Here is a 130,473-nt window from a genome sequence, read left to right as displayed (position 1 = left end):
GAAAACATGTTTGCTTGTTACTCAGCATAAATCCTTTTAAATTTTGTCCACTTATTAAAACCCAAATAACTCCATTAATGAAGGATCAAATTGTCCAAGTGAATAAAGAATAATAGCATAAAATTGAGCTAGAAAGAACGTTTATTACATGTGTAACATTTGACAAAAAAAGGCTGCACACAGCCTTGCATCCAACTGATGGTTTGATGACAACGATTTGTCTGCATACACACATAAGACTTGCAAACATTGAATAAATACAACAGCAGCTACACAAAAACAATATGTAATCGACCACAAAAAAAATTATTTTAAGAAATTAAAAACTTTTATGCTCTCGCAGGCTACATAAAATGACACAGCGGGCCACATTTGGCCCCCAGGCCTTGAGTTTGACAGATGTGGTTTAGGGAGTATGCTCATCTTTAATATATTTATTCTTCTCATAATTGATATTGTTAGTGTCATCCATTTCTCTATGGAGCTGTTTATTTTTGTCATTAAAGGATCATAATTCTACTACCTGTTCTAGTCATGGCCTGATATTGATTCCCAAATATTTGAAACTTTCAACAATGTTAAATTGAACAGTTTCAGAAAATTGATTTTTTTTCCTTTCGTCTTCACTTAATAATAAAATAGAAGATTTTTCTTGGTTCACTCGGTATCCAGAAAGATCTCCATATTTTCCGATTATTTCCATTAAAAAATGAATTGACATTTTTAACTGAGAGAGAAACACAATCACATCATCTGCATATAGAGCTATTTTATGTTCTACTGGACCCACCATGAATCCATGTATCCCATTATGGGATCGTATTGCTATTCCTAGTGGCTCAATTGCCATTGTGAACAGCAAAGGTGACAATGGACACCCTTGCCTGCAGCTTTTTGTTATGTTCATTGACTGTGAAATGTTCTGTTTGTCAAGAGTTTTGCCTTGGCGTTTTTGTAAATAATCTGGACCCACATTTTAAAATTGGTTCCACATCCAAATTTGTCCAGAACATATAACAGAAATGGCCAATGGACCTTATCAAAGGTATTTTCAGCATCCAACGTTAATAATCGGCTTTATTTTTGTTACTCTGGATATCATTTATGTCATGTCTCGTCAAGTTCCTGTCCGTCACTTGTGTTGTCTTGTGTGACACTACCTGTTTTATTCTGAAGGTTTAACCCACCTCTCGTTTCACAACTTCCTCTCCCTGCCCTTGTCTGTTTCCCCACAGCTGAGACTGCCTCATCATCCCTGATCGTTTCCACCTGTGCTTCCCCTCCTCATGTATTTATAGCCTCAGTTTCCCTTTGTCCAGTGCCTGTTTGTCATGTGTCTTCACTTGTCAAAGCAAAGCCAACTTCTTTAATCTGAGAATTAAAAATAATCTTAAACTCTGCATCTGAGTCCAGTCCTGTGTTCTGCCTTGTCAGTACAAACAGGCCAGAATGGACTCAGCAGAGAGCAGAAATTTAACAGCCATTCTGCAACGTCTGGAAGCCCACCTTTCCCAACAGGAGGACTTCCAGGAGGCCCTGGCATCCCATATGGTTCAGGTCTCCACCCAAGTTCAGGACCTCCGCCTGGGTCTGCCCTGGACCAACTCACCTCCGGGTGCTTCTGCATCCATCCCGGTTCCTCCCTCTCCCACCATGCCTGCCAGGAGTCAGGAAATGAACTTCGCCCCCCCCGATCCTTACTCTCGAGAGCCAGGACAAGGTAAGCTCTTTCTCACTGACTGCTCCATCCATTTTGAACATTCCCCCCATGCCTTTGTGTCCGACAAAGCTAGGATCGCCTTCATGATCTCCCATTTATCGGGGAGGGCTTGTGCATGGGCCATGGCCGAGTGGGCTTGCGGCTCCCTGCTCTGCTCATCTCTCATTGCTTTCCAGGAGGCCCTTCAGAACACGTTCGATCCGGTGTCTACCAGCCGGGACAAAGCGCGGGAGCTTACCAAATACGCCATGGTGGGGACTCTGTCTGTGATTACGCCATCCGATTTCGCACCTTAGCGGCCGAGAGCGGGTGGAACTCGGTGGCGCTGTATGACGTCATCCTAAAGGGGTTGGCCCCGCGAATCCAGGAGCAGCTCATACCTTTGGAATTACCTCTGGGTCTGAACTTTCTGATCGCTCTTGTCATCCGAATGGACAACCGGATCCGTGTATTGGCTTCCCGGCGCGGCAGCGGATCCTCAGGGGGCGGGTCTTCTCGCAGGGCTGAGTCCGCGGACAGGCGGGACTTCCGTCGTTTCACAGCCGATCCGCATCACTCCTCCTCAGCTGTGAAGAACCCATGCAGGTGGGATGTGCACGACTTACGGCGGAGGAACCACAGCGAAGCCAGCGGGAGGGTCTGTGCTTCTACTGCAGAGCGCTCGGTCATCTGGTTTCCTCCTGTCCCATGAAGAAACCTGGGACGGTGAGTCACATCGCTGCCGCGGACAGACGCACACTGAGCCTCACGCCTCTAGTGGTAACCCACCACGGCGTCACCACGGCTCTCACAGCACTCATTGACTCAGGGGCTGATGTCAGTTTAATGGACTGGAAGCTGGCAGTCGGCTTAGGACTAAAACCTCGACTCCTAGACAGACCCATCAAGCCCCCCGGTCTTTATGGGAGGGGTCTTTTTAACATCACTCACGTCTCAGAACCTCTTCCACTGTCCATAGATAACCATGCAGAAGTCATGTCATTTCATCTGTTCGAGTGCTCCTCAAGGAAGCTGGTCCTGGGTTATCCTTGGTTGTGTGAGCACAGTCCCCGGGTGGACTGGTCGACTGGAAAAATACTGGAATGGGGGCCAGAATGTGACAAACACCAAAGTCCCAGACCCACAGGTAAACGAACCATCATGAACTATAAACCTGTCCTTGTTCATCCTGCTTCAGGTCCAGAGGCCCCGGACCTGAGTAAGGTACCCGCCTGTTACCATCATCTGGCAGAGGTCTTCAGTAAGTCCAGGGCTCTGAGTCTTCCAGCCCATCGCCCTTACGACTGCGCCATTAGCCTGGTTCCAGGTTCCACCATTCCTAAAGGGCACCTGTATTCGATCTCTGCTTCGGAACGCCAGGCACTGGTTACATAGATCGATGACTCTCTGGCAGCGGGCCTCATCCGTCCTTCCTCATCCGCAGCTGCCGCATGTTTCTTTCTTTGTTTCTTTGTCGGGAAAAAGGATGGGACCCTCAGACCCTGCATACACCCTCAGACTACAGCGCCCTCAACAATATAACCATTAATAATAATAATATAATAATAAATTTTTTTTTATAATGCTTTAAATGGCACACAAAGACGCTTTACAACACATGACCAAAAACAGTTAATAAGAACAGAGCTAATATGATAAAATAATTAATAAAAACATAGAAGACAGATTTAAAGATTAAAAGCTATTTTAAAGAGATGAGTTTTAAGTGATTTTTTTAAAAACTGGGAGGTCAGTGCAGTCTCTGAGATGTTAGGGCAGAGTGTTCCATAGGGTTGGAGCAGCAATGGAGAACGCTCTGTCTCCCCAATTTCGACGCTTGGTCCGACAGGGGAGAGACAGAAGTGTCATGGTGGCCTGTCAGACTCCTCCCCCTCCCAGCTCTGCTCCAGACTCTCAGCTGTGACTCATCACCTCATCCACGCACCTGCTACTTAAGGAGACTCACCTCAAGCATTCTTCGCCAGATCGTTAAACCTGATGGTCTGCCTTTCCCACGAGAGTCTCCCGAGTCCTCAGCCGACGCGAGCAGAAGCTGAATCCCTCACGCTCCTCAAGAACTCCTGCCAGGCCACCGTCAAGAACTCCAGCCACGCCTCCGCCAAGAACTCCAGCCACGTTGCAGTCAAAAGACTCCATTCACGCCACTGCTGTGAGCTCCGGTCACGCCGCTGTAATATCTCCGTGCTCACCTTGGTCTACGAGCCGCTGTCAAGCTGCACGCCGCTCTCCCCTACTGGATCCGCTAGCCCCTTCAAAATAAAACCAGTTACTTACCTTTTCACATACCTGCCTCTTCCTTCCGGGTTGCAGCATCTGGGTCCACCTTGATCTGATCATGTCAAGAAGGTTAGCATCGGACGAGCGCAAAGAGCGGGAAGGGGTGTGAAGCTGGAGGAGATCGGTGAGGTATGGTGGGGCCAGGTTATGAAGGGCTTTGAAAGTCATGAGGAGAACTTTGAATTTGATACGCTGAGCAATGGGGAGCCAGTGAAGGTCTTGAAGGACGGGGGTGATGTGTTCACGAGAGCTGGTGTGTGTGAGCAGACGGGCAGCAGAGTTCTGAATGTATTGCATCTTATTTATTATTCTGGAGGGTGTACCAAGGAGTATGCTATTGCAATAATCTAACCGGGAGGTAATAAAAGCATGAATGAGGGTTTCAGCAGCAGCAAAGGAGAGGGATGAACGGAGGCGGGCAATATTTTTCAGGTGGAAACAGGCGGACCGAGTGATTTGATTAACATGTTGTTCAAGTGATAGATTTGTGTCAAAAAGAAACCCAAGGTTGCGGCTGACTGGTGACGAAGAAAGCGTGGTGTTATTGAAATTTAACTGAAAATTTTGTATGGATTTTGTGATGGTTTTGGGGCCAATTATGATCATGTCGGTCTTATCACAGTTGAGTTTGAGGAAATTGTGTTCAAGCCATGTTTTGATGTCTGTTAGACAGCGGGTGAGTGTGAAATAAGTGGTGGAGCTGATGGATTTGGTGGAGATGTATAGTTGTATGTCATCAGCATAACAGTGAAAATTTAAGCCATGTTGTCGGATGATGTCACCAAGGGGAATGAGGTAAAGGATGAAGAGGAGTGGGCCAAGCATTGAGCCTTGGGGAACACCTTGCAACAGAGGAGCTGTGGAGGATGAGCAATTGTTTCCCTTGATAAACTGTTGACGGTTTGTGAGGTAGGACTGAAGCCAGGATAGAGCAGAGCCAGTGATGTTGAGACCGTTCTTGAGACGGGAGAGCAGGATGGAGTGACTGATGGTGTCAAATGCTGCAGTGAGGTCCAGGAGAATGAGGATGGAGAGCTGTCCAGAGTCGGAGGAGAGGAGGATGTCATTTGAGACTTTGAGCAGAGCTGTTTCAGTGCTGTGTTGTTTCCGAAAACCAGATTGAAAGGGTTCAAACAGACTATTTGAGTTTAGGTGTGATTTGAGCTGGGAGGCAACCACTCGTTCAAGTATTTTGGACAGAAATGGCAGGTTGGAGATGGGACGGAAATTTGCAATATTGTCAGGGTCAAGGCCAGGTTTTTTCAGGATGGGGGTTATAGCTGCCAGTTTGAGAGACTGGGGCACAGTACCAGACGACAGTGAAGAGTTAATTATTGTTGTGATGAGTGGAGAGATGATAGGACAGCAACCTTTAACAAGGGTGGAGGGAATGGGGTCCAGAGTGCAGGTGGAGGCTTTGATAGCTATCAGCTGCTTGCCGATTTCCACAGAGGAGACTGGAGAGAATTCAGAGAGCTGCAGACTGGAGGAAGGGGCTAAAGTTTCTGCAGGGGGGGTTAAAACAGATATCCATTGCCGCTTATGTCCTCTGTTTTTGACCAGCTCCAGCAGGCCAGGGTGTTTACCAAACTCGATCTCCGTAACGCCTATCATCTTTCTTTCGGATACTTTATTTATCCCTCAATGGGGAAATTCTTCTCCGCATTTGACTCATCCCCTGGGGGAGCGGTGAGCTGCAGCTGAACTGCGCTCGGGAGGCGGTAGCGTTAAGGGTCTTGCCTAAGGACCCTCACTGAGTGATGTTAACTGCTCGCCATTGATATGGTAATTCCCCCCAGTACCATTGTTTCTTCTCCTCCGGGAAGCTAACCCTGGATTCCTGCATGGTAGCCTCTCACCTTACCAACCGAGCTACTCAGCTGGTCAGGATCAGGGAGGGGGACAGGTGGAAGACAGGTTTCAATACACCCAGGGGACATTATGAATACCGGATCATGCCCTTTGGACTCACCAACGCTCCCGCCGTGTTTCAGGCCATGATTAATGACGTTCTCAGAAACTTCTTGGACCATTTCGTGTATGTCTATTAAGATGACATCCTCATTTACTCCCATGACCTAGACCCTCATGTCTCCCATTTCACTGCGGTTCTTCAGCGCCTTCTGGAGAATCACCTCTACGTCAAAGCAGAGAGGAGTGAGTTCCACATCTCAACGGTCGCCTTTCTAGGTTTCACTGTGTCCGCAGGGACAGTTGAGATGGACCCTGCCAAGGTCAGCGCAGTGATGGACTGGCCGTCTCTTGACAGCCGTAAGAAACTCCAGCAGTTTCTGGGGTTTGCAAACTTTTATGTGCCCCTCCATGCCCTCACGTCTCCACGTATGCAGTTCCAATGGACGCCTGCGGCAGAGGCCGTTTCCAAACTCTGCTTCACATCGGCCCCACTACTTACTCTGCCAGACCCGCACCGTCAGTTCGTTGTGGAGGTGGATGCCTCCAATGGGGAGATTGGAGCTGTCCTGTCCCAGCAGTCTTAGCAGGATGGAAAGATGCACCCCTGTGCGTTCCTGTCCCGCCGTCTCTCCTCGGCAGAACGCAATTACGACATCCGCAACCGGGAGCTGCTGGCGTTCAAGGTGGCTCTGGAGGAGTGGTGGCACTGGTTGGAGGGGGCCGAGCACCCCTTCATCGTCTGGACGGACCATAAAAATCTTGAGTATATCCGGAACGCAAAGAGACTTAATTCTCGCCAGGCCCGTTGGCGACTGTTTTTTGATCATTTTTCTTTTACCGTCTCTTACAGGCCGGGGTCCAAGAACATCAAACCGGATGCCCTGTCTCGTCGATACTACCCTGCGCCTGTGGCCAAAGAACCTGAACCCATCCTTCCGCTGACTGTGGTTGGAGTGGTATCTTGGCAGATAGAATCAGAGGTAAGGCGGGCTAACAGTGGGGTGCAGACGCCCACTGGGTGCCCGAGGAACGCCTGTTCGTTCCTCCAAACCTACGCTCAAGGTTGATTCACTGGGCCCACACCTCACTGCTGTCCTGTCATCCGGGAGTGCGGCGGACTATGCACGCCATCTCCCAGAGGTTCTGGTGGCCACGCATGGAGCGGGAGGTCAGTCTGTGCCCGGAATAGGTCACCGACCAGACGTCGCATGGGACTTCTACAACCCCTTCCCATGGGCGGACGTCTCCATGGACTTCGTGACTGGCCTTCCCATCTCACGTGGCCACACCACTGTTTTAACGGTTGTGGACAGGTTTTCGAAGATGGTCAGATTCATCGCCCTGCCTAGACTGCCTTCAGCCAAGGCCACGGCTGACATTATCTTGAACCAAATAGTGAGATACCATGGTTTCCCGAAGGACATTGTATAGGACCGGGGCCCCAGTCCGTGTCCCGGTTCTGGAAGTAGTTCTGTCTGCTTATTGGTGCTAAGGTCAGCCTGACCTCAGGATACCATCCGGAGTCCAACGGCCAGACTGAACGCCTCAACCGTCCTCCGGTGCTTGGTCTTCCAGAACCCCTCGAAATGGAGCAGGTACCTGGTTTGGGTAGAGTACGCCCCGTGATGAAAGTCTTCCGGGAATTCATCCGGATTGTTGAGCAAACCGATCGTACCTTATGGGAAATAAAGACCTGATCTCTACAGACAAATCGCTTTACGGATGAAAAAATTGTCTGAAATCTGCGAATTTTAGATTTATTTTCTATATTTCTCCGTGGATCGCTTTCTCTATGGGTGCGGCTATCTTGTCTTTGTCTTCCCGGCCAAAGTGAACAATGATGGGACGTTGTAGTTGCTTTCGGATGCGTCGACGGCTCTGATTGGCTCTGTCTGTACCGCTTGGTCAGCGTGACGGATTCCCTAGAGACCAAAACTGGCGGACCCACACTAAACTTTCACAAACAAATCTGGAGAGTTTGCGGTGACATTTGTGTTAAAATAATGGCAGTCATCGTCATTATTGAGCGTGGTCATGACCTCAGTTGTGAGAAGAAGATAAAAAACAAATTTAAGTGGTCTTGGCTGGAGGAAAAAGACAAGTATGGCGATTTCTTTTCAACGTACATTCGCAAGACAAATGTTGGAGATGAGCACAATTTTTGTTGTCCATAATTTCACTCTCCATTCTAAAACAAATAGTTACGGTGGAATTTATGTAGAGATTAAGTATGGGTTAATGGCCGACGAAGTGTGCGTTATTAAATTTTTCGCGTCGGACAGTTGCTTCCGCGAAGTGCGTTAAAAAGTAATAACGCACACCTCGGAGGCCATTAACCCGCTTATACCATGGTCACTTACAAAAGCAAGACCTATTAACCAGTTTTTAGTCCTTAATTGTTTTTTTTCCGATTTGGATCGCTTTTCTCACAAAAAGCGGACTATATGTTACGTGATGCGGCGGGATGCATAGTCCATCGCGCTGCATCTCCGCTGCAGTCAAGATTCAGCGATATATTAAAAAAAAAACCGCCCCTCTCACCCTCCGCGGGTGGTTTCTCCTCCAAGCTCGGGTCCTCTACCAGAGGCCTGGGAGCTTGAGGGTCCTACGCAGTATCTTAGCTGTTCCTAGCACTGCGCTTTTCTGGACTGAGAGGTCTGAGGTCTTTCCAGGTATCTGTTGTAGCCACTCCTCCAGCTTGGGGGTTACTGCCCCGAGTACTCCAATTACCACAGGCACCACTGTCACCTTCACTTTCCAGGCTTTCTCCAGTTCTTCTCTGAGTCCCTGGTATTTCTCCAGTTTCTCATGTTCCTTCTTCCTGATGTTCCCATCGCTTGGCACTGCCACATCCACCACAACGGCTTTCCTCTGTTCTTTATCCACCACTACAATGTCTGGTTGGTTCGCCATCTGGAAGTCCCACAGGATCTTTGCCCTCTCATTCTCTACCACCTTCGGAGGTGTTTCTCATTTTGACGTTGGGGTTTTCAGTTCATATTCTGCACACATGTTCCTGTATATTATTCCAGCCACTTGATTGTGGCGCTCCATGTATGCTTTACCTGCCAGCATCTTACACCCTGCAGTTATGTGCTGGATTGTTTCAGGCGCTTCTTTGCACAGCCTACACCTTGGGTCTTGTCTGGTGTGGTAGATCTGAGCCTCTATTGCTCTGGTGCTCAGGGCTTGTTCCTGGGCTGCCAGGATGAGCGCTTCGGTGCTGTCCTGTAGGCCAGCCCTTTCTAGCCATTGGTAGGACTTCTTGATATCAGCCACTTCAGTTATGGTCCGGTGGTACATCCCATGCAGGGGTTTGTCCTCCCATGAGGATCTGTCCTCCAGCACTGTATCCTCTGCTCTCCATTGCCTGAGACATTCACTGAGCACACTGTCAGTTGGGGCCTTGAGCATGATGTATTCATGGATCTTGGATGTTTCATCCTGGATAGTGGCTTCTACACTCACTAGTCCTCGGCCTCCTTCCTTGCGGCTAGCATACAGTCTCAGGGTGCTGGATTTGGGATGGAACCCTCCATGCATGGTGAGGAGCTTTCGTGTTTTAACATCCGTGGTCTGTATCTCTTCCTTTGGCCATCTTATTATTCCTGCAGGGTATCTGATAACGGGCAGTGCGTAGCTGTTTATTGCCCGGGTCTTATTTTTGCCATTGAGCTGGCTTCTCAGGACTTGCCTTACTCGTTGGAGGTATTTAGCTGTTGCAGCTTTCCTTGTTGCCTGCTCCAGGTTTCCATTTGCCTGTGGAATTCCAAGGTACTTGTAACTGTCCTCGATGTCTGCTATTGTTCCTTCTGGGAGTGAGACCCCTCCTGTGTGGAATACCTTGCCTCTCTTTGTCACCATCCGGCTGCATTTCTCGAGCCCGAATGACATCCCAATGTCAGTACTGTAGATCCTGGTGGTGTGGATCAGGGAGTCAATGTCACGCTCGCTCTTAGCATATAGCTTGATGTCATCCATGTAGAGGAGGTGACTGATGTTGGCCCCATTTCTGAGTCGGTATCCATAGCCAGTCTTGGTGATTATTTGACTGAGGGGGTTCAGACCCATGCAGAACAGCACTGGGGACAGAGCATCACCTTGGTATATCCCACATTTGATGGACACTTGTGCAAGTGGCTTCCCATTGGCTTCAAGGGTGGTTTTCCACAGCTTCATTGAGTTTCCTATGAAGTCATGTTGATGTTGTACAGCTCCAAGCATTCAGTGATCCATGTGTGTGGCATTGAGTCATAGGCCTTCTTGTAATCAATCCAGGCTGTGCACAGGTTGGTGTGTCGTGACCTGCAGTCTTGAGCGACTGTTCTGTCAACCAGGAGTTGGTGTTTGGCTCCTCTGGAGTCTCTACCAATGCCCTTCTGTGTGTTACTCATGAATTGATCCATGTGCCTATTTATCTTTGTTGCAATGATGCCTGACATGAGCTTCCATGTTGTGGACAGACAGGTTATTGGCCGGTAGTTGGATGGGACTGCACCCTTTGAGGGATCCTTCTGGATCAGGATCGTTCGCCCTTCCGTTAGCCATTCGGGGTGAGTCCCATCTCTTAGCAGCTGGTTCATTTGTGCTGCCAGGCGCTCGTGGAGTGCGGTAAGATTCTTTAGCCAGTAGGCATGTATCATGTCAGGGCCCGGTGCTGTCCAGTTCTTCATACCTGAGACTCTTTCTTGGATGTCTGCCACTGTGATGGTTACTGGATTCTGTTCAGGGAGGTTGCTATGTTCTTTTCTCAGAGAGACCAGCCACTGGGCATTGCTGTTATGTGCTGTCTGTTTTTCCCATATACTTTTCCAGTACTGTTCAGTTTCTAGCCTTGGTGGGTCTGCTCGGCTGTTTTGACCCTGCCACTGAGCGTACACTTTTGCAGGTTGAGTTGCGAAGAGCCTGTTTATTCGTCTGGCTTCATTGTCTCTTGTGTACCTCTTTAGGCGGCTGCTCAAGGCTAGGAGCCTTTGTTTGGCAGTTTCCAGTGCTTCAGGTATGGGCATCTGGCTGTATCTCCTAGGTACTTGCTTTCTCATTGTACCTCTTTGAGCCTCTGTCAGCTTACTCACATCCTGCCGAGTTGCCTTGATTTTGGCCTCTAACCGTTGCTTCCATGGTGGGTACTGTTTTCTTCCATGGTTGCTCTTGTAGCCAAGCATCTCAAGGATCACTGGTGCTGAAGTGTAAACCAGTTCATTGGTTTCTGTAATGTTTGTGGTAGGAATTGCCCTCAATGCTTCATTTACAGTTTCCAGTAGACTTTCAGGCGGTACATCACTTAACCGTTGTAGCTGGTGTCAGGGTTGCCTAGTGTTCATTGTAGACATGATCTTGTCTTTCAGGTCAGTTGCTGCCTCGCTCAGCATAATTGTGGTTGCTGGGGCTGTGTACCCAATCTCAGGGTGGGAGTGTGGTATAACCTCCACTCTCACCTGTTGTTCTGGCTCTCCCGTGGCATTGTATTGTATCGCTTCAATCTCAAGTTGTGATAGGAGTTGCCGTTTGTGGATGTTAGAGCACTGGGCTACCAGTTGTTTGGCAGTTAGCCTTGATTGTGGGTTTCAAAGCATCCATTCATTCCTCATTCTCTGCATGTAACCCCTCTGGGTGGGATTACTTGAGTAGTAGCATTCTAACAGAACCTTGTTCTCACATCTAGTCCATTTCCGTCTTGTTCCAGTAGCCCACTTTCCATCAGGGTGCTCTGGTTCCTCAGCACCTGACGCAGACCTTGTTTGGCCGGGCGACGTCTGAGCCGGCATGACATGTGGTTCATTGTCTCTCATGTTGTGAGGTAGGCATTAACGTTAAGGGTCTTTCCCAAGGACCCTCACTGGGTGATGTAATTGCCCGTCTTTGTTATGGTAATTGCCCCATTTTTCCATTACCATTAATTGTTCGTTCCGCCCTGGGAATCGAACCCGGGTTTCCTGCATGACAGTCCTGCACCTTACCAACCGAGCTACCTATATATATATATATATATATATATATATATATATATATATATATATATATATATATATATATATATATATATATATATATATATATATATATATATATATATATATATATATATATATATAAGCATGGTAGACAGAATATCCCATGCTGAAGGCAGGACGCTGGCGTTTCTGTCAGAGTAGGGTTTACCACTAAGATTAGTTGATTATTAGGGATAATCAAGTCCTTAGCACACTGCATATAGAAAGAACAACAGCCTCATACAAGTTAGTCAGGCCTTACACGACACACTCGTTAAGAAGTTAACTGTACCTTTTTCTCTATTAATTCTGATGAATGCACAAGCACGGCAAATGAAAGGGTTTCCAGTGTGCTTGTGTGTTTCTTTTATGAGTCCAAAGGGGAGTCTGTCACAGAGCCACTCCTGTCGGCACCTATTAAACGTGCCACAGCCAAAATAGTGACTGATGTTTTCACCAAAAACTTCACTGAAGAGAACATCCCTCTCGCAAACTTGATATCAAGCCTCTCCGATTCAGCAAACTACATGAGAGGCAAAATATCAGGTTTTGAAACCCAGCTTCGTGGCCTGGCACCCCATCTTCTAGACATCGATGGAGATGTGTGTCATCATGTGCACAACATGATAAAAAAAATTTAAAAAATTGAAGAATTTAAAATTTTAATTTTAAAAAGTTTAAAGAGTTAAAAAATGTTGTACACCCTTTGGGAGAAAAGTGGAGCACTTGTGTGATGATATGTACACAGAATTCAAGTTTGGCCCGGATGTGTGAGAATATGCCTTTCTGTGTGAAGTTTGCATGTTCTCCCCGTGCATGTGTGGGTTCTCTCCGGGATTTCCTGCTTCCTCCCACCGTCCAAAAACATGTTTCGTAGGTTAATTGGTCACTCTAAATTGTCCATAGGTGTGACTGTGAGAGTGGATGGATGTGTGATTGTGGACATTCTACCCTGCGACAGACTGGCAACCTGCCCAGGGTGTCCCCTGCCTTCGCCCATAAGTGGCTGGGATATCCGAAAGGGATAAAACTGAATAGAAAATGAATGAATGAAATGAATGAACAAAAGACATTTATGTAGGATCTGAAACTGAAAAGCTTCTGAACAAAATTGAGAAAAAAGTTGGTCCAGGCATGGAAATGTTGTCGACGCTTCCTGTCAGTCTGCCAGGATCTTTTAGAGTTACTTTTCCTGAACAGTTCAGGAATAACGCATTAGAGGCTTACCAGTCTGCAGGAGAGATGCTCCTCAGTAAATTTCCGATTGCCAACAGTTTACTGCGTTGGCTCTCAGCTCTGGATCCCCGTGTTCTGGGGAATGACAGTGCTTGCAAAGCAATGCAGTGACTTAAGTTGAACTTTCCTAGAGTGATAAAAGAAGAGGATTACAATCCGTATGATTTGGAATGTTCAAGGATCAATGTGGCTAACGACCTGCCCCCAGTTGGAGACACATTTCGTTTAGATCACTGGTGGTGGTAGGTGATGAAGAAAGGGCAGTGTCCATATCTCTCCAAAGTTGTCAAGGCTGCTCTTTTCACAGGACCCAAAATTGAGTCCTCATTCAGTGGTCTCAATGACATTGTCGACAAAAAGTCAAACAGATTACATGTTGAGACCTATCATGCATACATGCAGGTGAGGTACAGTTTAAAGTCAAAGAATGCGTCGGCACTGGATGTGTACCATCGGCAGGATAATCGGAAGTCCCTGTGGACAGAGTCCAGTGCCACTACCTTCAGACAGCTCACGGACGATACAAGAGAAAAATGGCGAAGAGACAAGAGGAGCAAGAAGAAAGGAGAAGAGCAATGGGGGTGGAGTCTAGTAAATCCACACAAAAAAACCAAGTGAGCAATGTCCACCAGAAGGCAAAACAGATAAAGAGGAAAATCCTCAGCCAGTCTAAAAGAAAAGCACCAGTTGCAAAGAAACCGCGAAAAGTGTAAACTGGCCTCTGTGTACAGCCATGGAGTGTGTAAAAGATGTAGACTTCATTGCTTTATTATAGTTGTATAAAGAAATGCATGTAAGCAGTTTTTCTTATTTTGAAAACATTTCTCTATCTAATTTATTTGTATTTCCTAATTACCATGATTTAGTTCAGTTTTGCTCAAAAATCTTATTGACATTAATTATAAGTATTTGGTGGTTTGGACCCAGACTCTTAAAAAAGAATGTTTACAATGTTTAATTTTGTTTGTACGTTTGTTTTGATATTTCCCAGATTACTAAGTATTGGTGTTAAAGAATTGATGTATTATGTTATAGAAAGATAGTTTAAACCAGATCAGAAATGGTACAAATAAATGAGGTACTTTCATAGAATATCATTACTTAACGTTACTGGTGTTCTTTTTGCCATTTGGGGCTTTGATGTTACTATATTTTAGAAAAGCTTAGATTGTAGGATTGTGTTACATTTAGCAACTATCCAAATTCTTTTTTTTAGCACCAGCAAGTCCTTAATGGCAAGTCAAACTAGGGGTTTGAATGACAAAAAATGATGCTTCAATTAGGCTTAGTTTCTTATTAAGAAGTGAATAACTAGCTGCCAGAATGTATCAGAATGCATCTAAGACCATGCTTTTTTTTTTTATTATTTCGCTCCGCGCCCGCCATATGGCTCAAAGAAAAGTTCAAGGATTTTTTCCTTGCCTGACTTTCATCACTGAGTACGCCCACAACACCTTACCCACCTCAGCCTAGGGTTTCTTGCCCTTCAAATGTGTCTACGGCTACGAGCCTCCTCTGTTTGCTGCTCTGGAACCTGAGGTTTACGCCGCTGCCTCGACAGGTCCTGGTTCGACAGCGGGACAGGGTCAAAACGCCTGCTGACCGCCGGAGGCTTCCCGCTCCCGTCTACCATCCCGGTCAGAAGGTCTGGCTCTTGGCCAGGGACCTCCACCTGCATGTCCCGTGTAGCGGTTTGTGGGTCCATTTCCCATCACCAAGGTCATCAATCCTGCTGCGGTTCGCCTTCGTCTGCCCCGGTCCCTCCGTGTCCATCCCGCGTTCCATGTCAGCAACATAAAGCCGGTGGTGGACAGTTCCATGGTGTCTCCCTCGGAGCCTCCTCCTCCGCCCAGAATGGTGGGGCGTGGTCCGGTGTACACGGTGCGAAAGCTACTGGCTGTCAGGAATCGGGGCCGGGGTCGCCAGTTCCTGGTGGACTGGGAGGGTCACGGTCCGGAGGAGCGGCAGTGGATTCCGGAACGCTTCATTGTGGACAGGTCTCTCCTGACGGACTTCTTCGGGTCCGGGCTCCTGAACCGTCAGGAGTCGGTCCTTAGGGGGGGGTTCTGTCATGTCTCGTCAAGTTCCTGTCCGTCACTTGTGTTGTCTCGTGTGACATTTCCTGTTTTATTCTGAAGGTTTAACCCACCTCTCGTTTCACACCTTCCTCTCCCTGCCCTTGTCTGTTTCCCCACAGCTGAGACTGCCTCATCATCCCTGATTGTTTCCACCTGTGCTTCCCCTCCTCATGTATTTATAGCCTGAGTTTCCCTTTGTCCAGTACCTGTTTTTTGTGTGTCTTCACGTGTCAAAGCTAAACCAACTTCTTTAATCTGAGAATTAAAAATAATCTCAAACTCTGCATTTGAGTCCAGTCCTGTGTTCTGCCTTGTCAATTTAAGACTCTTCTCGCGTTGTGAAACCCTTGCCTTCCAGATATAAATCAATTTTGGTCTCTATCAATAATGCTTGGCAATCTATACTGTAGTTATGTTGCTAAGAGTTTTACAGATTATTTTAAGATCAGAGTTTAACAAATTTATTGGTCGAAAATTTTCACATTTGTTTGAGGGTTTTCTTGGTTTAGGTATTAGACTTGTCAACACACTATTCATTGATGGGGGAGGTTGTTATTTCTAAATGCTTCTTGGAACATTTTAAATATGAGTGTTAATAGTTTTTTTTTTTCTCTTTACAAAAATCGACTGGGAGACCATTTGGACCTGCTTTTTTTTGCCAGATTTGAGACTATTAATTGCATGTCCAATTTCCTCTTTTTTTTTTTTTTTTTTTTTTACCTTGTCCTGTCCAACAGCTGGGCAAACAGATGAGAGCTGAGGGCCTCTTGTGTTGGACATATTTTACTTTAACAAGAGGGGTTATTAATCTTCAGACAAACCAAAGGTATGTCTGAATAAACCCCTTTTGTAATTGAGGCCAAACTTTATTAATTTCAAACATGTTTGAAGATCTTTGGTGTTGGACCGGACGGAAAAGGAAAGAGGGGAAGAAGAGAGAGGGACGTTAGAGAGAGGGGGGGAAGGAGGGTGATAGTAGGAGGGGAAGGGGGATAAGACCATGAAGCAGCATAAAGCAACAAGTTTACTGGTTGTTAATCACCATGGTAAGGCTCAAATGCAGTACAAAAAGGGCGGAGCCTGTCCACACACACACCCAAGTGTCAAACACACCTGCTAGTTGCAAAAATGTCCATCTGTCGACATGTACACAAAACAGATAGTGCTCACACGCATACTTATGCCTTAAAACCAACTAGTGTGAAACATTTCAGTCATTCAGTCACGCAAACCGCCAGTGCAAAGGTGAGCCAACACCCGTGCTCAGGTGAGTGCTCATGTTCTTCTAATATGGATGGTGGAATGTGTAAAGAAGGAAGGAGAGCGCCCAGCCATCCCCACCCCAAGACCCCCACCGCAGCAGCAGCGGCAGCCGGAATCCCCCCCACGCCACACGGAAACCGGCAGGGAACAACCGCCGCCCGGGCGACCAACCCCGCCACCCAGGCCAGGGCCAGCAGGACCGCCGCAAGGCCCCCCAGAGCCAGAGAGCAGGGAGGCACAGAGGGAAAGAGAGGGCCGCCCCAGCCCAACCAGGAGAACAGCCCCCCCGCCGCGCCGGGAGAGCCCAACGCAGGGCCCCACCGGAGAGGGACGCCCACAGCCCCAGATGAGCACCCCACCACCACCCAGGAGTTCTGGGCATCCCCCCGCCCCAACCCCAGGTACGAGCCAGGACCCCCCAAGGGAGACCCGCTCCGCACTCCAGGCAGCCATCCGCCCGGCCCACGGTTGGTCCAGAGAGGAGCAAGGCAGGGGCCCGCCGCCCCCGCCCAGGAGGGGGGAACCCCGGGGAAAAAAGAGGGCCCACAAGGGGTGTTGTAAATATGGCCCGACCAGGCTCGGCCACAGTTGGAAGTTTGGCGGGGCCCAGCGCTCAGGAGCAAGGACCAGAACCCACCCCCCAGGGACACCAACACCCCCGGCTCAGATGTAATGTGAACCCCCCCACCGCGCGGAGAGAGCACGGAGGACACGGCCGCCGTTGCAAAGGGGGCCGTACCCCCCACCAGGGAAGAGGCAGGGGACAGATGGTCCTAGGTCCCACCTTCCTTGCAAAATGTGTGTGCGTATATGTGTGTTTAAGAGGGTGTGTGTGTGCATGTGTGTGTGTTTATGTTGGGATGTATATATTGAGGGGGGAGGGGTGTGTGTACTAAGGGGGGTGCAGTTAAAATTGGCGGGTAGGGCACTAAGGGGACATCTCCTGATTACTCACAGTGATGTCCCCTCACCCTCCCCACCAAGGGGCCCTAAATGTCTAAGGTGCGGTTAAAATTGGCGGGTAAGGTGCTAGGAGGACATCTGCTGCTTGCTGGCAGTGATGTCCAAGCACCCCCCCTACCAAGGGCCCTACATGTCTAAGGTGCAAATAAAACCGAAAGAGGGGGGGCCCACTCCATACGGCAACCATAGGAGGGGGGGCCACTGCCTAGTAAACCCCCCCCCCCCCCCAAGGCTCATCGCAGGCTAAGCCCCCCACCCCCTCACCCTATTATGAGGTTATATGAGGAAGGGGGTAAGTTGGGGACAGCTGGTAGACTGTCCCCCGGTGGTCAAACAGCTGTCCCCCGCCCCCCCCCCCCAGCAAGGGGGCCAGGCCCACCCAGCCCAGGGGCCCCACCCCCGGAGGCGCCGACACCCCAGGCCCAGCACCACCCACCCCACACAGAGGGAGAGGAGCCAGAAAGCGCCGGCCCCCCCCGGAGCAAGCCCAGGCCCCCACCCCCAAACGCCGGCCCTAGAAGAGCTCTGGTCAGGCCTCGACGGGACCGAGGCAGCCAACCGGCCGGGGAAACCGCCGATGGCCTCAGCGGAGACCCCGACCCGTCAACCCCCCCTGCCCCGTACCAATAGTGGCCCCCCCCCTCCCCCAGAATGCCCCCCCACAGGACAGGGCCGACAAGACCCCCCACCCCACCCCATCCCAGACCCCGCAGCCGAAGCGGATGACACCCAGAGCGCCCGGGGGCCCCAAGAGGGTTGTCCCGTCCCGCCCCAGAGCCAGGGAAGGGCTGATCCCAGCCCCAGGCGTAGATGGGAAGCCCATCCAGTGCCGCTGCCCCCCCCCCCCCCCCCGAGCAGCGCCCCCCGCCAACCCCCCCCAGCACAGGCAAAGGGACCACCCCCCCAAGCCAAGCCAGAACACCACCCCACCCCCCCACCACGCACCCCCACACCCAAGCCCAGAGGACCACGCAGCGCCCCAGCCCGCCCCACCCCGGCGCCGGACCCGACCCCCCGACCAACGGAGCCCCCACCACCCCCCGCCAGGCACCAGAGGCCCCGGCCCCCACCCCGGCCCACGGCAGAAGGGCAAGGAGCAGCGACGACCAGGCCCCCCCATCCCCTAAGTCATGGAGTCAGCTATGGGAGACCAGAGAGACCGAATTCTTTCAAAGTTACTTGAACCTTGGGCTGACATTTTTTCCAAGCTGATCTGATCAAGCAGCAGATTTCTGTGTTGACTTATATTTATATTTTTCTTGCTTTTCCAATTTATTAAAATAGTTTTTTTTAGCAATGCAAAGAGTTATGAAAATGATAGAGCCTAATCCTCCTTCTACATCGATGGCACTCATGTCACCAAGCACACAAAGTGACGGTGAAGCTGTGATTGAAACCTTAAGCCAGACTGATAAATCGGCACATACCTGCTGCCAGAGAGCCTGGACAGGCGTGCAGAACCACAGTGCATGCATGTAATTGTCGGGTAGATTACTGTCACAGTGCTGACAAATGTCTGAGTTGCTGAGACCCATCTTGAACATCCTCTGTCCAGTGTAGTAAATTCTGTGAAGGGTTTTAAAATGGATTAGCTGCAGATTTGGACTTTTTGTCAGTTTAAAGGTGTTTAGACAAAGTTCTGACCAAAAGCTTTCATCTGTGCTGATGCTCAAATCCGCATCCCATTTTGTTGTCGGAAGTGAAATGTTATTATCTAAATTACATAAAAGTTTGTATATTTTGGAGAGAGTTTTATTCATTGAGAAATTGATCAGAGTGGTAACTACATCTGGTAGCTTTAAATCGTTGTCTCTGTATTTAAATTTTTTAGTAATACTTGATTTAAGTTGCTGATATTCCAAGAAGTTATTTATTCCGTGTTTGTCTTGAAGTTCCTGGGGAGTTATGAATCTTCTATCAATAATTACGTGCTCTAGTTGTTTTATGCCCCCTGCTTGCCAAGCTGGGAAGTGGATAATTTTTTTGTTTATGAGGATGTCTGGGTTGTTCCAGATGGGTGTCATTTTGCACGGTTGAATTGATGATTTTGATATTTTGAGAAATTCCCACCAGGCTGTTAAAGTGGCATTTATATTAATACTTTTGAAACAATCCTGTTTTTTAACTGTTTGGCTAATAAATGGAAGATCTGACAGGTTGATCTTTCCACATAACGCCTGTTCCAAGTCTAACCATGAGTTGGTTTCTGGATTATTTTTAACCATTTTAAGATGTATTGTAATCTATTTGCAAGAAAGTATTTGTGGAAATTAGGTAATTCTAATCCTCCACAGCTTTTTGCAGATTTTAAAGTTTTTAGACTAATTCTTGCAGGTTTATTGTTCCATAAAAAGCTTGATATGGATGAGTCTAATGTTTTGAACCATTTTAGTGGCGGTTGTGTGGGAATCATTGAAAAGAGATAATTAACTTTGGGTAAGATTTTCATTTTTACCGTGGCTACCTTGCCCATAAGGGACAGAGGCAGGTTGGTCCAGCGTGTTAGATCGTCCTGTATGTTTTTCAGTAATGGGGTGTAGTTCAGCTGCACCAGTTCTGATAGTTTGGGGGAAAAATTGATACCTAGATATTTGATATTTCCTGATTTAACTGGTATTGTGAGTCTTTGCTCCGCATTATTGTTCAGTGGTAATAAAACAGACTTATTCCAATTAATGGAATAGTCTGATATAGAGGAGAATTCATTAATGATTGTTGCCGTTTCATTTACAGAATGTAAATTACTTAAAAACAGTAATATGTCATCTGCATAGAGACTAATTTTATGATGGCTGTGTTTAGTTTTGATTCCTTTAATGCTTTCATTCTGTCTTATTGCTGCAGCTAAAGGCTCAATGAATATAGCAAAAAGAGAAGGAGAGAGTGGGCAACCCTGTCTGGTTCCTCTTCCAAGAAAAAACCTGTTGGAAGTCTGTTTATTAGTTCTAACTGATGCATTGGGGTTGTGATATAATATTTTGATCCATTTGATGAATGCTTCTCCAAAACCAAACTTATGGAGGGCGGCAATAAGGAACTTCCAGTTTACTCTGTCAAAAGCTTTTTCAGCATCCAGTGATAGTATGGACATTTCCTGGTTGTTAATGGTGGCAAAATCTATTATATTAACAAGTCTTCGGAGATTGTCATCCGAGTGTCTGCCTTTGATAAATCCAGTTTGGTCGAAGTCAATTATGTGAGGAGTGATTTTTTCTATTCTCTGTGCTAGTGCTTTGCAGATAATTTTTACGTCTGCATTGATTAGAGAAATAGGGCGATAGCTTGAAGGACTATTGGGATCTTTGTCTGGTTTTAGAAGAAGAATTATGTTGGCTGAGTTCATGTTAGGTGGCATTGATTGGCTTTCATTGATAGATGTGACCGTTTCATAAAACGTTGGTGCCAGCTGTTCCCAGAATTCTTTATAAAACTCAGCAGGAAAGCCGTCAGGCCCTGGTGCTTTACCATTAGGCATAAGTAACAGAGCTTCATGAAGTTCAGACAACGAGAACGGAGAGTCTAAGTTTGTTATTTGATCCTCATTTAACCTGGGTAGGTTTACATTATTAAGAAATGAGTCAATACTTTGCTCTGACGGATTGATCTGCGGTGTGTACAGGTTTTTATAAAAGTTTTCAAATGCGTTATTAATCTTGACCGGGTCATGAGTGATATTTCCTGTTTGGTCCGTAATAGAGGTGATTGATGATTTTTCTCTGTTAATTTTAAGCTGATTAGCCAGAAATTTGCCAGATTTATTAGAGTTTTCAAATCTTTCAAGTCGTAGCCTTTGTATTTGAAATTGTGTTTGTTTATTAATGATGTCATTTAACTGCAGCTTTAAATTTTTCAGATCTCCCAGAATGTGTTCCTGTGCAGAGGCAGCATAAGCAGTCTCCAGGGTTTGGATTTTATTTTCTAATTCTAATAAATCTGCTTTCTCTTTGCGTTTTTTGTGCGTTGAATAAGAAATGATTTTCCCTCTCATGACTGCCTTTGCCGTTTCCCACAGAATGCACGGTGAGATGTCTGGTGTATTGTTGAATTCTAGGAAGGTTGCCCATTCTTTTTTAAAGAATTCAAGAAATTCCTGGTCTTTTAACAGAGACGTATTAAACCTCCAGGTTGTACCTGAGGGTGTCGATATTTCCCTAGAAATATTTACAGAGACTGGTGCATGATCACTGATAATAATCGGATGAATGTTGGAACTTTTAATTTCTTTTAAAAGAGAGTTACTGATTAATAAATAGTCTAAACGGGAGTGTGAGCGGTGAACTGGAGAAAAAAAGGTGAACCCTTTAGTGCTTGGATGACATGAGCGCCACGCGTCGCAGAGACCCAGATCATTCATGTACTGCTTTAGAATAGAATGTCCAATTTCCTCTTTACTGATTTCCAAGTATAAATTCTCTCTTTTTTCATTAGATATAGGTGGAATGGTTCATTGATATAAGAAATTGCTTATATTTTGAGTATTTGTTTTCTCTTCTGTCTTGTGGGGTTTACAAGAGTTATGTCATTTGATATAACAGATGTTATTTGTGTTTTGAACTTGAACCAATCTGTGTGCACTTCCACTTTGCAGATCACATCCTGTTCCACAAGATTATCAAGTTTTGCAGTCCCACTGAAGTTACCAAGCTTATCAAACTGGTCTGAATAAGTCTTCTTCAGATCTTTTATGGTGTTTATGTGTAGCAGTGGATTAGCTTTTTTAGGTTTTGTTGTGGTCTGGCTCTTGTTTTCTTTGTTAGCTGCTTTGCTGACATTTGCGATAGAGTCCACGTTTACAGTGACAAGGTTGAGAGCTTCGCATGTGGGCAGTCCAACTATTGCTGGACCTGGGACATCCACAACATAAAACATGGCATTAATCCACTCTGAATGTTTCCATTGACATGGGATGTTTATTTTCCCATAACATCGGATCCTGTGTCCGCTGTAGGCTGACAGTTTTGCATGGCTCTTTTGGAGTCTGTTCATCGCCCGTTTGCCTCTGCCATACATTTCTCTGTATGTACGCAGTGGTAGAGTGTTCCCTGATGCACCTGTCTCAATTTTCAAGCGAAGTGTGCGTTTCTTGCCAGATAAGTTGGGTGGTTTTAAATTTAGAATTGTGTAAGCCTCTTCTCTTTTGGCATTTTTGCATCAATGCTGTGCATGCATTTTTCACTGACTATGACGGAGTGAAACTCTCTTTGATATTGGTCTTCTTCACTCGAGTCTGTGCTTTGTATGGCATCTATTTTACCTTTGTTTGGCCTCTTCGGTCATTCTTGTACGACTGGCTCTGATAATTTTGTCTGTGATATCTGCCCTTTGACTGTGGCTGAGATTTATCTCGCTGGTGTTGGTTGGGGTATTCAGTTTTTTTCTGTTTTCTTTTTCTGCAGCGCTTTGCCCAGTGTCCCTTTAGCCACATAGGTGACTTGTATCATTAAATGCAGGACGTTGTGGTGGCTTATGATCTGATCCACATCTTTGGCACCATTTTCCCCTGCCTTTGGTGATAACATCCACTCTTTCCTTTCGCCCTGTTTTGCAACTTCTCAAGTTGGTGAAGTTGGAGATTTCCTGCCTTGAGAGCTTCATGTTTTCTTCCTTCGGCCAGAGAACAACCTTGAAGCTTGCTGTAGAGCTCATTTCTGAAAGCTTCATGTGGCGTGCTGGCTATGATCAGCTCGATCAGGCGTTTATGGGGTTCTTCATCTGTGAATTGACAATAAGTGCAAGAGTTCTCGCTCTGGTTATAAAATCATCAATACTCTCTCCTGGTTCCTGTCTATATTGCATAAGATGCAGTCTGTGAATTCTGAAGTTGACATCCAGCTTTAATTGTCCTTATAAAAACTTCCACAGATTTGCCGGGGCTTTTCATCTGCCGTTAGCCCGCTAGCATTTAGCCTCTTTAGCCCCCTCATCTCCGATGCCTCTGCATAATTTCCTAGCTTGTATTTCTCCATCTGAGATTTCCTCATCCTCTAGGTACAGGCACATTTTTTGCTTGAATAGGGTCGGACCAGTTCATAGTAGGAAGATGCGACGCCATCTCGAACCAGCAGGCTTCACGTGCAGTTAGCTAGCAGCAGCACGTCACTTATCCACGGACAAGTTGTCGCTTCAGTTCGCGTCGGGGAAATTCTTCTCCTTTCTCGTCTTTTTTTTTTTTTTTTCCAATCTCTGTTTTCTGCTGCCACCATGAAGTGTTATTGTAACAATGAAGACTGACAATAACTTATAGAGGGACCTTGCAGCTTTATTCACTTCCAAATTATCAGCCATACATGTAGAACGAAGGCTCAGGTGAAAAGGCAATGTCTGTATCCCTCAGCGTAGGGAACTATATTCATTCTATGTGAGACATATCACAACACCTGCCAAAAAACATAACCAAAAACAACACTAGAGGGCATCCATAACAGCATACTTATGCATTCAGACTAACACATGTTAAAAATTTTATTAAGTCATGCAAATTATTTGTGCAAAGGTGAGATAGCACCTGTGCTCGTGTGAGTGTTTTTATTCTCCTGGGGTGCATGATAGAATGTAAAAAAAGAGGGAGACTGCCCAGTCATCCCCACACCAAGGCCCCCGCCGTAGCAGCTGTGGCAGCCAGGACCCCCACAACACCCGCACGGTATAGCAGATAGAGAAAAACTGCCCACGGGGTAATCACATCCGCCACCTAGGCCAGGGTCAGCAGGACCACCACAGAGGCCCCCAATGCCAGAGAGTAGGGAGGCATAGGGGGACAGAGAGTGCAAGCTCTAACCAAAAGAGTACCCTCCCTACCACGCCCGGAGGGCCCAACGCGGGGGACCCGCCCCAGGAGAGCACCCTCAGCCCCAGACAAGCAGCCCACCACCACCCAGGAGTGCTAAGGACCCCCCCACCCCAACCCTAGGCACAAGCCAGGGCCCTCCAAGGGAGACCTGTTCCACGCTCCAGGCACATAACATGGAATCTGGATGAAAACATTTGGATTGAAAATTATATTTTAAAATAGAACATTTTAGAGTTTTTAGCCAATTGCACCAATTGGCTAAATTGCACCGTCATTTTCCCGTTAAGACTTAGAGCTGTTTATGCTAAAACTGAGCAGCTGTGTCCTGCACGTCTGTTTCTCGTCCAGTAAAAAGCACATTTCTATGTCTTCTGCTGCAGCTACGCACATATCTGAGTTACCTTTTCACCACTACAGAGGTTCCTCATTTATTGGGATTTAAAAATAACCGTGATCGGTGAAATCCATGGAGAATGATTACAGACGTTATGGCAGTAAAACTCCTCACTGCCCACTTTCTACACTTTTCTCAGACAGACATGAACATTTCACCTTTTCTCTTGTTTAAATTCTCAACCCTTCATAGAAATTAGGTCCAGGATCTTAGAATAAAAACAAAGATCTGATCATCACAGATTTCTGTAGATCAGGGGGATATTCCAGAAAGCAGGTTTTGCTAGTTACCACAGTAAGTCTGAGGCTAAAGAAGTGTACAACCACCGCTTTCGGTTCGAAAAAACAGAGGTATGTTTCAGGGTATGTCAACTTGCCATAGCAACTCATGCTCTGAACATAACCTGGGGCCTCATTTATAAACGTTGCGTACGCACAAAAGAAGGCGCACGCCACTCTCTACGCAATAGTTGAGATTTATAAAAAGCAAACTTGACGTGAAAATGTGCGGTCCTTCACGCAAGCTTTGACCCAGGCGTACGCACAAAAACGGGTGAAATGAGAAATGGCGACACCGTCGGCAGATGGAAGAAACACGTGAAAGTGACAGTGTGTGCCAAATCGTGCTGGCATGTGCTGTGCTACACAATGTGGCACAGCTTAAAAACGTGCCTCTACCCCCTGGTGGTGCCGATTGCTGTGTTGGCCCCGACCCTGAACCCCATCCCCACGCATTTGAGCCAAATGCTGCTGCTGTGCGCCAGCGCTTGGAAGTGATGCGTCGCTTGTAAAGAACAACAAAATGTGTGGAAAATATTTAGTCAAGAATTCCCTCATCGTGTAGTTTATTTCAGTCAGTCTTGATTTCGCCCAACTCCTTGACCACCTCTCTGATCTACAGCATTTGGCGTCTGCCACCGTTTGCCACTCACGTGCCTTTTATTGCATTAGTAATGCCCACACTGTGCCCTCCAAACAACATTTTTCTCCTCTTTTCCACCTCGCCAACGATAACTTCTACTTCACATTGAGTAAAGATACGTTTTTTTTTATTTCCTCTCTGTGTTTGCCATGGTTTCGCAATCAATGAATATTAATTTGTGGGCGTTTCACGGACTATTTATGGGCAACTATGGGCGTGTCATGAAGCCGCAAAAGCTGCACTACATTTAGGATTGGTTGTGATTTATTAAGGGAAAGATGCGTAGGATGTGCGTGCGCACGGTTTTATAAATCCGAATATTTCTGTGCGTACGCACGTCCTTTGTTTCATCCGTACGCCACTTCTGACGCAAATCCTACGCAAAGTTTTATAAATGAGGCCCCTGGTCTGGAGCAGGTTTAGTTGAAGGTTAGTTTGTTTTCAGAGAGGTGAAGCAGCATGGCGTGTCCATTTGGAGATGATTTAGCGGATGAAGAAGCTCAGATAATACTTTTTCCACCATGAGAGGGTGATAAGACCACGTATGGATGTTGGAAAGATAAACCTTTTTACTTTGATCTAACTTAATTATTTGCTTTAGTTAAGATAAATCAATTCTTTTTAGTTAAGTCAGCTTAAAAATAACACGTAGTTTTCAGACATTTATTTTCCTTTCATTCAAATTAATTCAATTAAGTAGGTGTAACTTTGGTGCTGCTGTCAGATCGGCACCGCAGGGAATTGTGGGATACCATTTCCTTTGCCTGTCTGGACTGATTTGGGTTTAAGTGTGGATTTTTGACCAAATGTGTTTAGTTGTTTAGCTGTTTTACTGTGTTTTGTCTAGTTATTTTGTCCTGTTATATTTAATTCTTTCTGCACCATGAGTGAGAGGGAGGGAGACGATGATAAGTTTATATAGCACCCCTACTGTACAATGGTGTAATGATAAATTAATAGATATGGTATGGTTACACGGTTCATGTCTGTTTTGTTTCCTTCATTTTATTGTTATAAAAATGAGAGTATCTGCAGGCTCAAACTTACACATATATGAGAGTTCAATAAGTACAATAAATCAAGAAGAAAAACATTGAATTGAATTGGAGTAATTTGACGTTTATTTTCATATATATATGAAAATAAACATCATATTACTGTATATATATGTATATAATATATATATATATATGCGTCACAATGAAAATAGAAATGAGATAGAAACTCCTGCTTTTCCTTTGTCCGTTCTTTTTTTTCAAGCAGAAACTCTTTCTTTTGCTGATGATGCAGCCGTGTTACTTTTTTGATGGACGTCTAATCTTCATACGCCGTCATTAAAATCTCCGACTCCGTCTCACTGAAGTATAGCGCTCTCTTTTTTTCTCCACGTGTTTCCATGGTGACTCCGGAAATCTGCGATCCATTTAGAATGTCTTTATGTACCTGCTGTGGACATGCATTAACCCAGGGTTACCAAGTCGACTCCATTTTTTAAATGTATTATCCAGTTATCCGACTTTACTACATGTATTTCTCCCCCAGTCTTGCTTGTGGAGGGTAAGAACTTGATTTGTTTCTATGTATAATAATGTTCTGTTGAGCACCAATATATTATGCTTCTTAGCTGGGCTGCCAGATAGTATTCTAGGAGACTTGGTAAAGCTAATCCCCCTTTTGGTTTTGCTAACTGAAGTATTTTCAGGCTCATTCTTGGCTTTCTTTCCCATTCCAAATTAAACTGTTTAGTTGTTTTTTCAATTTAACAAATTGTTGATCTGGAATATGCAATGAGAGAAATAAATACAGCTGTCTTGGCAGTAATGGGGGACCTTTCTGTGTGGAGTTTGCATGTTCTCTCCGTGCATGTGTGGGTTCTCTCCTGGGTCTCCTACTTCCTCCCACCGTCCAAAAACATGCTTCATAGGTTAATTGGCAACTCTAAATTGTCCATAGGTGTGAATTTGAGAGTGAATGGGTGTGTGATTGTGGACATTTTACCCTGCGACGGACTGGCCACCTGTCCAGGTTGTCCCCCTGCCTTCCAATTTGGAGAGGGAGTCACTGGCTCCCCAACCCCCAGCTGAGGACAAAGGACTCTTAACGACCCGAAACCATGTAGACTAAGTTGACAATACCATCCAGTATCAGGTCTGACTCCTCCCCCATGAGCGCATATATACCTGCTTGTTTCCATGATTGAGGAGTTTTGGCCTTTTTGAGTGTCTAATTGAATTAATCCAATGCTTCTCAAACTTTTTCTCTTGTGTCCCCCCTTTGAAGGAGGAAAAAATTCAACCCCCCACTGCGAAAAAAACTGTGACAAAGTAAGCCTAATATGTTAAACTTTAAAAACATATCAAAATCTTAAACATTCCTGCAGCTAGAGACTAAAAACAATTAAATTAATAATCATTCACTCTGAAAGGACAATAACATTGAACCTATGGGCAAAAAGAAACAAAAACTTGTGTTAATGGCTGCAATGTGCCAGCTTTGTGCTACACATCTTTATTGTTATTTTTCACTTTTTCAGTCATCAATCAGCATCCAAAAATCCATCAAAGTCCTCATCTTCTGTACCTGAAATGAACAAATATCTATCAAAAACGCCCTTTCTTTCGTCGTTGTCAGAGTCCGTCTCGTTGCCATGCAGCTCTTCATGAATGATGGCGGCTTTTCAGCACAAGCAGACACATTAGCCCAAGTTTCTACAATCCATTCACAAATTGTGGCGTAACTCGCTCGGCGCTGCCTCACACAACAATAAAAGCCGTGCGACATTGTACGTATCGCTGCTGAGCTGCTCCTGTTCTTCTCGACAATGTGACTCACACAAAGTCAGCTGCGCCTCATCCATGGTGATGTGGCTGAGCTGGAGGTGTTTGTCGGCGATCTTTTTACTGCAGTATGAGCGGAAGATGGACAGCTTTTCATTGTAAACCGCTGGAAGTCGCTGCGGCACCATAATCCTCACCCGGATGGAAAGATGACGGCGTCTCGTAAAACGAAAGCTAAAGGTAAATCTTCCTCTGCAAGCGTTACTCCCCTCAGTTGAATGGTGACTGCAGAGAAGCTCTCCAAGCTCATCGCTGATCGTTAATCCATCACTCAAGTCGCCTTTTTTCCGCGGAAACTCAGCTGCGTCTTCTTGACTTGTCGGAGTTTGTTTTCCAGCTTCCTCCACTTGTGAACCATGGATTCATTCATCTTGAATTCTCTGCAGCTGCTCCCATGTTCCTCCGTGTAGCTGATAGCTGCAGTTTAAACTGTGCTTCAGCCATGTTGTAAATAAAGTTGTTCACGCCCATACTTCCCTCCCTTCTCATCCCGTCTTCTACGTCCCACAACTACAGATTAGACGCACTGCCTCACAGGCCGCCCCCAACATTTTGGAAAAAATGTAAGACTTTTAAGTGCGCCTCATGGTCGTTTATTGCCTTAGTCTTGTTCTTGCCATTGAGCTAGCTTCTCAGGACTTGCCTTACTCATTGGAGGTATTTAGCTATTGCAGCTTTCCTTGTTGCTTGCTCCAGGTTGCCATTTGCCTGCGAAATTCGAATAGCAGACATGTCCTCAATGTCTGCTATTGTTCTTTCTGGGAGTGAGACACCTCCTGTGTGAACTACCTTGCCTCTCTCTCTACCTTGCCTGTGTTTTCCACAGCTTCATTGAGTTTCCTATGAAGGCTCTTAGGGTCCTGTTGATTCAATTCAATTCAATTCAATTTTATTTGTATAGCCCAAAATCACAACAACAGTCGTCTCAATAAGCTTCGAAGTAAAACATGAAATCAAAAGGATCACGAATACAACGAGTTCAATAGAAAAATACTAAAATGAACTAACAAACTGACTAAGCTATACTGGCATCCCTGCCCTTAGACCCCCCTTCGCGGTAAGGAAAAACTCCCAAAAAAAACGGATTCCGGAAAAAACGAAGAAACCTCAGGCGTGCCCACATGAAGGAGGGATCCTCCCCCAGGACGGACAGGCGATTTACCAGAAATCTTAGAGAAGAATTAACTTATCTAAATCTACAACTACATATATAAAAGTCCAGCAGACGAGCTTCATCCAGCCGTGGTTGTGGGGACAGTCAAAGGCGCGAGTCGAGCCGGAGACAGGAACCACAGCCAGGTGTAGGAGCAGGAGCAGAGGCGAGGTACTCGGTCAGGTACAGAGCAGAGACGAGCCAGAGATGAGCCAGAGGCAGGATCCACAGCCAGGTGTAGGAGCAGGAGCAAAGGCGAGGTAAACGGTCAGGAACTGGAGCACGGATGAGCCAACTGGAGTCTGGAAGCACTCCCACTCCCCAGGAGGGGAGAGGAAAAGAGGGATAATACATGAATCGCACTGCACCAAACAGAGGCATGGAGAACTAAATGATGAATTATGATCAAGAATGGAGGAGAGGAAGGGTAGAAGTAAAAACAGGAAAGAGGACAGAACCCCAGTGCACCATAGTTACCCCAGCTTCAACTTCTAGCAGCTTTTTAAAAGAAATAGTTATTATTAAGTTTAATTTAAACAAATTAACATTAAGTTAAATAATCTCTGAATACTAACTAGTCTGACAATAAGCCTGTCCAAAGAGGAATGTTTTCAGTTTAGCTTTGAATGTAGAAACTGAGTCGGCCTCTCTTACATGAGCTGGGAGTTTATTCCATAAGACAGGGGCTTGGTGACTAAACGCTCTACCTCCAACCGTACTTTTACTAATTCTAGGAACCACAAGCAGTCCTGCATTTTGCGAGCGAAGTGTTCTCATTGGATGGTAAGGGACTATGAGGTCCTTAATATAGGACGGGGCCATTCCATGTAAGGCCTTATAGGTTAACAGGAGGATCTTGAACTTGATTCTGGAATCAACTGGGAGCCAATGGAGCGAAACTAACACAGGAGTGATGTGATCTCTTCTGCTGGTTCCAGCTAACAATCTAGCAGCTGCATTCTGAACAAGCTGGAGACTTCTTAAGGAACTCTTAGGACACGCTGCTAACAAGGATTTCAGCATCACTCTTAGAAAGTATATTTCTGATCTTAGCAATATTCCGCAGGTGAAAAAAGGCAGTTCTGCACGCCTGAGATATGTGAGCCTTAAATGATAAATCCTGGTCAAGTAAAACCCCAAGGTTTCTAACTGTGGAATTGGGGGCTATACTTATGCCATCCAGGGAGACTATCTGAGCAGACAGAGTATCTCTGAGGTTTTTAGGACCAAGTATAATGACCTCAGTTTTTTCTGGGTTCAAGAGGAGGTAATTAATTGTCATCCAGGTCTTGATGTCACTGATGCAGGCGTTCAGTTTCTCTATCTGGTCATTCTGGTCAGGCTTCATGGATAAATACAACTGCGTATCGTCGGCATAACAATGAAAATTAATGCTGTGTTTCCTGATTATGTTTCCTAGGGGTAGCATATAAAGCGTAAACAGGATCGGTCCCAAGACTGAGCCCTGTGGGACTCCATAGTTGACTCGAGTGCACTGAGAGGAATGGCCATTTACATTAACGAACTGATACCTATCGGACAGATAGGATTTAAACCACTGGAGAGCAGATCCTCTGATCCCTATGTCCTGCTCTAATCTATGGAGTAAAATACCGTGGTCGATAGTGTCAAAGGCTGCACTGAGGTCCAACAGGACCAGAATAGAAAGTAGTCCCTTTTCTGAGGCCAATAACAAGTCATTAGAGACTCTAACTAGTGCAGTTTCCGTGCTGTGGTGGGGTCTAAACCCCGACTGAAAGTCTTCAAAGTGGCTGTTGTCCTGTAGGTGGCAGTAAAGCTGCTTAACTACAACTCTTTCTAGGATTTTAGAAATAAAGGGCAGGTTTGATATCGGTCTATAGTTGGCCAAGATGCTAGGATCCAAACTGGGCTTTTTCAGAAGAGGTTTAACAACTGCATATTTAAAAGACTGTGGCACGTAACCCGTTTCCAGAGAGGCATTTATCATTGTTAATATGGGATCATTAATTAGGGGAAAAGTTTCTTTAAAAAGTCTAGTGGGAATTGGGTCTAACAGACACGTTGAGGATTTGGAGGACGTAATAATGTTGATGTTATACAGCTCCAAGCATTCAGTGATCCATGTGTGTGGCATTGAGTCACAGGCTTTCTTGTAATCAATCCAGGCTGTGCGCAGGTTGGTGTGTGGTGACCAGCAGTCTTGAGCGACTGTTCTGTCAACCAGGAGTTAGTGTTTGGCTCCTCTGGAGTCTCTACCAATGCCCTTCTGTGTGTTGCTCATGTATTGATCCATGTGCCTATTTATCTTGGTTGCAATGATGCCTGACATGAGCTTCCATTCTGTGGAGAGACAGGTCATTGGCCGGTAGTTGGATGGGACTGCACTCTTTTAGGGATCCTTCTGGATCAGGATCGTTCGCCCTTCCGTTAGCCATTCGGGGTGAGTCCCATCTCTTAGCAGCTGGTTCATTTGTGCTGCCAGGCGCTCGTGGAGTGCGGTGAGCTTCTTTAGCTAGTAGGCATGTATTATGTCAGGGCCCGGTGCTGTCCAGCTCTTCATACCTGAGACTCTTCCTTGGATGTCTGCCACTGTGATGGTTACTGGATTCTGTTCAGGGAGGTTGCTATTTTCTTTTCTCAGAGAGACCAGCCACTGGGCATTGCGGTTATGTGCTGTCTCTTTCTCCCATATACTTTTACAGTACTGTTCAGTTTCTAGCCTTGGTGGGTCTGCTCGGCTGTTTTGACCCTGCCACTGAGCGTACACTTTCACAGGTTGAGTTGCGAACAGCCTGTTTATCCATCTGGCTTCATTGTCTCTTGTTTACCTCTTTAGAGTTGCACTGCAGGTCAATGAGCTCCATTTGAAGCACAGGAGGGGCATCTTGAACATCAAAGGAGAAGGGGTCTGCAAAAATTTGAAATGTGGCTCTGTGCGTCTTGAAGTCTGCAAATCTGTCATCAAATTCCTTCTGTAGCTTCAAAATGACATCAACATACTTCTCACCACTGAATGGTGTGCCTGCATCCGCAAGTGCCTTGCATGCTGGGAAATGGCAAAGGTTTGTCTGAGAGAGCTGGGCTTTCCATAACACTAGCTTTGTGGAGAATGCTCTCACGTTGTCATAGGCAGCACTGACAAGTTGCCCCTGGCCTTGTAACTTCTTGTTGAGTACTTTAAGCTCATGTGTGATATCCACAAGAAAAGCTAAGTGCATGAGCCATTTGGGATCACTTATCACAGGAACAGCCACTCCATCCTTCTCCATGAAGGCGTTCACTTCTGCTCTCAACTCAAAAAATCTTTTCCACACATTTCCCCTGCTGAGCCAACGTACCTCGGTGAAGTAGAGCACATCCCCATATTCTGACTCCATTTCCTCTAAAAATGCACGGAACCTTCGGTGCTGTAAGCTCCTGGATTTTATTTGGTTGATGCATTTCACAACGACAGACATCACATTGTCAAACTTCAGGCATTTGCTGCAAAGGGCCTGCTGATGGATAATGCAGTGCACCGCAATAGCCTCCTCCAAAAAAAACTCTTCGGTAACACTTTATTTTAAGATTCCTTAACAAGCTTTGTTAACACATTAATAAGCATTATAAATTAATTTATAGGGTGTTAGTAAGACATTTATTAGTACAATAAGTCTAATAAGGTTTATCAAATTACTTAGTTAACACATTTACAAGCATTATTATTAGGATGTTTTCAAGATGCTAATGATGCATTTACTGATATTATAGGTGCCTAACAAATGTGTCAGTGTTAATAAGCTTAATAAGATTTATTAACAACCTTTGTTAACAAATTAAGAAGTATTATTATTGTTTAGGGTTCTAGTAAGATATTTATTAGCATTATAGATGTCTCACACAAGCCTAAGTGTTCCTGAATTTAATAAGTTTTGTTAACTAACTTAACAAATTAATAGGCTTTATTAATGTGTCAGATGCTAGGAAGATATTTATTAGCATTATAGATGTCTCGCAAATACCTGAAAGTGTTAATAAGATTTATTAACATCTAAAGTCAGACCATTGTCTTCTAAATCCATATTACTAAACTGCTTATAAGCTTTATAAATGTATTAATTAACTTTGTTAATAGTTTATTAATTGTTTTGCAGCACCCCATCTAAAGTGTGGACGTATTTTACCATAAACAACCACAAAGCATAAAGATTGTAAAAAGAACTTTATGACATTAAAACAGACTAAACATACACAAATCGTTCTGTAATTAAAAGATATATAAAAATTTAATTCAGACAAATAATATTTTATAAAAAACATATATACTGGTGTTGGATGACTAGCATCATAGCTAAAAAGGATAAAGTATTAGCATCTATCCTGAGTGAAACATTCATTGCAAATCCCATCACCAGGAGACAATTCTCTGCATTCAATGTCAACAGCATTCAACCACTGTTGCCTTGCTTGCCGCACCACATCCGGAGCGAAGTGCCAGCAGCAGACGGTGCTACCTGTGTTTACATTATAACTATGCCCTTCATCTCTTCGGATCGCCTATATCCATTTGGGTTTCAGGTTTGGATCCACAGGAAAATAATGAAATGAAAGGTAGGGCTGTTTTTGGTTGGAAGACGAACAGCCTGGAACACAACAGAGACTGCAACTCTTCGACTCTGCCATTCTTCATATCTGCTGCTATGCTAACAGGAAGTTGTTTTTTTTTTTTTTTTCCACAACTTTTTATTTAAAGAATTAGTCATGACAACACAGCAACTTCAATAATACCAGTTAAGTTTTCCTTATAAAAAGACAAAAAGCAAAAAGTAAATAAAATAATTTAAAAAAACAAAAAAAAAAAAAAAAAAAACTAAACTGTATTGTATGACATTTCACTCAAAACAAATATCTGCACTCAAACAAATAAAAATTATAATTACATAAAACAAAACTTAACAACGAACATTGCTTCTCTTACATGATACCATCACAGCTCTCCTTTTCAAAAGCTTTTAAACTGAGGTTGCAAAATTCCGTGCGGTTGAGATCAAAAATCTGTTGAATCATCTATTAGTTCTAATTTTTGAATATAATTAATAAAGGGTCCCCAAATTTCCTCAAATAGATGTTGTTTGCTTTTATGGATATACATTATTCTTTCCAAAGGAAGGCAATACAACATTTGTTTTAGCCACTGATTTATGCTAGGTCTGCTCATGTTTTTCCAAGCCTGTGCAATACACCTTTTAGCCGTTAAGAAACTGATATCAATAAATGTACTCTCTGTATTACTAAAATTATGTTTCACTGGATATATAGTCAAAAGAAATAGGTTAGGGCTCAATGTAAGTTGTTTTGAGATTATTTTTTCTATTGTAATTTTAACTTCTTCCAAAAAGATTTGTATTTGGTGACATTCCCACATGCAATGCTTCAATGTGCCTTTAAATCCACATTTTGCACAAACATCTGGTATGTTCTTATTATATTTATTTAGTTGCACTGGTGTCGTATATAAACGCATTAACCATTTAAATTGTAGTATTCTCAGTCGACTGTTAATAGACATAGAATGAATCTTACAACATGCCCTTGTCCAATCATTTTCATTAATATTGAGTGATAAGTCATCATTCCATGATTTTAATTTACCATTTGAGTTCTCTGATGTATTAGATGTCAATAAGTTATAGAGGTCGAAATTATGCCTTTTCTTAATTTGTTTTTCATCATCTGGGTTTCCAGCTGTGAAAAAGGAATTTTGGTAAGACTCTTTTGGTTTGCATTCACAAAGCTTCTTAACTGAAGATATTTAAAGTAGTGTTTTTTATCCAGGTCGTACATAGATTTTAGCTCCTCAAAGGACATAAAGGTATCAGACTGTGGGGGGTACAAATCTCTAATTGTTCTAAGTCCTTTGGATGCCCACGTTTTAAACGTGTATCCATTCTGCCTGGTACAAAACACTGGTTACCCCAGATTGGGCTGAATTGTGATAAAGAATTTACTTCTTTTAAATAGTTTTTGACCTCAAACCAGACCTTTATCATGTGTTTCAAGAAAGGATTTTTGATTTGTCTTTGTAACTTTCTTATTTTATCGGAGTATAAGAACGACGGTAAAGGTATTTTTAAATTGTGGGACTCCATTTCCACCCAATGTGGATTATTCTCATTAGAGAAGTAAAACATAATGGAGCGCAGATGTGTAGCCCAGAAGTAATGCTTAAAATTAGGGCATTTTAGCCCCCCTCCATCAAATGGTAAGTATAGTAAAGTAAGACGGAGTTTAGGTTTTCTGTTGTTCCATATAAAGGCTACTGTGATTTTCTTTAACCAAGCAAATAATTCTAGAGGGGGTGCCAGAGGGATATTTTGGAACAAGTATAGCAGTTTTGGCAATACGTTCATTTTTAGGATATTTATTCTTCCCATTATAGTTATGGGCAGCTTCATCCATCTGTCTATTGAATCTTTGATTTTTTCTTTTAAGTAATCATAGTTACGTTGGACAACTTCTTCCAGCTTTGGTACAATTGAATCCTAAGTATTCAAAATGTTCAACTTCTTTAAAGTGAGATGTTTTGGAAGTGGGGTTTTGCCTTTCCATAGAATTTAGCATTAAAATTGAGGATTTTGCATTATTCACTTTATATCCTGAAATACTTCCAAATATTTGAATCACTTCCAGCACTGCTGGGATTGATGAAGTAAGGTTACTCAAATATAAAATGACATCGTCTGCAAACAAAGAAATTTTGTGTTCAGTGGGTCCTATTGTGATTCCAGTTATCTGTGTATGTGCACGAATCGCTGCTGCAAATGGTTCTATTGCTAAAGTAAAAAGCAAAGGAGAGAGAGGACATCCTTGCCGACATCCTCTCTTAATTTTAATTGGCTTAGAGAAATTTCTATTTGTTAAAACTTCCGCTGTAGGGTCTTTATACAAAATCTTGATCCATTTTATAAAGTTGGATCCGCATCCAAATCTTTCCAAGATACTGAAAAGATAGGGCCACTCAACCCTATCAAATGCTTTTTCTGCATCTAATGACAGGAGAGCAGTATCTCTGTTTTCTTTTTTATGATGAATGATATTTAAAACTCTTCTCACATTATGAGATCCTAGTCTTCCAGCAACAAAACCATTCTGATCTCTATTTATTATATGTGGCAGAACGTTTTGGAGACGCCTTGCTAACAATTTGCAAATAATTTTAAGATCAGAATTCAGTAAACTAATAGGCCTCATATTCTCGCATTTGTTAGGTGGTTTACCTGGTTTTGGCAGTAATGTGATAAGGGCTTGATTCATGGAGAGTGGAAGACATTCTTTTTCAAATGCCTCAGTAAACATTTCCAGTAGGGGTGTTAGCAATTTATCCCTCCTATATATTTCAATCGGAATACCATCTGGACCTGGACTTTTTCCTGATTTCATGTTTTCAATAGTTTGTGCGACTTCTATGTTATTAAACTTTAAATTCAAATTGATCTTATTCTCATTTGAGATAACTGGAATATTCAGCCTATTTAGGAAACTATTAATGTCAGTAGGATTGCAGTTCCCTTGAGCGTCATACAGTTTCTGGTAATACTCTCTAAAGGCGTCGTTGATATCTTTTGGATTGACTAAGTTTTGTTCATTTTTTGTGATACATGTGATAGAGGTTTAGTTTCCAGTTGTTTTATTTGCCATGCCAATAATTTTCCAGCCTTGTCACCTTGTTCATAAAATGTTTGTTTTAACCTTAAAAGGCTTGATGCAGCCCTGTTACTGGACTGTTTGTCATATTCTGCTCTCAGGAGTAATAACTCTTTTTTTGCTTCCAGATCCCCATTTTCATAAATTTTTTGTTGTGTGTGTTTTATTTTGTTCTCTAGTTGTGCAAAATTTTGTTTGTCTTTCTTATTTTTATAGCTTGTGTAACTAATTATTTTTCCTCTAAGAAATGCCTTAAAGGCATCCCATCTAATGCAGGCTGAAGTTTGATCTGTGTTGAAGTAGAAAAAGTCATCTATTTGTTTTCCTATGTATTTAACAAACTCTCCGTCCTGCAGCCATTTGTGTTGGAATCGCCATCTAGGAGGGTCGCTGGATATTTTTTCATCCCTGTATACTAGGCAACATGGAGCATGGTCCGAAATTACAATATTGTCATATGTACATTTTTGGATTTTGGACATCAATTCAGAAGAAATTAGGAAATAATCGAAACGTGAGTAGGTTTGAAATGTTGCAGAATAGCATGAATAGGCCTTGGTTTGCCGATTTAATTCCCTCCAAATATCTAGCAGTTTTAGTTCTTTCATTGATCTTAGAATACTCAGTCTACAGTTGTTATGAGTTTGGTCGGTTCCTGTGGATCTATCCTGGCTTGGATTTAAGGTACAGTTAAAGTCCCCAGCTATTATAAATTGCCCGGGCAGCGCTGAAAGTGTAAGGAACAGGTCTTCATAAAACTTAAAATCATCAGAATTAGGACCGTAAATATTAACCAAATTTAATGTTTCCAACAATAATGATCCTTGTATTATTAAATATCTACCCCTCTTGTCTTTAATAACATTACTAACATGGAATGGTACAGATTCATGAATAAGGGTCATCACTCCTCTTGCTCTGGAAGAAAATGCTGAAGCAAATACGCTCCCTCGCCACCTTCTTCTAATTCTTTTTTCGTCTTCTTCAAGAAGACGGGTCTCCTGAAGAAAGACTATTTTGGACCCCATATCTTTTATTTTGTTTATTACTTTTTTGACCTTTTTGAAACGTTGCAATCCCCTGCAATTCCATGTTACAAAGTTTAGATCTACTCCTTGCATTGATTTGGACAGATCAAAGTATTTATTTGCATTTAGAGTAAATTGTCTCTTGAAAAAAAAAAAGAGATCTGTATTTCTTTTCAGCTGCTGTGAAACTTTCACATAATACAATGAACATTTTTTTTAAAGAGAAGCCTAACTAACCTGGATATAAGAGAACATATCCAAAACACCAAACTTGAACACCCGTTACCCCATTTACCCAACTGAATGGGTTTCCCTCCCCCCACATTGTGTCTCCCGCCATGGCACGTGCCTGATCCTCTCTCTGGGAGGAGCAGTCTGCCCATGTCACTCAAATCGAACATTAACGCCACTGCTGGTCGTGCCTTGACCAAAAATCATTTTTCTACGCTGCTAATTTTCACATAATGTATACAGTTGTAGAAATTGTTTCAAAAAATATTATTAATTAAGAAAAAGAAAAATAAGGGAAGAAGAAAAAAAAGTCACTCAGATGTTTCCATATTGGAATGCCAATTTTACCGTCCCGTTACCTGTTTCTCACAACTGTTGAGAGAATAGTATGTCAGATCAGAATCACTTTCACTCCGAGTTCTTCTGGATCTTCTTGAGAAACTCTCGAGCCTCTGTCGGTGTTTTAAAGGCGTGCGTCTTCCCCTCGTAGGTCATCAGTAACTTTGCTGGGTGAATCACTCCGTGCTTTATCCCCAATCTGCATAGATCCTCTCGAACCGAGTCGAACTGTTTCTGAAGCTGGTGCACTCCCGCCGCGAGGTCCGGGTAGAATCGGATCCGCTGCTCCTTGTAGCGAAGATCCTTTTTGGCCCGCGCCGCAGAGACAACAGCCAGCTTATCCTTATAGTTAAGGAATCTCATGATGAGAGTGCGAGGTGGAGCGTTGCCGTCTCTCCGCGGTCCGATTCGGTGCGCTCTTTCTATGGTCAGCGGAGTCTGAAGCATTTCGGTGCCGAGCGCCTCTGGAAGCCACTTTTCCAAGAACAGGCACGGGTCCCGTCCTTCAGCTCCTTCTGGCAAATTGACAAGTCTTAAATTGTTCCGCCTTGATCTTGATTCCAAATCTAAGACTTTGTCCTCCATAACTTTTCCTTTTGCTTCCAGTGCGCTCACCTTGGCCTGCAAAACGCTGATGTCGTACTCCGTGTTGGAAATGCGCACCTCCGTTTGTGTCACTCGTTCAGCGCAATCATTCAGTTCCCGTTTTATGTCTTCGACTGCCAATAAAAGTTTGTCAAATCTTGTAGAAAAGTCTGTCTTCATGGAGGACACAACAGACAGTATTTTATCCACCTTGCTGCTTTCCTCCTCGCGCGTCTCCGCCATTTGGACAGTGGCAGCGTTAGCCTTTCTTCGCTTCCCCTCGAAGACGAAACTCCGTTAACTTGGGTTGCTTAGAATTTTCAGTTGTTTCTTTTCCAGTTTTAGGTTTTTTAGGCATTATTCCTTCATTCCTCTTGTAATTTAGTTTTGGATAGCAGCAAGTAAAGTTCTTGGTATAGCACGAGCTGCAGAGCGGCAGAAAACACGACTTTTCACATGGCCGCCATAACCGGAAGTCCCCAGGAAGTTGTTTTACACGTCATTGACGTATTTCCGGTCGAAAAATGCGGAAGTGTGAAAAAGGTCTATCCGGGTTCCTATATGTGGGGGCTAATATAGAAAAGTGTGTTTTTAGTTTAAAGAAAATTAACATTTTGTACTATGTACTCAAAGTGTTGGAGACAATAAAGTTGTTTTGTACTTCTAATTTAACCTTATTGTAACATCTAAAGGGACAATACTTTAAAGTTAGAATTCCACAGTTGTTAGATTCCATATCAATCCATGTATTTGAGACAGTAGGATTCACCCATTCATGTATGTATCGCATTTGTGCAGCCCAGTAGTAGAAACGGATATTTGGGACAGCTAGACCCGCTTGTTCTTTACTTTTCTGTAATTTGCTCAGTTTCATTCTTACTTTCTTTCCCTGCCAAAGATAATGTGTATATATTTTATCCAAATCCAAGAACCAGCTATTTGAGTTTGGCAGCATCTGTAATGGATACATGAGTCTAGGGAGTGTCTTCATTTTCAGCACACTCATCCTTCCTAGTCAGGAAACGGGTAGACTTTTCCACCGTTCTCCCTAATACCTTTAATTGTTGGTTTTAGATTCAATTTGAGCAATTTATTAAGAGAGGGGCTTACTTTTATTCCGAGATATGTTATTTTTTTAGAGGACCAATGGAAGGGAAACCCCGTTGGGGAAGCAGATCCAGTCATTCTGCCAATAGGCATAGCTTCTGACTTCGATAAGTTTACTTTAAAACCTGAGATATGGCCAAACTGTTTCAAGAGGTTGAGTAAGTGTGGGATGGTGCTGTCTGTTTCGACTAGATACAGTAAGACATCATCGACATATAATGAGATTTTATGTTCTGTACCATCGATGAGGAATCTCTTTAAACTCAAAGAATCTGATGAGCTCTGCAAAGGGTTCGACAGCCAGCGCAAACAAAAGAGGGCTCAGGGGACATCCCTGCCGTGTTCCACGTTCTAAGGAGAAATTGTTAGAACAATGAGAATTGGTAATAACAGCTGCTGTAGGTGAAGAATACAACAGCTTCACCCAGTCTACAAAGTTGGTGCCCAATTTAAACATATCCATGGTCTGAAAGAGATATGACCACTCAACTCTGTCGAATGCTTTCAGAGAGTCCAAAGACACAAGTAAGCCCTTCATTTTTTTATCTTGAGCTTGCTGTATAACGTTCAGGAGTCTGCGAATATTATGAAATGAATTTCTTCCTTTTATAAACCCTGTTTGATCAAGTTTGATTAAGAGAGTTATGAAGGATTCAAGTCTTAAGCTTAATATTTTTGCTAAGATTTTGACATCTACATTGATACGGGAGATTGGTCTATAATAGGCTGGGTCTTCAGCATCTTTTCCCTTCTTTAAGATCAGACAGATATTTGCCTGTGTCATTGTTTCTGGCAAGGGATGGGCTGTGTTGAAGCTGTAATTATACGTTCTGAGCAGATAGGGAACAATCCTGTCCTTAAAGGGTAAAAAATAACCTGTCTCACGACGGTCTAATCCCAGCTCACGTTCCCTATTAGTGGGTGAACAATCCAACGCTTGGTGAATTGTGCTTCACAATGATAGGAAGAGCCAGGAGATTTTCCACTGTGCATCAGTGAGATGGCCTTAAGAATTTCTTTTTCTTCAATAGGTATTCCTAGGATCTCTTGTTGCTCTTCTGATAATGTTGGCAGTTCAATTTGTGAAAAGTATCTGTCCATGTCTTCCTTAGTGCTTACATTCTCTTATTTGTACAGGGACTTGTAAAAGGAGACAAATATAGAGCTAATACTGTGTCTGTCATAGTGTCTTGTTCCTTTGGAGTCTCTGATTGCCCCAATGGTGTTTTGAGTTTCTTTCTGATTAAGTATACGTGCTAAATATTTACTAGGTTTGTTGCTGTATTCATATAAACGCTGTTTTTGAGAAAACAATGATCTAGAAGCTTTCTCTTGAGGACAGAGTTCAGAGCTGCTCTAACTGCTTGTGCTTTAATCAAATTCGTTTTTGTAGGGCTAGATTTGTGTGCCATCTCTGCTTCCTTTAAGTTTTGTTCCAGCTGATTTTGTTTCATCAACAATTTTTTCTTTCTATTTTCTATATATGAAATGGTGGATCCACGGATATAAGCCTTTGCTGCCTCCCATAAAAATTCAGAATTTGTGTCAATATTATTGTTTTCATCAAAATATAATTTTAACTCTTCTTCCATCCTTTTATTATAATCTTTGTCAATGATAATATATGATGGAAAACGCCACCTCGTTGTTGCGGGTGTGGTTTCTTTTATATTCAAGTCTAAATAGACTGGGGCGTGGTCGCTCAAGTATATAGAACCTATTTCACATATATTTACTTGTCCCAAAGACTCAGGTGGTAAGAAGAAAAAATCGATACGAGAAAATGAATTGTGTGGATTGGAATAGAATTTGAAATCTTTGGAAGAAGGATTAATGGACCTCCAGGCATCCACTAGATTAAGCTCTTCCAACATTTTGCCCAGTGTGGCCCGCAAGTTGCATCGCCTATCAGTAAGTAAGTAAGTAAGTACATTTTATTTGTATAGCACCTTTCACAGACAAAAGTCACAAGGTGCTTCACAGGTTGAAATATGTATATACAGTGATCCCTTGCTATAACGCGGTTTACTTTTTTTTTTTTTTTTCTTCTTCTTTTTTTAACTTGTTCTGTCCAACAACTGAGCAAACAGATCAGAGCTGAAGGCTTTTTGTGTTGGACAGGTTTTTCTATCACAAAAAGAGGTTATATAGCTTCGAGAAACTAGAATGTAGATTTGTATAAACCTCTTTTTGTCGTATTATTTTTTATTTATTTGTTACATTTAGTGTGTGTGGGGAGGGAGAGGGGAAGAATGTGAGGGGAGGGTGGAAGAGAGTAAAAGGAAGAAAGGTGAAAAGGTGGGGGATACAAGCACTGATTTGAATAAGTTATTATTTTAAGCTGTAACAATTATACCAGATCTGCTGGAAAGACGAATGTTACATCAAAGGTGAAAATCTGACACTAAGATGAGCGAAAAATATCTGTCCATCAATACACTGTGGGTAAGGAGGAGGGATGAAGCAGACAGGGAGCAGTGTGGCAGTGTGCATAAAAACACAAAAGATAAAAAGCATAAACCATGTAAAACAATCATCTCAAGCCCAATAAAAGCAGTTTCAGTTAAAATGCTTTGCAAAAATAAAAAGGTTCTTCTAGTTCGGAACCGTGCGCGAGGGACCATCAACAGGTTCTGATCCGCAGACCTCAGTGCACAAGATGGTCTGTAAGGGGCGATCAGATCACAAACATATGGAGGAGCTTGAGAATGAAGGGCCCTAAAAGTCAAAACTAAAATTTTGTATTGATAACGGTAAGCAACCGGGAGCCAGTGAAGAGCTTTGAGGATTGGGGAGATGTGATCTCTTCTCTTGGTGCGGGTCAAGATCCTCGCAGCAGAGTTCTGGATCAGCTGCAGGCGAGACAGCTCCTTCTAATTCAGACAGGAAAACAGACTGTTACAGTAGTCTAGCCGTGTAGAAACAAAGGCATGAATAAGAAGTTCTAGATCTTCATGAGACACCCTCTTCCATAACTTAAAAATGTTCCTCAACTGGAAGAAACAGTTCCTGATCAGCTGTTTGGAGACCTGCTCCAGCGACATCTCTTTGTCAAAAATGACACCCAAATTTCTAAGGCTGGGTTTGACACCAAGAGAACCCAAGTGCTGCTTAATCCTTGGTATAGCATCATCAGGGGCAACAACTAAGGTTTCTGTTTTCTCTGAGTTTAGTTGCAGAGAGTTTTTACAGAGCCGTTGTTTTATCTGCATCAAGCAGTTCTTTAGAGAATCCAGCTTGTGTGTCTCGGAGGGCTTAAAAGAGCAATATAGCTGATATCATCAGCAAAGAGATGGTAGGAAACATCGCTGAAATCCTGAATGATCTTTCCAAGAGGTATCATGTATAGGAGAAACAGAACAGGGCCCAGAACAGAGCCCTGGGGAACCCCACACAGAAAGTCCGCTGACTGAGAAATTTTGTGGTTTGCCATGACACGGAAATTCCGACCAGATAAGTAAGCGGAAAACCAGTGGAGAACTGACCCTGACAAACCTATCAGGTCCTTCAATCTGTCCAATAAGATCTGGTGGTCAACCGTGTCAAAGGCTGATGAAAGATCTAGTAAGACGAGGACTGTGTGTTTGCCAGAATCAGCAGACATCAAAATATCACTGGACACCTTCAGCAGGGCTGTCTCTGTGGAGTGATGTTTACGAAAACCTGACTGAAAAGTGTCATAGATGCTCCTTTTATCCAAGAACTCTGACAATTATTCAGAGACCACCTTTTCCAGAATCTTTGAGATAAATGGAAGCTTTGAGATGGGTCTGTAATTCTGGAAGACTGATGGGTCCAGATTAGACTTTTTCAGCAGAGGCTCCACTATGGAATGTTTGAATGCGTTTGGAAAAACACCAGTGGAAAGTGAAAGGTTGATCATTTCAGTGACACTTTGGCCGATGGTATCAAACAACTTTAAGAAGAGTTTGGAGGGAATTACATCAGATGGACAAGTAGAAGGTTTCAACTTGGTCAACAGAGCAGATATGTCCTCCAGAGTGACGGGCCTAAAAGTAGACCATTTGTGTGAAACAGGCTCCACCACAACACCATCATCACAACAAGGAGGTGGGAGCTGCTCTTTGAGCTTCTTAGTCTTGTTTGCAAAGAACTTGAGAAATTCATTGCAGTCGGCTTTGCAGGACAAAGGGGGTACTGGGGCTGCAGGACTAACAGTAGAATTTATAGTGTCAAACAAAACTTTTGGGCTCTTCTTATTCGAGGATATTAGCTGGCGAAAGTAGTCAGATCTGGCGTCTTTCACCATCTCGTTGTATGAGGACACGAGATCCCTAAGATGCAGCCTGTGGACCATGAGATTGGTGGATTTCAAAAGACGCTCAGTTTGATGATACTGTCTCTTTAAATTTTGGATGGCTTCATTTATCCAGGGACACACTTTTTTCTTTGATAAATTGGATTTGACAGGAGCCACCTGATCCAGGATTGTGACACAGTGATCACTAAAACGATCAATCAGATTGTTAACATCAGAACATTCCTTAAATAAGTGGGGGTCAAACAGCGCTGAAAATCGTCCATCAGTGTTGGTGGTGATAATGCGCCTTTGAGACAGTATGCCTGAGGAAACGGGTTCAGGAGTGACGTTTAGCTCAAATAAGACACCACTATGATCACTCATATGTACATCCTCCACATAAAGATTAGGAATGCTCAGGCCAAGAGAAAAAACTAAGCCCAAAGTGTTGCCCTTTTGATGGGTGGGGTCAGAGACATGCTGCTCAAAATTAAAAGTTTCAGTCAAAAATAAAAATTCCATTGCTGGGCAGGATGAACAGTCCTTTACATGAAGGTTAAAATCCCCTAGTATCAAAACCCTTTCCAGTTTTATGATGGAAGTCACTAAAATCATGTAAAAAGGGAGCTGCAGGACCCGGGGGCGGTAGACTAAAACACTATGAAATGAATCTGAGGAATCAACCTTGAATGACAGATTCAAAAGATGATAACGTTTGGGCGTTCATGTCTTTGCATGTATAGTTGTCCTTATACACAACTGCCACACCCCCACCACGGCGAGAGGGGCGGGGCTTCCCGATGACTGAACAGCCCTCCAGGCAGAGTTCGTTTAAATGAATAAACTCCTCCTCTTTTTGCCAAGTCTCAGTCAGAAACATAAAATCAAGGTTTTGTCTTGAAAAAAGATTGTTCAATGAGAAGGATTTGTTGGCAATAGAGCGAGTGTTAAGCAAGCCAAGTTGTATTGGAGGTGGTGACGTCACTATCGGAGCGGCAGCGGGGTGCACCGGGATTGAAAGCAGACAGGTCCAGCGATCACTTGACTTTCAGTCGGATGTCCACTGCGCTGGGAGCTGAGTGTACACCGGTGAAAACACGGAAGTGCAGAACGGTAGAATGATCCGGTGGTGAGAATGCCAGCATTGTTGAGGCTCCAGGACAGTAGCCGACGTAATCCGAGCAGGCGATGTCAGCGGTGAGGTTATGCCGCTGCAAGCCCCCTGAAGAGGAATCGGATGCAGGCATCTTGCGCGTTTCCCATAATAACGCAGGTCCGGGCCGGTGAATTCCAAGTGGAAGGCTCGTCTGCACTTTACCTGGAGTCCAGCCCTAAGACCTCTTTTCCTATGCTTTCTCCTTTTCCCTGGAGGTCGAGGCAGATACAGTACATCTGACAGGCCAGGCGCACAAATAAATGGTGGAGGAAATGTGTGTTTGTAGCCGTCCCATGTTTCAAAGAGAAGCTTCATTTTCTCTTTGATGTGAAGAAGAAAGTCCCGGCTATAAATCCGCAAAGCAGCAACATATCCGTTTGTTAATCGGGTTGACATGATCACATACGTAGTAAAAACAATCACTATTAATCTACATAAAATGAGCACGAGCAGAGGCATTGCCGAACACAGACGCCATCTTCAGTGGTCAAAACTGAAGTGACTCAACCAATCAGTGGGTATTGGTGACCTGTCTAGATTATTGTCTAAAACGCAATTAAAATCTCCCCCAAACACTGTCAGACCACATTTATATTCTGCAAGTTCTGATGCAATTTTTGTCCAAAAAGAAGACATTGGTGGATTTGGTACATATATGTTCATCACAGTGACGTGCAGTCAGGAGAGGCAGGTGAGGCTGTGAAGAAAAGAGAAAAGAGAAAAAATAAATTCAATTATTATATTTAATCAGTAATTTGTGCTTTGCAGTCATTTTCCATTTAAATTTACCATTTTTGGGTGGTTTTTTTTTTTTCAAAATCGCTGAATTTCCGCATTTGCCGTTCAGATACTAAGTGACGTGCGATGAGGCACCAGCCCGCTGAGCCTCACCTTGGATTGCGCAATACTTATGCAGTCAGACGGTGCTGCCTACTCTCTGTATGTCGGTTCAATCACTTGTACTATATGAGCTGAGTTTACATAATTTAGCAGATGTATATGATGTACAGTGTTTGTTTTTATAAATAACTGTATGTGAGGGACGTGTTTCTTGTGCTGAGCGCTAAACGCCGGCAAAAAAGCCGCTGGGTGAGGCCAGACATTCTCGTGCCTCATGTTAGGGGGCGCCGGTGAGCCCTGAGATTATGACGCTAAAAAAACAATAGAATAAGTGATAGCAAGCGGCAAGTCATTTTCTTCAGAAGGAGCGGCGTATGGACTTTATTTACAAGTAAAGGTAAGATGATAATAACGTTTGTGCTTTTTTCTATGCTGCAGTTTGTATATGAAAAAAAACACGTTGAAATGATATTTTAAACAAAACACGTTAACTGTTGTCAATTAAATGGTGAACAAGTTACTCAGTATGGTTCATATGTTTGTAAATCTGACTGAGTACGTCAGTGCCTCACCAGCCATTAACCTCACCGCAGGTCACTGGTTCATCATGGTTAAATGTACATCCTGAATGGTTCCATGTAGCAATGTATATATATGACCTCTGGGTCTTTCTTACAGGTCTCCAGTAAAAAAGGGAACAGATTTATGTATCAGAACAGCGACTCCCCTGCTGTTGGAGGAGAAGGAGGGGTAATGTGCTTGGCCTACCCAATCCCTCTTCAGCTACATATGTTCCTTGTCCACTAAATGTGTTTCCTGCAGGAAAGCTATCTGTACTTTTTCTTTTTTTAGGGAGCTCAAGATCTTTTTGCGCTCAATAGGATGATGGAATGCCTTTTAAATTGAACGAGCAGAATTTAATAGAATTTACTCCTGACATTTTTTTGTGTGTGTTTATCTTAGGTATGGCCCTGTTCATTCAAGTTATAAAACGAAATATAGACATTAGGTTTGCTGGTGATGAGGTGAAAAAAAAAAGAAAAAAAAATCTCAAAAGATGATAGAGACAAACAAAAATCTTGCAACTGCTGCAACTCCAGCTCCTTTGTAGGGCTCATGTGATCCATAACTCTCTGCCACTTTCTCAATAACACCCACATGAACATTAGTAGGAAAAAGCGGAGCTCCCCAAACCTTACTCTGGCTGCGCTTCCAGACATAAAAGCAAAATCAATATGGATCAGCTTGACTGATCATAAAATGAACTTTAATATGGTCTATGAAAAAAAAATGTATATATATATATATATATATATATATATATATATATATATATATATATATATATATATATATATATATATATATATATAAAGGGGCTGTGTCCATTAACTTAAAATAATATAATAACATAAGTATTTTCCCCATTTATGAGAAAGAGAAGAATTTAGAAGAAAGAAAAGAACAGTCAGATGTAAAATACCCTGGCTGTTTTCTGCTGCAGTCCATTATGTGCTTTCTTTCTGCCCTGCCATGGTGAACTGCTGTGTCTCAGCTGGGGACTTGAAGACATGGACCTTCTCCCTATGGTTAACCCGCAGCACCGCTGGGAAAAGCATCCTGTAGGGAATCCCCAGTGAACGCAGGGTTTTCTTCACCTCTGTGAAATCACGCCCTTTCTTCTCCAGCGCTGGTGAAAAATCCTCAAAGAAGTGGATACTGCTCCCACAGAGCGAGATCTCCCCCCGATTCCGGGCGCTTTGCATGATGAGCTGTTTATCCTCATAGTGATGGAGGCGGACGTAAACCGCTCTCGGCCTGGTCGTGTCGGGTCGGAGTTGGCCCGGGCTTCGGTGACATCTGTCCACTTTAATCCGGTCTTTTTTCACCTTCATATTCAAAACTTTGGGTATATATGTTTCGAAAAACTCTTTAGGATTATCCCCTCGGTGCGCTCCAGCAGATCAATGATCTTTATGTTGTTGCGCCGGGACCTGTTTTCCTGATCCTCCAGCCGGGTGAAGGCTTCGTTCAGTCGGGTTTCTGCGCCCTTGAGTCTAGCCAACAACTGAGTGGCGGAGTCTTCTGTGTCGGAGATTCTTTGCTCCACATTTTCCATTCTTCTCTCCAAGGCCTTCACGTTCTCACACACAGCACTGACCGATTTAACAATCTGGTCTAGATTAGTATCCATGCTTGCGCTGAGTTTAGCATACAGCCCGTCACTTATCTTCATCACAAGGCTTTCAATGTCGCTCTCCGCCATTTTGTTCAGGCCCTGGTCCTCTGCCTCCGTCTGCGTTTTTTGAGGTTTCTGGCGTAAGACTTTTATTTTCTGGGATCTTGGCCCAAATTTCCTGAAGAGACATTACCATCCTGTAAAGACCTTTTCCGCCACAATTTGTTATCTCTAAGTCCAAAAAATCTTCTTTAGTTCAGGGAGTTCATGCACTCCTATTCACTTCGCATCACGTGACCCCTCCACTAAAGCAATTTTTTAAACACAATCCCTTCATTTCATGGGCTGGTAAGTAATTGGACAAATGAAATAAGTGAAAACCAAATGGTCATTAGTAATATTTGGTTGAAAAGCCTTTGTTGGCAATGACAGCCTGAAGTCTTGAACTCATGGACATCACCCGATGCTGGGTTTTCTCCTTCTGAATGCTCTGCCAGGGCTTATTATCATTGTTTAAATGTATTAATTTAAATGTATGTTTAAATGTTAACTCAGATTGACCTTTTTACCTTTTTAGAAAACAGTTGTGTGTTTGTTCATCTGTTTCTCACCCCCAGCTAGAATCAGGGGGTTTTACGACACATTGTCCTTAGCTGATAAGGAAAACTGTTTGAACTTAGAATCCACCCAAATGGGTCATTATACGACACCCTCTAATGAACTTTTCTCTTTGTCTGGAGACTGGAAATTGTCACCTCCTACTTCAATTCTTAATTTAAAAAAAAGCACGGGGAGAAGCAGACCTTTGAGAAGAGACCTTTTTGGTGGACCTTTTTCATCGCATTTGCTTTTCTCCCTCATGCATGAAAAACTTTATTCTTGTTGTGGTCTGTTGTTTCTAATTGTGTTTTTTTTAATGTCTAGATGCCTTTATCTGACACACGTCATCAACAAACAGTGCCACTAGCAGCCATGCACGCCCAGACCATCACACTGCCTCCACCGTATTTAACTGATGACGTAGTGTGCTTTGGATCAGGAGTTTCTCCACGCCTTCTCCATACTTTTTCTTTCTTGCCATCATTCTGGTAGAGGTTGATTTTGGTTTCATCTGTCCAAAGAATGTTTTTCCAGAACTTTTTAAGATGCTTTTTAGTAAAGTCCAATCTAGCCTTCCTATTCTTGAGGCTTATGAGTGGCTTTCTGGCTCATCTCTCTGTGCATGGCGTGGGTGGTGTGGGGCCTGGGGGGTCGGCGCTTCGGGGGATGGGACCCCTGGGCTGAGGAGACCTGAGCCCTATGCTCAGCCGTATGGAATACCCCCTCCCCTTGGTTTTAATTTCACCTTATAGGACACTTGATGGGGGGGTGCTTGGACATCACTGCCAGCATGCAGCAAATGTCCTTTCAGCACCCTGCCCGCCAATTTTAACTGCACTTTAGACATTTAGGGACCCTTGGTGGGGAGGGTATTGGACATCACTAGCCGCGGTTACATGGGCAGAATATCTTGATCGGATCAATGGTCGGGTTAAAATTCACCCGTGCACATGGGATCAGAAAACCTATTTCCGATTAGAAGAAACGTTCACATGGGTCACACTTTCGGTCGGAATGAATCATTTGGGCATGCGCAGTAGTGTCAAAAATACCGGAAGCAAAATGTGTCCCGTTGTAAACAAACCTTTGCTGTCACATATATTTATGCAGCAGCTCGGTAAAAGAGGTGATCTTCCAAACGGGCTTTTATTAATGTTATGAATATTATGAAGTGCCTGTTCGCTCATCATTTTCTATTTAATCCGTGCGGTCAGTGCTTTTTTTGTGGATGAACGGAGCTGAAAAAGAACCCAGTGTTAGGATAGGCTAACACGCGCTAACAACATTAGCCTTGATGGACACAAAATCCTGGACCATGCGGGAAACGCTGCAATCTGCAGCTTGGCTGCACGTAAATGTCTGGGAATAACATCAGCCTTTATTTTGTCGGGGCACAACTTTCAACGTAACAAAGCACCCTCCCCTCAAACACATTAATGAATCCGGCTGCTCTGCTCAGAGAAGTTCACTCGATCCACTGGCACTGGAGCCCGAACGCAGAGCTCGGGTGCCGGGTCCAGACGTCAGTGGACACGCATCCCCCCCGCATCTCCCTCGTGAGGGGTGAAAGAGAAGGGAGAGCCAGCGGGGCGAGAGCGGAGCGGCGCTTTTCACAGGGCGTCCGCAGAGCAGCTGATCAGTCCCGTATGCGCTCCAAAGCTTTCTCTCAGAGAAACACCATCTATGCATGACGTAAACCAGAGCAGAAGTGACACACGATCGGAATGGACGTTTACATGACCAACGATTGGATAAACGATCGGTATAACCCACCTATCTCGATCGGAAAGAAATTTTGATCCGAACGAGTCTGACCGAGGCAGAGTATTCCGAACGGCGCGTTTACATGACGCATTTTCTTTCCGATCAGGCGTTCATTCCGATTACTTTTGCCCATGTAAACGCGGCTACTGTGTGTCATCAGGAGATGTCCTATCAGTGCCCACCCGCCAATTTTAACTGCACCCCCTTAGTACACACACCCTTTACTCCTCAAAATAGACACTCCGACACAAACACACATACATGCACACACACACCCTCACAAACACACACACATGCATTTCACAAGGAAGGTGGGACCTCTGAACATCTGTCCCCTACTCCAACCATGGAGGAGGGTACCAGGCCCTCAGCGACGACGGCTGTGTCCCTTGGGTGCTGGCTTCTTGGACCCGGCAGCCCTCTCTCCACGCAGGCAAAGGGATCCCTAAGTTCTCTGGCAAAACCAAGAGCCAGTGATCATGTCACATCTGAGCCTGGGGGTGTCCGTGTCCCTGTGGTGTGGGCTCTGATCCTTACCCCTGAGCGCTGGGCCTCGCCAAAATTCCTACTCTGGACGAGCCTCTTCCCCTGGGTGTCCTCCTCCTGTGCAGGGATGGCTGGCCCCTGCCTTGCTCTCTCCTGGACCAACCGTGGTCCGGGTGGGTGGCTGCCTGGAGCGCGGGGTGGGTCTCCCTTGGGGCAGTTGGTTCGTACCTGGGGTTGGGGTGCGGGGATGCCCGGAACTCCTGGGTGGTGGTGAGGTTGTTGTCTCGGGCTGTGGGCGCTCTTCTGGGGCGGGGCCCGGCGTTGGGCTCTCCCGACACGGCGGGGGGTTCTGGCTGCCGCTGCTTCTGCGGCGGAGATTTTGGTGTGGGGATGGCTGGGAACTGTCCCTCCTTCTGTTTACATTCCATCATCCATTTTAGAAGAACATAAACACTCACTTGAGCACAGGTGTTAGCTCACCTTTGCACAAATAGTTTGCGTGACTGAATTTAATGTTTCACACTAGTTGGTTTGAATACATAGGTATGCATGAGTAAACATTATTTGTATTGTGTACATGTTGACATGTGAACATTTTTGGAGCCAACAGGTATGTTTATAACATCTGAGTGTGTGTGTGGACATGCCCCGCGCCTTCTAGATTTGTATTACATCTGAACCTGACTGTAATGATTATAACCATCCAGAAACTTGTTGCTTTTTTCAGATATACCTCTGGTTTGTCTGAAGATTCATAACCCTTGTTTTTAAAATAAAATATGTCCAACACAAGAGGCCTTCGGTTCTCATCTGTTTGCCCAGCTATTGGGCAGGACACGTAAAAAATAAATAAAAATAAAAAAATTCACAAGTTATGAGGTAGACCGTAGCGTCGAGAGCCTTGTCCAAGGACCTTCACTGGGATATGTTAATTCATTGTTATGGTTTTTGCACCATTGCCATTGCCATTGCTGATTCTGGGAATCAAACCCTGGTTTCCTCTGCCCTTGTCCTGCACCTTACCACCTGAGCTACCCAGCCACTAGGTATGACTCCCTGTCAGGGAATCGAACCCCAGTCTTCCGTGTGACAGGCGGAGATGCTGTGCTTTATAAAAAAAACACGCCCCTTTCACCCTTCCGTAGATGGTTTCTCACACAAGCTGGGGTCCTCTACCAGAATAAAAAAAATTTTGATTAACAAACATGTTTAACAAAGGAGATCAAAAATAGTTGTTCTGACATATAGAATGAATAAAGGAATTGTTCTTTATTTCTCAATAAAAGTCTATGGGATTTTGGCTTCATGGAACCAGTGGGTATTTCATGTTTGGAACACAAGGGGAGAGGGGTTTTTCAGCCCAATTCTTCTACACAGTCAATGGTTCATGTGAGAGCCAGCAGCATAAACATAATTTATTTAGGCTACGTTCACACTGCAGGCTGAAACGACCCAATTCCGATTTTTTTGCCCCTGTGCGACCTGTATCTGATCTTTTCATGACAGTCTGAACAACACAGATCTGATCTTTTCAAATGCGACCCAGGCCACTTGGGTATGTGGTCCTGAATCCGATACGTATCCGATCTTTTGAAATGCGACCTCCGTCTGAACGGCCAGGCCACATGAATCCGACCCGTACGTCATCAATACGCTACAAAGGTCATAATTCTGTGTTGAAGTAGGCGGGAACTAGAACATAAACATCAACCATGGCGGAAGATATTTGGGGTGACAACTCTATTCAAGCCAAACTCCAGGGCACTTGTAGCAACCGGGTGTTTATTTTTTTTTTTAATTTCCAGCCAAATGGCCAAGCGTGGTGTTGAACCTTTCCCGCGATTACTTTTTTTTTCTCTCCCTTTCCGACCATGGTCAGAAGAAGCGCGGGGGAGACCGGCTTCTCCAGGGCCGAAGGCGGATCCTCCTTCGGCGTTCACTTCCCCATTCGGACCCTCAGATTCTCCAGAGCAGGTTAATAAAGAGTCCATGGCATTTATTCTGGGGGAAGCCTTCTTTTATTATCGTTCTCCTTCCTCCCTAACACACAACATGAATGCGCGCCCCCACTGCCCCCCTCATTACCTACCTCGCTATACACGCTCTCTCCTCTCTCTAAAGGCACATATACACCGGGACGAATTTCGCCGGCGATATTCGCCGACGTTTCACGCCTCGTGACTAAACAAAGGGCACCAATGTGAGTGTGCACACCGACGCGAAAAAACGCCACGCGTCAAAGCGTCACTTTTTAAAAAACGCCTCGGGTTCGTTTTTTTGGTTTGACGCGACGCATGGAAAACTATACGACCAATGAGAATGGCACTTTTGCACACGTGTCTGGAGCTTCTGAAGTTACAGTAAAACACAACTTGGGGGCGCTCAAACACAAAACTGCCTTTCTGAGCACATATACCAGCGAAGAAGATAGACGCCAAGTAGCGTCTACACTGCCACGAAGAAATAATGACGGACATTCTAAAATATCCCCGAACCAAGCACCAGTTGGAGCAACTGGTGCTTGAAATATATATTTTTTGTATGATTCTGACAAGCATGTAAATACTTGCTCTCTTCTTCTGAGTGAAAAGCGACTTTAAGAAGCGTAAAGTTGCGCAGCGCCACCTTGTGTACAGGAGTATTTCTGTTTTACATTAAGCGCCATCTAATGTCAGGGAATGAAATTGCATGTTCGCTCGGCTCATCGTCAACGAAAATCGCCTGGGTGTGAACACAAAAAACGTGGCGAAAAACGCTGGCGAATAATGCCTGGCGAATATTCGTCCCGGTGTGTACGGGCCTTAACACACACGCGCACAGCCCCAACACATACACATCCCCACTCCACAACAGTGGGTACTGATGATCCTGGCTCCAATGGCTTCTTAAAATGAGAAGATTTTTATTGTGCTGGCTCCTTTGTGACAATAAATGTAATAATGCAAAAAGAGCTCTGCTGTTGACAACACAGTTGTTGACATCCATTGTTAACGTTGGCTACTTCCACATACAACAAGTGACGTCGTTCACCGTTGAGTACTCTTCTTCACTTATGGCTCATTTCACTGTCACACAGGAGATCACAAAAATTCACATTTAATTTTAAATGTGAACGGGCTTGCAAAAAAATCGGATTTTTTCAAAAAATCAGAATTGAGCATTAAGAGGATTGTCAAGACCATATTAAAAACAGGTAGCAGAGCAGGAAAAGTTATTCTGACAAATAGAATGAGTGAGAAATAGCTGTTTTTTTTCTGAAAAGAAGTTTTTGAGATATTGGCTAGTGGAACCAGAGGAGCATTCTCTGCTTAAAACGCGAGGGGGAGTGTTACTCAGTCCAGTTCTCTCATACAGTCAACGTTAGGGTCTTCTGCAGCCGGAAGCTCTCATCAGCTGATCCAGGAGAAGTAGAGCGACAGGGGAGCCATCTTTTCCCGGCAGAGACACATTCACCATTACGGTCACTGTTGATTTCGGGCTACATTCGCAGACGCGCTGCCCGTTCGAGATAAGTGTTTGAAGCGGAACCAGCCATTTACGTAGCGAACAGTTATGGCCGGGACACAGGCTCACATCTAGCGCACAACCAAAGCTAAAACCCTGGAAGCAGTGTCTCCGACACGAAAGGGGCGAATGTCGCGGACATACATACGGTGGTGAAGGCGACCGACGCCTGTGCAAGGCTTGGGAAGATAGGTGGCAGTTCAGCATGTAAACAAGTATCGGCTTTAGTTAGCTATGCTATCGACGAAGCTCGGCTAAACAGTAGCCGAACCCGAGAGAACCAAAGAAAACATAACCGACTCTTCCGAGCCGGGCCTAGGTTCGGTGGTGATTCTGTGGTAACCCTTGTGTTCTTCGTGAATCTGCTGCGGCCTAACGGCACCTGCTGAGTCCGTTAGCTTCCCTGCTAACGCCAGCACACAGCCCCAGTTCTTCAGGTCGTCGCCCGGGCCGTACACATCTCTAAGCCGTCCTAGACTACAGACCGTACGTTGGCTGCTTTTTACTGGTCCGTTAAAACAAACCGAACCGACCCGATGATACGTGTGAACGGCACCGTTTGGCCTGATGCTAGCTTTCTGAGCACTGGACTGTTTCTTCGCTGTGTTCCGTTCTCGTGAGCCGGACTTTAATTTAAAGATAGTGTCCGGGGAGGGGGGCGGCTAGGGAGGTTTGAGTGGAGAAAAACGTTTTCTGCTCCGCCAGCAGCGGCGTTTGTTGACACTCGCTGCTCTGTAAAATGTAACTCGAGGCCCGCCGAAGCCTCTCAGCCGTGTTTCGGTCGCCCCTCCCCCGCTCCGTAGCTTCCCGTGCCCCGGGATTCGGCTCTCTCCTCCGGCTCAGGAGCGTTGGTAGGCCGCGGTGCTTCCGGAGAAGTGAAGGTAATGGAACTGATGTTTGCCGAATGGGAGGACGGAGAAAGGTTTTCCTTTGAAGACTCGGACCGATTCGAGGAGGACTCTCTGTGTTCCTTCATCTCCGAGGCGGAGAGCCTCTGCCAGAACTGGAGGGGATGGAGGAAGCAGTCCGCCGGACCGAACTCCCCAACAGTCAAAATCAAAGGTGAGCCCCTCCAACTGTGTTGTTTCTACTTCTCTCCTTGAATCGCTGTGTAAAGAAGAACCCAAGTCAAACTGACACATATGGCTTTTCCTCTCCTTCAGAGGGTCACGTCATCCCCCTGGTGGAGCTGTCAGCCAAGCAGGTGGCGTTCCACATTCCGTTCGAGGTAGTGGAGAAGGTGTATCCCCCTGTTCCAGAGCAGCTGCAGCTCCGAATCGCCTTCTGGAGCTTCCCAGAGAATGAAGAGGACATCAGGTGAGGTCTTACTTTTTTTCATTCTGGGTTTGCTCTTTGTACCAAAGGAAAGGACTTAAACTACACACTAGGGGTGCATCGGCAAAAGTCTGGCGATATGATACGTATCCCGATATGCATCCCAAGATACGATACATATCACGATATTCTACCGGAACATATTTCCTTTTTCTTTTTAAAGAGAATGACTTAGAAAAAACTACCTGAATATTAATACGCCTTTCAGTGAAATAGAATTGTTAAATTCATTTTAGTTAATGATCACAATGTTGAGCACTGCAACTCTATCTCATATCCAAGTTGCTTTTACCCAAACAAAATCATAGTGCTTTTATTTAGGTTACTTAAAATATATTTGTTCTTACAAGGGAACAGTCAACATTGTCTGATTTCCACAACAAAATATTTTTCAGTATCAGAATAAAAATGGAATGAATGTGCTTTAACCAATAAGGTTCTTAAAACACATCACTCTGATCCATCAGGTTGCTGAACTAGAATCTATTGCTGTGAGGTTCTGCAGAACTTTGGCCTGCTTTGCTGACGGCATTTAAGCTGATGCTCGGTGCATTAACTGCTGCTCAGCTGTACTGTTTGACTCATTCTCAACTGAGTCCGCTACAAAGCACCGCAATCCACGTTTTCATATGATACTGGCAGCAGGTAGGCATGGAGGTTTGGTTCCGTACCCATCCCAAGTAAAAACTAAGTACCGTATTTTCCGGACTATAAGTCGCCCTTTTTTTCATAGTTTGGCAAGGGGTGCGACTTATACTCCGCAGCGACTTGTATTAGAAATAAATTGAAATAAATACATTGTTAACCCTCCTGTTATGTTCATTTGTGAGGAACAGAGATGATGCTCCTGGGTCAATTTGATGTATGAGGTCTGTTAAGTGTTAAGAGTATGTTAAGTGACTCAGAGAATCAGCAAACTTTTTTTACAGTAAGATCTTGAAGGCTAACAACATAATATTCTATTTTCCAATGATTTCATAGATTCAGAAATGCAATAAAAATGACAACTGTTTCTACGAATACAGGATGAAAACAGAGTATTAGTTGGCCAATGATGCTTCATGAAAAGAATAAATAAATGCGTATGAGAAAGAATTACTGTGAAATTATGAGATAAACAGTCTGCTATGATTGTGTCATATGAGGTTGTGGAACTTATTAGTTCTTGGTCTCAGATTTTGTCAAATAAATTACCCGTCAAAATGCGACTTATCTGTGTTTTTTTCTACTTTATAATGAATTTTTGGGCTGGTGCGACTTATACTCCGGAGCGACTTATAGTCCCGAAAATACATATTACATGTCTCATAACAGCAAATCCAGCTGCTTCTCGCTGAGATCTTGTAGTTGTTTTGTGCGTAGATCTTGTAGTTGTTTTGTGCGTGTAGAGCTGCTCAAAGAGGCTCAGTGTGCTGTGCTGCCAACTAGCGGTCTGGATTCTGTTAAAAATCCGCTGCTTCATCAGCCAAATGCTACACAGGTGAAAATAGCAGGAGTGACCGGGGTGGTGGTATCGCGTTATTGTATACAGTGCTTGTGTACCTTGGAACATTTACTCGCCAAATGACACATAGCCCTCTAACTTATACTCGCCACACAGAAAATAGTGCAAGTGTTAATTCCCAGCCCTCCATACATGGATTATTTGCTGCGAGGTACTAAATAAAACTATTATTTGTCTTTAGAAAGTCGGCGACGACTACTTTTCTCACAGGCGATGAATTTTCGCCGGGTGCCGGCTACTTTTGAGGCCTGGTTGAACACAGCTTCTTCTTTGATTTACTGCATTGACATTCAGTTTTTACAAAATTTTTGGTGCAGCCGCAAATCCTGTGTCACTTTAGTTCTGGAGAGCAGCTGCTTCGTTTTTTATTTTCTAACAAGCTGACTGTTGGATCAAGTTTCATAGTCTTTGCTTAATTTTGAACACATGATGTATTTCTCCTTGGCTGGATACAAAACTACCCAAAAGTATTACCCAGCAGATCTTCATTACACTATCAGAGTGATAATCATATAAGTATTTTGTTTGGATTTAAATGGACATTTTTAAAATAATAATTGATCTTGAAAAATAGTGGTTGTTTACCAGATATAGCATCAGAGGAGTCGGAGCTTAGCCCTTCAGCAGGATTTGTTTTGTAATTGAAACAATATAAAAAGTGGTTAAAAACAAGCTGGAACTGCTTTTTAGTAGTTCCAACCTTTAGTATAAAATGTGACCAATTAAAATAATGCTGATTTTCCAGCTTTGACACATGCATTCACACACACATGTGGGCTTAAAATAAGTAGAAACAAACATGAACTCCTTCAGATCTAGAACAGCTCTGTCATGATATTCAAACTGTTTCTGTGTCTCTTGATGTGGAGGTCTTTTGGCTTGAAGTGCATTGGCTTAACCGCCAAAGAACTAAATTTGCCCTTTGCTCTGCTGCAGGTTGTATTCCTGCCTGGCCAACGGGAGTCCAGATGAATTCCAGCGAGGCGAGCAGCTCTACAGGATCCGAGCTGTCAAAGACCCTCTGCAGATAGGTGAGAGGATGGTGGATGTCTTTATCACTGATTATATCAGCAACCAGACCATCTGACTGATCTTCATGTCCTCCTCCAGGCTTCCACCTCAGCGCGACGGTGGTGTCCAGTCAGTCTGGGCAGTCCAAAGGAGCTTACAATGTGGCAGTCATGTTTGACCGTTGCCGCATCACTTCCTGTAGCTGCACCTGTGGTGCTGGGGCTAAATGGTGTGCTCATGTGGTGGCTCTCTGTCTCTTCAGGATTCACAATGTGAGCTTTACTTTACTTTTATCTTTATCTTTTGGACTGGTAGCCAAACTACCGTAAATCCCGGAATACAAAGCGCACCCGATTACTAGCCGCACCCACCCATTTTCACGTGTTTAACTACTTTTATACATACACAAGCCGCGTCAGAGTACAAGCCGCATGTACTAGGCATCATTGTCATCCTGACGATTCACCTCCGGGTTCCCAGAGTAAGTGTACTTCGTTAGCACACTGTGGGTGGAGTCAGCTTTGCCTCAAGATCATGTATTTGAATACACCTACATCTGCCAAACAGCATGGAACTCTATTCTGTTCACAAGTTCCTCAGTTATGGTTTTTTTTAATTTTTTATTTTATTTTATTTTTTTACTTATTGACAATCTAGGTATCATACATAAAATTACAAACAGTAACCATATAATCAACATTACATCCCTCAGTTATGATGAGGAAATTTACATCCGCGATCTCCCATTTCCCATGAGTCTTAGGGGCTAAAGGCGGGGCCAACGTTCGCCTCGCCACACTGTTGTACGTGTTTAAGAATGAGCAAGTATCAGCAGTGCATGGAGGGGTGAACGGGAACAGCTCTCCTTCCGCTTGTGTCGCGGCAGCGTTGTGGGGGTAGTAACACCAGTAAAATAAAGCAGCGGCGACTGAAAAGCGCGCGCCTCAGCGCGGCGCGTGCGTAAGAAGTTTCCTTCCACAACAAACACTCTTGCTCCGCGGATGCCTCTGCGCTCCGCGCTCGCCCCGCGCGCTCCTTGTCTCCCAGGGAAGAATGCTTCGTCCCCATTCTGCGCTGGACGGAGCAAATCGTGTCTGTGCAGAGCAATCAGACTTAATACTGTAAGTTTTGTGTATGACAAACCGCGGTGCGTCCGAAGGAGGACCGCAGAAGGCAGAAATGCTGCTATCATAGTCCTGAGAAGCTGTGTACAATCATCATAAGTTCACAACCATCACAAAGCTACACTCCTCCTAGCATGCCTGTGTCTGTTAGCAGCCGGACACACGGAGATAGCACTGATGTCATCGCCCCGCCTCCCCTCTGGAAATGCTAAGTGGAATTGAATTATGAGACACTTTTTGCAGGGTAGATGTGAAAATGTAAATGCAATCCCCTCTTTGCATTTTCATTTGAATTATGACACAGAATAAACGGTTTTTAGGTAGAAAAGGAAAAGCATTTTGAAGTATTGATTTTTCATTTTAATTTTCAGTCATTTGATTTCTGTTAATCCATTTATTTGTCAAATTAGACATTTCTAAATGAATTTTGCTACACATTTACCAGAGATCTTTTTGAAAATGAAATGTCAAATACCATTTTCTTTATCATTTTAATTAAGTGACAGAATAAGCAGCGTTGAAGAAGAAAATGAAAAAGTATTTTGCTGGATTGCTTTTTCATTTTAATTTTGAGTCAAAAAATGCAGCTTGATTTTGAAAATGAAAAAGCATTTCTGGTTTTGACTTTTATTTTTAATTATGCTTCCATAAGTGGGTGCCGTCTCAAATGTAACAAAAATGTGGCTTGAAAGGGCGGTAACACCAGTAACTTTCAAACACAGTGCTAATATACGCCAGATTCTTGCAGAGAGGTGTGCATTGTTGACCGTCCAAGTGAAATGTCTAGCACAGCTATCGTTTCAGAGGGTATCGTTTCTAGCGGTACACACGTGGAGCACGTAACTAAAGTGATGTTTGTCAAAGATAAGAGGATGAAACTTGAATAAATAGGAGGGAAAATGAATACAGCTTACCAGCACTGTATAAAAACAATAATCATGTAAGGTTTAATGGCAGGTTTAAGTGTGCATTATCAGAAATTAACGCACGCCGTGGAAGCCTGAGCTGTCTGACGCGGAGGAGGGGTGCTTTCGTGAATTGCATTAATTCTGATAATGGACGCTTCGAAGGCCATTAACCTGCTAACACTATGGTCACTTACAAAAGAAATAATATGAACAGGCTAAAAATTCCAAATGTGTTCCAATAATAATAAACTACCTGACATGCAATGTACAATTAATTAAAATACAACATTGTGTATTTTTATTTCCACTGTTAATGTTCTTAGAAGTGATGAGGCTACTTGGTGCACTCTGAATTTAGGTTATTTTAAAGAGTATGGTATAATTACAAAGACACACAGGTTTTCAATGATAATTTTATTTTACTGTTGCAAAAGACGTCAAATTAATATATTTTGAATGATAAAAAAAAAGGTTTACGTGTACAAAATTGGTCTTCTCCCTCCTTGTTTTCACACAAAGCATTGATAAGAATACCGGATCGATAATCACTATTGATAAAATCTACACGTTACCCATCCCTACTGCCAATTCTTACAGCACATGTGCAAAGTTGGACAGAAGAATAAGCCATTCGCAGTGGTCGGGTTTCCTGGTGGAGTCAGCACTGAAAGCCGTAAAATAAAATACAAAAAAATCTGTTCAACCTCAACTAGTGAGGCTAAATCAAAATAACTAATTTAGATAATTAGTAAAAAATAAATGGTAACAATGATAATTACTTAACTAATAATTATTAACGATAGTGTTTGCTTTACTGCTAATTTTATAGCTGTGGGAATATCAAACCTCTGGATTATCATTTTGATGTGTTACGTTATTTAGGGTTTATGTATATTTCCTAAATTAGAATTGTTCATGTTATTGAAACATACGGTCTTAAATTTGGTTTTGAATGGTCTTAAATGGGTCTTAAAGAGTCTGAAAACTAACTTTTATTTATCTGTACACACGCTGTGGGATGTGGAAATGGTTAAGGACCCTCTCAGGAACGCTCAGATCTTGTTTTTTGTTTTCACTGGCATTGTTCTGTGATGCAGGCCTCTGCCGTCTGTCTGAGGGCCCCTGTCTCTGAGTCTCTGTCCCGGCTTCAGAGGGACCAGCTCCAAAAGTTTGCCCAGTACCTTATAAGTGAATTGCCTCAGCAGGTAGTGTTCATAGTTAATAACAGAGTTCTGTCGTATGATTTGTCTGTGTGACATGAGTGACTGTTTTTGTAGATCCTGCCCACGGCCCAGCGGCTGCTGGATGAGCTGCTGTCGTCTCAGTCCACTGCCATCAACACAGTGTGTGGAGCTCCAGGTACAATGAACCTATCTATATCTGCGCATAGACTGTGCTCTTCCTGTTCCCTTTGAAACTTATTTCAAAGAAACAATCAGATGTTCTTATCCTGACAGCAATGAAACATAATCCACAAACTTGATTATTACTCTAAATTAAACCCAGGTTATCTATGCTGTTTCCAAACGGACAGCTGGCTGCCAAAAAGTTGGTCTCAGTTGTAACAAGCCGTTATATTGCTTTGGATTAAGCATCTGCTGAACGCTTTGTGAACAAATGGAAATTTTACCTTTTCAATATCACTAATTCATGGAAGTGCACCAAAGTCAACATAAATTGGTAACCACTTGGTGTGGCATGAATAGAGTGTGCGGGGGGTTCCAGCGGCGCTGGATGGGCTGCCCGTCTGCACCTGGGGCTGGGACTGGGCGAGGCAAACCTCTTGGGGCCCGGGGTCGCTCTGGGTGACATCCACCAGAGCTGCGGGGTGTGTGTATGTGTGTGTGTAGGGGGGGGCTTGTTGGCCCTGTCCTGTGTGGGGGTGGCCTGGGGGAGGGGGAGGGTCCACTATTGGTACGTGACCTTGAAGGTTTGACGGGTCGGGGTCTCCGCTGAGGCAATCAGCGGTCGCCCCAGCTCGTTGGCTGCCTCAGTCCCGTCGAGGCCTGACCAGAGCCCTCCCAGGGGCGGATGCCTAGACTTGCTTGGGGGGGGGGTTATATAATCTCTTATTAGGGGGGGCTGTGACGACACTTACAAATGGGATGTCGGGATCCTATCTCGTGATCGGAATTTGGGCCCGGTCACATAGTTTCAGACTCGATTGAAATCTGATATTGTACCTCGTTTAGGATTGGACATTTATTTTTTTCAAATGATCAGCACTTCTCAGCTCCAGATAAATGCACTACGATAAATTTGCAAACAATTTATAGCAGTAAATCTTAGCAGACTACAGCACTTGTTTAAGCAAGAGGCGCACAAAAACAGTTAGGTGAAGTTGGCAAGATATTCACAGATATGGATGTCCGGGCTCAAAAACTCTTTTATTGAATGTTTTAAACTGATTGCAAGTGTCTCTATTGGTTTCCATTTGCTCAAAGAACACAACCTTCAAAGCCATTTTAACAGATTAAAAGTTGGGTTTTAAGATTTACGCTCTCCTTCCTGCAGACAGAGTGAGACAGCTGCAAAGCAGGCTCTGGGAATAGGTGCTTTAAACCCTCAAGTCCCGAGCTCTTGTTTAGTATGCCTTTTTTAATTTTTATTTGACAGGGCGCCTGTTAAGAAGAGTTAACTACTGTTGTAATTAAGCCCAAAATGTGATGTCCACGTAAGTGGATGCCAGGTTAAAATAAAGAATCCCACAATCTCTCAAAAATAACCAAACAAAGCTAATGCATGTTTATGTTGATATAAGCTAGTTATGAATACTCTTCATATTCATGATACAACTACAATTTTAAAAAAAAAATAACCAATATTTTTAAGAATTATTAAAGGAGATATAAGTGAGATCTGATCAAAAATCTTAAATAGTTTTGAAGATCCTAAAGCTAGAGTTGGCAAACTTTTTCAAATAACTTAGAAGCGGCTAGAAATTATCCTGACACTCTGAGGAAGATAATCGTGGAGAATAATTATGATCTGATTGAATGAATGATAGATGAAACTGAAACGCTTAAATTGCTCTGCAGGACCTCTCGCACCTAACTGACTTTAATAAATGTTTTACAAAGCAATAGAAAAGGTTTTTAGAAGGGTTATTGATGAGTAAGCATTGGTGACGGACATTCTTTGTTGGAAAAGAAGGGAGGGAAAAGAAAAGAAGGGAAGAAGAGAGAGAGATGTGGGGGGGGGGTTAAATCATAGAGCAGGGGTCGGGAACCTTTTTGGCCAAGAGAGCCATAAACGCCACATATTTTTAAATGTAATTTTGAAAGAGCCATACATACAATAATGTAGTGTCCTTTTCCCACACTGAGGCACGGAGACTTAACCTCTTTTAAGGTTCTTTATTCTGGTTACTGTAGACCGCAACAAACGCCGTACAAATACTTCAGCAACTCCTTATTCTCGCCCGCCGAGACGAGAGAGAGCGCTTCTCCCAACTTTATATTCCCCTGCTCCCGCTCCAGTTCTCGCATTTCCCTTATTCGGCCCATAGCTGAACCCCATTGGTCCAAACTACCTAACAACAGGCTGAGCGACAGAACTAAGAGCCAATCAGATCACTGCTTGATCGATGCGTTCCATGAACTCCAGAACTTTTAACGCGGCCCAACAGCCAAGTTAAACTGAGTCCGCGACAATATTTTTAAAACTAAAAATACAAATGAATGTGTGCATTTGATGTAATTTCAACATTTTTAAAGTACAATAGGTCTGTGGATTCTTTTTAATAACATCGTTATGCTGTTGCTGATAAATGATGAGTATTTCTCGTGGTAGTTCTGCTGATGGTCTAGTCTGGTTGATACGTGGTGAGTTTCTGCTTCTTGCAGGCGTTGAGACTTTAAACGTGATCGTAGGTCTGAATGTTCTGTAGATGTGAGAAAGACTGCTCACATGCAGACGGGGAGCCAAACACACACTCACACGCTGCAGTGAGTGACAGGCAGCGGGTTTACGTTTTTACCATCCCTGCGCGATTCACCTGCTGCCCCCCCCCCCCCCCCCCCCCCCGGCTTTCTTCCTCACACATCCCGTCCCCGCAACTGCGCGCTCTTTCTCAAAGACGGGAGCGTGCAGTTTTAGGCACGGCAATTCACAGGTTTCCGGGTGGAACAAACTCTGTGAAATAATAGATGATAGTAAACTGATAGTTTTCTCTCCAAGCACCGCTACTACTGCACGCCTCTGGCATCGCGACCGAGAAGGACTGGTCTAATGAAAAAAAAAGTATAATTAAAGATTTGTCTGCGAGCCACATGTGACCATCAAAAGAGCCATATATGGCTCGCGAGCCATAGGTTCCCGACCCCTGTCATAGAGCCTTCTAAAGCAACAAGGATCGACCTTTTTTTAATCTGACAGGCCAATACTAAACTGCTTATTTTGAATCAGGGTCAGCTGCACCGCTCAGTCTCCAGCATTATTATCTTGTGTGATTAGACTGATTGCACAAACCACGCGTTCAGTCCTCTGCATGTCTTGCAACTAGGACTGTCGCTTTTAACGCATTAACACAAATGTCTTTTAATGCTGCTAATTAAGAGCCAAAAAAATGAAGTTATGTCTTCCCCTTACTGAGAAAAAAAGAACACCTCAAACGTCAATATTTTCACTTTTACTGCAAATGAATATCAGTTTCGAATATCTGTCATCAGCATTCCTGACTTCTAATAATTGCTACTGGTCCTGAAAATGTCATCTTGGTCTATCTCAAATCTTGTATTTCTTCCAATTTATAATATTTGCTACAACAGTTGATCTCTTCTTTCCAAGCTGTTGCCTATTGTAGATTGGTTCATCCTAGTTTTGTTCAGGTTAACCATCTGGTCCCTGGTGGGCCGAGGCTTCTCTTTGATATTGATCATGGTAGAAAGGTTGCAGTCTGCCTGTTTAATGGTGTCTTTTATACATGTAACCAGTAGAGATAAAACAGTTAGTGTTAGAGAGAAGAGATTCTAAAAAAGGTTGTTTCAAATCTATTAGGGAAACGATTCTTATATATTTTACAGGAGCTTGATACTTATTTTATGCTCCATCATACAAATAATTTAAAAATCAAATTGATTTCTTGTTGGTTTTTTTTTGTCTCTCAAAGTTAGTATATCTATTCATACCTCTGTCTTTAACTTGCAAAACTTGCTAAAATCAGTGACTGCCAAATATATTCCTGCCCCATTGTATATAGTAGCTCCAATTTGAGTTCTTTCTACATATTCTATGCCAAGTTCGTTCAGTATTATCACTTTAAAGTGTCAGAACAATTCTTTCAGGTACCGTAATCAGTATTTTCATGAACAGATTTTAAGCTGACAGCAGTCGATGTAAATTCAGAGATGCTATGGTCAGTCATGACTTTGCAGTAATGTGTCTTCTATGCAGACCCAACCGCAGGCCCTTCAGCCCTAGACCAGAGCACCTGGTATTTGGATGAGTCTACTCTGAGTGACAACATTAAAAAAACTCTGCACAAGTTCTGTGGACCTTCACCCGTTGTTTTCAGGTGTGTGCTCTTTCCCATGGGCTGCATCAGCTCAGGGCCTGTTCACCGCACAATGTCTTTCAGAGTCCGCTTAAGCAAGAGGCACAGTTTCTAGTGTTTACAACATGGTTTGGTACAGATGATGTGCTGTTTGTTGGCCCTAATATTACAGTTAATGCTCCAACAGCTCCTCTTTATAATATTTAGATGTCTTTGAGCTATAAACCGACTAGACCAAACCTTGTCTCATGATTTAAAAAAAAAAAGAGCATATTTTTTATGTCTGTACTATTGAGTGTATATGAAAACTGGACTGAGTGACCCGTCCCCATTTGCGTTACAGCTAATTTTAAATCTTTTTCGTGATATTTTTTCTATATTGCAGATTATTCAAGTTATAAACTGACCAATCCGGTGCTTTAATAAAAGTGTCATGCCTGCTGGCCCCATGTCAAATGATCCTAACATTGGATTGACAAGATTTGATCTCGCTCCCAATTAGCAAGAGTGGTTGCCATAGAAACATTGATTGACTCTGATAATTTCGTCCTTACTGGCGACGTCTGGCTCAAACATGGCGGCATTCATACTGTGAAAACATTTTGTTACTTAATTGACTTCATTTTATTGGAGTTGGAAGTAAATCTTTTTCTATGGGTGATGTCACAAGTACTCTGTCCAGTTCTCACATACAGGCAATGGTCTGAACTCTCCGTGGTAGCTGTGTGACTGTATTTTTTTGAGCAGTGACGTGAACTCCATGTACCTGTCATCCACGGAGCCTCCAGCCGCAGCCGAGTGGGCTTGTTTGCTGCGGCCCCTCAGAGGTAGAGAGCCTGAGGGGATCTGGAATCTTCTGTCTATCGTCAGGGAGATGTTCAAGAGACGAGACAGCAACGCTGCTCCACTGCTTGAGATCCTTACTGAACAGTGCCTCAACTATGAGCAGGTATGATTTTTGGTAGGTACAGGTAAACCACTGATCGGCCAATTTATCCTCAAATCTGCTTTGCCTAAATCTCTGACCATGATGAATGTTGGCAATTTTGAAAAGGGTAAAAGCTCCAGAAGCAGTCACTTCTTTCCACATTACTCAAAGAGGACTGTATTTTTTTAGATGGAAGAAAATAAAATGATACAACCATCACCATAACTAGTATTTTTCTAAATTTAGGAATAACTGTGAATCCACCATGTTGTTAACTTTATTAGCTTTGTAACGGTAGAGAATTGGTTGACACATTATGAAAATCACATGGCTGTAACTCAATGCATGTAGACATGTGGGGGGGGGGAAGCAATTGAAGTGACTTTGAATGTGGCATGACTGTTGGTGCCATAAGGACTGGTCTGAGGATTTCAGAAACTGCTAATCTACTGGGATTTTTACCCACAACCATCTCTAGGGTTTACAGAGAATGGTCCAAAAAAGAGAAAATATTCAGTGAGTGGCAGTTCTGAGGGCAGAAATGCCTTGTTGTTAGATATCAGAGTTTAATTTCCAGATGGTTTCAGCTGATAGAGCTCAAAGAACCGCTGGTTTCAACCAAGGTCTGCAGAAGAGCATCTCTGAACACATAACACATCCAACCTTGAAGCAGATGGGCTACAGCAGCAGAAGACCACCCCTAGTGGCACTCCTGTTAGCTAAGAACAGGAAACTGAGGCTACATTTCACACAGACTCCAAAATTGGACATTAGAAGATTAAAAAAAAAGTCCAGGTCCGATGAGTCTCCATTTCTGCTGCCAAATTCGGATGGTAGTATCAGAATTTTGCATTAACAATATGAAAGCATTGATCCATCCTGCTTTGTAATAACAGTTCAGGCTGGTGGTGGTGTTATGTTTTGCGGGATATTTTTCTTTGTACACTTTGGTCCCCTTAGAAGATGGTACACTGTAACCATGCTCAATTGATACTGATAGCTACTTCCAGCAGGATAAGGTCCTATGTCATAAAGCTGGAATTATCTCAGACTGGTTTCTTGAACATGACAATGAGTTCAGTGGACTGTGCTGGATTGTTTCAGGCACCTCTTTGCACAGCCTACACCTTGGGTCTTGTCTGGTGTGGTGGATCTACACCTTGGGTCTTGTCTGGTGTGATCAGAGGATCTGCTCTCCAGTGGTTTAAATCCTATCTGTCCGATAGGTATCAGTTCGTTAATGTAAATGGCCATTCCTCTCAGTGCACTCGAGTCAACTTTGGAGTCCCACAGGGCTCAGTCTTGGGACCGATCCTGTTTACGCTTTATATGTTACCCCTAGGAAACATAATCAGGAAACACAGCATTAATTTTCATTGTTATGCCGACGATACGCAGTTGTATTTATCCATGAAGCCTGACCAGAATGACCAGATAGAGAAACTGAACGCCTGCATCAGTGACATCAAGACCTGGATGACAATTACCGTAAATTCCGGACTACAAAGCGCACCCGATTATTAGCCGCACCCACCCATTTTCACGTGTTTAACTAATTTTATACATACACAAGCCGCGTCGGGGTACAAGCCGCATGAATTAGGCAACATTGTCATCCTGACGGATCACTTCCTGACTCAGAGTGTAAGTGTGATTTATTAGCACACAGTGGGTGGAGTCATTTTTGCCTTAGGCTCATGTCTTTGAGTCTATCTGCATCTGCCAAACAGTATGCACCTCTATTCTGTTCACAAGTTCCTCAGTTATGGTTTTTATTTTTTTTATTTTTTTTAACTTATTGACAATCTAGGTATCACACATAAAATTACAAACAGTAACCATATAATCAACATTACATCCCTCAGTTATGATGAGGAAATTTACATCCCCGATCCCCCATTTCCCATGAGTCTTAGGGGCTAAAGGCGGGGCCAACGCCCGGCTCGCCATTCTGTTGTACGTGTTTAAGAATGAGCAGCAGTGCATGGAGGGGTGAACGGGTAAAGCTCTCCTTCCGCTTGTGTCGCGGCAGCGTTATGGGAGTAACAGGGCTGTTTAAAAAACACGCTAGTAAAATAAAGCAGCGACGACTGAAAAGCGCGCGCCTCAGCGCGATACGCGCGCCTCCTCGCGGCGCGTGGGTCAGAAGTTTCCTTCCACAACAAACACTGTTGCTCCGCGGACGCCTCGAGTAAGCCCTGGCTGCAGCCTGCAGAATGGCTCGACGCCTCCGCGCTCCCGCGCGCTCCTTGTCTCCCCTTCCTATCTACTCCGACAGCTCTGGCCAGCGCGGCTACAGGGAGGAGCGCTTCGTCCCCATTGCGCCGGTGGACGGAGCAAATCGTGTCTGTGCAGAGCAATCGGACTTAATACTGTAAGTTTTGTGTATGAGGGGCGGATGCGTTGTTAAGTGTGGGAGCCTTCAGACTGCCATCGGCCCCGCAGCTCACACGACACCCAGTCTCCAGCTCACACGGAGGCTGTGAGCGTTTCAATGCAAATCTCTGCTCAGTCCTTAGAAACCGTTAACACGACCACGTCAATTTGTGTTTCCAGTCGTGTCCCGACAAAATAAAGGCTGATATTATTGCCACATATTTACGTGCAGCCAGCCGAGTCACTATGACTCAGAGGTAAATGCACTCCTGAGCATGCGCTGTTCTCTCCGTCACGCAGCTGACCGGCTTTTCCAAACCCGTTGGTGATTTTTTCACGCTGCTTTTAACGATTGCTTTTAACTTGAAAGCTTCATCATATTGTAGCGGCGATCACGTGCACGTTGGGTCTAATGGCACCAAAGGATTCTGGGATGCGACTGGACATGCGTGTTTCGTTTTGTTGAACCATGACTGAAGTGTCTAAGACCTGAAGTCAGGTCCATGCTGTTTGGCTGCTTAGAGGTGTGTTGAAAAACAAATGACTTGTGTTTGATGTTAGAGAATTCAAACCATTCACTGTGTCCAAAAATACGTACATGGCGGCCGCCAATAAAATCCAATAATTAGCCGCGTCACTGAATAAGCCGCAGGACTGTAAGCGCAGGAAAAAAGTAGCGGCTTGTAGTCCGGAAATTACGGTAATTACCTCCTCTTGAACCCAGAAAAAACTGAGGTCATTATACTTGGTCCTAAAAACCTCAGAGATGCTCTGTCTGCTCAGATAGTCTCCCTGGATGGTATAAGTATAGCCCCCAATTCCACAGTTAGAAACCTTGGGGTTTTATTTGACCAGGATTTATCATTTAAGGCTCACATATCTCAGGCGTGTAGAACTGCCTTTTTTCACCTGCGGAATATTGCTAAGATCAGAAATATACTTTCTAAGAGTGATGCTGAAAAACTCATCTATGCATTTGTTACGTCGAGGCTGGATTACTGTAACTCCTTGTTAGCAGCGTGTCCTAAGAGTTCCTTAAGAAGTCTCCAGCTTGTTCAGAATGCAGCTGCTAGATTGTTAGCAGGAACTAGCAGAAGAGATCACATCACTCCTGTGTTAGTTTCGCTCCATTGGCTCCCAGTTGATTCTAGAATTAAGTTCAAGATCCTCCTGTTAACCTATAAGGCCTTACATGGAATGGCCCCGTCCTATATTAAGGACCTCATAGTCCCTTACCAACCAATCAGAACACTTCGCTCGCAAAATGCAGGACTGTTTGTGGTTCCTAGAATTAGCAAAAGTACGGTTGGAGGTAGAGCGTTTAGCCACCAAGCCCCTGTCTTATGGAATAAGCTCCCAGCTCATGTAAGAGAGGCCGACTCAGTTTCTACATTCAAAGCTAGACTGAAAACATTCCTATTTGGACAGGCTTATTGTCAGACTAGTTAGTATTCAGAGATTATTTAACTTAATGTTAGTTTGTTTAAATTAAACTTAATAATAACTATTTCTTTTAAAAGGCTGCTAGAAGTTGAAGCTGGGGTAACTATGGTGCACTGGGGTTCTGTCCTCTTTCCTTTTTTACTTCTACCCTTCCTCTCCTCTATTCTTGATCATAATTTATCATTTAGTTCTCCATGCCTCTGTTTGGTGCAGTGCGATTCATGTATTGTCCCTCTTTTCCTCTCCCCTCCTGGGGAGTGGGAGTGCTTCCAGACTCCAGTTGTTTCATCCGTGCTCCTGTTCCTGACCGTGTACCTCGTCTCTGGCTCGTCTCTACTACTGCTCCTACACCTGGCTGTGGATCCTGCCTCTGGCTCATCTCTGGCTCGTCTCTGCTCTGTGCCTGACCGAGTACCTCGTCTCTGCTCCTGCTCCTACACCTGGCTGTGGTTCCTGTCTCCGGCTCGACTCGCGCCTTTGACTGTCCCCACAACCACGGCTGGATGAAGCTCGTCTGCTGGACTTTTATATATGTAGTTGTAGATTTAGATAAGTTAATTCTTCTCTAAGAGTTCTGGTAAATCGCCTGTCCGTCCTGGGGGAGGATCCCTCCTTCATGTGGGCACGCCTGAGGTTTCTTCGTTTTTTCCGGAATCCGGTTTTTTTGGGAGTTTTTCCTTACAGTGAAGGGGGGTCTAAGGGCAGGGATGCCAGTATAGCTTAGTCAGTTTGTTAGATCATTTTAGTATTTTTCTATTGAACTCTTTGTATTCGTGATCCTTTTGACTTCATGTTTTACTTCGAAGCCCATCGAGACGACTGTTGTTGTGATTTTGGGCTATACAAATAAAATTGAATTGAATTGAATTGAATTGGTGTGGTAGATCTACACCTTGGGTCTTGTCTGGTGTGGTGGATCTACACCTTGGGTCTTGTCTGTTGTGGTAGATCTACACCTTGGGTCTTGTCTGGTGTGGTAGATCTACACCTTGGGTCTTGTCTGGTGTGGCAGATCTGAGAGTCTATGGCTCTGGTGCTCAGGGCTTGTTCCTGAGCTGCCAGGATGAGCGCTTCAGTGCTGTCCTGTAGGCCAGCCCTTTCTAGCCATTGGTAGGACTTCTTGATATCAGCCACTTCAGTCATCGACGGTGGTACTTCCCATGCAGGGATTGGAGGACAGATCCTCATGGGAGGACAACTCCCATGAGGATCTGTCCTCCAGCACTGCATCCTCTGCTCCCCATTGCCTGAGACATTCACTGAGCACACTGTCAGTTGGGGCCTTGAGCTTGATGTACTCATGCATTTTGGATGTTTCATCCTGGATAGTGGCTTCTCCTCGGCCTCCTTCCTTGTGGCTAGCATACAGTCTCAGGGTGCTGGATTTGGGATGGAACCTTCCATGCATAGTGAGGAGCTTTCGTGTTTTAACATCCGTGGTCTCTATCTCTTCCTTTAGCAATCTTATTATTTCTGCAGGGTATCTGAGCACTGGCAGTGCGTAGCTGCCAGTGGGTTTTATTCTTGCCATTGAGCTGGCTTCTCAGGACTTGCCTTACTTGTTGGAGGTAGTTGGATGTTGCAGCTTTCCTTGTTGCCTGTTCCAGGTCCCAGTGTCAGTACTGTAGGTCCCAGTGGTGTGGATCAGGGAGTCAATGTCATGCTCGCTCTTGGGGTATAGCTTAATGTCATCCATATAGAGGAGATGACTGATGGTGGCAACAAAAGCCTCTGTTGAAGTCAGAGACTTTGTTAAAGAACTGAATGTCCATCAAATTGCAAAAATAAGTTAATACTTTTAGATAATTTTGGCCATTATTTTTTAAATACAATGTCACCTATTTTTCCCATGCTTCCTTAATCACCATCTTTCTGATTTCCCAAAAAAGACAAACAACTAAATGCATTTTGGAAGCCTGACCTCGGCACACAAATTGTACCACAGATGTGGTTTTTGTTGCAGTCTAGCTAAGAACTAAAGTTAGGGCTTTCCTCTCTGTCTTCAGATCATCAGCTGGTGGTACAGTGTCCGGACTTCAGCCTCACACAGCAGTGCCAGTGGCCACACAGGACGCAGCAATGGGCAGTCAGAAGTGGCAGCTCACGCCTGTGCCAGTATGTGTGATGAGATGGTGGTTCTCTGGAGGTTGGCTGTCCTGGACCCATCCATGAGCCCCTGCAGGTCAGAAGTTTTACAGAATGTCAAAGTATTGGTCATTTTAAGATCAACTTCAGAATCAATTGAGGTTTTTCCTGGTGTCAAAAAAAAAGTTTAATACCAGTGCTTTTATTGATAGTCAATACTAGATTTCAGGAAAGTCCAATCTTGGTTTAACACGCTTTACTGGTCTGCATGATCAAATTGTTAAAATCTAGGTTTCTGGTTGCTTTTTAAATCTTTACTATCAGTAAAAAATGTTATATATTGGCATCTGTTTGCATTTAAACAATTTAGATTCTGTGTGTAATTTCATTTCGCACAGCCAAACGTAACTTAACATTACTTTTGGAACGTTAAACATGCACATTAACCAGTCTTCTCTGCCCCTAACAATTTTTCAAAAAATGCAATTTTTTTTCTTGAAACAAGATAAAGTTTGAAGCTCTGTTTGATCTACCTACATGCAATAAAAAAACAAGATTAAAAAAATGAGCAATTAGAGCTCTAATAAAATGAAAATAACTGATTAAAAAAAACTCCACAATTCTTATGTATTACTACAAAAGCATTATGCAGTGGAGGAAATAAGTATTTGATTGCTGCTTTTGTAGGTTTGCCCACTTAAAACGAAATGAACAGTTTTTCATCTTAATGGTAGCTCTGTTCGAACATTGAGAGAGAAAATCAAGTAATCAACTTAAAATAATTAATTAATTAAATTTTTAAATTACATCGAGTGGGGGAAAAAAGTATCCAATCCCATTTGCCAGATAGACTTAGTTTTTTTGTGGGAAAGGCCTTATTAGCAGCACAGAGGTCAAAGGTTTCTTGTAGTTGATAAGTAGGTTTCTGCACATTAGGAGGAATTTCTGTTTACTTTTCTTTGAAAATAAATCATTAAAATTTGGTGGCTGTTGCGTAGCAATTTTAAACTTCAGCGATGACCGGGCATCAGTCTGGTTAACAGGAAAATACGTCACAGTAAGGGTGGGGTCATCTTGACCCCATAAGATAGCACAAGGGTTAAGCTGGGGGTCTTTGCACTGCAAGATGTGAAGGTATTGGGGCTTAAAGTAGCGTAATTTCCTGGTTATAAGGCGCTTCTTTTGTCACACGCTTTCAGCCGCTTATTCAAGGATGCGGCTAGTTAATGCATTTTTTCTAACGGCCGCTAGGGGCGCTCGGGCAAACAGGGTCAGAGTGAGACAAAGGGAATGCAAGTTTGATTGTAAATTCCTGCTTTGAGAATGAAGAGCAGGAACAGATACTCACAGGAAAGCAGACACAAGCAGACAAACAGCATGGATGTCACTTCTGCTCTTAGACCCCTCAGTGATGGTGCAAAAAAAGAAACATCCATGCTCAGCCCTGTTTTGGCTGCATCCCCCAATCCTTTGCTGCTAGTAGACCCAACGTGCATGTGACCGCCATTGACGAAGCTTTCAAGTTAAAATCAATCAAGGAGGAGTGTGGAAAAAATCCCCCATCATCAATGGGTATGGATAAGCTGGTCTGCTGTGTGATGGAGAGGACAGCGCAAGTTCAGGAGAGAATTTACCTCAGAGTGACACTGACAACTACAACGAATGAGACACAGAGAGAGTGTGGTGAAGGATCTGACGCTATACCAATCCCACACTGAGGAGGAAGACTTCCATGGTTTCAGTGCACAGGAGGAAGTTGAAAAAAGCTCTTAGTGACTTTTAGGTTCACGTATTTTTAAACCAGCCCTGTTAACGCTGTGTTACGGTGTTTCACTGTTGTGGAAGAAAACTCCCGGCGCACGCGCTGCGCAGCACTTGCTTCTGCATAGAAGCGCGCGCCTATATGTTACTGCTGCTCTCTCTTAACCAGCTCTGTTACTACTGTTACTACCATATTGCTGCCGTGTTACTGCAGTGTCACAGGCACTGTTTGGAAGGAAAAGCTCAGGTATAATATTAAAACTTTGAAAACTCTTTTTGTGTGCCGTCTTTCTTTGTAAATATATCATGTGTTGAACCTTTCCTGCGATTACTTTTTTTCTTTCTTTCCTCTCTTCTTTCGGTTGTTCATTTCCCCGCTGGGACCCTCAGAGCCTCCAGAATGGGTTAACAAAGAATAATTCACCGTTATTCTGGGGGAAACCTTCTTTTCTTGCAGTTCTTTCACTCTGTAGAACAAACAAACACACACCCCCAACACACTTTCACTGGTCTTGCTCTCACTCGCTGCGTGTGCACTCTCCCCTCCTTCCGCTGCACGCACTCCCTCCTCCTTCTTACACATGCGCACGGTTTTGGCACATTCGCATCCTCAATCTACAAAACAGTGTGGCGACCCAGGGGTTAGCCCCGCCTTCAGCCCCTAAGACTCATGGGAAGTGGGGAATCGTGGGTGTAAAGTCCTTCACTATGACTGAGGTGGCTGTGAGCAGAAGTGACATCCATGCTGTTTGTGAGTGTGTTCAAATAAATAGACTATAATACTGGGAAGGAGAATATGCAATTAGCATGGACTTCTACCTCTCTGAGATTGTTGATGTGCAGAACGTATGCTACAACATGTTCAAACAATGTTTTTAAACGTGGGCGCATGCGCCCAATATACAGGTACAGGTACTTGTGCGTGTATAAAATAGTTAATCCTTTACAGCAGATGATGTCATCACTCCCTTAGCAAGCATGTGTCTGACACTCTATTGTCTGATAACCTCAGGTTACACAACAAAGTCTTTATTACAGTCTTTTCAATTTTTTCTTTATCACAGAACGACTGGGTACACCGGTACAGCCATCGATTTTTTTTTTTTTTTTTAGATGCACCATTGGAAAGATCCAGTCACACTTGTTACTAGAATGGTCACACTGTAGACCCCTTTATCTGAATTCTTTACAGTAAATTTCTTGATTCTCAATCTCTCACTGTTCAAATTACCATTGGGATTACACAATGTGATTTTTTTTTTTTTTAAGTGGGCAAGCCTACTAAATCAGCAAGGGATCATATACTTGTTTCCTCCACTGCACATTAAGAATGTCTTGACTTCAGACTGTACTTCACGTTTTCTTGCAGACGCTTGGAAATGGCCAATCAGCTGAAGCAATGGCACCTGAAGGTGATCGAAATCGTCAAACGAGGGCAACATCGCAAGTCTCTAGATAAACTGTTCCAGGGTTTCAAGCCCGCTGTAGAGTCTTGCTATTTTAACTGGGAGGTGGCATATCCACTTGAGAGTATTACCTACAGCAGCACAGAGAAAAAGAGTGCCAACTTCTGTTGGCCCAGGGCAGCACAGCTGCACAGAGGGGTCAAGACTACTGCATCAGCTGGGGGTGAGCTCTTTGAGTCTGTAGGGGGCAGCAGAGTTGAGGGTGCTGATGGAGGGGACTACAAAGAAAGAGGGGGTCACCTATCACAACAGGAGATGGCAGTGCGACCAAAGGAGACCATTCTCACCAAGAGGAAAGGTCTATCGCTAAGTGGAGGGGGAGGAATGCTTGTTCGACTCGGGGGAAATGTCTCACTGCCCCTGGAGGACAGTGGAGGAAAGTGCATGTATAAAGGTCCGTCGTCCTCTGGAGGGAAGCTGAAACTGGCACAGGGAGGTGGGAAGGGGACATCCACGGCAGCTGTTGGAGGAACTGGAGCACTGGGAGGAAGCAAGCACACCTGTTCTAAAAGGAGAACTAGCAGCGAGGACAGCTCTTTGGAGCCAGACCTTGCTGAGCTGAGCTTGGATGATGGCTGCAGTCTGGCTCTGGGGGCTGAGGCCAGCAACACCTTTGAGTTTTTGCCCCCTCCTTCAGAGATACTGCCCCCTCCAACCCCTTTGCTGGAAGACTCTCCTAAATGCAATGACAGCAATGCAGTCAGCAAAGGTTTTGAGGCCAGCCAAGTGGGCAGCTCTTCTTCAGAGCCTCCGTCACGCTTTATCCCCAAAGAGTCTGCAGCAACTGCTGTGGATGAGCTCAGCTCTCCTGCAAAAGAAGCAGAAAGGGAGCTGGAACTCATTCATCACAGAGAAGAGAATGTGGGCTTGGTTGGTAGCCACCAACCATCCACCTTCATAGCAAAAGCAAGTCCTGGTACTACTCAGACTTTGTCTGCACCACCAAGGGGCCAAAAGGAGGCAGCACCTGCTGAAAGGACTGCCAACCAAGGAGTTGACGATGGAGCTGTAGAGCAAGAAGCTGTAGCAGAAGATGACTATCAGGCTTACTTTCTAAGTACTGCATCGGAGGAAGGTGCTGAGAGACAGTTGGTTGATAGTCACCAGGAGGAGGAGCCAGATATCTTTGCAGGGATCAAACCGCTGGAGCAAGAGGGACAAATGGAGGTAAGAAAGGGAATGAGGCATCTGTGAGTACCGTATTTTCACGACCATGGGGCTCACTGGGTTAAAGGGTGCGGTCTCGGTTATGGGTAATTTTTCGGTATTTGACGCATATAAAAGGTGCACCAGGTGTTAAGGCGCGGGCACGTTAACACAACATACCGGTAAAACATGCATGCTAGTGTTGAACCTTTGCTGTTATGACGTTTCTGATCGTGGGGGAGGTCCTCTCTAGGGCCGACAGCGGATCTTCCTTCAGGGTTCACTTCCCCGTTTGGACCCTCAGAGCCTCCAGAGTGGGTTAATAATAGAACCAGTCTTTTTTTTTTTTATTACTGTTCTCCCTAACTGAGTAACACAAACTGAATGCACGCTCACGCACTCACTTGGCTGAGTGTCTGCCCCCTCCTTTTGCAAATGGGGAAATGTGTTGGAAATTACTACGGAGTTTTAGGGCCAGTTTACAAAAAAAACAAATTACGACTTTTAAGTCATAAATTTACGGAAAAAAAGACATACATTAACAACAAAAAACACCAAAGTTTTCCGTTTATCTGAGCCTAGCTTCAGCTTGAAGATGAAATATGTGGAGCCTTTTGGAAGCTTTATTTCCGGATAGGTTTGGGTGTAGAGGACCGCTGCAGCCTTTATTTTCCTTTTCATTCCCACACCCTGAAGTTCATTTGTCACCTTACTTCCTGAACCTGTCATCCGAACACCAATGCGGAAGTAAGTGTTACATACGCCCCCTTCTCCAGATGAAACAATCCGTTTCAACATAAAACAATAAAGATGAATGAAAATTGTCTGTTATGTTAGCATTAGAACATTGAAAAAGACGGAAGCATTACACAAACCTAAAGATCTGGTATTTGGTGGAGGAAGAAAGGATTGAAGTGGACAGCTGCAGGGATACCGACGACTTCATGAACAGCTGCAGAGATCCTGCAAGCCACCCATCAATAAATAAATCATTAATGAATCGTAAATCAAACAAATGAGCTTCCAAACATTTGAAACGTTATCAATAAACATTCGGCTCACCTGTTCCATTGAGTTTAGTCGGTCTGCTCTGCTGCTGCGCAGCGTTCAATTGCTGTTCTGTGAACTCACATCCACTTTAATCTCGTAAATTTACGAGTTTTTTTCTTGTAAATCTATGATTTAAAATCTCAGAATTTTACTTTTTTTTTCTTCTTTTTTTTGTTGGTGGCCCTAAAACTCAGTCGTAGGAAGAGACAAGTTAAATTACAAATACAAGAAGATACTATTCATTCTAACTCAGACAGCTCAAGGAAATCTTTAACACCTATTGTAGAGATCATCTCAAGTGAGTACACAAAGGTTTGGACTTTAAGTTAATTTCTGGATTACACCAGCAGTTATTTTAGTCCAACAGATGAGAACTGTCCTGTTGTAAGGTTACAAACTTACATTTCACACATGATCTTTGATTTAGTGCATAACCATTACTTCAGAGAAAAGTGGGGTTGGGGTAAACCTCAGTTTGTCCCTGGATGTGACTCTGATTTATTAATCTCCAAATTATTTTCTTTTTCTTGTAAAAATCACTGTCCTTTGAGTAAGTAGAGGAGAGTGGGGAGAGTGAGAGCGGGGATTGGGACAGTAGCGAATGAGTTTGAGTCAGTGGGATTCCCTGTTAAATTGTGACTTAAACTTGGTGGTGTGCAGGTGCTGTTTGCATGTGCTGAAGCCCTACATGCACATGGCTACAGTAACGAGGCTTGCCGGCTTGCTGTTGAGCTCGCCACAGACCTTCTAGCCAATCCCCCTGATCTAAAGGTGGAGCAGCCGCAGACCAAGGTAGCCTGAACACATCAACAGGATCTCCTTTCGAAACATTCCATCCGTGATTGCCTTTTTACAACTAGAGGTAATTTGCCTGATTGGTGGTTGCAGGGGAAGAAGAGCAAGGTGTCGACCAGCCGTCAGACGCAGGTAGCCACAAACACGCTTTCCAAAGCTGCCTTCCTGCTCACCGTCCTCAGTGAGAGAACGGAGCTCCACAACCTGGCCTTCAGCACTGGGATGTTCTCTCTGGAGCTGCAAAGACCACCAGCATCCACCAAGGCTCTGGAGGTCCATTCTGTTCTATCGTTATGCTTATTTCCACAAACCTAAATCGCAGCTGCTTAAAAATAGGATCGTATTTTTTTTTTCTTCAGGTCAAGCTGGCATACCAGGAGTCTGAGGTGGTGGCGTTGCTGAAAAAGATCCCTCTGGGTGTGGTGGAGATGTCTGCCATCCGGGGCCGGGCTGAGCAGCTGCGGGATGGGAACCTCTGCGATTACAGACCTGTGCTGCCTCTCATGCTGGCCAGTTTCATTTTTGATGTGCTCTGCACCCCAGGTGAGCTCTGCCTTGTGGTTTTTGCACTACTGCAGGGGAACCTTTCCTGCGATAACTTTTTTTCTCCCTTTCCAACCGTGGTCAGAAGCGTGGGGGACCAAAGGCGAATCCTCCTCCCGGGCTCCCTTCCCCGCTCGAACCCTTAGATTCTCCAGGATTCTCCAGAGCGGGTTAATAAAGAGTCAATAGCATTCATTCTGGGGGAAGCCTTCTTTTATTATTGTTCTCCTTCCTCCCTAACACACAACATGAATGCGCCCCCCCAATTCTCTATCTCGCTGCACACGCTCTCCTCTTCCTTACACACACACGCACACGCACACGCACACACACCCGCACACACACGCACGGCACCAGCACATTCACATTCCCATTCCACAATAGTGGGTACAGACGATCCTGGCTCCATTGCCTTCTTATAATGAGAAGATTGTAATTGTGCTGGCTCCTTTGTGAAAATAAATTTAATAATGCAAAAAGAGCTCCGCTGTTGACAACACTGTTGTTGACATCTGTTGTTAACGTTAGCTTCTTCTGCAAACAACGAGTGACGTCGTTCCCCGTTGAGTACTCTTCTGCGCATGCGGGTCACTTCTGGGTCATTTCACGGTCACACAGGATATCACAAAAATTCGCATTTAATTGGAAATGTGAACGGCCTTGCAAAAAAATCCGAGTTTTTCAAAAAAATCGGAATTGAGCATTAACCCCTGCAGTGTGAATGTAGCCTTAGATTATAGATCATTCATTCATTCATTCATTCATTCATTCATTCATTCATTCATTCATTCATTCATTCATTCATTCATTCATTCATTCATTCATTCATTCATTCATTCAACTTCTAAACCTGTTTTGTGCCAGCCACTCGTGGGCGACAGCAGGGGACATCCTGGACAGGTCGCCAGTCTGTTGCAGGGCCACAAATCAAACATCCAACCACACTCACACTTGGGGACGATTAAGAGTAACCATCCATCTATCCATCTCCATCCACCTTCCTTTGCTTATCCGGGACGCGGGAGCAGCAGTCTAAGCAAAAATGCCCATACTTCCCTCGCCCCGGCCACTTCCACCAGCTCTTCTGGGGTCAGCCCCGAGGCGTTCCCAGGCCAGCCGAGAGACGTAGACTCTCCAGTGTGTCCTGGCTCTTTCTCCGCCCAGTGGGACATGCCTGAAACACCTCCAGGAGTTATGCCCGAGCCACCTCAACTGGCTCCTTTCGGTGTGGAGGAGAAGAGACTCTACTCCTCAGGTGACCGAGCTTCTCACCCTGTCTCTAAGGGAGCGCCCAGCTACCCTATGGAGGAAGCTCATTTCAGCCGCTTGTATTCTGGACCTCGTTCTTTCAGTCAAGAAAGACCCAGAGTTCATGACCATAGGTGAATATTGGAACGAAGATTGACCGGTAAATTGAGAGCTTTGCTTCTTGGCTCAACTCTCTCTCCACCACAACGGACAGATACAGCGACCGCATAACTACGGACGCCGCTCCAATCCGTCTGTCAATCTCACGCACAGTCTTCCATCACTCATGAACAAGACGCCAAGATATTTAAACTCCTCCACCTGGAGCAAGGACACTCCACCCACCGAAAGATGGCAAACTACCTTTCTCCGGTCGAGAACAATGGCTTCAGATTTAGTGGTGCTGACCCACATCCCAGCCGCTTCACATTCGACCGCAAACTGCCCAAATGCACGCTGGAGGTCCTGACTCAATGAAGCCAACAGGACAACGTCATCTGCATAGAATAGAGAGGAAATCCTGTGGTCCCCAAACCAGACCCCCTCTGGCCCCTAGCTGCGCCCAGAAATTCTGTCTGTAAAAATGATGAACAGAACCGGTGGTAAAAAGTATCCCTGCCGGAGTCCAACATGCACCGGGAACAAGTCTGACTTACTGCCGGCTATGCGAACCAAGCTCTAGCTCTGGTCATGCAGAGACCGGACAGCCCTCAGTAAGGCTCCTCGGACCCCATACTTCCAGAGCACCCTCCACAGGAAACAACGGAGGACGCGGTCGAATGCCTTCTCCACAGAACTCCTACAAACCCTCCAGCCCCCTAAAGAGGGTGTAGAGCTGGTCCACTGTTCCACGCCAAGGACGGAAACCGCACTGTTATTCCTGGATCTGATGTTTGACTATCGAACGGACTTTCCTCCTTAACAGTACCCTTTCAGACTTTCCCAGGGAGGCTGAGGTGTGTGATTCCCCGGTAGTTGGAACACACCCTCCGGCCCCCCTTCTTAATAAAAACTACCACGCAATGCTGCAGACACGTGTCAGCCAAGACACCCCCACAGCATTCAGTGACTTAAGTTACTAAGGGTGGACTTCATCCACTCCCAGAGCCTTTCTAACTATGAGATCATTGACTCAGTGGCTTCAGCTTGGGTGATAGACAGCCTCACCCCAAAGTCCTTATTCTATACTTTAAAGAAGGCGTGTCAGTGGGATTGAGGAGATCCTCCAAGTATTCCTTCCACCGCCTGACAATGTCCCCAGTTGAAGTCAACAGCTCCCCACCTGCGCTGAAAACGGTGCCTGTAGAGAACTACTTTCCCCTCTGAGGTGCCCGATGGTTTACTAGAAAAAGAGTACCGGTAACCAGAGTATTTTAAATATTTCTTTTATATATAAAAAAAAACAGATTACTGCAGTGATCACCTTTAGTCTAATAATTACTTCAAACTGAATGCTTTATCAAAGGTTTATTTTAAGGTGTTAGGTTGTTTGCTTTTGAGCAGCAGTGTCTGTAAAATCAGTGTGTGATTTAATAGTTGATTTGATCAATTTTTTTAAAAAGAGAAGTGAGCTTTATCTTTTCTTTTATTAGTAAAATAAAATCGAATTTTCTGTCTTATTTAAAAAACCAACCCTCTGCATTGCTACTGTTACATTTATTTATTCAGAAGAAATTTGTCTACTGTCATTCAGAAGTCTGTTGTAAAACCGTGAGAGGAGAAAATCACTTTTTTTCCGGTTCCGGGTTACAGCACGGACGCGTGTGGCTTACGGCAGCTACACAACTTTTGTCATGTGCTTTATTGATACTTCAGGATTCTTAATTCTTTCTGATAAAAGCTAGGAACCGGATAATAAGTCATGTAATAAAATGGTTTCAGTATAACGGGGTGGAATTATATAAATTTGCTTCCTTCCACTCCCTTTCAAGCAATATTTATTACTATGTCCAAATATCCTAAGTTTGATTCGCCATTGTATGAATGTATAACTGATGATTGTATTGTTGTTTTGCATTATTCTTATTTGATTGCTTGAAATAAACCATTTCAAATCAAATCAAATCAAACGTGGGATAGATTGAGAGTTCTACTGAGTCTGGACCTCCTTGTCTGTCAGCTCATTTTGAAACTGCTTTCAATAGATGGTAGGTCAAATTAAGCTGATTTTCAGAGACTTGGTTGGCCATGTTCTGGGATGCTGTAAGACCAGAGGGTGTCCAAAGTCAGGTCTCGAGGGCTGGCCCTCTTGCTGGTTTTCCAGAAATCCTGCCTTAGCTGTTGTTGTTTACCTGGATCAGGTGTGTTTAGCCAACATGTAGTTCAACAGCAGATTGGTTGGAAAACATCTGGGACACTGCTTCTCGAGGCTTGTGATTGGACATCTGTGCTGTAGACCCTCACAGTTTTGACCCTTTCTGTGGTGAGGTGACTGAGTTGATCAGTATGAAATAGTGACAGTCTCAAAGATTAAATTCTTTGTTCTTGTTTGTATTCTTTGAACAGTTGTGTCACCGACGGGCTCCCGTCCACCAAGCCGCAATCGAAACAACGAAATGCCCGGAGATGAGGAGCTGGGCTTTGATGCTGCTGTTGCTGCTCTTGGTATGCTTTTGCTTTAAAAACAATTTATTACTACAAGACTGGGACGTAATTTACAAAGAAAGCAACGTTGACAATACATATATTAAATTTCTCAGATTATTTTAAATACTTTATAATAAAAATTGTCTAATTAAGCAGTACTATAAAAGAAACTTCAAGCAGTGGTTGTTGGTTTTTTTATATACCGTATTTTCACGACTATAAGGCGCACTTGAAAGTCTAAAATTTTCTCCAAACTGAAGGGGGCACCCTATGAGGCGGTACGCCTAATGTGTAGTTGTGCGGCGTAGAAGGCGGCGTGAGAAAGGGGGAGAGATGTATGGGTTGGCTGGACCGTCATTCTTAACGCAGTGGTGAGAGTGAAGCTGTCATTGAACTGCCTGTAATAGTAAGCTGTTTATGTCTCGCATATTTTACAACCCCTAAAAGATTCAGTAACTGGGGGTGAGCAGAGGAGTAATTTCTTCACCCTTGTTCAGACAGAGGTACTACCCATTTCTTTTGAACACACACAAAAACCGTGACAACATGAGTCTCACTTCTCTTCACAGCTCCCTAACTCATAGTATGGGAATCGACACTTCCCATGAGTCTAAGTGGTCATGGGTGGGTTCTCAGTTCCCCACAACATTGTTTACAAAATGGCTGAAGCCCTGTTTAAACTGCATTTATCAGCTACGTGGATTGATGGATTTTTAGATGCTGTTTTATGACTGTAAAAAAAATATAAAATAAATCAAAACTCAACTCAGATTTGCTCCTGCTGCATTTTTTAAACACACACTGAGTGTTTGTATGTGTGCTTAAGCAGTCTCTTCGCTAGCGCGTGTTTAGGAAGGAGGAAAGGAGACGTGTCAAAGACTGAAAAATCCCCCGTAACTGAGACCGAGCCCTATAACCTGGTGCGCCCTATGGTTGTGAAAATACGGTAACTTTTATTTTTCAATTTTTGTCTATCACTACACAACGAAACAGTACATAAAAAGAGACGTAAGCAAAAGCAAACGAGCAGAAAGGAAAACCAACCCCTTTAGCCCAATAATACCAAAAACATGAAAAGAAAAGAAAACAGCAGAAGAAAAGAGAAACCAGTTCCAGATAAGATGTGTCAGGTACATCAAAGGGTTTCCATCAGGATCCATTAGCAATGCAAAGAGAGTTTTAAGATAAAAGTGCAATAAAGTGTCTAAACAAAATATAGTTGAAGAAAGAAAAAAGAATACCCTTCTACACAATTGCTCTCATTATGATGGCAGAAATATTCACTTTAACATAGTCAAGGAATGGCCTCCAAGTGTTTTCAAAAATATCTGTTTTGTTTGTGAGACAAATCAGTTGTTCCAGACAAATGTATTCCATTAACGTCCTTTGCCATCCAGAAATTGAGGGGGTTTTGTGCCTAATCCAGTTCTGAAGAATGTTAATGTGTTATAGCCTTTTATGATACACATTGGTAATCTTGCAGTGGAGAAGGCCAAGAACCAGAGAAACTTGGTCAAACTCAAAGGTTTTTTCTGCATCTAGGGATATTACCAAACCATTGGAAGCTTGTTGATCAGAGTGGAATGATATTTTGTAGTCTTCTAAGTTTATTTAGAGACACTTTGGAGAGAACTTTGGAGTCAACATTTAACAGCGAAATTGGTCTATATGAGCCGCATTCCTCAGAAGGTCTACCTTTTTTTAGGATTAGGGAAATGTTGGCTTCTCTTAAAGAGGGGTGCAGAGTTCCACACTCAAAAGAGTGGTTGAACATATTTAACATTGGCTCTATGAGAAGGTTTTGAAATTCTTAATAAAACTCACTTCCAAGGCCATCATTGTCTGGAGCATTGCCTGTTTGGAGTTTATTAATAGTATGATGTAATTCAGGAAACGAGATTGGGGCATTTCATTTCAGTCTCGAATCCTGAGATATAGTTGGGAGATTGATTTCAGAAAAGAAAGCCTCCATTGGGATTTTGGTACAGGCAGTGGTTGTTAAAAGGCCTGCTAAATGCTTGTCAGAAAAATTAGCCTGTATAAGGAATTTAAAAAAAAATAAAACCAAGTAGGCAGAAGAAAAAGATAAGAAATACAAAAATAAGTTCATACTAATACTGAGAGATTGTAAGAAATACTATTAACATGATTCACTGAAAAATCTAAAGTATTTACATTGTCAAGAAGTGCAAAAACAAGACTTCTCCTGATTGTGATGGAATTGATATTCAAAAATATATAAAAACCGTAACTATGTTAATAATGGGGATGGGTATCGTTAAGGTTTTAACGGTACTACTACTTTAATTGATGCTGCTTATCGATCCGGTATTTTAACGATACTCTTATCGATACTTTTTGAGGACGAAAAATAAATAACAAAAAAGAATAAAGTGTTTTATTTCCTCATTATGTAACAACATTGTTTTTTTGACAAAACATTTTACTTTATACACGATAATGTTTCAATACAAACCTGGTATGTACATGGATGTGCTAAACCAGGGGTCTGAACCTGAACCTCTCAAAGAGCCATTTGGATCAGTTTTCCACTGAGATGAAAGCACAGGGAGCCGCAACACTAGATGTGTTAGAAAAAATGTTTTTGCAGAAATATCGCGATAGTTCATTTGTATTCATACTTGTATTGATTCATAATGCTTTCAGGATATTTATTTATTTTTATTATTCTTTATAAGCGTGATGTTTCCTTTGATCTTTTCCTTTGACCTGGGGTACCACAAGGTACAGTTCTGGGCAACAAAACAGTAGTCATATAATTGCCGTCAGGGCATTGAGCTGGTAAAAAACCTTTTTTAAATAAATTGTGCCTGTTCTTTAAAGGCGTTATAATAAGAGTCCTTAATAAAATCTTTATAAAACATTAACAAGCACGAGTAATGTGGTATTGAGCTGCTTATAAAGACATTTATTAGCATTTGTTAATCCTATTCACAAGCTATTTATAAATTGCTTGTTTGGGATTAATAAATGTATTAACAGTTTTCTTATTAACAGTTTATTGAGTGTTTTGCAGCCCCCCAATCTAAAGCGTGACCAAATATGGGGTGATCTTTACAAGCCATTATAAATTGCTTGTGGACAGTTGCTGCCCCTCGGAAAGTGCAGATTCTGAGTGCAAACATTTTGAAGGTTATTGAAATTTGTTTGGGTGGAAATGTTATAAGGCACTAAGGCACAATCTGTAAAAGACGGTACGTGTGTCTCTTCTTTCACATTGTTTTTGTGATGTGTTGAAGAGTTGTTATATGTTTGTGGCTTTGGTTAGTGTTATAAATGTCATTGTTCATATTCTGTACTGTGTGGTTCTTTGTGGCAAAACATAGCCCACACTTTAGGAGGCTGCAAAACACTCAAACTGTCAATGAAGGTTCTCGTTCATCCAGGTGGTGTAGTCTGGAGGTTGAGCTGGACTTAAAAAAAATACAAGTCCAGCTTGACATCCGAACTGTTGATATATATGTATTAATCCCATACAAGCAATTTATAATTTTTTTTAATAAACTTTATCGCACATTATGCCATTTTACTAGGATTCACTTTCAGGAATGCAATAAGAACAAAATTGCAAATATCAAATACACATATGTATAAAAAAACAAGAATAGAAATAAGCCAGGGTGTTAAACTCTGAGAAAATGTTGAATCTATCACATACAGACAAGGTTTTGATTGCTTTTTGCTTTTCAGGATTATGAATACTATTAATATATTGATTTACCTCAGAAAGAATACAATGAAACAGGGTTTTGGCCAAAATGAGTAAGAGATTTAAAAGTAAACCAGGTTCCTTTTTTATATTTTTTGATAAACGACATCTTTGATACAAGACATGTTTCCAGAATAAAACAACTAGAATCAATTTTATTATTAATGAAGTAACACATCTTCTACCAAAACACTTTAACTTTAGGACAAAACCAGAAGAGATGGAGGACTGTTTCAGGGGAATTGTAGCAAAAACTACACTGTGTATCAATGTTTAATATAAATCTATTTGTCACGCTTTAGATTGGGGGGGCTGCAAAACGCTCAATAAGAAAATAATAAGATAATAAGAAAACTGTTAATATGTTTATTAATCCCATCAGGCAATTTATAAATGGCTTGTTAATAGGATTAACCAATGCTAATGTCTTTATAAGCAGCTTAATACCACATTACTCATGCTTTTTAATGTCCTATAAGTAGTTTATTAGGGAATATGTTAATGTATTTATAAACAGCTTATTTACACATGTAAGTCAGTTGTAAGACATTTACAAATGCTATTTAATGTACTCATAAACGGCTCACTAAAACATTACTAGTGCTTGTTAATATTTAAAAAATTGTTTATTAAGGACTCTTATTATAAAGCGTTACCCTTTTTAAAAATTAAATGTCAAATACCATTTTCTTTATCATTTAAAGTGACGGAATGAGCTGTGTTGAAGAAGAAAAAGAAATTGGCGGATGGATTTTTCATTTTATTTTTTCGTCAACAAACGAAAAAGCATTTTGAGTATTGACTTTCATTTTGAAATATGGTACAGAAATGTTTCCATGAATTTTTCCACTATAATCTTCAAATAAATTCTTTACAAATCAGACAATGTGATTTTCTGGCTTTTGTTTTTCTCATTTTGTCTCTCATAGTTGAGGTGTACCTATGAAAAAAATCACAGACCTCTGTCATCTTTTTAAGTGGAAGAACTTTTAAAACTGCTGGCTAACTAAATACTTATTTGCACCACTTTACAGTAAATTACTCAATAGACAATAGTCATGTGGTCACATTTTGTTGATGTCTGAGCCCCATGATGGTTATAATGAATTCTTGAGTATTCATTTATTTATTATGATGTAATAATGACATGCCGCTTGATAAATCTTTAGACTTAATAGACAGTAGACATTGTGTGGATTTTTGTTTTTGTTTTGTGTTCTTGTTGTCATAGTTGAATCAGTATAAGGGACAGACTCTGACAGACAGACTGTTCTGTTAGACTCTTTTGAATAATTGACTGTAGTTATCAGTGAGTGTATACATTTATCTGTTATGGTTTTTCTATGTTTAAAATAACTAAGCTTTTCTTGAGCCCAATGGGTTTCTCCATCTGTGTGGCTTTGAATATAGCCTTGTTGTTTGTAGGCATGAAGACCACAGTCAGTGAGGCGGAACACCCCCTCCTCTGTGAGGGAACCCGGCGTGTAAAGGGTGACCTGGCACTTGCTCTCATGATCACGTACAAGGACGACCAGAGCAAGCTAAAGAAGGTGAGGCTCCTCCATGCTCAAAGGGCCTATAACATGCAAAATCAATTTTTGACCCTTTAATTGTATTATAATGTTCATTCCTCACAAAAAGAAACCCCAAAGTGGCATTTGAATCCGTTCTCACATTTTTAAGTATTCCTCTAAAAACTGTTGCTCTAAGCAGCAGCCCCTCCCAATCAAGGAAAACGAGTGGGTTCTCAGGAGCTGACGTAGACTCTTTTCAGAAGAGGCTGTTCTGCCAAGGCTAACACAAATACCCATGTTCTCCGCGGAGCGAGTGCTGTTAGTCCAAAATGCTTTCCTTTTATATGTACAATATGCACATCCATCTTTTAAAAAGTTTGGATATTGTTAGTTTGCGTGGGCGAGATGCAGACACGCTGCCGATGCCGACTCCAGGCTGATGTCATGAAATGGGCGGCACCCACACGCAGGGAAAGGCAGAGCCTCAGGGATCAAGTTCTCTTACTTCCAGGTTGGAAAAGAACTTTAATTTAAATGATCCCTCTTTTGTGTGCCAAAGGTAAAGTATTATCATAGACATGGATATTGTTTACAATAAAAGGCTTAAGTATAGGCATTGTATAAGCCCTTTAACACCTCGTTCCTCAGGTTCTGATTCTGAGCCAGTGTTGGGGATTGGGTTTAGAAAAACAAGCCGGTTTATTAAAATAGCAGCTTTTGTACACATAGATAATGTAAAATCTTTTGCACTTAAGACATTGTTTAATGAACCTGTAAGAATGCAGTTTTGTAAATAAAGCTTTTGTAGCTGACATGAAAAAGGTATTGCTATTAAATCCCCCGTTATAGTGGGTTTCACCTTTTGCAGCTTCAGTTTCATAGTTATTTTTTCAATTCATTTATTTTAAAAACAAAACAAATGGGAAATGGCGTATACTTAAATAGCACTTTACTGCCTTCTTAGAAGGCCCCAAAGCGCTTTACAGTCACAGTTCCATTCACCCCTGCACATTTGGGATGCAATGGATCACAAAACTCAGTTTAGATCTTGTTGTGGTTTTAGAGTTGTGATTCAGATAATTTTAAATTAATTATAAAAGTGTACTATTTATTTGTTGAGAAGCTTCAAAATGTATATATTTAGTAAAACATTTATAAACAACACACACACACATCACTTCAAAAATTTGCTCATTGAGGTCTATTCATAAAAGTGTGTTTTATAAACACTAATGACATGTCTGACTTCAAGTTATTCCTATATAAACATAAAAGAATGTATGATGCCAATATAAACAAAGGTGCATTCTAGTGCATTGCATGTTTAAAAATATCAAAAGTATGCCATAAAATGAAAAAGTAAGACAAGAAAGCCATTCTGGAATATAAAACTTATAATTCTTTGTCACTTTGTCCCCTGCTGCAATAAAAACCCCTCTAACTGTACAGACTAGGGCTGCACGATATAAAGAAAACTAGCGATATGCGATATTAGTAATTAATATTGCGATAACGATGTAATTTGCGGTATATAAACAATTAGCAAAACAACCCAATATATTTTTCCCATTCCATTACAACAGCTTAAAAATTATACTACAAATGACCCTTGTTGACATACAACATAATAGGGCGCCATCCGATTAGTTAACGTGAAGGGGTCCATCTGATTGGTCAAATGCAGAAAGGGATTCTTTCAATCCATTAAACACTTCAAGCTGCCATAAAATTGTTTGGCCACATCTAAGGTAACCATTTATTGCAAATTTGCTGTCTTTCGCGATATGCATATTGCACAGCTTGATATTGCGATAACGATAAATTTGCGGTATATTGTGCAGGCCTAGTACAGACCATTGAATGTATGAGAACTGGACTGAGCGAGTGTGACATCACCAATAGAAAATGCTTTGCTTTGGTCTAAATCAGGGGTGTCAAACTCATTTTGGTTTGGGGGCCGCATTCAAGGCGTCTGATCCCAAGTGGGCCTGACCAGTAACATAAAAGCAAAAAACAGTTTTTTATTTTTTGTTTTTTGTTTTTTACTCGATAGCCTAATCACTTAATTATTACATATTCATTCACAGAGGCCAATGGATGTACAATGAAATGCATTTCACTTAAAAAAAATTGGTTTATTTAATTTTATTTAGACTGAATATTTTACATCTGACACTGAATCAATCCTTATAATAAACTCAAGAGGGTCCACGGAAAAAAATGTAACATCTGCCTAAAATGTAAACGTGCAAATCAGTGAATAATTAAACTAAATTAAACTTGCAAACATTTGTGAACATAAGAATTTGGAGTTAACCTCCTTTCTCTCCTCAAACTTCAGCCAGCCATCAATATCAGGATTCAGATCCTGTGCAGAAACATATTTACTGTCATTCAAGTGTGCAAAACACAATGAAATGTCCAAGAATCTTTTCCTGGTTTCCAGCTGAATTTTGTGGCAACACCTGCCTACTTCCTGACCTTTGATGGGCGCCATCGGTGACCAGACTGACATCACGTGACCAGTTCACTCCAACATAGTCCGGCACTGTAACAAGAGAGCTGACTATGTCATCAGTTGTTGTGTCCATCAACTCAAGAAACTCCGCTGTCACGTCTCTTCAACACCTCTCAGGGCTCCAGACTAACTTTTTTCACTAGGAGCACAGTGGCCCCCAACTGAAAATTTTAGGGCACAACCAGAAAATTTAGGGGCGCATACCGTAAATCAACATGCTAACCAAATCTACTAATTTCCTCTGTATTACTAATAAATACTTTAATAATAGATGCAGAAATTACAATGTGCTGTTTCTAATTCAGTGTCACATTTTATTCTGCACTTTTAAAGATGCAACAACAAGGTAAACTGACAGCACCATCACTGTCATGACAGTACAAATAGTAAAGAAAACGGATGGAAATTTATCTTGGTGACACCAAATAGGTGCAGCCAAGACGCACAATAAGCGTGTTTGAGATCACCCAGGTGAACTCAATGCTGAGCAGATCACCTGGTGTGTGACATATATTTTTGTTTTTGCTCCAACATCACCTGTCAATCGTCACAAAAATATTGCGAGAAAGGGGTGGGAGCAAGGGGCAAACCTACCCGGACACAGCTGGAAACTGAACTGACTGAAATCTGCCCTACAGACTACAAAACAATGCATTATGGGACATGTGTCCTGATGGTTTTTGTAGTTGAGTGATTAATTAAAATAATTTAAAATACCAATTGATTAAAAAAATCTACAAACATTACAAAACATTAAAATAATCATAAAATATATAATAACACAGATCACACTAAGGGGGAGAAGAATATTAAAACTATATTGAATGTTAAGGACAACTCCAACTTCCTGTTGTCCATCAGTCTTGCTGCAGATTCGCCTTCATCTCACAGCCCCCCCCCCCCCCCCCCCCCCCCCCCCGCGGCCTGCTCGAGCGTGTTTAAAGTTCAAGCCCCGTTAGCTATCACGCATGTAGGTGTGGGACATTTATTCTTGTCAGCAGACCATCTCCCGCAGGAGCGGTGAGCTGCGTAACAGCCGTGCACGAGAGCCGTTTGATGCGCCGCCGTAACCGTAACCAAAACGTAACCTTCCTCCGGGTCTGTGCGACCCAGAAAAAAGTTTAGCACGGACTGCATGTATGTAGAAAATTACGAGCGAATAAATACTTTCTAAAGGAAAGTAAGGAACTCCTTAATGTGGTCCGGGGAGGGGGCTGTCAGGTTTCCTGCTTTCAAGCCCTGTCATTGTCCCGCCCCCAAGAGTCATTTACCCCACTGTGATTGGTTGGTCATCTCCGTGCACGACAATGAAAAAGTGTCATTCAGACAAACTGGCGGGCTGCAGTAACATTAAACCTTCATATTAAAGCGGGGGCCGCAAAATATCATCTTGGAGGCCGCAAATAGCCCTGGGGGCTGGGTTTGAGACCCCTGCTGTACACTCTGGCACTGGTACACTAGCCGCAGGTCGGAAGAACGAATCAATAGTTCGCTTGCTCATAGCTCAGACGCACGCACATATCAGGTTGTGATGATATTTGTCTCCGTTTCCTTCCCACAGATGTTTACGCGCGCTCGATTATCTCTAGGCCCCTCCCCCTACACGCATTTTAGCCACTCACAGTGGCTGTCCCTATTCTTCTCAAACGCATTGGCCGCCTCACAGATGGGCATCACGCGAGTGTGTGCTCACGTTTCATGAGTATGTGTGCGAGTGTGCGTGTGTTTGCGTGCGTGTGCGCTCGCGTCTCATTGATTATTTCATCGATCATTGACATGCCCCTCAATGTATAAAAAATACGAAGGGTGGGGGAGGCAAATTTACTGGTCGCACATGTGCGACTGGATGTAAAATTCAGTCGCACACTCTCAAATTTTGGTCGCATTTTGCGACCAATTGGTCGCAGTCTGGAGCCCTGCCTCTAATAAATATGCACAGTTGTACAATATCTGTATCTGTGCTTTCATTAATAGTGACCGAAAATACAATAAATGACTGGATTCCTTCATTTGGCACCTAAGTATCCTCAGAGATGTTGTATCTGTAATCACATTCCTTGACAGACTAATGTTGGCAAAGGTCGACTGCTTTTTGGGAACAAGACTTCTGTAGCCTTCAGCATTTTTCAATAAGTTCACCATCTGAAAATGGTTTGGATGTTTTCTCCAACTTGTCTGCAATCAGGTGTCTCTCACTGCTCCATCGCTGACGTCACGGCTGCACTAAATGCAGACGGTTGTTTTTTCAGTTCAGCTTTTAGTTGGTAAATCCTCTCTTTTCTTAACTGCAAATGGTGAAACTTTTCTCATTGTCTCATAGTGGTGCTGAATGTTATATTCTTTGAGCACTGCCACCTGTTGATGACATAACAAGCACGCAGGTTTTGCATTCAACTCCGTAAACAAATAAAACTTTGTCCATTTTTCCTGGAAAGTTCAGCACTTCACTTCAACCCTTTTTTTTCTTTATGACAACATTTTGGTCATTAGGGTGTCACTACTGATCATTCTTATAACAATGTAACAGCAGCGGGGCTTGCGGGGAAGCAAACTCCATCTTATTCAGTCACAGAGTCATTAGGTTTCACTTTTGGCAGGTGCAAAGATATGCTATTTCACCTGTTTCGCTTATCCTTTGCTCCTTCTAGTGGTGGAATTGCGCATTTTGGTTACTTACTTCCACTTTCGGCTTCTCCCATCAGGGGTCGCCACAGCGAACAAGTCGCATGGTAAATTTGGCAATGTTTTACGCCGGATGCCCTTCCTGACGCAACCTTCTCAAACCGGGCTTGGGACCGGCAGAGGTAGAGAAGGGAACAGGGAGCAGCCCAGAGTCGAACCCGGGTTTCACGGACGGAAGGCGCCGCAAACCAGCACGAGCTAAACTGGCGGAATTGCGCATTTTGGTTATTTCTTTAAAAAAAATCATAACTCGCCACAGGAATGGACTAGAAACGTGCTTGTTTTTTTTTTAAACATTCTTATCATTTTAACTCTTCATTACTGGGCCGGTTTGAACCATCTGGCGGGCCGTATCCGGCACGCGGGCCGGATACGGCCCGCGGGCCGTATGCTGACACCCCTGGTCTAAATGAACCCAACTGCAATATCGTGCTGCGTGGTACCTGGACTACCGTGTCAATTTCACCCGAACAAATTTCTCCAGAATTAATAAATAAGTTGCACACCAAACAATTACTCTCTGACTTCACTTTCAGCCACACAGCAGCTGGGAGTGATCCCTGCATTTATTTAGACACACACAAATTCATGAACCTATCACACCTGGACAATAAACAAAACAGGAAATCATACAAACCAGTTTCAAATTCAAATACACAATAGAAAACAAATGCAAAATAAATAATAATAATAAACTTTATATATCACTTTTCGAAATCAAGATTACAAAGTGGTGTACAATTACCATAAGAAAAAGTCTAGGATTAAAAATGGCTTACAGTACGACAAAATAAAACAGCACACACAGAAAACAGTGATGGGGGTTAAAATCAAGCAAATCACTAAAATCAATAATATAAGTTTACATTTAAGAACCAATAAAATTTTTGAAAGCACGCCTATAAAGGTAAGTTTTTAAAAGAGATTTAACCCTTGTGCTATCCTAGGCACTTTAACATTGGGAGTTGGGTCATGGAGACCCACTAGACAGTGCTCTGAACTTTTTTTGTTACATCGTTTCGTATAGCTTGAGCCAGGGAATAGCATATTTAATATTTTTGACATTCGATAAAAAATGTTCGAGCTAAAATTGTTAGAACGAAGAAGAAGATAGGCAAAATCCGTAAAGTAGAAACCTCTATTTTCTTTACAATTATTATACAATTAAATACTCTATTATACATTGAAAAGAAAGAACAAACCATTTTACAGGCTCAAGCATTTGTTTCACAAATAAAAGTACTTTAGAAACGTTTTTTCAACAAATAACTTCTGTACTGTACTGTCAAATAATAATTTTAATCATCAATGTGAACAGAAGGCTTCAAATCGCGGAGATTAGCCCCGCCCACCGCGACCCGAGAGTAATTTAATTAAACGGGAGAAAATTTAAAATTATTATAAAAAAAAATACAAAGTACAGTGGGACAAATAGTGACTCAGGTGTATTTCACTGCTCTTCAGACTGAGCCGCTGCATCCTGACTCCACTCTGCAGTGTTTTCTTCTTTTGAAGCCTGCGGTGCAGCTGTGTTTGTTCAGGAGAAGAACATAGTGATAGGCAGTTGTTGTCGCTCTTTTTTCTATGGGTTTTAGAGAAACTCAAAATTGCTAGAGAATTTGCACGTATGTAATTTAAATTTGGCAAGCTGTTTTACGTACGTGTACATATTAAACTGCAACGTTAGGTAGAGAAGAAGCGGAGTGACTTTTTAGCCAATCAGAATGCAGAACACAATGCAAATCCGTGGAATAGCGAAACCGTGAAAAGTAAACCGTGTTATAGCAAGGGATCACTGTATAGCAGAGATTTGTGCAGCATTAATTTTCTCCCTCTCTCTCTCTCACTCTCTCTCTCTCACACTCTCTCTCACACTCTCTCTCACTCTCTCACACTCACTCTCACTCTCTCGCACCCCCCTTGAAGATTCTGGACAAGCTGCTTGACAGGGAGAGTCAGACCCACAAGCCACAGACCCTAAGCTCCTTCTACTCCAGCAAGCCAGCAGTCGGTAGCCAACGCAGTCCATCCAAACACGCAGCTACAAGCCATGGGGGGATGGGTTCTGCCACAGGTGGGGTGTCCAGGCATAGCCAGCCATCTTCTTCTGTCAGCAGTTTGGCTGCATCTTCTAGCTCATGTACTGCTGCAGTGCTGGCTGGCGAGGAGATCCCTTCTCAAACTGAGCTAAGACTGGTCCAAACCAGCAAAGCTGGCGAGGACACTGCTGAAGCACGGGACCAAGGTAAGGACTCCCCATCCCCTCTGATGTGTTAATGTTTTGCTCACTGATCTATAAAATGTTCAGATTTCCCCACACTTTCCCTTTTTAGTTTCCTACATATTAACATGAAGTTTCAGCCTGCAAACCGAGAAGGCATTTATTTATGTTTGGGTTTGAAGAAGGTTTGTAGTGTTTCGTGTTCTTAAAGTTTCAGATGGGCTTCAGACTTCAGCTGAGCTGCAAACTGACCCTCCCTCATTTAAACTGGAAGCAACAGTCCCAAGTCGGCTGGCTTTGGGGGGGCGTTGTGGGTACAGCCAGCGGTGCTGGGGCTCACCTGTGCGACAGAAAAAGAAGCACACTGGTAAGCAGAACCAGTTGAATGTTACAAACTGAAGAGACTGAGCAATAACCCTCTGTACCTGCAGGCATGGCCAGTATAGACAGCAGCGCTCCAGAGACCACCTCTGACAGTTCTCCCACCCTTAGCCGAAGGCCCTTGAGGGGTGGCTGGCCAGCAGCATCCTGGGGGCGGGGCCAGGACAGTGACAGCATCAGCAGCTCATCATCTGATTCATTGGGTTCCTCCTCCTCTAGCGGTTCTCGCAGGGCAGGTGGGGGTGCCAGGGCTAAGAGCGCTGACACCAGCAGGTAGCCACCCGCTCCCCTCTTAAAAAATAAAAACAATGAAATGATTGCCTGTAAAGCCCTACAGCAGGGATGTCCAAAGTTGTTTTGGTGAGGGCCAAATACAGAAAAATGAGCAAAGGTCCGGGCCGCACACAAGAGGTGACATATTGACACATGATTACTGTGTATTTCTAACTCACCTATAATGTGAAGAACATTGCTCTCAGTGGGAGCAGTGATGCTGATCTGTGCCACATAAAACAAGCGCACATCAAAATGAAACATTCACTCAGACAATGAAACCTCATTCCAACCAGGCAGTTCAGAATGGGTTTATTGAATAATAATGGATTAGATTTTTCTGCGCTTTTCCAGACGATAAGTTACTTGTGGACACAATGTACCTGTGTGCCTTTGAGATTGGACTGTATGCTCTTGGCCTCCACAACTTTGTGTCACCATTATTCATTCACTCCTCATTCATACTTGGTGATGGTAACTTGTAGCCACAGCTGCCCTGGGGCAGACTGACAGAGGCGTGGCTGCCATTTCGTGCCTACGGCCCCTCTGACCAACACCGGGAGCATTCATACACTTGCACACGCCAGTGGAGCCACACTGGAGGCTTGCACAAGTACACAACGATTTGGCTGGTGGTAGCGGGGAATCGAACCGCCAACCCTTTAATCATTGGACGACCCGCTCAACCACCTGAGCCACTGTCGCCCCTAGCTTGAGCAGCTGAAGCCAGCAGATCTTTACATACGTAGCCGTTAGTGTGGTTGACTGGCAGAGTGCACGATTTTGTAGTTTATAAAGAGTCGACTGTTTTCTCAGAAAAGTAGACCCAAAAAAAGGGGGCTCATCGGTGACCAACAAGGAGAGTTTTAACATTAAACGCACACAATTTAAAAAGCTTCATTTTACAATTATACTCTGTGACAAAATATGCAGCTATTAACAAAAAAAAAATCCAAAAACAAAACAAGTTCTTTTTTACATAAAGGAAATACTTTTTCACAGTTCAGAATGCTATTTATTAAAATGCTCCGTCCTCCGAAAACAGGATATATCGACCCTCCACACCTCCGCTCCGTGCTCACACACCCATCTCCAACTGCACTCGCTCCTCCCCCCCCCTCTCTCGTGGCACGCAGGGCGCTCAGCACACACCCACTCCGCAACACACCTTTCTCTGACCGACTCCATCTAGTGTTGAAACTGAGAAGTGCAACAGATTTGATCTCAAGCGCCATGTCCGGGCCATTTTCAATTACCGTAATTTCCGGACTACAAGCCGCTACTTTTTTCCTGCGCTTACAGCCCTGCGGCTTATTCAGTGACTCGGCTAATTTATAGATTTAATTAGCGGCCGCCATGTACGTACTTTCGAACTCAAATGAATAGTTTGAATTCTTTATCTAACACCAAGCACAAGGCATTTATATTCAACACACCTCTAAGCAGCCAAACAGCATGGACTTGACTTCAGGTCTTAGACACTTCAGTCATGGTTCAACAAAATGAAACACGCATGCCCGGCCGCATCCCAGAATCCTTTGGTGCCATTAGACCCAACGTGCACCAGATCGCCGCTACAATATGATGAAGCTCTCAAGTTAAAAGAAATCGTTAAAAGCAGCGTAAAAAAGTCCACCGTCACCAACGGGTTTGGAAAAGCCGGTTTGCTGCGTGACGGAGAGAACAGCGCATGGAGTGAATTTACACTCCATTTACGGTTTCTAAGGAAACCGTAAAAGCGGAATTTTGCTTTGAAAAGCTCACAGCCTCCGTGTGAGCTGGAGACATCTTCTCCTGCTGATTGAGCGCGGGGCCGATGGCAGTCTGATGGCTCCCACACGTAACAACGCATCCGCCCCTCATACACAAAATGTACAGTATTAAGTCCGATTGCTCTGCACAGACACGATTTGCTCCTTCCACCGGCGCAACGGGGACGAAGTGCTCCTCCTTGAAGCCGCCCTGGCCAGAGGTGTCGGAGTAGATAGGAAGGGGAGACAAGGAGCGCGCGGGGCGGGAGCGGAGCGCAGAGGCTTCTGAATTCTGACGCACGCGCCGCACTGAGGCGCGCGTATCACGCTGAGGCGCGCGCTTTTCAGTCGCCGCTGCTGTATTTTACCGGTGTGTTTTTTAAACAGCCCTGTTACTCCCATAACGCTGCCGCGACACAAGCGGAAGGAGAGCTTTACCCGTTCACCCCTCCATGCACTGCTGATACTTGCTCATTCTTAAACACGTACAACAGAATGGCGAGCCGGGCATTGGCCCCGCCTTTAGCCCCTAAGACTCATGGGAAATGTGGAATCGCGGATGTAAATTTCCTCATCATAACTGAGGGATGTAATGTTGATTATATGGTTACTGTTTGTAATTTTATGTATGATACCTAGATTGTCAATAAGTAAAAAAAAAAATGAAATAAAAACACCATAACTGAGGAACTTGTGAACAGAATAGAGCTCCATGCTGTTTGACAGATGTCGATACACCCAAATACATGAGCCAGAGGCAAAGCTGGCACCACCCACAATGTGCTATTGAATTGCACCCACTCTGGGATGCTGGCCGTGATCTGTCAGGATGACAATATTGCGTAACACGTGCGCGGCTTGTACTCTGACGCGGCTTGTGTATGTATAAAACTAATTAAACACGTGAAAATGGGTGGGTGCGCTTTGTAGTCCGGAATTTACGGTACATTTTCAAAATTTGCTGCGGGCCACTAAAAACAGACCCACGGGCCGCAGTTTGCCCGCGGGCCGTAGTTTGGACACCCCTGCCCTACAGGGTACGTTGTGTATTTTGCACAGCCTTTCTGCATGTTCTGTGATTTAATTTTTTGTTTGTTTAGGTGAAAGAGGAGGTTTTTACTTTTAAAGATTCTAAAAAAAAAATCCTTTTTTTTTTTTTTTTTTTACAAATCTCTAATTTTTTAAAGCTAGATTTTATGAAGTATTAGGTGTCTCCAAGTGAATTAGAAAAGTTAATAAGTTTTGTTTTTTCATACCAAATTCAGTTATTCGAGCTAAATCTGATCAACCTTTCTTAATCTAAAAACTGAGTGAACACCTTATGCCAAACAGATCTTATGCAGGCTTGTGTTAATATTTGTTTATTTACTAGAAAACCTGGCTTCCTGTTTTAGGTACAAAGGTCGGCGTCCAGAATGCCATGCCCCCCACGTGCCTAATCAGCCATCAGAGGCGGCGGCTCATTTTTTCTTTGAGTTAGCAAAGACTGTGCTTATTAAAGCTGGAGGAAACTCTTCCACTTCCATCTTCACTCAGCCTTCAGCCAGTGGGGGGCACCAGGGGCCTCACAGAAACCTGCACCTGTGTGCCTTTGAGATTGGACTGTACGCTCTTGGCCTCCACAACTTTGTGTCACCAAACTGGCTGTCCAGGACCTACTCATCCCATGTATCTTGGATCACTGGTGAGATTATGAATGCATCTTTAAGACCTTTTAACTCCCATCCTAACATACTATCCTCTTTCGCTCACAGGCCAAGCCATGGAGATTGGCAGTGCTGCTCTTAACATCCTAGTCGAATGCTGGGATGGACACCTCACGCCCCCAGAGGTGGCGTCTCTTGCAGATCGAGCGTCTCGAGCCAGAGACCTTAACATGGTGCGGGCTGCGGCAGAGCTGGCTCTCAGCTGTCTCCCTCATGCCCATGCTTTGAACCCAAACGAAATCCAGAGGGCCCTGGTACAGTGTAAGGAGCAGGTATGTTAAGGGGGGAATCTCAGCTGTGAGGGGCCCCCATGAGAAATTTAATGAAAGGCTGGTAAAGCTGTTTCACATGCATGGTTAGGGTTCCAGCCAGCTGCTTCCAAGCATTGGCAACTCCAAAATGGAAGTGACTTCAACCCCTCTCAATTACTATCAAAGCCTAATCTTTATGTGAGCTTGACTGTATCTAGACAATACTGTGCAACATTCTGCACATGCTTTGGTTCCTTAGCTGTCAGCAAGGTACAAAATAAATGCTGAAGTTATTCCAGTTTAAATTAATCCACGGCTAAATTTTGTCGGCACCTATTAGCCTAATCCTAACCCTTCTTCTGGGTCCGTTCCGCCAATAACAAAGCACTGGCCGCACGGATTAAAACAATATAAGCGAACATGCACTTAGTAATAATCATAAGAATAATGAAATCACGTTAGAAGATCATCTCGCTCAATGTCGGAGCTTTGTTTACAAGGAACTCGCAATTTCTTCTTCTACGATCGTACCGTGATTTGTCCAGACCAATCACTATCTGACTTGTCATCGGACCAACGTACAGCCAATCAAATAGTGTGATGTCATCATTAGTCGCAGGCCCCTGAACATTTATTGCAGGCTTAACAGTTTTGGTACTTACACAGTCATAGCAAGCAAACGAGCCTGCTGCCTGGCATAGCGTGCTCCACTGCCAGAGAAGACCATGCTGCTCCGGTAGAGACCTCTGTCCGTTGTCCAGCCAACCGCCCTCGCTACAGTCAATTTATAATGGCTTGAAACCAGTTATCTGATTTACAATAAAGATGTAACCGGAAGTGTTTCAGTTTATATCCAGTTCAAAATACGTGTGAAAGGTCACAATTATTTTGTGGGAACAAATCAGTTTTTTTTGTTTTTTTTTACCAATGTCAGTTTATGAGCTCTATACCAAAGAGCAAATCTTGGCCAAACCAGACCAGTGTTTTTCAACACTCGTGTGCTGTGAGAGATGGTCAGGTGTACCGTGGGAAATTAATTTTCACTGATCTAAAACCGTTTCCCATCTCCAGGATATCAGCTCTGTGTACATCCAAACAGGCCCTGATAAAACACTGAGTAGTTAGGAATATGAAAGATTATAAAATACTTTTTTCTTTGTGTTTATTTGATTCTGTTAAAAACACTTTGATAAGAATAGCCGCAGTTTTAGCAGCTATATTTTTGGAAAAGTCCCGCCCCTTCAACTGTCTCCACCAATCATCTGGAGGCTTAATCATATGTCACCAGTCAGACCAATCAGAAGTGATTAAAGTCTTTACTTCCTTGTTCCGATTCTGCTCATAAAGTTGTTCAGTTCCAACAAAAATACCAGCTAAAGCTAAAGCAGTGTAGCTTTCCACAGAATCTGGCCGTGGAAAAAGTGAACAAAACAATGAAGCTCAGAGAAGCAAGTCTGTCTGGCATCCGTTTCAGTTTTTGCACTACATCTCCCATGATGCATTGGGTTAAAGTGACAACGTCTTTGCAATTACGCTACTCTATGAATTGTCATAAAGCACAACAAATGCACACATTAGTCGGTTTTAACAGTTTTCAAATCTTCTTGATGAAATCAGAGTTTAACAGTTTGGTTTTCCTTCATGATTTGTGTTTATCATTAACATCCAGACATCCTAGTGTTTGGTCCAAGTCATGTTTCTAACTAAAACAGTTTTCTAATATGTGTAATCAAGTAGAAATTCAGCTTCACATTTGAAAAATCTGAAGAGTTGGGCTTAAATATGAGCCATTCCACCCGCTCCCTTAGGTCATCCTCCTCACTCCAGCTCGTTACACCCTCCGCTCAGCTCGTCACTATGGGGGGCAGAGTTTTCAGCCGCTCTGCCCCCCAGCTCTGGAACTCACTTCCTTCAGGTCTGCGGAACATGAACTTACTCCTGCAGTTTGCAAAAAATCTGAAAACCCCCCTCTTAAGATAAGCACACACCCTATTGTTTTGTTTTTAACTAATATGTCTTTCTTTTAATTGTATTTTATTGTTTTCTATCTATAAGGAGACCTTGGGTGTCTAGAAAGGCGCCATATAGATAAGATTCCTTAGTATTAAATTAATTATTAAATATAAGCAATAAAAAAATAAAAGAAATAGGATTAAGGCTAAGGGGCCAACAGACATATTTAAACTGAATTGAAACAATTTATTAACCCAAAAAGAAATACAACATTTTTGTTAAGTTACATTTGTGATTAAGACAAAAGAAAAACTAATAAAACTTGTTCACTTTTTGTGTAGTTACAATTGAACCCAAACATCCGTACAATGTTGGTCTTTTTTTGTGTAAAAACTACCTGGACAAATTTTCAAATAATAAAATTGAAAATTATTATTGAAAACTATCACAACATTTATCACAACATATAGGAAAAACAGCTGCAACATCCTGCTTTTTTCTGCCTCGATTATTAAAAATAATGCACCTGACTATGGAGTCTCCCTATTTTACATGTTTAGATGCTGGTGTGCCGCAGGATGTTTGTCAAAGGAAAATGCGTACCTTGGCTCAGAAAAGGTTGAAAAGCACTGTACTAGATGATGTACTCATGTTTGGCGCTCACTGCACAGCTGTGTCCTGAGATTGCCACTGTGCCACATTTGCCAGCCCATGTGTTCCACTAGACATGAACATGGATTGAAAGCAATCGAAGCAACCAAACAACCTCCAGACATGATTTTAACAGACAGGAAGTCTTCTTACGAGAAAAAAAATAGATTTTTTAGGACAAACTTAAACTGTAGTACATTTTGTGCGGTGCTTCGTCAATAGATTTAAATACTGAAAGCGCTAACGTCTGCTAAACGTGACCATTCATCTCTTACAGTGATTCATTACCATCTACAGTTGCACCCTTGTTTAACTTCTCTCCTCCTTTGTGTTTCCTCAGGACAATTTGATGCTAGAGAAGGCTTGTATGGCAGTAGAGGAGGCAGCAAAAGGTGGGGGGGTATATCCGGAGGTTCTCTTTGAAGTGGCTCATCAGTGGTACTGGCTCTATGAGCAGTCAGTGGGCGGCTCCTCAGTTCAGCAGCGGGAGACCTCTGGGCGCTGCGGAGCAAATGGTGGGACAGGAAGGAGGCCTCCTGACTCCAGCTGCAGTGTTCTGGACAATGGAAGCAATCCAGAGTCTGGAGGAGTTGCGGTCACAGCCTCGGTCACTGCCACAGCTGTGGTGCCAGTCATTTCTGTGGGCTCCACAATTTATCAGCCCCATGCTCTGCCTGGCCAGGCCTTGACCCACACCCATACCCAAGGACTGCATCCCTACACCACCATCCAGGCCCACCTTCCCACTGTCTGCACCCCACAGTACCTAGGACATCCCCTACAGCATGTTCAACGACCTGCTGTCTTCCCCGTCTCTGGGGCTTCATATGGACAGGTGAGGAATTAGACACAAGTTGAATAAACAGGGTTGAAAAGCATCTACATGCTGCTGTTTTGGCCTACCTTTTTAAAGAAAATGAACTGGGGAAGGCTGCACGGTGGCGCAGTGGTTAGCGCTCTTGCCTCACAGCAAGAAGGCAGTCCCTTCTTGTCCCTCCTTCAAGTCCCGGCTGGGGGACCTGAAAAACATCAATGGGGGACCTTTCTGTGTGGAGCTTACATGTTCTCCCCGTGCATGTGTGGGTTCTCTCCGGGGTCTCCGGCTTCCTCCCACCGTCCAAAAACATGCTTCATAGGTTAATTGGCAACTCTAAATTGTCCCTAGGTGTGAGTGCGAGAGTGAATGGGTGTGTGTTTGTGGACATTCTACCCTGCGACAGACTGGCGACCTGTCCAGGGTGTCCCCCCTGCCTTCGCCCACAAGTGGCTGGGATAGGCTCCGGCAGCCCCGTGACCCCGAAAGGGAAAAACGGTTAAAAAGATGAATGAAAGGATGAACTGGGGAAGGGAGTCTTTATGAACCTGCACCTTCCAGTATTTCTTAAAGTTCAAGAACAACAAATATGCAGAAAGTCAGCTGCTATAGCCTTTATAAAACAATAATATAGTTCCCAATTAATGCAGTAACAATGTATTGACAATACATTCCATAAATGAAAGTGTTTTATTTTTCTCTATCTTAAAATTTTCTGTTATTGCTGTTTTCTTATATGGTAATTTATTATGCAATGCATTGCGATTTATAAGTACATTTCTTACAACATGTTAATTTATATACTATGTAATATATTATTTTCCAAAATTTAGTATGTCCTACTGAAAAATGCCTCTACCTTAAGGACACTTGGTTAGATAGCTCAGTTGGTTAAGTGCTGCACTTGCTTACAGGAAATCAGTGTTTGATTTCTTGTATGCTGTTGAGCACGCCCAGAGGACGCAATGAGCTTCATCCAATGTGGATCCTTGGACAAGACGACTTCCCAAGGTCCACTGCTACTGCCTAACTTGTTTGCTACGAGGGGGCCCACGTCAGGGTCCTCTTGTTGTGGTACCCAGCCTGGATAAAGTACAGGGTTGTGTCAGAAACCTCTGGTAAACCACAGTGAAAGTTGATTTGCTGTTGATTTGGTAATAAATGGCGTATACTTATGTAGCGCTTTCTACCTTCTTACGAAGGCCCAAAGCGCTTTACAGTCACAGTCCCATTCACCCATGCACACACACATTCACACACTGATGGCGGCTCCGCTGCCAAACACTGGCGCCAACCTCCCACCAGAGGCAAAGTGGGGTTCAGTGTCTTGCCCAAGGACACTTCGACACATGGGTGTGCAAGGCGGGAATTGAACCTGCAATCTTACGATCATGAGTCGACCGCCCTACCGCTGCACCACGGCCGCCCCACCTCAACATAAAACATATTATACCCTGACTTATATGATGTTATATATGGCATAAATACATAGCTTTAGCTATGACTTAAATAATCATTTATCACAATCAATGACATTTAAGTTGTAAAAATTAAGTAGCCATACGTGGTCCATCCATCTCTATAATAAGAAATTTAGGTTGAAAAATCTAATTTGGAGTTCCTTCCTAACTATTTCAACAAAGATACAGCAGTTATCAAATAAAGTTGGTTTGCAAACAATCAGATTTTAAATATATATGAATCAATATATATATATATAGTATATATTTTAAAATATATTTCTCAATATGTATTATATATTTACCCAGTTTGCAACATATCCCCCCAGCTGGTAACTGCTTTAGTGTCTCTGATATAAAGAATAATAGTGTTTTGTAGTTTTTGTAGGTTGCACTTTTCGGTATTTTGGTATTTGGTATAGTCTTAATTTCTGTGGTTTTTTTTCTTGTTCGGGAGGTCAAACTCCAAGGGCTACCTGCCACATTGCGAGTAAATTTTGCCCAAAATATTCCGTTTTCTTGGTCTTCTGACACCCCCACTTCACTTCCCTTTGTTTGTTGTGGTGATATGTATATATTATAGACAGAAGCCAGCCAGCCGGCCTTCAGAAAGAGGCACTGGAGAATAAACCAGCAGGACTTAATGCGGCAAACAGAAAACTGAGGAAAAAGCGTTGCTTTAGAGCTTCTGTGAGCAGCATTCTCCAAATTCAAACTGGTTTAAAGTCAGACAATATTTTCATAAATAGGACTTCAAGAATTTGTGGATAAAGGCAACAAAACAAAATGAAGGGATCATCAAAAATAACACTATTTCCTAATTACAATGATAGTCATGCATATACACTATACAACTGTAGTACCAGTGTTTTCATAAAATTAAAGACCCAGTGCTGAACAATTTAGTTAATACATTTTTGTTTTCTCAGTTTTTTTTCTTATTATTCTGTGTAAGTGTATGCTTTTTGTCCTTCTGAGATAGTTTATTTTGAATAGTTGTGTGTTTTTGTCCTTTAGATGTTTGCTCATTTTTTTCTTTTTGAAGTTTTTTGTATTTCTTGTGGAACTGTGTGTTTTTTGTTGGTATGTCTTTGTACCCCTACATCATTACTGCACTTTCCTCTCTTAACCTATAGCTGCACATGTGTGTTCCCAGGGAATGCACCCAGCCTTCATTGGAACCCAGTACCCGTTTTCGGTGGCTACCAGTCCCCAACAGCCTTTGGCAGCTACAGCTGTCACCTTTCCTGGTGTTCCTGTTCCATCTATGACTCAGATTGCTGTCCACCCCTACCACACAGAAACGGGCCTCCCCCTGACCACTACCGTTGCAGGTCAGAACACCTCCAACATTAGCTGTATGTTACGGATTGTTCAGTCACAGACTTTGACTCTGTTGTCTTGCAGTGGGTAGTGTTCACTCTGGCCCCTCCATCCAAGCCATCCAGGCTGCTTCTCTGCCTGCTGTAGCCCCCCAGCCTTCATTTGTTAGTACGTCCTTCCCTGCAGAAGACGAGCAGCACAGCCAGCCAATCAGCCAGCAGGGCTTTCACTACCTACACTCTGCATACAGAGTTGGTGAGGTGTCCCACCTTGCTGTCATGACGTATTTGTAGTCAAGTCAATGCACTGACCTGATTTTGTGTAGGCATGCTGGCACTGGAGATGCTGGGCAGAAGGGCCCACAACGACCATCCCAATAACTTCTCAAGGAGCCCCCCCTACACAGAGGATGTGAAGTGGCTGCTTGGACTTGCAGCCAGGCTGGGTGAGCGTGAGTCGAGATTAATACATACATAGACAAATGTATGTATTATGCCCTCCTTAATCTTCCTGCTCCTCCTTCTTTTAGGAGTAAACTTTGTGTACCAGTTTTGTGTGGGAGCTGCAAAAGGGGTCTTGAGTCCATTTGTCCTGCAAGAGATCATCATGGAGGCTCTGCAAAGACTTAACCCCGCCCACATCCATGCACACCTTCGCACCCCTGCCTTTCACCAGCTTGTCCAGCGCTGCCAGCAGGCCTACCTGCAGGTACAAGCTCAAAATCCTGTTGGGGGGCAAGATCATAAACTGCTGAGAGATGTGCACAGCTCAACAGCCTGTTAGGCACTAACTGATGCAGCCATGTAATTGTGGACAAGGCAAACTCTGTGCTGTGCCAAGATCTAAAACTAGACTGAAACTTCTCAAAAATAGAAGTCTGTTTGTCTGTCAGAACACTAACATCTTAAAAACAGCTGTTCTAATAACTGATAAAAAGACAAGTAGGAACGTGTCTAAAATGAGATTAAACTCTGGAATCAAGTGGAGTTTAAGAGGCTTAACTACATCATCTTTAAAGCAAATGGAACAACTACAGAAATTTAAGAAGAGTCAATGAAAGGCCAACACTCAAATCCTACCGTAGAATTTTAGCAGGAATCACATCTAGACAGCAATTTATGGGTTTTAGTGATTTGAAAGTCTGAGCTGAGAGCCAAATCAACTTTAAATGATCAAAGACATCAGAAACAGGAGATAGTAGTATTGAAACATATCTATTAATGTTGAAGTTATGATCTATATAAAAAAGTCCCTTTTAACAATGAAGAAATACAGGAAATGTTTAATGATTAGGCTGTTTTGAACAGCCCAATCTGCTTTTGTGCCGCTCTGGTAAAAGCTAGCACAGAAAGTGGCAGCAGTACACAAACATTCAAATCATTAATGTGTGGTTTCTCGAGCCACTTCTCAAGAAGCAGGGTCACAAGTCATTTGATTGACCACCAAGTTATCACCAATGAAGTAAATCCTATAATCACTGCTGGTCTGCAGAAAGTTAAACTTGTTTTTACCTTCAAATAGTCATTGTCAAAAACCTTAATTACCTTACATTCTCGAGTTTAAATGATGTTTTGCTCACAAGAAGCAGAAAGATCACAAAGGTTTCTGCAAATCATCTTAAAATCTGGAATCTTCTTTTTTTTAATCAGCGACACCACAACCAATGACTCCATGTTTCAATTCATTTGTCGTTTTAACCCCAAGACCCAAACTTTGGAAGGGTCGTGGCTGCATGTTCCTGTGTCAGTTCTGACTCCAACTCTTTCTCTGCAGTACATCCACCACCGCCTCATCCACCTGACCCCCGCCGACTATGACGACTTTGTCAACATTATTCGTAGCGCTCGGGGGGCCTTCTGCCTGACTCCTGTGGGTGTGATGCAGTTCAACGATGTGTTGCAGAACCTGAAGAGAGGGAAGCAGACCAAGGAACTGTGGCAGCGCATCTCCCTGGAGATGACCACATTCTCGCCCTGAGCAGTACGCCAGTGCAGTCATGTGACCACTCTTGTCCAGTCAGGGGGGAGAGGCCGGCCCTGGTTCCTGGACTGCCAAGATTTTATTGTGAGCACCTCCTGTCATTGTTGTCAACCTGTCCACTCTTTTCATAGCCCTCACATCAGTCTAGTATGCAGTACATGCTGCAACATTCCAGTCCAGAGTGATGGTGATGGTGGGGGTGGGGGTTATTTTAGGCCTGAACAACTGCAATATGGGACTGTTTATGTGGGGGGATATTTCAGTATTGATGTTTTTCTATAGAATTATAAGTGCAAAAAGGGTTGGAAACGTTCCTTCTCCGAAGCACCATCTTCCTGCAGGCTTGTCCTCCTTGGTAGCGCCAAGAACAAAGCAGGTCTATGTGCCTCAGAGCCGAGAATCTCCACATTTTTTTAGTTTTTAAATTTTTATGGAAAGTTATCTCATCAGTCTGGGCTCCTGTTATTGTGCTTTGACCCAAGAAGTAGCCACTCCACCATAGCCAGATTACATTTGATAATCTGCAAGTTTAAGATCTGTCTTCAGATACTAAGGTGTTTCTGTACAGATTTGATATTGTGAGTTCTGGATTTACTGGTAAATGTTCCCTGGAACAGAGTTCTGCACCCCTGAACCAATCTGTTATTGCACCAAACCAAAGAAGAGCCATGCAACATCTCAAGCATTACTTCAGCTTTTCTCCAAGCATTCTCCAACCTGCTATGGATGTTCCCCAAGAATTACTTCAAAGTTCCCCTTGCTCTGTCAAATGATTCTCAGCACTGAGGCGGAGCCATGGCAGACACAGCTGTGCTCTTCAAATGGGGTACTTTGACTTTTCAAAATCTTGACAAGCTCACTCTGTCCAGGCAGCTGCTGTCGTTCTCAACCGGTCTATTTGTTTGTGGAACTTACAGGTAAAGGTGACTTTGTAAAGAAAAAAGAAAACCATACTGTCCTATTTTTGTAATCTTTCAGAGAGTAGCTGGACTGAAGCAGCCTGTGTGTATTTGATGTAGAAGAGGCTTAGGCTGGGAAGAAGGGTGAAGCAATACTAAAGTTTAGAGTTTACTTAATAAAGAGCTGTGAAAACACTAAAACGGCTTGCTGGTCTCATTATTTCTGATCATTGCTGATCATGATGGTAAGTGCTTGCAATCTAATCTATTGATTTTGGTGCTTCCACTGCTGCATTCAATTTTTTCTCTCACCTGGACAATCTCTGTTATGAGAAGGGCTGACACAATTAGTAAGACTATTGTCCAAGACTAGTTTAATAGTAAATGGTAAATGGCGTATACTTATATAGCGCTTTCTACCTTCTTACGAAGGCCCAAAGCGCTTTACAGTCACAGTCCCATGCACACACACATTCACACACACATTCACACACTGATGGCGGCTCCGCTGCCGAACACTGGCGCCAACCTCCCACCACAGGCAAGGTGGTGTTCAGTGTCTTGCCCAAGGACACTTCGACACATGGGCGTGTCGAACCTGCAATCTTACGATCATGGGTCGACCGCCCTTCCGCTGCACCACGGCCGCCCCCGCATCTAGTAGATGCATCATTTTATTTTCTTTTAAGACCTTTTTTTATGTCAAAATTACGCTGGGTGCTTGGACAGAGTGAGTGTGACGTCACCCATAGAATTTATTTTTATTGAGAACAATTGAACTTTAAAATATTTGTGGCAATTGTATAAAAGGCCTTCCTTGTGCTCTAGCCACAGTGATTGGACCGAGTCGTTTTGAGTCCACACCCCTTCCTCTGAGAGCGGACTAAGGGGAATTTGTCAAACGTTTAAGGTGGGGGCCAGCGGACACCACGTGCTTTAACTGAATTATCTGGTCAGTTTATTACCTGAAAACTTGCAATAACGAAAAAAATATGAAAAAGAGGATTAGCAAGAATATTGTTTAAAAACTGGTACCGGAGCAAGAGTGGTTATTCTGACAAGTAGGTACTTCTTGTTCGGAATGCCAGAGGGGAGGGATTGCTCAGTCCAGTTCTCTATATTCAGTCAAAGGTCGCTACCCGATCAGTCCACCCATGCGCAAATATTAAGTTACTGACCATTTATTGTCGGGACAGACAATGAAAATCTTGATGATCTGTAATGGAATGACAGCCACAGGACTTGTAGTCATCCTCTTTTTTTTTTATTTTGTTGGCAATGGGGAAAAAATAAGTTGTCACTGCACTCCAAAACTGGTGATTCTTGCTGGAGTAAAAATTAGGGCCAATTCCTCATGCTATCCTAAATCTTTTCTGTGCATCCCTGCAAATTCTACCCCATTGGAGCCGATTTTCTCTGCTGCAGGGAACATCTGATCGCATAAGAGAGCAAGTCTTTCTCGAAGACATGTAAAAATGCTAACCTTCCTGGCTACAAGTCAAAGTGTAGTAAAGTTAAATACAGTTGTGAGCACTCAGCACAGAATGAGTCAGTGAGACCAATACTCTCTGTGCAAAATAGTTCAATTTTTTCAGATGCCTGCCTCCACCTTTCTCCCCCCCATTACTACACCACACCTACTGGGCCCACAGTCTCTCACCCCTCCCCCCAGTCCAACAATCACCCCCCTCCCTCCCTGTTTGACTGTAACAGCCTGCCAGATGAAGAAACAGCTGGAGAAATTCAATTCAATTTTATTTGTATAGCCCAAAATCACAACAACAGTCGTCTCGATGGGCTTCGAAGTAAACATGAACTCAAAAGGATCACGAATACAAAGAGTTGAATAGGAAAATACTAAAATGAACTAACAAACTGACTAAGCTATACTGGCATCCCTGCCCTTAGACCCCCCTTCACTGTAAGGAAAAACTCCTAAAAAAACGGATTGCGGAAAAAACGAAGAAACCTCAGGGGTGCCCACATGAAGGAGGGATCCTCCCCCAGGACGGACAGGCGATTACCAGATCTCTTAGAGAAGAATTAACTTATCTAAATCTACAACTACATATATAAAGTCCAGCAGACGAGCTTCATCCAGCCGTGGTTGTGGGGACAGTCAAAGGCGCGAGTCGAGCTGGAGACAGGAACCACAGCCAGGTGTAGGAGCAGGAGCAAAGGCGAGGTACTCGGTCAGGCACAGAGCAGAGACGAGCCAGAGATGAGCCAGAGGCAGGATCCACAGCCAGGTGTAGGAGCAGGAGCAAAGGCGAGGTAGACGGTCAGGAACAGGAGCACGGATGAGCCAACTGGAGTCTGGAAGCACTCCCACTCCCCAGGAGGGGAGAGGAAAAGAGGGACAATACATGAATCGCACTGTACCAGACAGAGGCATGGAGAACTAAATGATGAATAATGATCAAGAATAGAGAAGAGAGGAAGGGTAGAAGTAGAAAAGAAAAGAGGACAGAACCCCAGAGCACCATAGTTACCCCAGCTTCAACTTCTAGCAGCCTTTTAAAACACAAAGTTACTATTAAGTTTAATTTAAACACATTAACATTAAGTTAAATAATCTCTGAATACTAACTAGTCTGACAATAAGCCTGTCCAAAGAGGAATGTTTTCAGTCTAACTTTGAATGTAGAAACTGAGTCGGCCTCTCTTACATGAGCTGGGAGTTTATTCCATAAGACAGGGGCTTGGTGGCTAAACGCTCTACCTCCAACCGTACTTTTACTAATTCTAGGAACCACAAGCAGTCCTGCATTTTGGGAGTGAAGTGTTCTTATTGGATGGTAAGGGACTATGAGGTCCTTAATATAGGACGGGGCCATTCCATGTAAGGCCTTATAGGTTAACAGGAGGATCTTGAACTTAATTCTAGAATCAACTGGGAGCCAATGGAGTGAAACTAACACAGGAGTGATGTGATCTCTTCTGCTGGTTCCTGCTAACAATCTAGCTGCTGCGTTCTGAACAAGCTGGAGACTTCTTAAGGAACTATTAGGACACGCTGCTAACAAAGAGTTACAGTAATCCAGCCTCGACGTAACAAATGCATGGATGAGTTTTTCAGCATCACTCTTAGAAAGTATATTTCTGATCTTAGCAATTTTCCGCAGGTGAAAAAAGGCAGTTCTACACGCCTGAGATATGTGAGCCTTAAATGATAAATCCTGGTCAAATAAAACCCCAAGGTTTCTAACTGTGGAATTGGAGGCTATACTTATGCCATCCAGGGAGACTCTGATCAGACAGAGCATCTCTGAGGTTTTTAGGACCAAGTATAATGACATCAGTTTTTTCTGGGTTCAGGAAGAGGTAATTAATTGTCATCCAGGTCTTGATGTCTCTGATGCAGGCGTTCAGTTTCTCTATCTGGTCATTCTTGTCAGGCTTCATGGATAAATACAACTGCGTATCATCGGCACAACAATGAAAATTAATGCTGTGTTTCCTGATTATGTTTCCTAGGGGTAGCATATAAAGCGTAAACAGGATGGGTCCTAAGACTGAGCCCTGTGGGACTCCATAGTTAACTGGAGTGCACTGAGAGGACTGTCCATTTACATTAACGAACTGATACCTATTGGATAAATAGGATTTAAACCACTAGAGAGCAGATCCTCTGATCCCTATGTCCTGCTCTAATCTATGGAGTAAAATACTGTGGTCGATAGTGTCAAAGGCTGCACTGAGGTCTAACAGGACCAGAATAGAAAGTAGACCCTTTTCTGAGGCCAAGATGCTAGGATCTAGACTGGGCTTTTTCAGAAGAGGTTTAACAACTGCATATTTAAAAGACTGTGGCACGTAACCCGTTTCCAGAGAGGTATTTATTATTGTTAATATGGAATCATTAATTAGGGGAAAAGTTTCTTTAAAAAGTCTAGTGGGAATTGGGTCTAACAGACACGTTGAGGATTTGGAGGACGTAATAATTGATGCTATTTCCACTTGATCCACAATAGTTAAGCAGTTTAATGTTACAGAGGTTTCTATGGATGCCTCCATTTCTACCGCTTCAGCCTGTTCTGGGCTGATAGTAGGAATAACTTGATTCAACTTATGTTTAATATTTGAGATTTTACTATTGAAAAATGTAAGAAAATCATCAGAGCTGAGAGAAACAGGAACATGTGGTTCTACTGGGCTCTGACTGCGAGTTAATTTAGCAATAGTGCTAAAAAGAAATCTTGGATTGTTTCCATTCTCTGATATTAAGGTTGAATAGTACTGGCTTCTAGCTCTACGCAGGGCTTTTTTATAATTTAATAGGCTATGTTTCCAGATATTCAGAGACTGCTCTGAACCGGAGCGGCGCCATTCTCTTTTCAACTTACGGGTTTCTTGTTTAAGAGAACGAGTTTCAGCGTTAAACCACGGGGCTACTCGGTTTTGTCTAACAAGCTAAGGTTTCAGGGGGGCAACAACATCAAGTGTACTCCAGAGGGCTTGTGAGGCATTATTAACAAAGTGGTCATTTATACTAGGACTGATGCAATGGGAGCTGGACTCAGAGTATTTGCTCAGAATATTACTAAGTACTGGCTGAACTGTGTGTTTAAACTCAGACACAGAACGGTCAGTTAAGGTTCTTCTAAGCTGTTTCTTATTCACTGGGGCAGAAGGATGTTCCAGTGTAAGCTGGAAGGTAATCAGAAAGTGATCAGAAATGATGGGGTTAAGAGGAAGGACACTCAGCTGGCTGATCTCTATCCCATGGGTTAGAACAAGATCCAGGGTGTGCTTATGACAGTGAGTGGGTTCATTCACACTTTGGGTGAAACCAACATCATCTAATAAAGCTGCAAAAGCCTTTCCTAGGCAGTCACTGGGGTCATCAACATGAATATTAAAATCCCCTAATATTATAGTTTGATCAGAATCTAAGACAATAGTCGATAGGAAGTCGGAAAACTCAGTTAAAAATTCTGAATATGGGCCGGGGGGGGCGATAAATAATTATGAGTAAAACATGTTTTCGAGTCTTCCTGTTTAGGTGATTTATTATTATTTATTACGGTGGCAATGAAGTGCAAAGCATTCAACAAAACACTATATACAAAAACATTTTTAAGATCACAAGAACAATTAAAAAAAAAAAAGTTAAAAAGCAGCATTACATTTTAGAAAACAAAACAAAATTTCAGAAACCGAAACTTAAAAAACAAAAATGAAAAAAAAAAAAAAACATTTCAGAAAACAAAATAAATTTCCAGAAAAAAAAATGAAATATTAAAAAATGAAAACATTTCAGAAAAAAATGAAATATTAAAAAATGAAAAACATTTCAGAACACAGAATTAATTTCCAGAAAACAAAACGAAATCTTCAAAAATGATAAACATTTCCAAACCGGAAGAGGCAGGTACTATGGGACAACGCTGATTGGATGATGATGTTTGTCAATCATTTGAACTGAAAAGTATTTTAAATAAAGCGATGCCGGATTTTAGCGTCCAAACAACAATGTACTATAATAATCCACGTATTTCCCATTTATATATCAAATAAAAAATGCAGCAAACTGTTAATGAACTTTTAGATTCTTTTTTTAACATTTCGCCTGACACACGATCATCCGGAAGTAGTTTGTGAGCACTTTTACTTTGAACGCTGTGCGCTAATGTCTACGGCTGCGAGGTTCACGCTGTCAATCATCTTCAGGTAAGAATCAATTCTGTGATCTTTTCTTTTGTCAGTCACATGTCTCTAAGGATGTTAATTTTAGGATGTTAATTAAAGTGCTGCTTTGAAAAGATTTTCTTTTTATCTTGCACATGCGCAAAAGGAACCCGATGGAGACGAACCGTCTTCACATGATAGCCATTCCCGTTTTCGGTGACAACATGAGAGAAAAAGCTCCGAGCCAGCCTGATTCTGGGATTTATACAGTAATTACAGTAATTATATGGCATCAGTGTTGCTAAAAATCGACTTTAAGATTGAAATCAGTAAACAAGTTATTATGGGAAATAATATTAAATAGATAGATAGATGACTTTATTAATCCCACAATGGGGAAATTTCATTTCTGTGGCAGCAACACGACATTCAGAAATAATCTATATAATATAACATCAATAAAGGACATCACAAATGACATTTATATTAGATAATTAAAAATATTACTAAAATTATTATGAAAAATTATTGTCAAAAATTAGATTCTTATTAAATAAAGAAATAAATATTAAATATTAAATAAATACAGCTGCAAAATTGTAAAAAACATGTGGTCTGCAAAACATGTAAACTGTAAAAAAACATTACTAATTTTTTCAAAATACAGAAATAACTAATGAAGTTCACACCAAAAACAAAAACAAACAACTGTTCAGGAACAAAAAACAATTTAAAATTGAAAAACAACAACTACAACAAAAGTAAATGAATCAATGACTAAACAGAAAAAACACCCCTGGGACCGTGGAGTGTCACTTTGACACGGTGTTGTACAGTCTGATGGCTGTGGGGAGGAATGACCTGCAGCAGCTCCTTCTTACACTGAGGGTGCAACAGTCTTGTGCTGAAGGAGCTGGTCAGCGCCTCTACAGTTTTGTGCAGGGGGTGGGAGGGGTTATCCATGATGGATGTCAGCTTAGCTAACATCCTCCTGTCCGCCACCTCCTCCATGGACTCAAGTGTGCAGCCCAGGACAGAGCCGGCCTTCCTAACCAGTTTGTTAAGCCTCTTCAAGTCTCTGCCTGCACTGTCCCCCCCCCCCCCCAGCACACAACTCCATAAAGGACCACTGAGGCCACCACAGTGTCGTAAAAGGTCCTCAGCAGCTGTCTGCACACGCCAAAGGACCTCAGTCTCCTCAGCAGTTGAAGGCGACTCTGGCCCCTCCTGTACAAAGCATCCGTGTTGTTGGACCAGTCCAGTCTGTTGTTCAGGTGAACACCCAGATATTTAAATGTGTCCACGACCTCAATGTCTGAACCCTGGATGTTCACCGGTGACTGTGATGGTGAGGACCTCTTGAAGTCCAGTATCAGCTCCTTTGTCTTGCTGGTGTTAAGCAGCAGGTGGTTAACTTCACACCAGCTAACAAAGTCGGAGATGACCCCCCTGTACTCCTGCTCATCCCCCCCTGATACACAGCCCACAATGGCACTGCAGACCACCACATCAGACACACAGTCACGCAGCCTCACAAACTGTGGCCTGTCTGTGAGGTAGCTGATGGTCCAAGCAACCAGATGTTGGTCCACACCTGCAACCTCCAGCTTCCTCCTCAGCAGTGATGGCTGAATTGTGTTGAAAGCACTGGAGAAATCAAAAAACATGACACTCACAGTGCTCCCAGGGGCCTCCAGGTGACACAGGGCCCGATGCTGCAGGTAGATGATGGCGTCATCCACCCCGATGCCTGGTCGATATGCAAACTGCAGCGGGTCCAGTGCTGAGCTCACCTGAGTGCGGAGATGGCTGAGGATGATCCTCTGTGCATTGTATATTATCCAAAGTGTATATCCAAAGTGCATTGTATATTTTTGAACCATGCATATACATATACTGACACTTAAAAATGAACTTTAAAAGTTTATAAAATACTTAATTGAATTAACATGTGATATTTCTGCAGGTGAAGTTTCTCAAAGCGAAGTTCCAGAAAGGTTTGCGCTGCAGAAGAACAGATGGCAGCTCTACATCATGGGAATACAAAAAGACTAAAGTCATTCATATCATTGTGCAGTGTACAGGCAAGTCACCATGATTTATGTGCAATGTAATCAATAAATATTATTTAACCGTAATATCTATTTTTTTTTTTTAAATTGCAGGTCCTTTAAAAAAAAGTCTTTAACCTGCTGCATAAGCCTGATTAGTTGTAAATGATGCAGTGGGGAGTGAAAAACGAAGCACAATTCCTGGCTTTAGCGTCGGGCTGATGATCTGGAAATCACATCTGAGGAATCGCATCAAACACTTGTACAACTCCAAACAACTTAATGTTCCTTTAAGCAAAACTCCAGTTTAAAATGTTCATATTAGGCTTGCTTCATTTAGGAGTTTTTCCATGTTTACCATTTTAGGTTTCAGAGCTTTATTAACAAAGATGATGTTTGATTTTGAAAGCTGTTGTTTAGAAAAGTTTCTTTGTCAATGAAAAAACTGAACGCTGACGTGAGGATTGTAATAATGGATATGAAAATAAACAAATTTGTTTCATAGCAAATGCAGTATATTTATTGAAAACTTAACATGAATACGTTATTCAATAACAGAAACAAAGAAATAGTTGTGGATTTTCCTTAATGGGCTTCTTCATGCAGTTAATCAAATGTTACGTTTACATTCAGCATTTACTCAGCGTACCTGTCAGTCACATTTATTAGAGGAAAAAATGCATCTGGGAAAAGTCTGTTTGTGCTTAACAACTATATCAAAAAGAGTCATGTCAGGGAAGGTTTGTCCACATTGCTGCTCAGCATCACATCCAGAGGAAGATGAGAGCCTGAGACACAAACTGCTGCAGTTTACCTGACAGCTTTGCTGATTTATGCGGCTGGTAAACCTGTCTGAGAATCCTGCCCACGTGACCCCCCCATCCGACTGATGAGGTAACCTGTCATTAACGTATGACTGAAGGATCTTGGATCTGTCTGTAAACACCCACCTAGAAATCATGTTTAACGCTACATTTATTAGATCAAACAAATGTGCCTCCATACCTTATCTGTGGACGGGACTGCATTTCCTGATGTGCGCCGTCTAACACCAGTTTCTTCGCAGCTGCTGCTTCAGACAGAATCCTCCCAGACATTTCGAAACATTTGGTGTTGATATTTCTGCGTGCGTTCTGTCATCACATCCGCTAAGTATTCAAAGATTAACGATTAAGTTAACGTTTTATCGTCCCTCCGGTCAGATGAGGAGCTCCACCAGTAGCTGCTAGTGAAAAAAGATGTTAGAAAGTTAGATGTTGCATGACAAACTATCACCATTGTTCTCCCGTGTTAGCATGCTAGCTAGCTCAATGCTAGCAGGGTTTCCAGCTCTTTTCATGACTTTTATGGATTAAACGAAGTCGATTTTTTTTTACCACAGTGTCAGGATTGGTCATGTAAACCTGGGAATAATTGCCCGTGAAATGTCACTGGGATTAATCAAATATGAATATAAATAACCTATAAGGTTGTCAATATTTTTCAGGGTTTACAGACAGAGGGAATTATTGAACAGAGCAACAATATTGCTGTGCCATATTTTCAAAATGCATGCGTCTGCACTATGCAGACTGGCAGAATTCTGGTATGAGTGAATCAGAGCAGAGTAAATTGTAGCAGACCAGCAAAAACATGCTTTATTCCCCTTAAAATTATTCCAGTATTAGACATCAATAGAATTATTAGTTTCTTTTTAATTAGGTGGTTTTAAAATGAACTATTGCTGTATGTCTGTTTTCCATAAGGGCCGTTGTTATGCATGCATAACAAAAAAGGCAGGAATACTGAGGCAGCTATGACGTGGATGTCTACAACTTCTTTAAGGTAATGAAAACAATTTTAATATTGTAACAATCCAGCCGGACCATCACTTTCGTGGGGTAGCTAAAACCAACTGCTAATTTAGATGGCTCAGTTGGAGAGCTGTCCGTGCCCCATACACCGCACGACCCCAGACAGTCTCAAGCAGAATAAACAGGAGGAGAGACAATGTTCCCTTTTGAGCATTTAGCCCGTTTATTCCAAGTACACATACAGCCCAAACAAATCTAGCCACAGGGGTTGCAAGCCAGTTGCCTCTGTGCCGGTCCCAAGCCCGGATAAATAGAGAGGGTTGCGTCAGGAAGGGCATCCGGCGTAAAAATTGCCAAAATAACCATGCGAATCATCCACAACACTTTAGACATACCGGATCGGTCGAGGCCCGGGTTAACAACGACCGCCACCGATGCTGTTAACCTACAGGGTGTCGGTGGAAATTTGACTACTGTTGGTCGAAGAAAGAGGGGAGGCAGAAGGGCACGTGGCCAGAGAGAGAAGGGAAAAGGCAGGAACATAGGTTTGAGAATAGGGACTCTTAACGTTGGCACAATGACAGGGAAAGGCAGAGAGCTGGCAGACATGATGGAGAGAAGGAAGGTAGATGTACTGTGTGTGCAGGAGACAAGGTGGAAGGGCAGCAAGGCACGTAGTATTGGAGGAGGATACAAACTGTTCTATCATGGTGTTGATAGGAAGAGAAATGGGGTAGGTGTGATTCTGAAGGGGGAGTTTGTAAACAGTGTTCTAGAGGTGAAAAGAGTCTCAGACAGGATGATGAGCTTAAAGTTAGAAATTGAAGGGGTGATGGTGAATGTAGTCAGTGGGTATGCGCCACAGGTTGGCTGTGAGTTAGAAGTGAAGGAGAGATTCTGGAGTGAGTTGGATGAGGTCATAGAGAGTTTCCCCAGAGGAGAGAGAGTTGTTATTGGAGCAGACTTTAATGGGCATGTTGGTGAGGGCAATAGAGGTGATGAGGAGGTGATGGGCAGGTTTGGTGTGAAGGAAAGGAATCTGGAGGGACAGATGGTGGTGGACTTTGCGAAGAGGATGGAAATGGCTGTAGTCAACACTTACTTCCAGAAGAGAGAGGAACATAGAGTGACATACAGAAGTGGAGGTAGGAGTACCCAGGTGGACTACATCCTATGTAGACGAGGTCATTTGAGAGAGGTTATTGACTGCAAAGTGGTGGTAGGAGAGAGTGTAGCCAGACAGCACCGCATGGTGGTGTGTAAGATGACTCTGGAGGTCAGGAAGAAGAAGAGAGGGAAAACAGAAAAGAAGACCAAGTGGTGGAAGCTACAGAATGAAGAAACTTGTGAGGAATTTAGGCAGAAGTTGAGACAGGTCCTGGGTGGTCAGGATGAGCTTCCAGATGACTGGGAAACTACAGCAGAGATTATCAGGGAAACAGGTAGGAAGGTGCTAGGTGTGTCATCTGGAAAGAGGAAAGACGGTAAAGAGACTTGGTGGTGGAATGAGGAAGTACAGGAATGCGTCCAGAGGAAGAGGTTGGCTAAAAGGAAGTGGGATGTAGAAAGGACTGAGGAAGGTAGACAGGAGTACAAGGAAGCGCAGCGTAGAGTGAAGAGAGAGGTGGCAAAGGCCAAACAGAAGGCTTACGATGAGCTATATGACAGGTTAGACACAAAGGAAGGAGAGAAGGACTTGTACAGGCTAGCCAGACAGAGAGACAGAGATGGGAAGGACGTGCAACAGATAAGGGTGATTAAGGACAGAGATGGAAAGGTGCTAACAACCCAGGAGAGTGTACAGAAAAGATGGAAGGAGTATTTTGAGGAGCTGATGAACGTGGAAAATGACAGGGAAAGAAGGGAGGAAGATGTGGTTGTTGTGGAGCAGGAAGTAGCAGAGATTGGAAAGGAGGAGGTTAGGAAGGCTCTGAAAAGGATGAAGAGCGGAAAGGCCGTTGGTCCTGATGACGTACCTGTGGAGGTATGGAAGTGCCTAGGAGAGACAGCAGTGGAATTTCTAACAAGGTTGTTCAATAGGATTTTAGAGAGTGAGAAGATGCCTGAGGAATGGAGGAGAAGCGTTCTGGTTCCGATCTTTAAGAACAAGGGTGACACGCAGAACTGCAGCAACTATAGAGGAATAAAGTTGATGAGCCACACAATGAAGCTGTGGGAAAGAGTAGTGGAAGCCAGGCTTAGGAAGAAGGTGGAGATCTGTGAGCAGCAGTATGGTTTCATGCCCCGTAAGAGCACCACTGATGCCATTTTTGCTTTGAGAATGTTGATGGAAAAGTACAGAGAAGGTCAGAAGGAGCTGCATTGTGTGTTCGTAGATTTAGAGAAGGCGTATGACAGGGTGCCGAGGGAGGAGCTGTGGTACTGTATGAGGTCGTCTGGAGTGGCAGAGAAGTATGTCAGAGTAGTTCAGGACATGTATGAGAGAAGTATGACGGTGGTGAGATGTGCTGTAGGTCAGACAGAGGAGTTCAAGGTGGAGGTGGGACTACACCAAGGATCAGTTTTGAGTCCTTTTTTGTTTGCTATGCTGATGGACAGGCTGACAGACGAGGTAAGACAGGAATCTCCCTGGACAATGATGTTTGCGGATGACATTGTAATTTGCAGTGAGAGTAGAGAGCAGGTGGAGGAACAGCTAGAGAGGTGGAGGTTTGCTCTGGAAAGAAGAGGCATGAAGGTCAGTCGTAGTAAGACAGAATACATGTGTCTGAACGAGAGGGATCAAGGTAGAAGCGTTAGGTTACAGGGGGCTGAGGTGAAGAAGGTGCAGGAGTTTAAGTACTTGGGGTCAACAGTTCAGTGTGATGGGGAGTGTGGAAAAGAGGTGAAGAGGCGAGTGCAGGCAGGTTGGAGCGGGTGGAGGAAAGTGTCAGGAGTGTTGTGTGACAGAAGAGTGTCAGCAAGACTCAAAGGAAAGGTGTACAAGACAGTGGTGAGACCAGCTCTGCTCTATGGGTTAGAGACGGTAGCAGTGAGACAGAGACAAGAGGCTGAGATGGAGGTAGCGGAGATGAAGATGCTGAGGTTCTCCTTAGGAGTGACCAGGTTAGACAGGATAAGGAACGAGTACATCAGAGGGACGGCTCATGTTGCCTGTGTTAGCGACAAAGTTAGAGAAGCCAGACTGAGATGGTTTGGACATGTTCAGAGGAGGGATAGTGGATATATTGGTAGAAGGATGTTGGAGATGGAGCTGCCTGGCAGGAGGGCAAGAGGACGGCCAAAGAGGAGATACATGGATGTCTTAACAGAGGACATGAAGTTGGCTAATGTTAGGGTAGAAGATGTCCATGATAGAGTGAGGTGGAAAAGGATGATTCGCTGTGGCGACCCCTGATGGGAAAAGCCGAAAGAGAAAGAAGGACATTCAGCCCAAACAGCATGGAGGGTCACTTCAGCTTCCAGCCCTCTGACTCAATGTTTCACCCTAAGTCCCCCACTTCTCATGAGCCTTAGGGGCTGAAGGCGGGGCTAACCCCCAGGTCACTACACTATTAATTTTTTCTCTTCTTTTTTTGGTTCATCAACTTTGCTGTTTTTGTTTCTTTCCAGATGCAGGCCCCAAAGACGTCCCAGTGTGATGCAAAGGCTGTCTGGCAGGCTCACAGACATCTCCTGTTAACTGAAAGAGAAGCATTTAAAATAGTTGTCCATTTTGACCATGATTGCATTAACAACATGCCCAGGCACACTGTCTGCTTCCCATTTCTCAGTGCCTGCACGAAAACAGTGACTTTTCCACCTCAAGTCTTTTGAGGAGTTTCAAAAAAAGTTATTTTAATTTCTCTGAATTGTGGTTCAGAATTTCACAGAATCTAAAACACTTGACTCTGTGTTTCAAAGATATTTGCAAAACCATCAGTCTTCTGTACAAAACACATTTAATGGTCAAACATTAAAAAATGAAGCTTTACAAAATACCAGTGGTGATTATTAGCCATTTATTTTCTTAAGGGGGGCAGTATCTTGTAAGGCAGATGAGATCTGTTCACATTGTCAGTTTTTGTTACATCTTGCTGAGATGACATGCATAGATCAGGACATAAATGTTAATGTCTTGGCCATGGTTTTCCGATGTCCCACAAGGATTGAACAGGTCTGAGAGGAGAGAGGACAAGCCACAGAGGGAACAACAACTCCAACAGTTTCCTGCTCTGCCTGGTTTAAGTTAGTCCGTCGTCCAATATCCACAGCATCCTGCACAAAAAGAAAAATGTATTTAAGAAAGTTAAAATGAGAGAATATATACACCTTAAATGATACTCAGTAGCTGCATATTGTAAGAGTTGACTTCCTGTGTGAACTGCAATCTTTAAGGTTGAGAATAAAATGGTTTGGGAATACAGTTCAGAATCAGAAAAACTTTATTGATCCCACACGTGGGAAATTTGTTCTGGTACCTCAAATAAATAATGTGTTTCCGAATCATAATTTTACTTTTTTTTTTTTTTTAAATAGGGATGAACTTGATCCTAAACTAGGAAAGGTGTCACTTTCTTACAGCAATATGTTGCTTTGTTCAATCAATCTGTAATCCCTAAATATATATATTGAGAAACCTTATTGTTAAGGTGAGCGGTAGGACCCCAATGCAGAATCTGACTCCGAGGGCAGTTAAACAGTTTTTATTCCTCACAGGACAAGGAACAGAATTGGACAGGCAGCAGAATCAGGGAGCTAAACTGGAAAACCACAGATATGTAGAGCAATGGAAAAGTGATAATCCGGCATGGAGAAGCAACAGGCTCAGGCATTTAAAGACCTTGATGAGATGAGGATCAGGTGTGCCATGTAGGGAGGCACCAGGGAAAAAGTCAGCCACGCCCACCTGGTCACACTGATCACAACAGTGCCCCCCCCTCAAGGGACGCCACCCGGCGGCCGACCAGGCCTGTCGGGATGACGGGCATAGAAGTCATCAAAGAGAGCAGGGGACAGGATAAAGGAGCGGGAACCCAGGAACGCTCCTCCGGGCCATAACCCTCCCAGTCCACGAGATACTGCAGACCGCGACCCCGTCGCCGGACATCCAGAAGGCAGCGAACAGGAAACGCCGGATGATCATCCACGACCAGGGCGGGAGGAGGGGGCTCGGCCGGAGGGCTGAGAACACTGCAGGAGACAGGCTTCAGGAGAGACACATGGAAGGAAGGGTGGATGTGCATTGAGGCAGGCAACTTAAGACGGACCACCGAGGGGTTAATGACCCGGTCGATCTCAAAAGGGCCAATGAACCTCGGAGACAACTTCCTGGACTCGCACTGCAGGGGAATGTCTCGTGTGGAAAGCCAAACCTTCTGACCCGGTTTGTAGTCCGGGGCTGGGACCCTGCGGCGGTCCGCCAGAGCACGGTTCCGAGAGGCAGTGCGGGAGAGGGCTGCCCGGGTCTCGTGCCAAACACGACGGGCCCTGCGGAGATGGTCCTGGACAGAAGGGACGGCCACGGCTCTTTCCTGAGAGGGGAAGAGGGGAGGCTGATAGCCATTGGACGCCATGAATGGAGAGAGACCTGTTGCGGAGGAGACCAAGGAATTGTGTGAATACTCAATCCAGGGAAGATGAGTTGACCACGAAGCAGGATGAGTAGCTGCCACACAGCGCAAAGCCGCCTCCAGGTCCTGGTTAGCCCGCTAAGTCTGGCCATTGGTTTGGGGGTGGTATCCAGAGGACAGGCTAGCTGTGGCCCCAATGGCCCGACAGAAAGCGTTCCACACCCTGGAGGTGAACTGGGGGCCTCGGTCTGACACAATGTCCTGGGGCAGACCATGCAAACGGAATACATGCTGGACCAGGAGGTTGGCTGTCTCGAGGGCAGAAGGGAGCTTGGGAAGTGGCACAAAATGGACGGACTTTGAAAAACGGTCGATGATTGTCAAGACTGCTGTGTTACCTTCAGAAGGTGGAAGGCCAGTGATGAAATCCACAGCTATGTGGGACCAGGGTCGATGAGGAACTGGGAGTGGTCGCAGAAGACCTGCTGGTGCTCGATGAGAAGCCTTACCACGAGCACAGACGGAGCAAGCCTGGACAAACTCCCGTGTGTCCGCAGATATGGAGGGCCACCAGAACCGCTGTTTAAGCAACGTCAAAGTCCGGTGTATTCCAGGATGGCAAGCCACCTTGGAGTTGTGGCCCCACTGCAGCACAGAGGAACGAGCAGATGGGGGAACAAACAGAAGACCTGTGGGACATTCAGGTGGAGAGGGAAGGTCCTTCAGAGCTCTCTCAACCTCACGCTCCACCTCCCAGATGGCAGCACCGACAACACAGGAGCGAGGTAGGATTGTGTCCTGAGTAGTATCACAGGAGGCTGGCAGCTCGAATTGCCTGGACAGGGCATCAGGCTTTAGGTTGCGGGACCCTGGGCGGTAAGTGAGGGTGAAATTGAAGCGTCCCAGAAAAAGGGACCACCGAGCTTGACGGGGATTCAGTCTGCGGGCAGAACGGAGGTACGACAAGTTCTTATGATCTGTCCATACCAGGAAAGGTTGAGATGTTCCTTCCAGCCAGTGGCGCCATTCCTTCAAGGCCAGCACAACTGCCAACAGCTCACGATTCCCCACGTCATAATTCCTCTCCGCAGGAGACAGCTGTCGGGAGAAGAAAGCGCAGGGGTGCATCTTCCGATCTGAGGATGAACGCTGAGAGAGCACCGCCCCAACTCCAGATTCTGAGGCGTCCACTTCCACCATGAACTGAGCTGTAGGATCAGGATGAGACAGTACAGGAGCAGAACAAAAAAGATTTTTCAACTTAATAAAGGCTGCCTCAGCTCCTGAGGACCAGGAGAAGGGTTCTCGTACAGAGGTCAGCTTGGTCAAGGGAGAAGCCACAGAGCTGTAGTTTCTGATGAACCTCCGATAAAAGTTGGCAAACCCCAAAAACCTTTGGAGTTGCTTTCTGGTTGTGGGTGTAGGCCACCCTTCTACAGCTTTGATCTTGGCAGGATCTGGCTTGAGTTGGCCCTTCTCAATCACAAACCCAAGAAAACTGACACTGGAGGCATGAAAGTCACATTTCTCACCTTTAGCATAGAGCCTGTTTGCTAACAGCCTCTGTAACACAAGCCTGACATGTTGAACGTGCTCATCAAGAGTCCGTGAAAAAATCAGAATATCATCAAGATAAACAAACACAAATCTATTCAACATGTCACGCAGAACGTCATTGATGAGACATTGAAAAACAGCTGGAGCATTAGTCAGTCCAAACGGCATCACTAAATACTCAAAATGTCCCAGAGGAGTATTGAAGGCCGTCTTCCACTCATCACCCTCCTTTATTCTCACTAAATGGTAAGCGTTTCGGAGGTCGAGCTTGGTGAAGATGGTTGCAGTCTGGAGGGAGCTGAAAGCAGAGTCCATGAGTGGGAGAGGATACTTGTTTTTGACTGTTATATTGTTTAGACCTGTGTAATCAATACATGGGCGAAGGGACCCATCCTTCTTATCAACAAAGAAAAATCCCGCTCCAACAGGGGAAGAGGATGGACGGATGAGTCCAGCAGCCAAACTCTCAGTTATATATGTCTCCATCGCATCCCTCTCAGGCTTGGAGAGGTTGTACAGTTTACTGGAGGGTAGAGAAGCACCAGGTAACAACTCAATCTCACAGTCATAGGGTCGATGAGGGGGCAGAGAGGAAGCACGGTCCTTAGAAAAAACTTCCCTGAGGTCATGATAATCCGATGGTACACAAGAAAGGTCAATAAGTTTAGGAGGCTCAGGAGAGGTGGAAACAGGTGGTACAGCAGCATGTAAACAGTGAGAGTGGCAAAAAAGACTCCAATTAACTATGGATTGAGAAGACCAGTCTATGTGTGGATTATGGAGTGAAAGCCAGGGCAGACCCAACACCAGCAGAGAGGATGGAGATGAAATGATGTTAAAACTAATCAGTTCTCTGTGGTTGCCAGAAACCAGCAGGGACACAGGACGTGTTCGGTGAGTGACACAGGATAACAGTCTACCATCCAGAGCAAACACTTTTTTAGGGTTTGGTAGAAGTTCAGTGGGGATGTTGGATTGGGACACAAACTGAGAGTCAATAAAATTGTCATCTGCACCGGAATCCATTAAAGCCTGGATCTGTAATGTTGTGGTGTCATATGAGATCGTACCTTGAAGATGGATGCGTCTGGAGGAGGGATCCACAGGGGTTCGGCTCACCAGTGCCCCTCCTGAGCCTGATGAGCCCGGTCTTTTGGCCGTACGGGGCAGTTGGGCCGGAAATGGCCAGACTGGCCGCAGTAGAGGCAGAGCCGCTGGTAAATGCGGCGCTGACGTTCCTCAGGTGTGAGAGTCATCCTGCCGAGCTGCATAGGCTCCTCGCTGCAGCGCGGCGTGCTCTGTTCCTGGGGAGGCGTGGTCGCGGAGTCCCGCTGAGTTGCAGGTGGAGGGAACACCGGCAGATGAAGGGGCGTGACCGGCAAGGAGCTGGCGGGACGAGAGGGTCGAGCTGCTCTTTCCCTGCGTCTCTCCCGAAGGCGGTTATCCAGCCTTATGGAGAGGGAAATTAACTCCTCTAGGTTGGAAGTTTCGTCACGAGCAGCTAGTTCGTCTTTGATCTCCTCTCTAAGACCCCGGTAAAATATTCCGGTGAGGGCCTTTTCATCCCAGCCACACTCCGCAGCGGAGATGCGGAAGTCAATGGAGTGCTCCGAAACTGAAGCGGGACCTTAGCGTAAGGAGAGCAGGCGATTTCCAGTCTCTTTTTCCTGGAGAGGATGATCAAAAACTTTGAGCATTTCAGCCGTGAATAAAGCAAAAGAGTCGCAGTGGGGAGAATTACTGCCGGCTAATGCAACAGCCCAGGCAGAGCAGAGGCTTTGCCTGACAGTAAACTCATGATGAACGCCACTTTGGATCTTTCAGAGGAATAAGTGAGAGGTTGCTGATCGAACACGAGTCTACAGTGATGGATAAATGATTTGCATAGACCTATCTCTCCGGAGTACCTGCTGGGAGTGGGGATGAAGGGCTCACGGGGAGATGATGCAAGAACGTGAGGAGCAAGTGACGGGGCTGGATCCGATACTGCGGCTTGAACTGGATCCGGGGATCTTCCTGAGGTGAGTTGAGACGAGACCTCCTCCAGGCGACCGCCGAGACGATTTATTCCGGTGGAAAGATGTTGAAGGGTGTTCATGATTTCCTGGAGAGCTTGATCATGCCGTCCAACAAGGGCCCCTTGGGACGAAAGGGCATGTTTAACCTCTTCAAACGCTGCGGGGTCCATATTTTGGCCGGATTATTCTGTTAAGGTGAGCGGTAGGACCCCAATGCAGAATCTGACTCCGAGGGCAGTTAAACAGTTTTTATTCCTCACAGGACAAGGAACAGAATTGGACAGGCAGCAGAATCAGGGAGCTAAACTGGAAAACCACAGATATGTAGAGCAATGGAAAAGTGATAATCCGGCATGGAGAAGCAACAGGCTCAGGCATTTAAAGACCTTGATGAGATGAGGATCAGGTGTGCCATGTAGGGAGGCACCAGGGAAAAAGTCAGCCACGCCCACCTGGTCACACTGATCACAACACCTTATAAATTATACATGAATGTACTTCTTGAAAAAAATCTTTGATTAATCCTAGTGACAATTCACGGGCAATGATTCCCAGGTTTACATGACCGATTCAGCAGCCAATGAGCTTCTGGATATCAGGGATGTCCCGCCTCCCCTCCCCTTGACTGACATGTCGCTGTTTTTACGCGTCGACAGGTTTTAGAATCAAAACCGCAAAAAATAAAAGCGCAACTCAAAAAATAAAAGCCCAACTCAAAAAGACGATTTCAAAATAAAACTGCAACTCAAAAACAGGATTTCAGAAAGACAAGAAAACAAATCGCCAGCTGAGAAGTAGGATTGTGCTTTGGGTTATAGCTTTTGGTTGCAAATTGTTGGTTTTGGTTCTCAATTTATGCATTTTAATTCACAGATTTGGGGTTTTGAGGCGCGGTTTTACTGTTTTGATGCGCAATACTTTAGGCACTAATTTGACACCATACTTTTGTCCTATCTTTGATTTTGCTGCCCACTTTGAGCGCGACTTAGCATGATATGACTGCCACTGGCATCACCAAAACGAAATTTGCATGCGTTGTGTGTCGTCTCACTTTTTTCCTATCTTTGCTGAGTTAAGTTTCGGTTTGACGGAGTAAGCCCTGGCTGCAGCCTGCAGAATTGCTCAACGTAGTGGAATGCTGGAACGCTGAGGAATGTGAACCCCGCCCACGTTGAGCCTGTGCATTGGATTCACCTTCGTCAGTGCAGTTGTGATTGCAGGAAAGGGGAAGAATCAGTGGAGCACATTTTGTGTTATTGGTAATTGTATGAGGAAGAAAAAGAACAGAGGGGAGGAAAATTTGAATGGTGCAATGTTTTTTTTAATGTACACTCAAAAAAGCGATTCAAGCCCCTCTTTCATGTAACACAATAAAATTCTGTTTGTTTTATTTCAAAAAAATTATTTTAAAAGAATGTATCTACATTTAATTGACCTAACACAAAATGTATTAATAGTTTCCCCTATAACTCCAGTAATCCAAAAGAATTGAGTTCAATAAGGGACATGCTGTTGAATGCTGTTTTCCTGTTTCTCTTTATTTATTCTTTTTGCTGTCTTACGGCTACAATTTTTCACCTATTTTAACCATTCAACTATTAAAATGTTCAACTCCTTCGTCTAATGCCTGGTATGACTTTTGGTCCTTCAAATCCTTCGACTTTTCAAAAGTGAAAACTTTTGTTCGTTTTTTCTACGTAAAAAACGAACTATGGC

At 43.6% G+C, this 130,473-nt stretch overlaps 1 protein-coding gene and 2 long non-coding RNA genes across 8 annotated transcripts; all 3 read left to right on the top strand.

The window, feature by feature from the left end:
* The first annotated feature begins 55,135 nt into the window (after nucleotides 1–55,135).
* zswim8 (zinc finger, SWIM-type containing 8) lies at nucleotides 55,136–110,395 on the top strand. 5 transcript variants are annotated; one of them, XM_078931629.1, is made up of 27 exons: nucleotides 55,172–56,346; nucleotides 56,448–56,601; nucleotides 59,060–59,154; nucleotides 59,234–59,406; nucleotides 62,264–62,371; nucleotides 62,444–62,525; nucleotides 66,561–66,681; nucleotides 67,408–67,609; nucleotides 73,414–73,589; nucleotides 76,623–77,886; nucleotides 79,576–79,707; nucleotides 79,804–79,983; nucleotides 80,070–80,253; nucleotides 84,007–84,105; nucleotides 89,243–89,367; nucleotides 96,458–96,605; nucleotides 96,684–96,776; nucleotides 96,964–97,119; nucleotides 97,184–97,406; nucleotides 100,552–100,841; nucleotides 100,912–101,135; nucleotides 104,059–104,553; nucleotides 107,149–107,326; nucleotides 107,400–107,570; nucleotides 107,641–107,760; nucleotides 107,845–108,023; nucleotides 109,089–110,395. In XM_078931629.1, the coding sequence occupies exons 1-27, from the start codon at nucleotides 56,169–56,171 to the stop codon at nucleotides 109,290–109,292; spliced, it is 5,754 nt and encodes a 1,917-aa protein (XP_078787755.1). In that variant the 5' UTR covers nucleotides 55,172–56,168; the 3' UTR covers nucleotides 109,293–110,395. The 5 variants fall into 5 exon arrangements, with proteins under 5 accessions (XP_011490871.1, XP_011490870.1, XP_078787756.1 ...); XM_020699745.3 differs by having other exon boundaries at nucleotides 107,641–107,766; XM_011492569.4 differs by having other exon boundaries at nucleotides 55,136–56,346; nucleotides 96,458–96,776.
* Nucleotides 110,396–115,372: 4,977 nt separating this feature from the next.
* LOC144984084 (uncharacterized) lies at nucleotides 115,373–118,385 on the top strand. Of its 2 annotated transcripts, XR_013647735.1 has the most exons (4): nucleotides 115,373–115,867; nucleotides 115,992–116,094; nucleotides 117,792–117,909; nucleotides 117,991–118,385. It is a non-coding gene; the product is annotated as an uncharacterized LOC144984084 (long non-coding RNA). The 2 variants fall into 2 exon arrangements; XR_013647736.1 differs by lacking the exon at nucleotides 115,992–116,094 and having other exon boundaries at nucleotides 115,377–115,867.
* Nucleotides 118,386–118,755: 370 nt separating this feature from the next.
* Nucleotides 118,756–124,121, top strand: LOC144984086 (uncharacterized). Its single transcript, XR_013647738.1, has 2 exons — nucleotides 118,756–119,700; nucleotides 123,243–124,121. It is a non-coding gene; the product is annotated as an uncharacterized LOC144984086 (long non-coding RNA).
* Nucleotides 124,122–130,473: the final 6,352 nt, after the last annotated feature.

Source organism: Oryzias latipes, chromosome 15, assembly GCF_053564925.1.
Source record: "Oryzias latipes strain Hd-rR chromosome 15, Olatipes_Hd-rR_3.1".
Taxonomy (NCBI): domain Eukaryota; kingdom Metazoa; phylum Chordata; class Actinopteri; order Beloniformes; family Adrianichthyidae; genus Oryzias; species Oryzias latipes.
The sequence above is the reverse complement of the archived record's forward strand: the minus strand, read 5'-3'. Positions and strand labels throughout refer to the sequence as shown.

Coding starts and splice junctions, on each gene's coding strand:
- zswim8 (XM_011492568.4), top strand. CDS start 56,169: ATGGAACTGATGTTTGCCGAATGGGAGGACGGAGAAAGGTTTTCCTTT. Junction 59,407..62,263: donor GTCTCTTCAGGATTCACAAT/GTGAGCTTTACT, acceptor TCTGTGATGCAG/GCCTCTGCCGTCTGTCTGAG. Junction 96,777..96,963: donor TGCTGAAGCACGGGACCAAG/GTAAGGACTCCC, acceptor GTGTTCTTAAAG/TTTCAGATGGGCTTCAGACT.